The sequence below is a fragment of the Poromitra crassiceps genome (assembly GCF_964638095.1).
Source record: "Poromitra crassiceps genome assembly, chromosome: 23".
In the NCBI taxonomy this organism is placed as follows: domain Eukaryota; kingdom Metazoa; phylum Chordata; class Actinopteri; order Beryciformes; family Melamphaidae; genus Poromitra; species Poromitra crassiceps.
The window spans coordinates 698,179-805,146 of NC_139639.1; the positions used below are offsets into that span (position 1 = coordinate 698,179).

Sequence of the window (106,968 nt, forward strand, 5' to 3'; positions counted from 1 at the left end):
ATTTTTGGGTAGTGAGTCAATTAGTTCCAACTACTTTTTGGTCATTTTTGTGTAGTTTATAACCTTAACCAATCCTAGCGCAAGACAGGCTATGCTGCCTCAGAGCAGTGTTCAAGCTCGACAAGCTGTTCATACTGTCTAAATCAGTGGTTCTCAAAGTGGGGTCTGGGGACCCCCAGGGGTCCTTGAGGGAGTTGCAGAGGGTCCCCAGCAAAAGGGGGATAATTTCTTTTCACTATAATTCCATCCATAGTAACACAATGACAGAATGTATGTCTATTTTGTTATTTTGGTCATGGGTTTCATGCACTTTCTGTAATAAGACATCTAAAAGCAAAAACCGTATCAGATGGGGACCCTGGGTCAAAGTCTTATCAAATGGGGGTCTGTGGTGTCATTTGTGTCAGTTTAGGGGTCCTTGACGTGAAACAGTTTGAGAACCACTGGTCTAAATAAAAACAAAAGTTTGAAGACTAGTCCGTTTTAGTTTAGATTTTTTTGTGTGAAGATTGAAAATGACTATATTCGTGGCTCTGTGGGTTATGATCCATACAATGTTATATCCTTTGTGTATGGCTGTTTGTATTATTCCTTCACTGATTGACAATTTTTATGATTTTATCATAACCTTATGTTTACTCTATATTTTACCGCCTTTTACTGGACTTTGCTTTTAACAGGTGCCTTATAATAACATCTAGGGATGGGCATTGCCAATTACCTTGGCTAGAAATGCTATAATACATGTCATCAGACGTTGGCAAATGTTATATGTGTATCTGTCCCTTTACAAATAAATAAATAAATGAATGGATGAATAAATAATGTGCACATGCTGTGTCTAGTGAATAAAACAAAACTGACAATTACACAAAAAAACATGTTTATTAGGCCATCTGTTAATTAAACGTTTAATTTATTTATAGTATTCTTTATTTTATTATTATTATCCATTTTCAATTATTGTTTTTGCAATAATTCAACATACTTGTACCAAAACAGGCGACGACATTCAGGTATGTAGCCTATACACAAATGGGTTGCACACGTTGCACATCAGTCAATCACAATACAGGGAACATCATGATTTTCGTAATGGTACCAAAGAACTGAAAGCTCCATATTGCCCCATTGCAACATCAGCGCCCAGCAGCCTCCGCCATTTTTTATTTTTGGAAGCGTGACAGCGCCAAAAGAACCTCGCACAGGCTCGCAGTGGTCAGCTGCGGTAGCGCGGGCCCCTATATTCAGCCTCTCAAACAGTAACTCAACGGGAGAACACTCTAAATTTCGTGGATTCACATCTTTTCTGGGCGTACTGCAAATCTTGATTGAAGTGGTGTAGTGCAGGGATGTAAAACAACAACCATATTGTGGAAACTAAGCAAAATTTTTCGTTTTCTTTGTTTAGTTTTTTCAAGATAATTAGCTAATGCGGCTGTCGTCCACTCCGTCAGAAGTGCGTTGCCGTGGTTTTAACCTCGGGTCCTTTGCATTACTATTTATCTTGAAAAAACTAAAAGAAAAAAACGAAAAATTTTGCTTAGTTTCCACAATATGGTTGTTGTTTTACATCCCTGCACTACACCACTTCAATCAAGATTTGCAGTACGCCCAGAAAAGATGTGAATCCACGAAATTTAGAGTGTTCTCCCGTTGAGTTACTGTTTAGAGAGGCTGATTATAGGGGCCCGCGCTACCGCAGCTGACCACTGCGAGGCGCATTCTGTTTCCAAAAATGGCCGGAGTTTCGTCTCTTTCCTTCCATGCTCTTTGATGGTACCTTCTTCTTCTTCTTCTTCTGTTTGGTTTTACGGCGGTTGGCATCCAAAATGTTGCATTACCGCCATCTACTGAACTAAACCTAAACTGATCTTAATTGAACTAAAATAAACAAAATAACCCCATATCCATATCCACCCAAAGTACTCAAATTCATAATTACTTTCCAGATGCAGACGCCTGAGTTTGCACAAATGCATCTCTCAGTATTTTATCTATCTCTGCTCCAGATACATCAACCACATCCAGAAATCTCTTTGCAGCTTCAACCACCATTTCAGTCCTCTCTGTCTTCCCAGTCATACTAGCAGCACAGTTTATCACCATGGCGATGAATGCCAGGAATCGCTTCTTGTCCATACAGATATTACTGTGACTTGCTCTTTCCTTTTCCGGCTCCCTTTGTACAATCACCCTGCCCTCGTTTCTTTCCCCTTTCCACCTTTTAACAGCCTCAGCATATGACGTCCCCCGTTCTTCTCTGATTTTATTTACCTCCCTTTCCTTCTTTCTTCGTGGACAATCCACAGAACCTGCATCATGATTCCCCTCACAATGCAAACACCTGAGCTGTTCCTTCCCCACACTGCAACTTTCAATATCACTTCCATTAAGTACTACTCCACAATCCTCCTTCCCACATCTCCTACATATTCTCTCCCTATTACACACTGATGCCACATGTCCATACTCCTGACAGCAATAGCACCTGATAGGCGCTCTCTCAAAGGGCCTCACCCTGTAACAAACATAATCACTATACACTAGCGATGGCAATTCCCCTTCAAAGGTTAAACACACACAATTACTCTCTTCTCTCTTTCCTTCCCGAAATCTCGACATTCTCCTTGCTTCATACACACCTTCCACCTCCAAAAAAGTATTAGCATCCACTGACAACGGCACTTGACTTACCACACCTTTTCTTCTCTTTTCTACTCCCAACGGGAAACACTTCACACGTTCATTCTGTTCCAGCTCATCACCCTTAACAATCTCCAACACTTTTCTCCTCTGACTCTCAGACATACACTCAATCACCACCATACCACTTTTAGTAATCTTAACTGATCTCACAACTCCAACTTTCTTTTCAATAAACCTTCCTACAACATGTGGATCCTTAAAGATCCCGTCTGCCCATGTCACAGACACCATTCCCACAAGAAAAGAATCCTTTCTCCTCACAGACTCATCGCTCAATTCCTTCTGTTTTATTTCCTTTATCTTTCCCTCCAACCCTTCACTCTCAGCTTCTACCACCGCCATTTCCTCGCTCTCGTTGTCGCTACCACTACCTCTCTCTCCTCCATTCGACTCTTCCTCCTCACTACTAACAGGGGCATAACGAAGAACCCCACCACTATCATTCAGAGAACCACTATCATTCAGAGAACAGGCTTCCATTCCTTTCCCTCCACCTTTGTTTCCCAACTTGTGCTTTTTGTGCTTCTTGCCCATTACTGTCCTCTCTTTTCCCCAAAACAAGATTCTCCGCTTTCTCTTTCCCAACAGCGTAACCTAAACCCATTCGCGGAAGTCTTCCTCACAGATCTTGCGTTCCAACGCAACTCTCCGTAATGGTACCTCCTCCGCCCCTCTGTTTTGTGTGAATGGTATTGTCCAAACTACCGGAAAAGGAACTGCGAACCTAAAATATAATTTTAATCTTAAAAGGTTTATTTTTATTCTTGTTTGTAACCAACGTACTTCTGATTAAATATGAAGTTAAATAAAATTGATAACAACATGTAAATTGAAGGATTGAAGTTCAGATATATATAATCCGTGCACCACGTGACTTCCTTTCCCGTCTAGCCTGACAACATGGACGCCAGCCGCGTGCAACCGATAAAGCTCGCAAGAGTAAGAAAATGTCTTATTTGGTGGAAATATTGACATCTAAGCAGATTTGTGCTAACGTTAGTTATTCATCTTGCATACGGGTCCAAATATGTGAACCTAAAATTGCTTTGAACGTCTTTATTATCAATCGGCTCTTCGGCCGTAATGCTCCCATCATGGAGGCCCGTCCATGCTACCGTTTTAGCTAGCATGTAGCACAACGCGTCAGCTAGCTAGCACACCCCTGCTGACACATTAATAACCTTACACTGAATTAACTGGCTAAATGTGTGTTACTGCTCATCTAAGTGTAACGTTATATCTTCATTTCAGGTCACCAGGGTGCTCGGAAGAACTGGTTCCCAGGGACAATGTACACAGGTATGCTAGTAAGGCTATCATCACTGTATATATCTTTTTTCCTCTCAGTAACTTTGGCACCACCAGCGGTAATTACGTCTTGAAATGTTGTAGTTTAAAATCTTTGAGCACCATCACATGCTCAATATTTGGCTGCTAATAGTTGTTTATTCTTCGAGTTGCTGACTGTTAAATGTTTTTTATTTTCCAGTGTCATTAATATTTAAAGTCAATTCATTAGTGGTTTGTGTTACATTAATGTAGTAAAGTGACCACTTTACGTTCATGAGAAACCTCACCCATTCGGTATTAAGTTTAACTTAATTTGCTGCATTAAGCCCAAACTTTGTGTATTGTATTTTTCCCTGGTGCTTTCTTGCAGGTCCGTGTTGAGTTCATGGATGACAGCAACCGCTCCATCATCAGGAACGTTAAAGGCCCAGTCAGAGAGGGAGATGTGCTCACTCTTCTCGAGTCTGAAAGAGAGGCCAGGAGGCTGCGATAGGTGAGGGGACATAAATCCAGCCAGCCATGTGTTGGTTAGCCTGTTAAGTAATGGGCATTGGAATACAGATGACTAAAGTGTGTCATGTTATATTACTCACAGAAATATCTTATTTATAAAGGTTTTTGGTTTTGTCCCACCAGTCACTACACAAGGTGGGTCCATTATTAGTTTGTCTTCTGGTTGAAGGTGTGATCAATGGAATCACCTGGTGTAGTCTTTAGTGGAATGAAAGCCTGCATACATGCAGTTAGTGTGGATTGGAAGAGACTGAGCTTCTGTCTGGCTCTTGATGGTGGGTGCAGCATTCTGAGTCAAATGGCTGAAAATATGTCAGTGGTGTCAAACGTCGTCTCAAAACTGAATCCAATGCCACTAAATTTTGCAAACAGGTGCCACAACTAGAATTATTTTGCTCACAGTGAAGAGTAAAGACAGACATCCAGCAGACATCAAAACTACTGTGGGGAAACATGGCTACAGAGCTGTCTCAAGTCAACAGTTGTAAGGCTGTGTTCACATTGCAGAGCATTTTCCGCTAAAACGGCATTATTACTTATGGAAGGGTGCAGAGTCTGTGCTCACTGCGAGATGTATTTGTTGCAGTTGGTCACACAAAAAGGTTAAAATAGTTCATGTGAGCCGATATGATCCATACGTGTCATTCCTCACAAGATGATGGATGAAAATGACTCACTCAGGGCTACTTGGTTACCTGGCAAGGTAAATGTAGGTGGTCTTAGTCCACTGGGTTTCTCTGTCCTTGGGGATCCACAGTCATGCTGGTTTCCATTCTAGACTTGTAATCGGGGGCAATTTTACACCTGGGCTGCCAGCTGAATGCTGCCCTGAAGGATAGAACCCCAGCAGTACTTTGGGTCCCAAGGACAAAACAAATCTGTTACCTTTCTCTCAACTGAGACGCCTGGGCCTGTTCAGTCTCAGTATCTGCTGTTTACACAGATGGACTGAAAGAGACTGACACAGCTTAAATAGGACACTTGCTGTGTGTATTTTGACAGAACTACTGTAGTCTTACCTTTCTCCCAAGTCTGTAAACGTGTGACGGTATGTGACTTATTATCTTGTCTTCACAGTGCCCGGTGAAGGTGTGAGGTGCCGAACCAATGTTTGTGCAGAGATGGCAGCAGCAGAAGATGGGAAGATGGTTCCCTTGCAATGGCCAATATCTCCAATGTTTTGAAATAAATTTGGTAAAATGAGGATGGAATTCCTGTGTACTCAACTTTTTTTTCCTAACTAAAATAATGAATTGTGAAATGGCGTTCCTCTCACCGTTTTTCATATCAAGGTCCTCTAATTTAGTCCACATTAAAGCCAAAGACCCCCATTTGAAGATATTTTGTCTCTTGGACCCAAATCTGAGTGTTTATTGTTGGGATATGTCCAAAAGTCCAAGAATGGCTGTATTGTAGGGAGAGATATATGACACTATGATCAAAACAGTCCTAGATTTTCTAACTGCATTAGTGTCTTGTAAATTAAATAATGGTGATTTCCTGGGCATCTCTGGTGGTCCTTGGACCCCGTGATATCAGCCCATTGTAGTTTAGTGTGATGGTGTGGCTATGGTAGCATAAATAACCACATATTTTGATTGATTTATTCCACTGAGATTGGTTGCCAGAGTTTGTAGCTGTATTTCAAATGAAGTTAGCATAAGGGAATATTAAATGTACCCTAAATGAACAGCCTAGAATCAGTAGTCACTCCATCCCCAGAGATTTCCAAAACATCTGTTAAATTGCTTAAGCACATTCTCTTTTTTTTTTTTACTTGCTCTAATGATATTTGGACAGTTCCAAAACCTCTAGACTGTATGAGTGCAAGATTGGATGAGTATGTTAAAAAAAAAAGACATCAGATTTCCCATTCTGCCCAGTAGAGGGTAGCATCACTCCTATTTTTAAATAATTTACTGTACATTGACCACAAACAGTTCAAACAATGTCTATGAACATGATCAAATGTTTCCCAAAGCAAGAAACCAAGACCAATCTGATGTGAACAAGAAACACTTTTAGGAGCTGCTCCAGTTGGCAATGAATTGAAGATTGGTTTGAGGACTCAACTTCTTTGGCTTTCATGGCCAATAAAAGGTCTATTCATGGTGTGGTGTAAAATGTGGCGATACCCCAGGAAAACCACCCAAGTTCCTGTGGTCCTATTAAAGCTGTTTGATTGCCAATGGAAGCACTCACGATATATATATATATTTTTTTTTGAATGACAAAGAGTCTTTGTACATTTGCTTTTAGCATTGGGAGAGACTTGTTTTGATATATTTGACCGAATTATTGATATAATATTGACCGAACTGTGCAGGATCTTGGGAATAAATGAATAGTAGCTACCTGTGATATTTCACACCAAGCACATGTTGGCGGAAGACAATCTCATGCACCAATGCTGCCTGTGATTTGTGTACATATGATGTGACTTTGATATTTCAAGGTGTTCATTTACAACCAATTCATATCTAAGCACATTATCAAGCATGATAAAATGATGGAAATAAACCTCCAACTTGGTTTAAATAGAATGCATTCTCCAAATCTATACTCTATACTACTGTTTCAGTCATCATTTGTCATATCAAGGACCCCTAATTTAGTCCATATTTGTGCCACGGGTCCCCATTTACTGAGATTTTGTCTCTGACACAAACCTGAGATATATTGTGGATATGATTTTGTCCAGAATTCTCTATCTATGTGTATTGTAGGTCGAGAGAGATAACAGATAATAAACTATGATCAAAACAGCCATTCTTCAATTTGCTGGGGACCACTGGAACCCCTCAAGGACCCGTGGTGGTCCCTGGACCCCACATTGAGAACCACTGTTTTAAAGTGAGTGTTTTTCCACAGTGAGGTCATTGGTTGCAATTCCAGCTTGACAGCTAGGGTGAACAAATAGAATAGAAGGAAACTCAGTAGTTGTTTGAATAGAAAAGCAGGTCAATTGAGATTGTCACATTGACTTATGGGGGGTGATGTAGTGCTTTGGCTGTTGTACTGTAGTAAACTGTAGTAGCCTACGTTTTAATGACCCTGCATTATTTGTGCTTCGTTTGACCTATTTTCTGCGTTACTAGGTCACCTGTGCTTTCAGACCAATTAATTTATTGTGGTTTTGGGAAAACTGTTATATTAATTCAGAGCAACTGCAAGATAGTGCTGCGCTATAGCATACTTAAAATTGTTATAGTATATATGAGTGCAGGGGGTTACAGTTACAGTTTAGCTGTAGTTTTGCAGTAGGCTAGTTTACAGATTGTTTGACTAAATCATAATGTTTTGGTTTCGTGGGCATTTTGCTGCATTTTTGGTGTAGTCTGAAGTGTGTGAAACAGCATATCAGGCTATCTTGGCTCAATTGTTGAGTGTATTGGATCAAATAACATAATTATTATGATCCCATAGGCATCCAGGAATTGAGCGAGGGGGGCGCCTTTTTCCAAGCTGGAAAATGGCTGGGGGGAGGCCCACAGTCTCAGACTTTGAAAAACCCTGCTCTATAGCATCGTCTGTATATTTTAAAATTTAAACTATTGGAAAAGAAAAACCCTAACCCTAACCCTAAAATCACAACCTAAACTGTTTAGGTTGTGATTTTAATTTCTTTTTTTTATGGTTGTATGTAAAATGGTTACCACTGTATACTGTACAGTTGAAGCCAGGCTGTTGTTTGTGTGAGTATAAATACTTTTTTGATGCACTCGTTTCTTGGTGGTAAATCAAGACTTAAATCAAAATCAAGGGGGAAGCACAACTGCTGCTTTTCTATTGAAACAATGGAAATGGTATGGAAAAATTAGTTTACATGTATTAAGTCATGTTAAGACTCAAGAAAGAGTTAGTTCATAGCGTTGGACGCCAATGACGAAAACTACAGTACGACAATGCACCTGTTTTCTCCGACTATTGATTACTTACCCTCACATACTGTACACAGGAGGTTACTACAGTGCATGCAGTGGATGCAGTTCCTCAGGCCTTACTGTGGCTGAAACCAAGACGGTATCAACAAGTCATGGGACTCTAAACTGGTGAAATGACACCGAGAGACAAACAAGTCTTGGCTGCATTTCATGAAGTCGCAGTAAGAATAACAGCATGCTGGTACTTAAGCCCCCAGAAAGAGACAGACAGACAGATAGATACTGTATGTAGATAGATAGTAATATGCCTACTGTATACAGTATATAGAGAGAATTAGAATTTAAAAACAGCTTCATTGCCCTCTTCTGCTTACAAATCCATTGAGAAACCAATGCATAAATCAGGATGAGCAGCCTTTATCTTACAATACCTCACATGAACAGAAAGCAAAACTGGAAAAAAGACTGCATTCAAGAAGAAGAAGTGATGGCATCATCCAAACTGTATACAATACGCCTCCAATGTGATGTGAGCATAAACAAGTCCAAGTTGCCCACCAGTCTACAGCAGACATGCATACAGAGAGCGGTTGTCATAGAAACCATATCTACAGTGCTGGCACCCCTGGCTGCCTCCTCTTGACCCAAAAAGAAAGTAAGGCAGATTTCAAGTATGTTATTCAACAGGTTTCATCGTCAACAACATCTCCAGAGTGGCTGAAAACAACTTGGTGCCGACTCGCCTTACTCCCCTGTCATCATCATTCCATGCCTCCACCATCTCTCTCCCTCATCCACCCAGCAGGAGCAGTGGGTGGCATGTGTTTACTATCTCTCTGTCCCTCCCTCTGAAACAGATACACACACACACACTGTTCAAAACAAATCTTGTCCAAGGCCACTCCCTGTTTGTCTGCATTGCCCTCAAGGTCTAACCCGACTGGGGCAAAACATCAGTGCATGGCAGGAGCATGTTTGACAGGATCATGTCGGTCAGGAGCATGTTTTGCAGGAACATGTCTGACAGGAGCATGTCTGTCAGGGGCATAGAGACAGTCGGCATGTGTGGGAACGCCCACAAAATGTTATACGGCTGGCACGCGAGTGGGGTAAAACCACCGATATATCTCAATGGGCTGACTCACCAAAAGACGGTGCTGCGGCTCTAAACTACAGGTTTGAGGGCTCTAGAGCAGAACACAAGACGTCTGCTCAGATGTGCGTTTACTGCGGTGGTTAAATCCCCGATTGTGTCTGCCTGGGCTGGGCTAGCAGCTAAATTCTAACTTTGCTGAATGGATAGAACGGGGGATTTACCCCACCCTGACCACGCCCCCAGCCAGGCTGAGCCAGCTAAACCAGCGTCTCTGACGAGACATCGCCTCAACCTATGTCTGACAGGAGCATGTTTTGCAGGATCATGTCTGGCAGGGTAAATGTTTCCCGGTTGCTAGAATTAGGAATGGGTGCAGTCCTGCTAATTTTGTTTTGTCTCTCCTTATCGGACAAATTGCATCCTGCTCCAGGGTGTAATTAGACGTGTAGGATGTGGATTGAGTGATCCAAGGTGTGTGATTTGAACCATAGTGTTTTTTCACTTCTACAGTACACAAAGCTTCCAAAGCAGCCTATCATAAAGCTACGTTTCCCTTTTTTGACACATTCTATTCTATAGTATAGCGTTAATAGTTCATAAAGGTCAAGGACCAACAAATCTAGTCTCAAAATCATACTTGTATCACATATAAATTCCAGCAAAGTAGGCCCACGTGCTACTATTTCATTCTCTGTCCACGGTAACACCATTAGTTATTTCCTCCAATTACCAGGACAAGAAGACATTTCAGAGGTGAACTGTTAATGAACTAGTGTGTGTGTGTGTGTGTGTGTGTGTGTGTGTGTGTGTGTGTGTGTGTGCGCACGTGAATGCTTGTGTGTGTGTGTGTGTGTGTGTGTGTGTGTGTGTGTGTGTGTGTGTGTGCGTGCATGTGTGTGTGTGTGTGCGTGCATGCGTGCGCTGAAAAAATGAGAATGTTCTACCAAAGGGAAATACCTCTTTAGGTATATCCAGTGGCAGTAGTTAAAACCGGAGATCATTTTGTGGCCATGTGGGAGGCTGTTGGAATCGGAGGAACTTGGCAGCAGGCGTGGTCCCTCCGCTCCTGCTGGGTAAGAGGATGTGCTGCAGAGAGGTCACGGAGCCTCCAGGGGGGGGAGAGTCCTCTGATTTACAGACCTTGACCCCCGGCTATGACTGAGGTCACGCGGCCCCCGAGGTTTACGAATGGGGCCCACAGGACGACGACGGGATGGCAAGAAGACAATCGCCTCAGAGGTAACTAGAGGACATTCGCTGCACCTCTCTCTCTCTCTCCATCCCTCTCTCAGTTTCTCTTCCTCCCTTTCTCACTGTTACCCTCTCTGCTCCCCCCCCCCCCCGCCCCCGCCCCCCATCATTGAACTTTAGTGCACCGCGCCTCATTATCCTTGTTTCCTGCCACTAATTGCAGAAGGTGAAACCAGGTTTAAGTCTGCCTCCAACAGAGCAAGGCCAAGTTGTTTGTAGCTTATGGCAATGGGTAGGGGAAAAAGACCCGGTTACATGCTAATTATGTTTATTATATTTGAAAAAGCAAACAGAGCTTTAGTTCACTCATGTCCAGTAAATCACGCTGTAATAACACACGGGACCTCGACGGGGGAACATTTTGAAACAAACAGCTTTGGATGCGAGCATAAAAAGAAGTCCTCACATAAGTTTGTGACCAAGAGAACGGTGTCACAGGGAGAAAGAAATATACACATATACATATAGAGAGATGAAAAGAAAGAAGACACCTTGAAGGATGACCCAGCATCAGATTCAGCATTCTTTTCTTGTCCAAACCGGTCCAAACCCAGCATCAGCATTCTCGTCTTGTCCAGACCCCCACATTCCTGTTTCAATCACATGTCAGCCAAAGTGCAAAAAGGGGGAATGCCCAGTGTGAAGGTCAGAAAAACAAGCAAGTCGTTTATTTTTGAAGGTCCCCCACAATGCATGAGTTGAGAAATATCGTTTTCCCACAATTCCCTGCACAACAGCTCTGCGGCACAAATAGCAGGTGCACAGACAGACAGATGGACGGACGGACAGACAAGAGAGATAAGGTCAGACAGACAGGCAGACAGACAGACAGACGGACAGACAGGAGAGATGAGGTCAGACAGACAGACAGACAGGCAGACAGACAGACATGTGTCTGTTGTAGCCTGTTCTTGAGAGGTGGGTTGGAGGGGCCTGGGGTAGAAAGAGTTGTTTTGAAGCTCATGACCTCCCTCCTTCAGTAAACACTGCTGAAACAAAAGACTTGTGGCCTGTGTCCCCTCCACTGCCATCCACATCGCTGCTCAGCCATTGTAACACAGTCAGGTATTGTTCAACCAGCAGCGCCTCGTGTGGCAGTAAGGGCAAAGCGCCGATGTGATCAAGCATGTTTTATGGTAACAAACTAGGGGATGTACCAATATGAAAACTTTGGCCCATGCCGATAACCGATATTAACGTTGATGTTATGGCCGAGAACTGATATTACCAATGTCTATGTCAATATCTGTATAAAAACAACTTTCTATGATAATGACATTTATGAAAAACATGTGCAAACACTCTGGAGTTGAACAAGTAATCTCTTTCTTTATTTCGCAAAGATTTGGAAAAGCCCATAAATCATCAAATTTACCGCATTGTTTGCTCTCAATATGAAAATCTAGGCCGACACGATAACCAATACTGTATTAACATTGCTGTTATTTTGCTCATCGGGCCAATACCGATATATAAAAAAATACTAACATCGGCCGATACCGATATGATTGCCGATATACCGTGCATCACTATAATAAACCCATGATTTTAAGGTGAGTTACTCCGGGTCAGTGTTCACCTGTTACCCACTCACACTGAGGTTGAAAGGCTTCGCAATGCAAGCAAAGCAAAGGGCTTCTGAGAATAACAATCCAGTTTGATTCACTGTCTCTGTATTCTCTTTGAGATGGTGAGACAGTGTAAAGTCCCCAAGGTGTAGCGGGATTGAGAAGTAAAGGTAAAGGTAAAGTCCCAACGATTGTCACACACCTGAGTGTGCGAAATTTGTTCTCCGCATTTGACCCATCCCCTGGGGGAGCGGTGAGCAACAGCAGTGCCGCGCTCGGGAATCATTTGGTGATCTAACCCCCCAATTCCAACCCTTTGATGCTGAGAAAGACTTACCACTGGTTGTTAAATGTGAAATGTTGTGTACTTGTTGTTGTTGCTGTCCTTACTGTAATGTACAGCAGACGTCAGTGTGAATTTAATCGAGTTGAGTCTTGCTAGAGAAAAGGAAGTCACGCTATGTAGGCTAAAGGTTTGTTTTGATCTTTCATCTCTTACTCAACCGAACAATCAGGTTTGTTCCCTTTTCCAGAGAAAGAGACAACCGTCTGAAAAACAATTGCCCATCACATATGAGTCAACTGCCCACGCCAACAGCCTAAAGACCTGTTGAATGATTCTGGCTTGATTTCTGTGAGCCAATAAAGATCTTGCAGGAATTTGGCGCACTTTTGCTGTCATTTCACAACCGTGGAAATTCAAAATACAGCAATAAAACCGCCTGCTGTTGACACACCTGAGAGATCGGGACCAACTCTCTCCACAGCTGGGTCAATATTTAGCTGGAACAAACTTTAATGGGATTCGACAGGTTAAGATCCAGTTAAGGCGATGAATATTTGTCCAATCTTTCCATGTGCGATGACAGGTCACTGAACTTTCTGGCAACGAACGGTTGCTCTGACCTGTTTATTCCAGTAAACCACTGCAGTGCCCCAGGAGGACAAACAGGGGGCAGCCATATTGTCATGGCCTGTCAGAATTTGGGGGCGGCACCATGGCACACAACCCACCTCAGGGTGCCAGTGACCACCTGTGCATATTTCCCACCCTGTATCTAGAACAGCTTCCTCCACTCTGTATTACCAGTTACAATACATAAACAACACAATGTAAAATGATACAATTTTATTGACCTTAAAATGTATGATTCAATACAATTTGATACAATGAAATGGTGGTGTTCAGGATCTTATGGCTGTATCCTCTTTATGAGGGTCTTTCAATGCCTAAATGGAATGACAGTTGTGAGCGATGATGGCAAGCACACTTCAGATTCAGATGACTAAAAATATGAATGAAATATGAAACTGTCTGGAATAACATCTGGGATAAGAAAGAATCAAAAATCTCTAGTCCAACCCCTTGAGATAACCAAGGCCCATCTCAAATGTACATTCTGGAATGAAATAAATTGCAAGAAAATATTACAATAAAAAAAAACAGGAAAATCAATGACACTGAGCACAGCCAGGATAAAACGCAAGACTGCCTCTGGTAGTTCCATGCAGAGATCACTTAGATGTCATAAAATGAGGAGGCATAGGTCCTACAATCAACTCAAGCCAACTTTACTGTGGAAACAGGAAGTAGCAGAACCACTTCACACTCCGGGCCACTTTTTCAGTTCAAGATTATAGGGATTAAAGATGGAGCTATTCAACAGATGGTGAGGGATCGTGTACTCAATGTGACATTGAAGCAACAAACATAAACCTCTTTTCATTCAAACTTCATGTCACGTAACTAATGGCAGAATTGAACCCAGGAAGTAGCGGGGAAGGGGGGGGGGGGGGGGGGAGAACTTCAAACTGCTCCTACAATACAAAAGCTTTTTGATACTGTACGTCGCGCTACGCTGCTAATATGCTAGTGAGGAACCCCAGAGAGGGAGTGGATTCAAATGCAGATAAGGTGCTGTCCTTTTCAGGCCTCTTGGAGCAGAACGAAGTGTAAAGAGAGCGCAGCTGCTGAGGTGGACTCACAGGTCACAGGTCACATCCCCTACTGTCCTGGAAGAACACGCTCTGTTACGCAAGTCTTCTTTCATTTTCCTACCCCTTTTTCCCCCTTCAGATTCCTCCCCCTATTTTCTCCTTGGCCAATTCCTCCTGCTCCACCCCCTCTACTGATCTGGGAAGAGTTGTAGACTAGCACCTGCTCCATCGCTTACGTGTGCACTCGCCGGGCGCTTCTTTTCACCTGTCAGCGAGGCGTTTCACCGGCAGGATGTATCGTGTCCTCTCGATCACCCCGTTCCCCCCAGTTCCCCTCCCCACCGACCAACCAGAGGAGGCACTAGTGCAGCAACCAGGACACGCACCCTTAATCCGGCTTCCCACCCGCAGACATGGCCAATTGTGCCTGTGGACGCCCGACCAAGCCGGAGGTAGCACACCACACGGGGGCTCGAACCTGTGACCCTCATGTTGGTGGGCAGGGAATCTACCGCTGCATGACCCAGACGCCCTCATTTTTCTTCTCTTACGAGGATGACTGCTCGTTACCCACATCTTTCCTAGACTGGGCCTCATTCACAGTTAAATCCCACTCCCAATCTGCTTCCTTCTCCATTCCTTGTTGATTAAATAGGGGATTAACAGCGTAATGAAGTTGAATCATGGTGATTAATATATCCAGCGCCCCCGAGTGGCCCTTAAACATATTGTACTGTACGCATGCTTGAATGTTTAGCAGGAGGTTAATTAGATCATGGGAAGAAGGAATGGCTGGATAAACAGAGGGGTGGATTTCTGGGACAGGCCTGAGGAACAGCCGCATGCTCTCAGGCTCTGGGGTGACTAAACATCTAACTGCTGCTTATCACGTCTGAAACTTAACTGCTGCTTATCACGCCTGAAACTTAACTAACTGCTGCTTATCACGTCTGATACTGAACTAACTGCTGCTTATCACGTCTGAAACCTAACTAACTGCTGCTTATCACGTCTGAAACCTAACTAACTGCTGCTTATCACGTCTGAAACTGAACTAACTGCTGCTTATCACGTCTGATACTGAACTAACTGCTGCTTATCACGTCTGAAACTTAACTAACTGCTGCTTATCACGTCTGATACTGAACTAACTGCTGCTTATCACGTCTGAAACCTAACTAACTGCTGTTTATCACGTCTGAAACTGAACTAACTGCTGCTTATCACGTCTGAAACTGAACTAACTGCTGCTTATCACGTCTGAAACCGAACTAACTGCTGCTTATCACGTCTGAAACTTAACTAACTGCTGCTTATCACGTCTGAAACTTAACTAACTGCTGCTTATCACATCTGAAACTTAACTAACTGCTGCTTATCACGTCTGAAACTTAACTAACTGCTGTTTATCACGTCTGAAACTTAACTAACTGCTGCTTATCACGTCTGAAACTTAACTAACTGCTGTTTATCACGTCTGAAACTTAACTAACTGCTGCTTATCACGTCTGAAACCTAACTAACTGCTGCGTATCATGTCTGAAACCTAACTAACTGCTGCTTATCACGTCTGAAACTTAACTAACTGCGGCTTATCATGTCTGAAACCTAACTAACTGCTGCTTATCACGTCTGAAACCTAACTAACTGCTGTTTATCACGTCTGAAACCTAACCAACTGCTGCTTATCACGTCTGAAACCTAACTAACTGCTGCTTATCATGTCTGAAACCTAACTAACTGCTGCTTATCACGTCTGAAACTTAACTAACTGCTGCTTATCACGTCTGAAACCTAACTAACTGCTGCTTATCACGTCTGAAACCTAACTAACTGCTGCTTATCACGTCTGAAACCTAACTAACTGCTGCTTATTGCGTCTGAAACCTAACTAACTGCTGCTTATCACGTCTGAAACCTAACTAACTGCTTCTTATCACGTCTGAAACCTAACTAACTGCTGCTTATCACGTCTGAAACTTAACTAACTGCTGCTTATCACGTCTGAAACCTAACTAACTGCTGCTTATCACGTCTGAAACCTAACTAACTGCTGCTTATCACGTCTGAAACCTAACTAACTGCTGCTTATTGCGTCTGAAATAGGGATGTTCATCAATTATCGAAAATCGATAATCGATCGTTAAGGATTGGAATCGATCCTGTGGCATTTGGATCGATTTTTTAATTATTAAAAAAAAAAAAAAAAAAAAAAAAAAATTTGGACTAGGTTTGGGTGGAATTCGTTCCTCCTCGCCCCACTCCATTGCACAGCCGACTAACGTGAGGTGGAGCTTCATATAGTCTCTAGTTTTCTGGCTGGGCACGGGCCTTTGTGCCAACAAAACTGTTTTAAACATGAGAAATTCACACCGGCATGCGCCGGGGACAGCAGTGTTGGAGAGGAGACACATTGAAATAAAGAGTTCATTGAGGAGAACACGTTGTCTTTCGTATTTTCTGCCATAGGCATTCATTTTGTTAAAAAAAAAAAAAAAAAAAAAAATTGAAAATATTGAAAATATTGAAAATTTTCTAAGTATTAATAAAATCGATAATCGATAATTGATCGTTAATTCTCACCGATTATCGATTTTGGAAAATTTTCAAAATGAACATCCCTAGTCTGAAACCTAACTAACTGCTGCTTATCACGTCTGAAACCTAACTAACTGCTTCTTATCACGTCTGAAACCTAACTAACTGCTGCTTATCACATCTGAAACTAACTGCTGCTTATCACATCTGAAACTTTGGGTCCAAGAAATGTAAAGTTGCTGTCTGGAGAGCTCGTTTAACACCGACAGCTTTTAATCATTTAAACACAATTCCCAGACAATAAGAAAGCCTGCAAGTTATTTGCAGCTAATGACTTTAGCATGGAAAGCATCCATGACCTTGGGACTTAGTCTGGCCTCGGCAGGCTAAACAAGACATTTGGCACTGCAGGGTTTCTCATAGTTTACATATCACACAGACACCATGTTCTTGATATGCAGCTATAAATAACTCGTACGTTTTCAGTGTATTCAATGTATTTTTCACTGTGTTCATATATGATATTACTACACTGTTAACTTTCACCTATAGTCAAGTCAAGTCAAGTCAAGTTTATTTATATAGCCCTAATTCACAAGCATGTCTCAGAGGGCTTCACAGAAAATATGTCTAGCTAATTCTAGCTGACACAACAGTAGCAAGAATATACAGAATAAAGATAACATTTGAACAATTGATGGAGAAATATAGAAAATATAGAAATGAGGATAGAGCAGAGGAGAGAGCAGGAGAAGGGAGAAGAGCAGGGGGAATGTGAGAGAGTGATGGGGTGGGGAGGGAATGGGAAATGTTGGAGGGTATAGGAGGTGGGGAAGGAGCAAGAGGAGAGAGCAGGAGAGGGGAAGGGGGGGGGTGTGTGTGGGGGGGAAGAGAGCAGGGGGAGGGAGGAGGTGGGGAGAGAATGGGAAATGTGGGGGAGGAGAGAGCGTATGGAAGAGTATAGGAGTATAGAGGAGTGTGGGAGACTATATGGAGAGAACAGGGAAGGGAGGGCTAACTGACACAACATTAACAAATTACAATAGTAATAATAACACATCGAACAATTATATGATAGAGAAATATAGACACACATCTTGCAAACGGACATATGTCGATTTCTTAGCAACCAAACTATGCCTAATTGAATTGGCTGCAGGCCTTTAGTAGTGAGTCCCTTTGCCAAATAAACACATGTTCACATATATAGCTTATGGGTGCCTCGCTTTAGGGAAGAATGGGTGCCATGCTTTAAATAGTGGCGAAATATTAAAAGCATGGGTGCCATGCTTTAAATAGTGGCGAAATATTGGAGGGGATAGAATGGGTGCCATGCTTTGGAGTAGAATGTGTACTATGCTTTAGAGTAGTGGGGGAAGGGGGGAAGAGGAGAAAGCAGGAGAGTGGAGGAGGGAGGGAGAGCGGGGGGATGTGGGGGAGGAGAGGGAGGAGGTGGGGAGAAAATGGGAAATGTGGCGGAGGAGAGAACAGAGAAGGAGAGGTGGGAGGGTGCAGGGGAGGGAGAGCAGGGGGAATGTGAGAGAGGGGAGAGCAGGAAGTGGCAGGGATTCGGGAAAAATAGGGGAGAAGAGGAGAAGGAGAAGGAGCAGAGGAGGGGAGAAGGAGGAGAGAGCAGGAGAAGGGGGGGGGGGGGGGGCGGTGGGATGTGGGGGAGGAAAGAGCATGGAAAGAGAGGTGGGGGGGAATGGGAAATGTGGGAGAGGAGAGAACAGGAAGGGAGACATAGTAATATGTCATACAACCATCAACTGTTTCAGTTTCAGTTTCACTATAGGCTATTAGGGCATTATTTTCACAAGGCATGACAGTGTGTGGCTGGCTGGTATTGTTTTCACCTTATGAGTCTGTGTGTCATCAAGGAAAAATGTGGTCCTGGAGACACCTATAACGGGAACTACCACAGAAACGGTTTTGAATACTTTGTCAGGAGAGAGCAGGAGAAGGGAGGGGGGGGGGAGCGGTGGGATGTGGGGGAGGAAAGAGCATGGAAAGAGAGGAGGTGGGGGGGAATGGGAAATGTGAACAGGAAGGGAGACATAGTAATATGTCATACTACCATCAACTGTTTCAGTTTCAGTTTCACTATATTAGGGCATTATTTCCACAAGGCATGACAGTGTGTGGCTGGCTGGTATTGTTTTCACCTTATGAGTCTGTGTGTCATCAAGGAAAAATGTGGTCCTGGAGACACCTATAACGGGAACTACCACAGAAGCGGTTTTGAATACTTTGTCAGGTGTTTATATGTCTGTCTGTCTGTCTGCCTGTCTGTCTGTCTGTCTGTCTGTCTGCCTGCCTGCCTGTCTGTCTGCCTGTCTGTCTGTCTGCCTGCCTGTCTGTCTGTCTGTCTGTCTGTCTGCCTGTCTGTCTGTCTGCCTGTCTGCCTGTCTGTCTGCCTGTCTGTCTGTCTGTCTGTCTGCCTGTCTGTCTGCCTGTCTGTCTGTCTGTCTGTCTGTCTGCCTGTCTGTCTGTCTGTCTGCCTGTCTGTCTGTCTGCCTGTCTGTCTGTCTGTCTGTCTGTCTGCCTGTCTGTCTGCCTGCCTGTCTGTCTGTCTGTCTGTCTGCCTGTCTGTCTGTCTGCCTGTCTGTCTGCCTGCCTGTCTGTCTGTCTGTCTGTCTGCCTGCCTGTCTGTCTGTCCATCTGCCTGTCTGTCTGTGGACAGATTTTGTGAACGTGATGCCGTCACGAAAACTTTACAGGTCTGTAGTTCACATTCAAATGAAGGTGAGGATGGATGTGGCGTGTCCACATGATAGCGTCACAACAACCGTGCAAAATGCAGACACAAACCTTTACAGGTGTGTCGTTCACATCACAAAGACGGCTGAGTTTGAAGATGGGTGTGGTCCGAGGCGAGCAAGGGGGCGGGGAGGTATAGGACCCCTCCACTTTACGCCCCTGGCCCACATTCGTGTCACGGCTGGTGTGATCCCATCATCTTTATTACAACTTGAGTCATGCTGCTGCTCAGTGCCACGGTGGATGCAGGAGGCTACGCGAGCCAAGGGGCGACAAAAGTAGATCAGTCACTAAAGGGGCCTCATAGGGTTTCTCATAGTTTACATATCACAGAGACACCATGTTGTTGATATGCAGCTATAACTCTGTATTTTTCAGTGTATTCATATGCTATTACTACACTGTTAAAGGAACAGTTCACGCAAAAATGAAAATTCTGTCATCATCTACTCACCCTCATGCCAGTTGGAACACAGGTGAAGTTACTCCATATTATGCACAGGGGGGAAACAGAAAAATAGTCATCATTGACTACAGTTGAATGACTGGCTTACTTAGTACTTCAGTACTGAAGTCAATAGGGACTAATTTTCTCTTGAGTTGTGCTGCTGGCAACCTCCCTGTGTGTTATATGGGACAAACTTCACCTGTGTCAACTGTTCCTTTAATCTTCACCTGTAGTAATGCATCATAATACCACCATCAACTCTGTTTTGCATAAGATGCCGAAATATTAGTGCATTATTTTACAACTTGAATCATTGGATTTATTTGCTGGAAGTGAGGAGAGGTCAAGGCAAGGTCAAAGGTCAAATTTCCAATGCAATGTCACACTCAACAGACTATCGTTTTCCTCACTGTTGTCTTCCCAAATGTAGCCACTGCACTGACTGAGCCTATATGGATCAATCGCAATATTGATTGCATTCTTAAACTGTCCGCATGTGTTTGCTCAGCCTCAGTGTGCCGTAGCACAGCCCAAGTTAAATAAATGGCTGTAGATTTGCAGCACGTAAAGAACGTACAGCGTACACAGCTGCTGAGGTCAAGCGCACTAACAATTATTTACTTTTCCCAAAATGGGCTACATCGTGTACATTCTGTACTCTCCTGTTTCCTGCCAGCTGGGACAGTCATTCAGGCTGTGAGGAGTTGAAACCGAGGGAGAGTAGCTGCTACAGCATCTGTGGAAGTGGAGACGCGCAGGCTATGACTCTTCCTCCATCAGTGACCGAGATTCCCTGAAGTAAAAGTATCTCACAGCAAACAAATACCAAGCCAGTAGGCGGAGGCCAAAAAAAAAACATGTTCATCTGTATCACTTACCACACATGTCTATGCATGTGTATGTATGTAAACCAATATGCTATGGATGTCAGGAATGTGAAAGGAGACGATAGGTGTGTGTGCATCCAAGCATGCATGCACGAAAGAATTTGGTTGTACATGTGCATGAGTGGAGTGTGTTGTGTAGGTTAACGTCTCCGGGCAGCGACCCAAAGAAGTCACTGGAGCATACAGCCAGATAGTTTGAAGTTGATTTGTCTCGGTGCACGGAGTGACGTATCGCCTCGTTGACTGCATCTTCATCCTCGTTTTAGCCCGTGTTTATGTGTGTGCTCTGATACACGTGTGCAGGCTATTCATTCCTCCATGCCAACGTTACCGCTGACACAGGAAAGCCGAGCTGCAGCTGTCAACCGTGTTGGTCAGGCAGGCAGGCGTGCAGGCCGCATGCTGTTTTGGTTCAAACTGAGCCAGAGAGCGATGTGTCCGGTCCCCCATATCCCCCTCGCATGACTCAGACTGACCTTTGACCTGACCTGTGATCAAGACTGATCGCTCGGATGCCTCCACTATACACATCATACGCCAGGACACTAATGCACAGGTGCAAAAACTCGCACGCATTGTCCATGTACAGCAGTGATACTCAACTTGCGGCCCGGGGGTCAGATGCGGCCCGCGATAGGGTGCGGAGTAGCCCCCCGACCATTTTCTAATTCACATTATAAAACGGCTCTCTCAAATCAAGCAATCTGATTGGTTCACAGCCATTGTATAAATCCAATAACCCACTCCAATAACCCATGGCCATGGGTTATTGGTTGCCATGGCAACTCTCTTACTAAAAGCCTTTGGTTACCTCAAAAAAAACAAATGGCGGAGACAGCTGTCAGATCCTTGTGAATCGATCTTCGCTTATAACTTTACTAATACTTCGCAGAAAATTATGTTTTGTACAAGAATAAATGCGGGCTAATGTCTTCTTTGCAAAAAAAGGCTGTTAACCCCGCATTCAACCCCGCATTTAACCCCGTAACGTTAGTTGGTGTCGGGCTTTGCAGAAAGCACTCAGCTTCTCAGCAAGCGCTGAGAATGCAGCGCTGCGCTCGAGCTGCCTGTCGGCTTTCCAGAACGCTCTCAGCTTCTCAGCAAGCGCCAGGATTGGCCAATGTCAACTTCAGTCTCCAGAACGATCCAATCAAATCACCCGCACGTTCTTGCGGTCCCGCCTTACAGTAGTGTTTCAACTGACTCTATCAGAATACCATGCCAGTCTGACTTATAGTATTATTATTATTATATTATTATACTTGGAAACCGTTTTATAAAAGCAATATAGCACTCGAGCTGCGTGGTGTTGTGGAATATATCCCGCTGATAAGCTGTTATCCCACGAGGCCGCAACACACTTGCTCTCATGCTATATTGCTTAACCCTTGTACACTGCTAACTAATACTTACCCTTCATTGTTATGCCCCTCCCATTGTCCTGTTTTGGCTAATTATTTTTCTAATGATAAGAATGGTAAAAAAAAAAAAAAAAACTTTTTTCTTTTTTCTTTCAAACATTTTACCTTCAGATGAAGCTATACATACCAAAAATATTTATTCATTTTCAGAAATGTAACCCATTATAAGCCAGTTTGTCTTGACTATAAACAGTTTCACTTGCTGCTTTTACAGATTTCCACAATCTCTGCACAAAATATAATCCAAAGGGAATGTTTTTGGGTGGGATTATCACAGTGGGGTCTATGTAAAAGATTATTACCAATATTTATTTTGTTCCATTGTTACTTTTTATTCAGTGACAATTTAAAAAAAAAATGCACTGTATATTTTTTTAGACCATCTAATTCACCATTTTTGGGCAATTAGAGTGAGTCCTTCTGGGCAAGTACTAACCATTTTTGGCCTCAACAACAATAGAGGGAGAATCTTTTTTTCCTTTTTTGCTCAATCTCATGTTTGCTCAATCTCATGTCTCAATGTTCATTACTTTTCAGAATTTCAACCCTTTCAATGCCAGTTTTTAGTAATTGACCATTTCCTTGACCGGCCAAGGGTGCATTCTGTCATTCTGATGCAGGTCATAAACAGACTCTGTCTAGCCTAGTATGTGCATGATCAGGACACATCGGGATGGGGCTTTGGTGGGGGGGGGGTGGGGGGACAGCTCAAGTTGCTTGTGTGTGTGTGTGTGTGTGTGTGTGTGTGTGTGTGTGCGCGCACACACACACACACACACACACACATCCATATGAACACCATTTTAGCTGAAATTATTTATTCCATTGGGCTGTAGTGGTCCATAATGCAGCACAAACAGAAACCAGCTAAATTGATTGCAATAGATGCATGAGAAAATGTTGCAATCTGCTGAAAAATATTAAAAACCATAATTTTGAAGCCTTATGTCCAAAATATCTGGAGGAAGTCATAAAAAAATGCTTTTTTGTAAAAAGTGTCTTGGAGCTCAAAAATAGCACTTTTTTGCACTTTATAGATGCATGCCATACATGAGAAAATGTTGCAATCTGCTGAAAAATATTAAAAACCATAATTTTGAAGCCTTATGTCCAAAATATCTGGAGGAAGTCATAAAAAAATGCTTTTTTGTAAAAAGTGTCTTGGAGCTCAAAAATAGCACTTTTTTGCACTTTATAGTGGTTTTCAATGGGGAATCTATCTATTCATTTCTGGATATAACATAAATGCAGTAAACATTTTTGATTCCCGGGGCCAAAAATGAGCTGAGGCACTGAAGTGTGAAAATCCTTGATATATGCCCCAATCCCCCACCCAATTTCAAAATTCATCGCCATTTGACCATTTATATCACATTTATAACAATGCGCACACAGAAAATTACACTGCACTAGCCCAAAATGTACCAACACTGTACAAGGGTTAAATGAAAACTAACATGAAATAAAATTTGACTGAGCTTTAGCTAAATTGTCAAATACCGCTCTCTGCTTGCCACCCAGGTAGGCTACTTGTATGTACTTACTTACTAACTTAAAGTCGAGGTGAACCGGAACGGAATGCACTAGCGTGAGCGTCGGAGACTGAAAACAAATTGAGAGGCGGACCATATACGTGTGGATGATTTGATTTGACAATTCTGTCGACTGGCTTTGGCATTGGTCAATCATGGCGTGTTCCACCCCCAAATCGAGTGGGATTCAGCGTGTTGTCGTGCTAAGCGAGTGGGATCCGCGGAGTACCAGGCAGCCACCTGCTTCGTGCGGAGCGAGCGGACAATCCGATGCATGGGTGCTGCCCGCCCGCCTGGAATCTCCGAGGGGCGACCCCTGACAACCACGCTCTCAAGCGCGCGCCATTTACGCTATTTCTGTAAATACGATATTCCTGGAATGCGCGTTTTAACGAGCCAGTTACATTTCTTTGCATTCTTAGAGATTATAGTTTTTGTTTTTTGTTCATGTTTCATGCAATTGGCCAAGTTAGTAGTTAGTTTATGGGATAGGAATTCTGCCAGATGACAGGCACTAGGCGCCATTTTCTACTTCATTTGGAAGAGAAAGTTATCCTGAAATGAAGATTTGATTGACAGCTGCATGTCATGATATGATTGGTTGAAATGGGGTAGAAATTTGATAGTACTAAATTACTGATATCAATGAAATCTTGAAAAATGAACTTTTGATGTGAAAAAGTGTGAAAAACTAAAGAAATTAGATTTTTGTGATTTTTTTTGCATACATTATTAAATAGGTGCACTGCATACCCAGGTATTTGAACTAAAAGAAAAGGAAAGTCATTTTTGGGTTCGGCTCGACTTTAACCTAACTAACTTAACCTAACTAACTATTTGTGTGCACAAAATTGTCAGACAAGAAATGTATATTAATGTTTGCTTATTACCTGGCCCTAGCCTGGGTATACCCAGCCTCCACGTGACCTGCTCTCAGTCACTACGTAGTGACTGAGAGCAGGGTCTGAGAGCAGGTCACGTGGAGGCTGGGTTTACCCAAGGCTAACCTGGCCCCTGGACTCTCATTTTGCAAAAGTGGCCCCCGGGCAAAGCAAGTTGGGTGTCCCTGATGTACACGTTTGCACACATGCAGAAGAACACGTGCATTGGTCCCCGCGCACACACACAAACACACGCACGCACACACACACACACACACACACACACACACACACACACACACACACACACACACACACACACTGACACACATACCATACCACCATACATGGGATCACAAGGTGAACACTGCTGCGGCACATGTGAGCAAAGTCAAGAGCACAGACCACAGGTTCGGCATAAATGGTGCAAGTCTGAGTCTTAAAACTTTTTTTTTCTTCCAGATTCCCGAGATTCAAAAAGTTGAATCCAGCCATGCCCCTAAAGTGTTTTGTGTTGAACAAATCAGTTTGACATCTGTGGACCCTCTCTAAATACACATTAATAAACCAAAGTAAACTAAAGGAAAGCTATTAATCTAGTGTAAACAGAAGCACACGTTCCTGTGTCACCTGTATCAGCAGATCCTTGGCCTCATTGTGTGTTTTAAAGGGTCAGTCACATGTTTCTCATGTGGAAGCTTTAGTGTGTGCATGCTGCTCGGCAGGATGTTCCAAAAACAGAAACCCTGGTGGAAATGTGAAGCAATGCCCTCATAAAAGGCAGCGGTCAAACGTTTGTCTGGGGAGAGAGAGAGAGAGAGAGAGAGAGAGAGAGAGAGCCCCTTCCCTCTCTCTATTTCAAGCACAATCAATATGTATATATATCTGTATATATTTCAATACAAAATATTGTTGACACGGTTGTTGTTCGAACTACCTGTATTTTGTTACAGTAACATAACGTTTCCGTTCTGTATGTTACAAACTGTTTTTGTTTTTTTCTCCCTATGTCTGTACAACCATGTACAATGTGCTTTGGCAATACTGTAACTCACTATGGTCATGCCAATAAAGCCTCTTTGAATTGAATTGAGAGAGACAGACAGACAGACAGACAGACAGAGAGAGAGAGAGAGAGAGAGAGAGAGAGAGAGAAAACAAAATGGAGCCTTGGGAGCCCTTTCATTACGGCCCAGGAACGGTTCCCATCCGGACAGCATGCGGGCGACCGTCCTCACAGTAAGTCACTGGATGTGTCTCAGGACTGCCCGGGACGCGGCGGCCGATGCTGTGCGGCCTGTTTGTACGTAATCAGAGGTGGAACGAAACACGCCTCATCTCTCAGGCTTCCATGTGCCTCTGGGCCGCCCATGGTGGGTACATGGCAGTATGCAGGCAGACAGAAGTAGTAGATCAGTCACTAAAGGGGGGCCTCATAGGAGAAATGAGCAGGTGTCCCAACACTGAGAGCACATAAACTCATATGCTCCCGCTTGCACCACTAGGAGGCAGTAGTGTGTTTTACCTCGCCCAACTGCTGAACTGGGCCTCTCACCAGAAAATGAAATGGGAATTGGAAAATTGGTTTCGAGGCTTTTCCACTGCACGTTCACAGGCACGTTTCTGTGTGTGTGTGTGTGTGTGAGAGAGAGAGAGAGAGAGAGAGAGAGAGAGAGAGAGAGAGAGAGAGAGAGAGAGAGAGAGAGAGAGAGAGAGAGAGAGAGAGCGTGTGTCTGTCATCCTGTCTCCCCTGCTGACGACTCAGGAATGTATGTGCTTTTTGACAGACAGGGGAAATATTAAAAGTTGTGGTCTGTGTGCCCGTGTGCTTATTACCTATCCCAAATATGAAGGCCTCTAAGGCCATGTTCAGACTAGGAGGCCAAATCTGATTTGTGAACTTTAATGACCATGATTCTATCCAGATTGGTTTTATGAGTCTGGACGCTGCAAGTCTTGATTTGTGTCACTTGTCCCAAACCACATATGGAGGTCTGGACACACAGATCCAACTTGAACACTTGCCCAAATCAGATATGTGGCAGTGCAGACACACTCCCAAATCAGATTTGGGAAACCAATCAAGATAATGATTAATGACTTTAGCAGCAAATCGGATTTGCCTTTAATGTGAACATGGTCTAATAGCCTACAGGCATGTCCAAAGTCCGGCCCTGGGGCCAATTGCAGCCCGGGCCACAGGTTTTAAGTGGCCCTCGGCTTGTCTCTCAAAATAGATTATAGGGCCCTCCACACAGTATTGGTTCATCAAGCAAGTTCAATTTGCATTTTTTCCCTTCACCTAACGATGACCGTTTTTATTCTGGAGTTTGGGTTTTTGGTATAGACGGATTACCAGATGGGCGAAGTGGGCAAGTGTCCACAGCCTTGAGCCAATGAGGGCTGTGTGTGTGTGTGTGAGTGTTTGCGTGCGTGCGTGCGTGTGTGGTTGTATAGCTGTGGCTCAGTGGTGTTCATTATTCGTTCACGGTTTGTTGGTGGTGGTTTTATTTTTAAATTAAGGTGTGTTTTTTGTTGACTCCTAGAGATGTAGGCTATGTCCTGTGCTGTACATGGCACTTATAGAACGAAACAGACCTAAATGGCAGTCATTTACATGTCAAAATAACTCGCATAATCTCAAAGTAATACATGCTGTGTGGTTGTGGGTGTGCCCTGTGCTGTTACCAAAGCTGTGACCAAACCCGTGGCAGGTTTGTGTCCATGGCCCGCAGGGCCGTGGTCATGATAATCCGTCCATGGTTGGTGGAGGCTGCAGCAGATACTGATTAAGCTGTTATTTAGTCTAGCCTTAATGGAGATACTTGAATAACTTCACATTTTTTTGTTAGTTACCGTACCCTAGCTAGCTAAGCTAACAGTTAAGCTATGAATAAAAGGCTGTTTAGATTTCGTACACTTGGTGTCAGATTATTTATGACATAAATGCTAATGGACGTTGCTCCCCTGGGAATTTTTGCCCCAACACACTCTAGAATCGCCACTGCGGATTCATATCTAATACAAAAGTGACAGCAACCATTTTGTTCTGTTCTAGTCAAGTCAAGTTTATTTGTAGAGCCCTAATTCATAACTGTTTATAGTCCCCTTTTTCTTTTCTTTTGTACTGCTTTTTATATTTTTATTGAATTTTGTACTGTACAGCAGTGGTTCTCAAATGGGGGTCCGGGGACCCCCAGGGGTCCGTGGCAAAAAAGTTTTCAGGAAAATAAAAATAATAAAAATGCAAAAGCTTCATAATTCAACGAAAAAAATATTTTATGCTTTAAATCTAAAATGGTTCATGGATTACATTCTAATCTAACAAACCTATCAATTTAAAAACCAAGCACGTTACCGTGGAAACAATTAAGCTTAGGCCAAAATCACAAATCAGAATGAGGGGGTCCCCGGTATATTTTCTATCTTGTAAGGGGTCCTTGTCTGAAAAACATTTGAGAACCTCTGCTGTACAGTGTCCTTGAGTTTGAGAAAGGCAAATACAAATATTATTATTATTATTAGTAGTAGTAGTAGTAGTAGAGGGCTTTAAAGAAAATGTGTCTAAAATGTAAGGTAGCCTATTAAATGTATTCAAATCTATTTATTTATGTCGATGATTAAAATATTTTCTAATATGGAAACAATAGTGGGACAATCAATGAAGATAAAACCCAGACCTCAATCTTCTTCTGATAAAAAATAAATAAATACCCAAATTGACAAGAGGCTCGCTGCTTGACAGGTCAGTTCTCCAGCACCTGTTTTTTTTTTCTCTCTCCCTCTTTTCCGTCTTCCCATCCCCTCGTACACGAGCAGGTCCGGCCCGGGGGCTTCACTGTTACAGATGTTCTGTGTTCGGAATCTGGGTAAAAGGTCGGCCTGCCGGCTAGGATCAGTTACAGACCGACTAACTGCTGGGCAGGTTGGCTGGGAGGAGAGAGAGAGAGAGAGAGAGAGAGAGAGAGGGAGGGAGAGAGAGAGAGAGAGAGAGAGAGAGGGAGAGAGAGAGAGAGAGAGGGAGAGAGAGGGAGGGAGAGAGAGAGAGAGAGAGAGAGGGAGAGAGGAGACAGATCCCAGAAAACCTCCTCCACTGTCTATCCTTGAAATCCTATTCATTCAAACCAATTGTTTAGTCTCTTCCCAAGGAAAGACTTCAATATTTTCACTAAATATCCGAGCTAGTTTTATTCTTCCCTGCCAAGATGAAATCACACGGATTACAGAGGTGTTTAATGACATCTTGTTGAATCCTTGAAGCATTGTGTAACTCGTTTTTCAAGCCAACATGACTCATCCCTTTAATTCACCTCCGGGCACAATAATTACAGCCTTAAAGTAAAAGCTGGCTGTTTCCTATAGCCTATAGTATGAGCATATACCGTAAGCGTGTCACATGGAGGTGCCTCTTCTCGGTAATTATGACTATACTCCTCATGACGACGACGACTACTACCTCCTCTGTCACATAATCATCACGTCAAAACAAGCATCAACCAAAGCCATGTAAATATAAATCATCTACAGGGAATATATATATATATAAAAGATATATATATATTATGTGTGTGTGTGTGTGTGTGTGTGTGTGTGTGTGTGTGTGTGTGTGTGTAAGTTTCCATTGCTATAGCCTACATCCAACTCCTCCTGACTGACATGTCTGTTATTTAACTGAAACGGCTTGGATTTCACTTACAACATAAATGTCAGAGGAAACAATAAATGTTTACTTTTACTATTTCCAAAGTTTAGTCTCTTTAGGTGTTAAGCTGGCTGTACCTCTCATATGGCTAATTATCAAGCTGTGTCATGTCCCAGAAGAACGCAACAAAGCCCACATAATGCTGTTTCCATGTAAAGTCATGGACCACAGGGTGTTCTGGTGAAATGTCTGTTTGAGTTCACATCTGTAGTATATTCAGCATTAATGGGGAGAAGGAGTTCCAGCACTTGTGTGGTTTGGGAATCACATTCCTGCTTGTACCTGCTACAAACGTCTCTACCCTTCAGGGTTTTGTTCATTCATGGAAAGTATTCAGCAATAAAAACATCTGAAGGGCTTTCATTCCAAAACGCCATGGCCCATAGGTATATCCATTTAGGAAAAAATGTGTTGCCCTGAAAAACTCAGCAGGCATTATGTAGAAAAACATAAACGATGTTCTCGAAAATGTCTTACGATGACTTCTAACCTCAATACAAACCCATAATGTCTCGTCAATATGTCAATATGGGAAAGTGTGTCTTTACTTTTCATCCGTTTCTGGGGATCCTTTCTAATAAACAAATAAACATTCAGTGATCCTCCTGCAGTTAATAAGCAATTGAAATCACATGATTGATTGAAATCAATCAATCAATCAATCGAAACCATGTGAATCATCAACACACTTGATAATAAATCCTAATAATACATTTGACCTCAATGCCCTTATTTAGAGGAAAAGACCAGCTTGGCCTGAATGAGAAAAGCCTATTTTTAGTCGGAGTACAGGCCGTCTTTGTGGAAAACCCTCTCTAGCCAAGGCTCGGCCTGAAATAATGCGTGTTTGTTACATTCCAGACACATAAGCGAGGGCTCTGTAACGCAGCTAGCACTGAGCTTCCCCCGCTCCTTCTCCCAGTTACCTTTCACCTACTTAGCCTGCGCCGCAGACAGGAGAGGGTTAACCAGCTGCTTCTCCTGCCTTTGTGGTGTGGCCCTGGATCACGTATCGCCTGGTGAGGTCTGACTGGGCCCTGGCTCACGTCTTGCCTCCTTTGAGCTCCCCAGCAGAGGGTGTTGTTATGAATCTGGCCCTTGGGAGTTGCCATGGGCCTAGAACATGGGCATTCTCTGCGCTGTGAACTTTCCCCCAATTCTCACAGTCCTCCAGCCTGCCAGCGAGCAGGTCTTGGCTGAGGAGCAACTCAGGCCAAGTAGTCATACGCATGTGACGTGGCCGACGTGCTCCGCGGTGCCAAGTGACTTCATCCAAGCACAGCATTCCTCCCTTTATCCCAGCAGGATGATTGGGAAACCACTGCTTCTGGTTCTAGGAAGGTTCCTAGTAGAAGATGGGACAAATGTAGAACGATGGATTTCCTCATCATGGGGATAAATAAAGGATAACTTAACTTAAAGAATTCCTCCACAGCTTTCGCTCAACCTTCTCTAATTAATTATGTTAATTGAGTAGATCAGCCAAGTCGCATGATATCCATCTGCTGTGTTAAGTGGAGAACAATGTAACTATTCTACATTAAGGTTACTCATTAAGAGTAAGAGACATGCGTGATTACAATAATTAACTTCTCATGAGGAAGTCAGAGCAATTGTTTTGATCATTTGATGTGAAATACTTGAATAAAGATTCTGGTAGTCAGAGGTTGGTCTCAGATTAATATATTATAGCTTTCAAGCAGAGGAGTACAGTGTTTGGTCAACTTGCCAAGACAGATAAAGAAATGCACTTATTAGGACGCTGTGTTCTAAGGAGTAGCAGTCTCATTACAGGGAAAGACATGGGGTCACAGGATATGATATGAAAGATTGGTGCATCTATGAGGTCGGGTCGGATTGTGCCATTTTATTGTTTATGGGTGAGTTTGCTCAGTAGCTCGATAGTTAAAATTCACATCATCATTCAATCATCATCAATACCTGCCCGAACTATCTGTTTTTGTGCTGAGCAGAAGTTGATTGAGTTTCCTTTGGTTGTGCAGGCCCATACATTTGTTATTTTGTAAGAGAATTTGAATGGACTGCTTCCTCGATAAAGCTCATATCAATCACAATAAAGTATTTTCAAATCTTTCGCTGTCTTTATCATAGCTGCCTCTCTATATCAAACTATTCATGTATGAAACTGTCTCACATTCAAGACTTTATTGGCCCAAAGGCAAATCATCTTGTGGCAAAGCATTCATAACAATACATAATCAAAATCAAAACCATAAAATGCAGAGATACATACATGACATCCAACAGCCAGACCAACAGATTGAATGAGAGGGGAGGTTATCTTTCGGTTACATTGAAGCAATTTTCAGCACGTGGAATAAGAAGAGAACTTCAATCTCTCTGGTGTACGGCTGACCTGAAGGAAGACGTTCAAATGCTATAGTCTATAAATTCTATAATGATCTGAGCTGTCTTGTATCAGTATCAATGAATCAGGCTTATGATAACATGATCAACAACAGATGTCCCTGCCCTGATGAATGAATTCACTAGCTTATTCAGAGTGATTACAGTCAGTGACGATTGTTCATTCAACAATTACTTCACAACCTTTTCTACAATCGTGTGTAATAAATAATAAAGGCGTTACATTTATCTCACATCTGGGCACATCGGCAGTAAAAGCAGAGCCACTTGCTGGAGATCATTTTCAGTCTCTCTCTTGTCTTCAACTGTGCAGCCAGTGATGGAAGACAACCTTTCAGTTACATCATGTCCCTCCTCCTACGCCTCTAGCATGTTCAGAGAGGTGGAGGAGGGAGAGAAACCTGAGTGGAACTCCACTCCTCCCTCTCCTCAGCCAGCCAATAGCGAGCAGCTTGCCGGTTAGGGTTGAGGGCTGTGAAACTATATAACAGTGAGAGCTGTGCCCATTCAACCAGGAGCTTGAGATCTCAAAAACAACTCCAAGAGACAGGACAGGTTGCTGGCACCCTCAGGCAAGAGATAAACCACAGGATTTCAAGCAAGCCTTCAACTAGCCAGCGAGACAGCAGCGATGAAGACGACCCTGGCAACGCTGACGCTCTGCCTGGTGGCGCTCGTGGCCACAGGCTTCCCCTTTGAGAGGAAAGGAGGCTCGTCGCCCGGCGGCACCAGCAAGCAGGAGAAGCGTGTGCAGTACGCGGCGTGGGACGACGTGAACGTGCTCGCCCATGGGCTGCTGCAGCTGGGCCAGGGGCTGAAGGAGCATGTGGACAAGACCAAAGTCCAGATGAGGGACATCTCCACCAAGCTCAAGGTCTTCAACGGCACGGTGACGGAGCTGGGCAAGGAGAGCCAGAAGCTGCGGGCGGAGGGGGAGGCCCTGAGGGCGCGCGCCCTGGGGCTGGAGGACAGAGAGGGGCGTCTGCTGAACGTCACGGCCGAGCTGAGGGAGAGGACCGAGGAGATGCAGCAGGAGAGGAAGGCGGCGAGCGAGAGGCTGAGCCGGCTGGAGGAGAGGGTGGATGGTGTGCTGGTGCCTGACACCAACGCCGCCGCCAAGAACTCCAGTGATGCCCGCATCATCCAGGTGAGAATAGAGAGTCTCTCTCTCTGTGTGTGATATAGTGATGTTGATATGTTAAGAGAAGGCAGCATGTTAAGTTAAGGAGAGTGAAACTAATGAGTTGGTTATAGGGGAGATCTTAGAGGATTATATCTTGTCTTTGTCCATAGAAGGTTTCCACTGTGTGCAACACATTAGCTATTCCTGCACTCATTAGATAAAGATATTAGAGGCTACAGTGGAAGCAGACTGTAACACCACATAACAATGTCTTGATCGAAAGTGATGTTCTGCAAGTACAACATGTAGTTAGTTGTACATTGCAGTAGATGCTTAAGCCATCTGGAAGTGAGGAGCAACAGAACAACTTGGAGGCAAAGCAAGAAGTTCCTTTTGATAGACAAGGACAGTTGGCTTGCATGGTGGGTTTTTTCTATGGGCTCAAAGAGACTGAGTGAGGCGCAGAGGGTGGGTCGTGGGGGTGTGGGGGGGTTGCTGGTTAACTGCACTGCACTGAGGAAGAGCGTGCACTACGTGCAGGGAATTGGGAAACACTACTGACTAAAGGGTGCCGGTGCACAAAGGGGATGTCAATGTTTTACATCAGTGCTATTTCACAACCCGGAGAGCACATGGGTGTACATGGGCCGATGTGACACAGTTCATTGGGGTTAAGAGATTTTCTTAGCTTTGCTGCTCTCTGCATCTGTAAGCCAGTAGTGTTTATGTGACTTTGTAAGCTTTTGTAGCGGGATGGAAAATCCCGCGCTAGAGAGTGAGTTATGTAACCAAAGAGCACAGCCTGAAGGACACAATGATTAAGTGGGGTGGAAATGTAGGCCTATTCAGAGTCAGACGTATTGGGCCCTGGGCCGCGTCATGTCCTATGTTCAACGAACATAGACACTAGAAACACACTAGAAATCAAACACTATTTGGCTTCTTTGTGCATTTTTGGTTATGCGTAATGATGCGTAATGCGCCATGGGCATGTGTTACGCGCACAGGCTCAGCATGAAATAAAGTTAGGCCTATGTGATGAAACATGCTAAAGCTGCAGGGCGTACCTGTGTTGTGTTGCAGCTGATGCTGGAGGCTCAGAACAGACGCATCGATGACCTGGTGGAGCGGATCCGTCTGCAGCAGGACAAACTGGACAAGCAGAACGTGCGCATCAGAACCCTGCAGAGCCAGGTGAGGATGGATGCCATGTCATGTCATGCATTGGCTAGCTAGGCTACAATTAGCAAACGTGCTCTTTGCGAGCTTTCTGCATGGTGTTCTGCAGGACTTTCTTTAGTTTAGTTTTGAGCAATCTAATTAATGATTTACAAACCTTTTTCAGGTCCAACAAACAAAACAGAGGCCAACCCTGAAGAGCAGCAAGGCCGACGGTTCAGTGCAAACTGGCAGCGCAGAGCAACGCGACTCCCCCATCGGTAAGTAGCTAAAAGCCGATGCGTGCTAATTAAATCCTCCCTTGCACTACACATTTGCATTGACTTAAGTCACATAGATAAATCTGACGCCAAATGTGGCATACCATCTGGTTAGCAAGGCCACGAAGAAGCTTAAATCAATAGCAATTACAATCAAGCAACGTGATCAGTGTGGAAACACGTTGATCAGCTCCGTCTGGCGCCTGAAATAACAACTGGTTATTTAGCGGTTATTAACAGGATTACACCCACAGCTTTATCTGCAGAATGCATGGTTTACCCACCTTTTTTAGGCCGACATCAATCTCAATGACATCAATTCATAGTAGCCCATGTAATTGCGTGATAGTAATTATTAGGTGAAATATAATAGGGCTATAGGAATATATATAGGGACTTAAAAAACACAAATCACTGCTTTTCTATAGATTTAGTTAGATTTTGGTGGTTTGCCTTATGATCAGCAAAGAGGAGCTTGAGAGGCACAGAGAAGGCCCCAGATCAACAAACACAGGACTTGAGAGACAGGAGAATCAACATTGTCAGCAAAACACAAATACAGCTCAGTTGACTCCTCCTCCCACTGCATTCTGTGGTGTACAAACAGTAACTGCAACAGGCAGGCAGGAGGCCTAAATGATGCCCAGGCAGCTGCTGCTCCCATCTGAGCTGAGCCATGACTGGCCCAGTGGTCATAATGTCTGCTTTCATCCGGATGTGTTGGACTGGAGGCAGGCCAACTAGGGAAGAGTTGAGACGCAGAGGTTCCTGGCTGTGGCTCACCACATCTCAGTCTCACTCCAGGACTGCTGCAGTCTTCAAAAGAGGAAGAGAGCTTGATGTCTGTATTCGAGGGGTGTGCCTTGAGTTAAAAGCCGGCGAATGAATGGGTCTACACATAGTGAATAAACAGAGCACGATTCTATTTACCGTCTCTTTTAAAGGGCTGGTTAGTACGAGAGCAGGTGTGCCTATAGACTCTTTTAACAGCAACCTTTTGAGGTGGTAAATCAGGAAGTAAAGCATGTGTAACCGATGACATTAACGAGGGTCCGGGGGCACTGGAACACCTAAACGGAATGGAGCCATAATTAATGGTATTGGTTACACCTGCTGTACTTCCTGCTTTACCACCTCAAAACGGTCGCTGTTAAATGGGCCCGTAGGCAGAAGGAATGGATTCTGGCTCTTTCCTCTGTTTCTTGATGGCCGTAGAGGACAAGTAGGTGAGAGGTGAACACGGAAGGCAGAGGGGAACAGTTGAATTCAGTCATCAGGACAAAACACATCACAATACGAGCTCTGATGGCAGGCAACGTTCTGACATCAGCAGGATTGGAGGAATGCCGTAAAAGAAACAAGTTCCCCCTGGCCAGGCTCCAACTGGAGGAAAGTTCATCATCGTCTTGGATAGTGTTATCTCGGGGTCATACTGGAGCCCCAGCACAAAAGGATTACTCACTGATCAGTTCTGTGGTGGAGAGACAGAGCAGAGAACTAGGAGAGAGAGAGAGAGAGGGGGGGGGGTGTGGTGGTGGTGTTGGCTTTGCACAAATCTAGCATGCAATGTTCCTCAGATGACGGCGCCCTGGCTGGGCCTGCGCCAACAAAACAAAAAGCCAGGAGGAAAAGGCGGCCTAATTTTGCCAGTGAACTTTGTACAGATTTCCTTTTGGCTGTTTGTGAAGACACGGCTCGAGCCTCCTCCCACCTTTTTCCCGTAAAACAAACACTTGTACATCCCTGAAGAATGTGTAACCTTTCCCCCAGATCTGTCAGGGAGTCAGACAAGATCCCCCCCTCCTCCTCCTCCTCCTCCTCCTCCTCCTCCTCCTCCTCCTCCTCCCCCCCGTTCTTCAGTCATCTCATCCCTCCTCCACGCAGAGAACCCCCCACCCCCGTCTCCCTCCCCTCTCCCCATTGTAATGAATAAGAAGTGTGCCAAAGTTCAGGAGAACCCCTGACCTCGAGGCAAACCACGGCCACAACGAGCCATCACAATGAGCTATTGTGGCTCCTCTGCGATCAGCTGGCCGCTTCCCCACTGGGCAAACAATCGCCAGCAGTCAATCAAATTTTAATTATTAACAACACAGATTTCGACCCTATTTTAATTAAGAAGGTCACAAATCACAATGTTTTTTTCCCTTTCTTTCTTATTTTGTCATCGAGTAAAGAAATTAAATAGTAATCGCGTGGCGATTTCATAATGAGGGCTGTTTTGTGTTGCTGTCTTCCACGACCAAAAGGATTATAGGAGACGATCTATTGGTTGTCAGGCACATGGCAGCTCCAATTGGCCCCAGAGGGCCCTGCTTTATTTTGCTGCCTTCTCCAGTGTCCCTTACAGCAGCCCCCCCACCCCCCCCCCCCTCCCGCCCACCCCCTCTCCACTCTCCCATCACTCCCTGTGCATGCAGCAGCCCCCCCCCCTCCACCCCCTCTCCACTCTCCCATCACTCCCTGTGCATGCAGCAGCCATGCATTCCTACATCACTGCCTGGCTGCTGCGCACGTGAGTGAGGTGTGATCACCAGCCGGAGGGAGGGAGGGAGGAGGAGGGGGGGTTGAGGAATGCGATGCGAGTCGCGTGTAATCAATAGCCCAGGAAGGCGAGCGGGCCCGTAAAGAGGCAAGCCTTGCTTGGGAACTGGGAGAAAGGTCATGTTTATTACACACAGAGAGGCGTTCTTCTCACTCGCTCGCCTCCCTTCGCTCTTTGTCTCTCGTCTTTGTTCCGGCTAGGTCGGAGGAGACCCTCAGCAGCCTGCGTCTTTTATCTCCACACTTACTGATAAAGCTCACGTTTTGTTCCGAGTCTTCTATTTGCAAACACTCTTCTGCGTTCACACACAGACCAGTGCGGAGAAAAACAAAGCCAAAGGCTACAGCAGATAGGATCCCAAAACTGTGTCCGTGAATGACCTACTTATGACAGTTGGGGAAAAGCAATACACATTTCGCCATAATTCCTAACATTGCGTCCACAACAGTAATAGTTTATAACTAAGCAGGTGTTTCAATAGACACGGGTGCCCCTGAATGCCACCAGTTCAGTTCTATTTCATCACACTGAAGTGTGACTTCCCTCTGTTCAAAACAAGCGCAGTTGGCAGAGAGAGGAAGTGGACTTTTACCCTCAATGTCGCAAACAAGCGACACGTTGGCCGCCCCTCACAATGGCAGTGCAAAGTTCAAGGGAATAAAGACGGAGAAGCAAAACATCTCTTGTTATCGAAGACGACCGTAAAGCTAAATGTGTCGTTTAGTAAATTGGATGGCAGCCAGTGTAGGGGAAAGGTGAACACTGTTTGGGTTGCAGGCCTTGAGTTGTATTCACAACACTGTGTGCGAAGGAACCTTCCATGTTAACACTGTTGTGTTTCTCTCTCCTTGTTTCTTCTCCTTGTAGAGATCGCATCCGACTGCCATGAGCTGTTCCTGAGAGGAGAGACGACCAGCGGGGTCTACACCATCCAGCCGTCAAACGCTCAGCCCTTTGAAGTCTTCTGCGAAATGACAGCTGGTAGGTGGAGCAGAACGTCCTGCAGGCCAGCTTCACGCTGCTGCAGTTTGTGTTCTATTCAGTCTAGTTTGGCCAACAATTGCTAACTGACAGTCACCAATTCCATACAGAAGAATGAGTCTCCAAGCTGTACAAGAAGCTCCCCTAGATCATTGGGCTTATATATATACACACCCTTATGTGATGAGACAGGCTAATGTGGTTGATCTCTTTCTCTCCAGACGGTGGCTGGACAGTGATCCAAAGGCGCCAGGATGGCTCGGTGGACTTTGACCAGCTATGGCAGGCCTACCAGAAGGGCTTTGGCAACCTGAATGGTAAATATCTTTCTGGATCTCACTCCCTAGAGAAGGATTAGTCCCCTCGGCATCACTGCCACTCAGAACCACGGCATCAAAGAGCAGGAACTGGCTTCCCAAAGCATCTTAGCACCGATTAGCTCAGATCCCCATAAGTCCTAAGAGGCAACGAGAAGTCAGTCCGTTTCTCCGCAGCTTTTTCACCCTCTCCCCCCCGCCCGCTTTCTTTGTTCTCCAGGAGACTTCTGGTTGGGTCTGGAAAAGATGCACTCCATCTCTAAAGACGGCAGCTACGTCCTCAAGATGCAGTTCACCGACTGGAACAACGACGTGGCCTCCGTCCGCCTCTCCTTCCGTCTGGGCGGAGAGGAGACCCAGTACTCCCTGCACATCCAGGACACCGGCGCCTTCAGTCCCCTGGAGGGTTCCCTGGCGACGGACGCCACCTCCGGCCTGCCCTTCTCCACCCGCGACCAAGACAACGACCAGAAGGGCGACACCAACTGCGCCAAGCACCTCTCCGGTAAGTTCTGATGATTTTTTTGTCGTGGGCGTTTGCCGTTCGATCGAGTGAAAACGCAGATTTGGCTACTTCCTAATTGGAGATAAACGCCAAGCCGCGACTCGTTCATGGTAATAATGCAGCATCTCATCTCATCTCGCTCCTCCCAGGTGGCTGGTGGTTCAGCAACTGTGGCCGTTCCAACCTGAATGGACGATTCTTCCAGAGCCCCCCTCCCAAGCAGCGGCACCAGAGGAAGCAGGGCATCTTCTGGAAGACCTGGAGAGGGCGCTACTACCCTTTGAAGACCACTGCCATCATGATCTCCCCCGCTGAGATTGAGAACAAGTCATAAAGGATACAGAAGAGAGAGAGATAGAAAGAAATAAGCAAAGACAGGGAGAAAGACATTTAGATCCTGGACTTTTTTCTTTTCTTGGTGTTGGGGTGAGCAGGAAATGCGTCTGGTTGTCTCCCAGTGAGAAAGACTTCACAACAGATCTGAGGCCTTCTGAAAAAGAAGCCAAAAGAACTTGTGAGAACTCAATGGCTTCCACGATGCTTCCAGAACACCAAGCAGACGTTGCTGTACAGCTGTAGCCAGAGATGGAGGGGGAAAAAGAGACAAAACGTAACGATACAGACATGGTATACTAAAAGTATAGCAGTGGACAAGTATGTATAAGCAGTAAATGGTATGAGACCAGGCTGTTGATCCCCCCTCTCTTGGCGGCGTGAAAGCTGGGGCCTCCGTGGCGGAGCGAGTCGCGGCCTGCGCGCCGTGTCGCAAGCCGCAAAGCATTTTGGACAAGTTAAGACTCATCGCCGAGACATGGAGCGCCCCACTGTGAGCTGTTGTTGAGGTTGAATGTGATTTTCCTCAGCAACTTGTCGGCTCGAAAACCGCTAACGAACTGAACCGCCCGTTTTGTACAGGATGCGAGTAGGAGTGGAAAGGCAGGCAAATGAAGCAAGCCTCTTACACCCGACGGTGCGGACCAAACGACTTCCAACAGACGAGTCGTTTCCCACACGAACAGAATGGCATTATCCCAAAACATTATGTAAAGATTCAAATCAGCGTAAACTAGGATTGCAGTGCCTCTTAAGAAACTCCGTGATGTCAGAATTGGTTTCCCTCCATGGGGCACTGAGAACCATTCCAGCCTTTGTACAATATTTTTTTTTTGCCAGCATTTTTTTTTTTAGACAAAGTAAGCGTATTATACGTCACTGAATTTAATCTTCCTGTGGAGATTTGGAGAATTTTAAGTCATATTGACTGCCTTTAAGATACGAGAGACATCTTTTTGTACATAGTGCATGAAGGAATGTCATGTCTTTTCAGAATTTTGAACTGTAACTGTCTTGTCGTGATACTGTATCACCAGTGTTCTTGTGACTGGAGAGTTTGTTGTTGTAGATGTTGTTCCCTTTCTTTATTTAAATGCTGTAAAGAATCAATATATATATATATATATTTCTGGTGCTACCTGTTTGTAATTTATATTGTCTGTTTCATGTTTTCCAGATGTTTTTTTATTATGAGAAAATAACAGATTTTTGGCCGTAACAGGCCAATAAAATTGATTGAAACTAACACTGCCTCTTGTATGTGGATTATCTTGCACTTTTCTGAGAAAGGATCCAAAAGTTTGCAATAACTATACCTCAAGATAGAACTCCAAAATGAAAAAATGTTGATATGTAGGTCATGACAGACTGAATATGTATAATAGACAAGTAATTCAACATGTTCTCCCTGGCACTCAACCCCTTGCATGGAAGATTGAAGAGACAATAGGACTCCCATGTTTAAATCTGCCTGCCACATTGCAGACATGGTAGGCTGGAGGTCAAGCAGATCTAGGCATGCAGCATCTCAGCTGGCAGGTGATGAGAGGAATGTCCCCAACATGCTTGAACTTGCCAGAGCGCACAGCACCCATTAACCAACATCTGAATTAGATGGATATAAACTGTTAGGACAAATTGTTCTCGTTTCTGAGTGATAAACGTGTACGAATCATTTTCTCTACTCTCTGAAGGATCTTCAAGTGATCATGTCCTCCTCCTCACATGAAGTCATGCAGCTGTCATGTGTGCATGTAACGGTTATGATGTCCACATGATAGGCTATTAGAATCATGTAAGAATATACTTTGTTAGTGTGTATTGGACAACTGGTTTTGATTAGTTTGAAGTGTGCATATTATATTACTAGCCATATTGCTTTCTTAGAAAAGGATGAACAAAGCAGCGATACACTGAAAAGAAACTGACAGTTTTACCCTACGTTAAAGTGGTTAAATTCTTCCTCTCCATGCATGTTTGAAGACCACCTAGGTAGCATATTTCAATCAGGGCCATTAGTAGTTCTAAATGAACGCTGCTTTATTTTTATTTTTGCTTTTTGATACAACCATTGGCTGACTTACCATGTATCTTGTATCTTCCACATTCTCCAAGGTCTTTTTCGCCTATAGAATAGTACCCATATAAATGTAAGGGGGTGGGGTGGTTATCGATCAAAGTTACCATGGCAACTGTACTGTCTCCAAGGGGAAATGGACCGACAACGAAGCATCCTCTGCTACACTCGAGGCTTTGGAGAGCTCGTCTGTTTATATTGCTCGGGTCAGAGTGGAATATTGAGGTGGGAAAATGATCATTTTGAGACAAACGGCCAGTGAAGTAGCCTCTGCTTTTATCTGGCAATAGGCTACATGTGCAAAACCTGCAACAGAATAGGCTGCACCTGTGAACAAAGCGCACATCTAACATCTTCTGCTTAAATAAGACTGAGGTCAAAGAAAATGTGTTTTCATCATACATTTATTTATTATCATGTACAAATTGTATTCCGGTGGTACAAAGCTGTTGTAAGACTCCAGTGCTCACCCTCCTGTTGTCTTTATTGCAGTAAAAAAAGGAAATACCAGCATGAACAAAGAGTCAAGAGGTACTTTGGCAAATATCATAAAGTATGTTTGAAGAAGGCAAGCAGACACCTCGAGCAATGTGATGTGAGGGGAGAAAACGGCGCAAAAATATCAATGAGCGGCTTCAATCGACACTCATTATAAAAGAATAAAAATCCATAAAAATATTTATTTATTTTAAACAATACACACTTAAAATTTGTTGATAGAGGAAGAGCCTGGGTTTTCTTCCTTTCTTCACCATTTGACAACCTGCAAGGTATATACTCTCAGTATTTATGGCAATTGTGTGTGTGTGTGTGTGTGTGTGTGTGTGTGTGTGTGTGTGTGTGTGTGTGTATGAGAGCGTAGTTTTGTTTTGTATGAAATAAACTGCATGTATCATGCATGTATGTATACTGGTATAGCGACGCATGTCTGCAAATATGTTTATAGATTCCATTTCATATCCAAAAACTGTGACCCCATTCCTACCACTGACTCAAATGAATAAAAACAGTTGTGTGTGTGTGTGTGTGTGTGTGGGGGGGGACAACACAAAGACGTTTGGCAAGAACCATCATGGCGGCTCCAGAGAGATGAGGAGGACGTGGGTGAGCAATGAGTCAATGTGACGTAGCCTGCGAATATTATATCCTGTCTTTGTTCAGCTTGCAGGGTGTGACACCCACAACTCTGTCCTCGTAAAACCATCCATACCTCACAGGGAGGAGGATGGAGGAGACGGAGCAAGCAAGCGAGTAACGGAACAAGAGACAGAGAACCAAGTATAGTCGAGTAGTGAGATGTCTCGCTCGTAGTTGAGAGTGCCTTGTGGCTCCAGAGTGTCTCTGTTAGTCTCTCTGTGACAGGGCGACTGTTGGGTGATGGGGTGGGTTGGGGGTGTGGCGGGGTGGGGGAGAGGGGGTAGGGAGAGTGAAGATGGGAGGGTGGGGAGGTGGAGGGGTAAAATGGGACAGAGGGGAAACTCGACGTCACTTGTCCCCTCTTGTCTCATTTCAGAGGTATTGTTGTAAAAAGTGCAGCAACATTATCTCATAGTGCTCTCCGGACTCAGGGCAACGGATGCTGTGTCGCTCGTTAGGGTAGACCTGGAAAAATAAAAACACAGCAATCAATTAATAATCTCCTAAAACCTACCTTGACCTACGTAAGTGCACTACATGTACAGTATGTATCTTAATAACTTAATTAAACATCACACTGGCCTAAGCACTCAAAAGCATTCACTAGGCAGTAAGGTTGTATGCAATTTCAGACAGCCAGAGTTGAATATATCCAATAGCTTCTGTAAGATATTTGGAGTGCAAAATCTAACTTCATTCACATGTTACTGAGATATCAGTAAGACATCAGTTCAGAGATACTGTATGTCCAGAGATGTCTGAATCATTCTTAAGTAAATGATGTCAACCTGACATCGAGTGATGCTCTGTTGGCAAAACCAACAGAGATGTTGGTGCATTGTGGAGAGTTTGTGGCATTGACCTGAAGCTGGTAGGGCTTCCCAGCACGGATTATCTGTGACACGAGGAAATTGGTGTGGAAAAAGTGCACATTCTCATCTAGGAATCCATGGAGAATCAGCAAACGGTTGGGCCTAGAATGACAAGGGTTAAGACGGTTATACAATATTAAGGTATACACAGTGTCAGTACATTTCATGTTTATTATTCTTAAAATAACCTATGCTGCCCCAAACTGCACAAGTCATAGAACTTCATGTTCATTAATCTGGTGTTGATGAGAAAAGCCAAAGCCTTTCCTGATTGAGATCCATTTATACAAGTGAGAAAACTTGACTCTGAGAGCTGATTAACACTATGTAGCTGCAGGGACTCAGTGACTCACAGAGCTGATCAACACTCTGTAGCTGCAGGGACTCAGTGACTCACAGAGCTGATCAACACTATGTAGCTGCAGGGACTCAGTGACTCACAGAGCTGATCAACACTCTGTAGCTGCAGGGGCTCAGTGACTCACAGAGCTGATCAACACTATGTAGCTGCAGGGACTCAGTGACTCACAGAGCTGATCAACACTCTGTGTAGCTGCAGGGACTCAGTGACTCACAGAGCTGATCAACACTATGTAGCTGCAGGGACTCAGTGACTCACAGAGCTGATCAACACTCTGTGTAGCTGCAGGGACTCAGTGACTCACAGAGCTGATCAACACTCTGTGTAGCTGCAGGGACTCAGTGACTCACAGAGCTGATCAGCACTCTGTGTAGCTGCAGGGACTCAGTGACTCTCAGAGCTGATCAACACTCTGTGTAGCTGCAGGGACTCAGTGACTCTCTGAGAGCTGATCAGCACTCTGTGGCTTAACTTTACAATCCAAGAGCAGTGCTGCAACATGCCGTGTGTATGTGTAAAGCCCTCAGGGCCTCCGTCTCTAAAGCCTGCCATTATTGTTTTCACCTTTGCCACAGATTTGATTAACACACGGGGGGAAAAAAAGAAAATCACACCCAGGTGTTGAAGTAAGCGGTACAGGTTTAGGAGCAGTCATATGAGAAAATGTAATGGAAGCTTTGTGCAAAAGCTACCACCTCATTTCTGATGTGTGTTGTTTACCTGTACAAAAACAGTGACCTCTACGACCTTCCTATTCCTAGTTCACCGCCCCCTTCCCCTGCCCAAATTGTTCCCTTGGTATGTTAACCTCAGCCTGATTTCCACAGAATAGGAATGACAAAGACCTGTTTAGTGTTGAATTCCAAAATTGTTTCCTTGAAACATTAACGCCAAACTGATTTCCACAGAACATGAAGGAGTAAACCTGCAATCACGATCAAGCATGAAGAAATATCTATCCAGTTACTGAACACCATGTTTATGGTCGGGCCAAAGCCAAAATACCTATTGAAAATTTCACAAGTTGAAGACACTAAACTCAATTAAAGGAACAGCTCACCCTAAAATCCAAAATACATTATATTCCCTCTCACCTGTACTGCTATTTATCCATCTATATAGTTTTGTGTTACTTGCCTGAGTTTTGGAGATATCGGCCGCAGAGTTTCTGCCTTCTCTCCAATACAATGGAACTGGATGGCACTCGGCTTGTGGTGCTCAAAGTGCCAAAGAAATACATTTGATAAACTCAACAGCAATGTCTCTTTCCAGAAATCATGGCTCCATTACTCAAGATAATCCACAGACCTTGTTATGAGCAGTTTCATGGAGGAACTATTTTCTTTTGACCGAACTACACCTGCTAGCTGCTAGCTAGTTCCTACATGAGACTGCAAAATCAAATAGTTCCTCCATGAAACTGCTCACAACAAAGTCTGTGCATTATCTTGAGTAACCGGGTCATGATTTCTGGAAAGAGACAATGCTGTTGAGTTTTTCCAAATGTATTTTTTGGTGCTTTGAGCACTACAAGCCGAGTGCCATCCAGTTCCATTGTATTGGAGAGAAGGCAGACATCTCTGCGGCCGATATCTCCAAAACTCAGGCAAGCAACACAAAACGATATAGATGGATAAATAGCACTACAGGTGAGAGGGAATATATGTATTTTGAATTTTAGGGTGAGCTGTTCCTTTAAATCCCACTAGACTCTCACAGGCGCAAGAGTGAAACAGAGGAGCACAAATCAATATCATGTTTGTTTGTTTGTTTGAAATAGTGTCCTCTAGAGAGAGAGTGGCGTCAGCGGAGGACCAAAATGCAAGACTCATTAGCCAATGAACAGCCAGGAATGGGTCTCGCACTACTTTTGCATGCTAAAATAAAGCTGATAATGTACAATTTGATTCAAGGTGGGGAAAACCCTTTCAGAGTACAACACAAACTGTCTATTTTGCTGCAACTCGGCGGCAGTGCTGCTTAATCCAGGACCTTACTTCCTGGAACTCTTGAGAGTAAAAAACTGGTCCATTGGAGTGAATGGAGATGTCGTGACTCTTCTATCTACACGGCTCTGGTTTGAAACACGTCGAGCTGATGTGAGTGTGTGGTACTGACTCGCTGGGCAGCTTGTCCACGTGCAGCGCCACAGATCCCTCCTCGTAGCCCTGCTGGTTGTTCTCAGGCACGTCCATGTACCGCTCTGTGTAGCCCGTGTCGTACGCCATCCACACAGTCACCGGGGCGCCGGCAATAGCCACCTGGGAGGGACACACAACGTGGTCAGTTAGAGGCAATAGCCACCTGGGAGGGACACACAACGTGGTCAGTTAGAGGCAATAGCCACCTGGGAGGGACACACAACGTGGTCAGTTAGAACAGAATGGAAAATCAAGAAGAGAATGTAAATGGCAGAATGACCCAATAATATAGTACTGTTACAGGTCATTTTGGGCATCCGGATATCTGTATTTTGATTTTATGTGTCAACGACAGACATTGGATAAAAGAAAAAGAAAAACAAGTTATAGCTATGATGCTGTAAGAAAAGGGATCAAACTCTAGATATATTTATTGAATTAGGGCTTGTAGCACAAAAGCGTTATCCAACACAGACACCATGTGGCTGTAAGAGGCAACTGCACCACAAGTCCAGTTACAGGACTGACTGCATAATTTTCCAGGAACTATACAGTTAATTCTCAGTTCACCAACAGGGAACGGATTCTTGCACAACAGTCATCTAAGTTCATGGAAAATGCATTGACAGGTGACAGATGATATATAAACTACAGTGTTATTATTGGCTGAGAGGAGGCAGCAGAGAATGAAGTGAGTCTATAGCAAAAAGCAGGGAGGGCCGAAGGGCGATAAGCACTTTTCCTTCTTGATGGAAAACAGGAGTGTTACGGTCGTTTCACACCAAAGACGGAACGAAAAAAACAAAAATGCAGATATTCATGTTCAGGCCTTTCACGCCAACAGCGACATGAATAATCAAGCTCCAAGCATTCCATAGTGGAACTGGAGAAGGCAGATGGCAGCAGGTGGACGTATCGCACTGGCCAGGGGCTCCGGGAACCCACTCGCCTCCGCCTTGCCGAGCCGACTGTGGGGCACCGCTGCCCGGGGAGAGGGGCTCTCCGCTCCTCTGGTTCTCTCCCCTCGCCCACCTGGACAGCTGTGCATATTTGGAGAGCTGAGGTTGGTTTGTAATTGAGTTACATAACCATAAGCACTTGGTGCATTTTCATAATCGAGACATTATTGATTTCCCTCTGATCAAGTTTGTAGGTGTGATTTGTGTGCTAGGTCCTATGGTTACCAATATGCACAGACAATATTGCCAGCATGTAGCCGCATATCTAGTCGTCACTCCACCACGGGATCTTTGCCTACTACACTATATTTTATTGGTTGGCATGTTGTGCATCCGAGATGCGCAGAAATCGATCTGCACTGCGAAATGATTCACATCTGGTCTGGAAAGACCTTTAGCCTCCTCACCTTGAAGACGTTGGGTCTCTGGATGAGGCCCATGAGGGAGAGGAAGCCACCGTAGGACCAGCCGTGGATGGCGACACGGCTCAGGTCCACAAAGTTAAACCTCTCCGCCACATACTGCAGCCCCTCCACCTGGTCTTCAATCTCCACCTGGCCCTGAAGAGGAGCCACACACACATTTAGGACATCATAATGTTTCACTAGATGGACCTATGATCCAAGTCATTTTTTGTTATTTATTTCACGTAACCACAGAGGGGAAAACGTCTTTACGTCTTTTGCACTCTTTCTTTTACCATTTTGTTTTTCAGCGCTCCTTCAAATTCCAGGCCCCTCTGACAGGATCCCCTCCCATCAATCACAACCACAGCGTAGCCCAGAGAGGCCAGCGTGTTCAGACGGAGGTACTTCATCCCCTTGAAGGAGTTGTTCACCAGCTGGACCTGGGGACACGCACACACTCTTATATTAACCAGCTGGACCTGGGGACACGCACACACTCTCACCAAGTCTTCTTGTATCCAAACAGCAATACAGGTTTCTTTTTTTCCAGATTTTTTTTATCCCATTTTTATCCCCCATTTAGTGCTAATTTAATTTATTTATCCTGGTTGCTACTCCACCCTCTGCCGATCTGGGGAGAGCCGAAACTGGCTCCATGCTTCCTCTGAGACATGGGCAGTTAGCCAGCCGCTTCTTTTCACCTGACAGGGGAAGCTTCACCGGTAGGACATAGCACGTGGGAGGTTCACGCTATTCCAACCAGTTCCCATCCTTCCGAACAGGCGCCCTCAACGACCAGAGGAGGAACCACATTAGTAACCAGGATATTGTGTTTTGGTGAAGGGGTTCCTATATGAAGGAAACCCCCGGGAGGCACGGGGAGAACATGCAAACTCCACACAGAAAGGCCCTTTTGACGACCCCACCCGGGCGATGGGCACTCGAGGACATGCGGACGGGCACGCATTCCTTCAGCGTTCACAGCGTCCCAGGTGGGAATCGTAATACAGGTTTCTAACCTCCATTTAGTGAATACAGAAGGATCTCAGTTGCCATAATGACACTTCAATGAGACATACCACCATTATTATGACCACATTATAGACGTTGTGGAGACCGTTTTAACCAACCAACCTGTGGGCCTCCGTACACGAAGAGGACAGTAGGGTGTTTCCTGCCAGGTTGCAGGTTGTGAGGCTTGTACACCATCCCATACAGCTGGAAGCCCGACTTCCCTGGGAAGTGGAAGATCTCTGGCGGATTATAATCTCCTGGGCAACCTGGAAGACACGCAAACAAAACGTGTTTCTTCTAACTCAGTGGTTAGGCATGGCGGCGAAAACAGCCGTGCTAAAACAGCCGTCAACTTTGAAACTAATCGCTCACGATGACGTACGTGGCTGAGCAGCACATCCAGGATCGTCTGGAGGACGCCAATGTAGATCGACCTGACTGTCCTTGATCTAATCAAAGCCAGACTTCAACTTTCCCCCCGACAGAGTTGGCTCTATTGATTGTTCCAAAAATAACCTTCACACGCCATCTTCGGAGCTGTTTTCTTCCGTTTTCATGTTTTGTCCGCTTGCAGCTCAGCAGCTGCACCTATCTGGCCTGGATGTGCGCGCTTGTTCCTGTCTGAAACCTTCACATTTGGCCAGACCATCGAGTTTATGGCAAAGTCAAAGAGCCCAATTATGTAAATACAGACTGATTCATTTTGATGAGTCTGCGGTTAAAAGAGGGAACCGAGTCCCGAGTTACCAAGCGTCAGCCAGGTCTCACTCCCACTCAAGCTTAATTTATACTTATTAGAAAGTGTCGCTCAGCACATGGTCACAGACGAAAAAGAAAGTGTCGCTCATGGTGTTGCATTTATACTTCAGTGAACGTTCGCTTCTGTTTAACGGTCACGTGACACTCGAACGCTATTAAATGCTGACAGCCAAGAGAAGAGAGGGAACGCACAGTGAAACCACGTCGGAGGCAAGATGTAACGTACTTGACTGCAGCCGCATATAAACGACACACAACTCACCTCCTCTCTCTCTCTGGGAAATGCACAATGTTCTTTGTGATTTTCACGAAGTCATAGATCAAGGACAGGCTGATAAAAATAGCGGAGACACGTTCATTCATTTCAATCGAGTGAAAACCAAAACAAGGAAGTCAAACGCATGCCGTCTATATAGCCAATCAGACTTGCGCGATACTGTGACGTAGTCAGCGACACTAGACATTTCACCAGGTAGCAGACACTGCTCGCAGACACTTGAAAGTGTCGACTCAAGTCCTCATTTCTGTCGGCGACCGTTTCAAAAGTGTCGGCAGACGAAGCATAAATTGGGCTTCAGTGTGTGGAATTAACTTGTTGCTTCATCTGCCAAGGACTGGTAAGCTAAGCTTAAACAACAACAACAAAAACAACGCCAGACCTGCCAAGAATAATTTTCAGTCAAAAATAATTATAATATATATTTTCCATAGAAATATGTATCCCACCCACTTGCTTATAGAATGAGGTACTGAGTGTTAATTTCAAGCTTGCTCACTCACTTACATACAATAGATGACATCATTAATTCATCACGAAGCAACAGAACTTTATATAAGTGAGGAATTCAAGAGTTATTGTCTCAAAGAATTAACTGGCCAGCGTGGCCAGTGAACTTTAGTGATTTAGACACCAACGATACATTTCACCAGCCCTTGATGGATGTTAATGTTGGCCCCAGCTCCCACTCTTATTAAACTGCGCCAAGACTGCAGAACGTTTAACTGTCTGGAACAAAAATTCCATTTCACAGATGAAATCTTTGGTCCTTAATGGTTTTCTGTTACAGTACCTTGCAGGCCTGGCAGGAACAATTCAATAACATTGTGTGCCCATGGGGGAGCCACAAAGAGCCATTTCTTACTTACATGAGGACCACAAGGTAGTGATAGATACTTTCTATATGCTACCAACTAGGGACGGTGTATCATAATAAGCCCGTTGTAGCTTTGTTAAGTCCTACTGTATGTTATTATTTTCGATGCATTCCAAAGCCACAAATATCATAAAGGGTCCAGGAGTAGTGCCTCCCATACACCAGAATTAATTTACTGATGTTTTTACCATTTAGTTTGTTTAGTTTGTTATATAGAATAAACAAAAATTTTGTTGAACATTAATCTTATTTTTTCCCCAAACAAACATATACTGGTATATTTCAAGCTCCCTTTTGCTGCTATGTTTGGAACGATTGTGAGAAGTCGTTTTGGCTCGAGACACTTTGATTTAGCACTGAGCTTGTGGGAGGGTTAGGGTTAGCTGTAGCTCTAATTCAATGACGCATCTGTGCTGGCGGTGAGCACTTGGTAACCCACCCTAATGCAATAATAGGGGATGTTTCCATCAGATCCTGTTTAAAAAGGTAGCAGGTTTCCTCACCTGGTGATTCCATCATGCTGGCCCAGAACTCCGGCACCATGTGCAGCGGGTCACCTTCTGAGCCCGTCAGCTTGTAGACGTGAACACAAGGGGGCGTGCTCACATTACTGTAGTGGCTGACAAACATGTCAAAGTTCTGCACAGAGTGAGAGGAGGGGAAGGGGGGGGGGGGGGAGAGGACCACAAAAAATATTAGCGGTATAAAGAATACCAGTGGTTTGGACCAATCAGCATCCAAGGAAGGAGGAGGCGGTCCTAAATGGTTGTAGTTAGCCTGTGATAGACAGATGCTTCATCCAATCACCCGCCAAGTATTTTTTGAAAGTGCCTGCCCCTTTTTAACCGGATTCCAAGATCAAATTCTTAGGATATAAGCTAAGTAGTCTTCAATCCAAGCGTTATTTTTGGAACCGCCCGTTCACTGAATCACTGCCGTGGACCACCCGTTATCCAAATCACACAAATCACCCTGACGTTATATGAAGTCATTGTTTTCCAATAGTGCCAAGCAAACCTAGACCAGCTGCTCACACGGTATGACACCCGCTTGCCAAGCAAACCTAGAGCAGCTGGTCACACGGTAGGACAGGGAGTTGGACACAGTCAAGGTCTGGCCAGGCCTCCTCCTCTACCTCACCCACTCATGTTGCGATGCTTCAGCGGCACGCTCTGACTCAGTGATCAGACGAGGACGAGATAACTGTCTAATTAATAGATGTGCAGTATACCGTACCGTTCAATCTACTACACTCGGGCCAATCAGGAGTACAGAGCAAGTTAAATATATATTTTGTGAATCACTGTTTGTTTTTTTCTCCTCCTCATAAATACGTTTTCTTATTTTTTGTTTCACGTTTGCAGGATGAGCCGACATGCAGACAGACAGATAAATAAATAAACTGTTGGGTGGGTGGATAGATGGATGGACTGACTGAATGTGAATACTAGCTTACATGCATTTGTGGATGAGCAGAAAAAGCAGGTCTTTACCTGGCTAACGGAGCAGCTATGAGAGAATCCAGGCTTGGTGAGTCTGACCACGTCTCCAGGCGACTCGTAGCTGGCCACGTACAGGTGGTGCTCCAGAGGAGTGTCCCTGGTGCCCTGGAAATACACCAGCTTTGTCGCCTCGTTCACCCAGATCTAGCAAGAGAGAGGAGGGGGGGGGAGAAAACAGAGAAAGATGGAATTGAGACCAGGAAATAAGAGAATAGGAAAAGGACAGACTATTTTAAGTGACCATCACTAGATTTAAGGATGTAAAAACATGCATGGGGCCAGAAGGGATAAGGTACTATAAAAGGAAGATCAGAAAATATAATGAAAACTATTGAAACGTCCAGAAAACACATGTCAGCTGACTTCTTAAGTTCGACATGATAACAACGACAACAACAAAATTGCTCAGTCGCCATTTGGAAAACAGACCACTGAGCTGTTTCAAATTAGGATATTCAAAAGTGTACGAGGTGCTTTAATTTGCTCAATTCTGCATAACAGTTGAATCAAACACATCAAACACAACAGGGACGCATAACGGTTGCCACAGAATGACAGTAGAGGGCTGAGGTGACAAAAATGTAGGGATGCACCGCAAAATTCAGGGTCGATCAAGGGGGGTCATGGCCTTGTTAGGGGAAACACTGCCTTGTATCGGGGGGGGGGGTGTCATGGCCTTAGGGGAAACACTGCCTTGTATCCATCCAGCTTTGACTAACCTTGGATCCATGTCTTGCCAGCACTTCCCACTCCCCACTGGTCAAAGTCACCTCCTCCTTGATTGCACATTTGAAGTCTCCTGGAAAAGACAGATACCAGAATCAACATGCACCTTGACATACCAAACACTGTGTCATAGATCCTAAGATCAAATAGCATTAGCTTGTCATAAATGACAGAACAATGCTTATTGGGATGGATACTTTGACATCGATGCAGAGGCGTGTCCCGGTCTCTTACCCTCCATGTGTTGGTAATCTCCTGGCCAGTGGAAGCAGGCGGGTTGTAACAGGGATGTGATTTTATACAGATGGCTGAAGCCTGTTTTAGACTCATTTACCCAAATGAACGTGAACTCATCTTCTGTCGTTTGAATAAATGGATAGAAAATATCGTGAACCTGTGGAAGAGGGGGAGAAACAATCAATAACTACCGAGGTAAAATACTACGTACTCCAAAGATATTACAAACTGTACATCTCTTCTCATGTTTTGGTCACAAATCAAAATCTTTTTTGACTACAACCAAGACATAAATGAGTCCCTACATGCTTTCCTCACAAACAATAATCCCAGTCCCTTTCTTTAACCCCACCACCACCACCACCACCACCACCACGAACATCATTTCTGCTCAAAACTATTTGTGACTATGACATCACTACTCTTTTTTGTTAAATCATATATAAGACATGGGATTAATCATAATCGAATAATTCTCCCAAGTTCTCTTCCCCACGAACAGGTGCCTCAACCGACCAGAGTAGGCACTAGTGCAGCGGGAAGCCGGAAGTACCGCTGCCGGGAATGGCGGTGGTAGGAGAGTGCTTTCACCTCTACCCAGATGCCCGGCTGATAAAAATGGTGTTTATACCGTCTTCCCCAAAATGTTATACTTATAACATTATATACTTACTATATACTATACTTACACTATATACTATATACTTACACCCTTTCAAATTGTGTGGCGTTGTTAGTACAACGTCTGGGTAAAATGCATCATTTCAATCGGTGATCGGTCAATCACACAATCACACTCTTCAAAATCACTTTTTCCCCCCCTTTTTAACACTTATGCCCCCTCTCTGCTTCTCTCCTTTATCAGGTTGAAGAAAGACATTTGCTCTCACATTGATCCAGACGTCGGTGGTCTCCTCATAGATGATGTATGGCTGTGTGTTGCTGGGCAGCGCCTCCAGGCTGTCCTGTCTCTGAGCTGGCTCATCTGTGACCGGGATGAAGAGTGCTGGAGGCAGCAGGGCCAGCTGCAGTTTCCTCTGACTACGGTCCAGCAGGACTGCCCAGCCACTAGGGGGAGACAGAGACGACACAACACTCATGTTGTGTTCAAGCCAACTTGGAACGCAGAGAGAGAAAAAACGAGCTCCGACTTGTTAAAAATTAATTGAACTGTTGTCGAATTTGGAATTGCATGTCGAAAATTCTGAGCTCTCAGATGATACCTGAATTTGCGACCTGCAATTCGGAGTGATTTTAACAAGTCGCTTGTTTTTTCCCAGTTCTGAGTTGTCTCGCAATGATGTCGGAAGTCGGAAATCTCAGAGTTGAAACCTCAGAGTTCCGAGTTGTTTTGAACACGGTATCAGAAGGCTGCTTCATACTGAAAGGCTTTAACCATAGACTTTATTATTACGCTGCTCAATTTATCCGTTTCTGTGATACTCCACAGACCACAGTGCTAATGCCATGAGGCCAGGCACCATCAACAAGATGCAAATTCAGTCAGCCAGGGGTGAGACAACTCACTCCTCTACACCGGTGTGCAACCCAACTTGGTTTACAGCACTTTTTAATAGAAAGCCTTTTCTACAAATCATATCTGTTGCTATTAAGCAACATCACAAAACAAATAAGTTATATTATTGGCTAAATGTAACTTATGAATCATCTTCACACCTTAACTGCATATTTTCACACAAAAATCACACAATTCTCACTTATCATCACCTCAAAAGCATCGTGGGACTTAGAGAATCTATACTTGTTAAATTATAGATTTTGAGATTGCACTGGCCATAACAAACCCCACTTTGCCCCGCTGTGCAAAGGTGGCTATTCAATGTTAATTAGACTACGGTAAGTGTTTACTTGCTTCTGAGAAATGAAAATAGCATCAGTTCATGCCATACAAATCAAATGAGAGAAAACCATGCCATTAAAAACAAAGCAATGCATCAAAAGCAATGCACCTCTATTCATATCACAATATTAATGATGATTATTATTTATTTTTGCATGGGAGTCAGACACTCACTATTTCCCGTCACTTGTCCATCCGGCCCTGGCGATGTATTCTGTGCCGGGAAACAGGGAGGTGAAGGGAACCACCAGCTCTTTGTCTTGCGTGTTCATAATCTGTAGGGACACACACACGGACACACACACACACTTTAGGGATGCCTAAGGTATTCTGGAGAAGGGAGAGAGACGAGGAGAGGTGGTAAAAGGCTCTTACTCGTCCTTGATGGTCTGTCTTGATCTCTACCAGTTTAAGGGTGGCTTGGGGATTTTTGCTACCTGTCAATGAAGGAAGGATGTCAAATTGTTTAATAGGTTACAATCAGATCCAATTTACTGTTCTGAGCTTAGAGCTTCCAGTAGGCGATTTAGAGATATGGTTTCTCACCTCCACAATTTGTGTATAAGAATAACTGCGCGCGAGTGTGTGTCTGCGTGTGTGTGTGTGTGTGTGTGTGTGTGTGTGGTATGAGGATGCGCACACCTGTACGGGGATATCTATATGCGTCTGCCTTGCGCTCTTCCAGTGCCGGCGATGGAACATGAATAATCTCTACTTCCGTCTCGTCCACCTCTTCATACAACAGGTACATGCTCTTCCCTCCATCAGGGTCTGACAATGGAAGCAGGGGGGAAAAGACACAATGTAACGAGCGTGACACAGAAAAGAGCGTAAGCACAACCCAAAAAAAACTCCTCTCCAGTGAATCATGCTGCCAGAAAGCTTAATAATTCAGTGCAATGTGGGTTTACCAAATAGCCAAACCTTTGTATTATAAGTATTCATAAATGACAGTGTCCAATGACAACAGTTCATTATGACACAGAGTGAAGACACACGTCATAATGTCTGTTAACTCATTGAATGCCATGGACGTCCTTCGACGTCCAATTAAATAGTGACGTAGAATGCCACGGACGTCCTTCGACGTCCAATGCGTTTTTTGACGGTGGGACGTCGATCAAAGTCTTCCGCAGCTCCTGTACAACTATAGTAGCTATTGGAGGTGTATAACCTATTTTACGGACTCATTAGGTGGCGACAGTGCTTGCTCGGTGCAGTCCAGATTAGAGACAGGTCCGAGAAACAGCCTAAAAGCCGTGGATCAAAGACAACCCGATGCATGCTCCCAGAGCCATTTGCTCTGTCGCGGGAGCTGACATTGGCTCCGAACAGGAGTCAATCCGCGCTCACAACTGAGCCCCTCTGTCCCTGTCTGTCTGTCTGTCTGTCTGTATAGTTTCTCCACCCGATTAGCAGACAGGAAAGCAGCCCCTGACGCCAAACCATTCAGCAATCCGGGTTGGCTCTTCCCTGCTGTGGCGCTGAGAGCCGACAGCAGCACACAAACGCAACACTCCGAAAATATAATGGTTGCGTGAGGCTGTGTGCAGTGTGGGGAGGAGTTTACGGGGGGAGGGGGGGAGGGGGGTGGTGCACGCAGGGCATCACACAACAACTACGTCACTACATCAGAAAATATTATCTTCAGACTCAGTGAATGTGCTTGAAATGCTGCATTTCACAAAAGGCGGATTATCTCAGCTAATAATTTGAAAAGCCTGAAAACGCTGAAAACAACCTATCTTCTCCGGCTCATAACTAAAGAACGGAAAATGGTATCAATAAACTTTTTTTTGCTGATGATACAATAGAGCCAGCTCGTTCTTGTGCGTGTTCGGTGTTTACATAGTAATATCACACAATATTCTGTGGGCCTCGAGAAATCACTGAAAACGCTCTGAAAACTCTGGCACTGGGAGCATCCGTTCTCCAAAAGTGGCTGGCACTGAATGAGTTAACACATTCAGTGCCAGCGACGCCATATGGCGTCATTAGAAATTTACCGTACAGTGCCAGCGACGCCAAATGGCGTCATAACTCGATTTTTTTTTTTTGACGGGGGGGTGTCGATCTATGCCTCTTACATCGCCTCTTACAATATTCAGAGGTATTGAATGTGTCTAACCTATTTTACAGAACCCTTAGGTGGCGACAGCGCTCTCCAGATGAGAGAACGTGGAGTGAAACACACAGAAGAAGTCATTGGGGGGAAGGAAATCGCATCGCATCCGTCCGTATGCAGCGGCTTCATTGAAGCAACGTTTAGCTGTGCCCCTGCAGCAGCCAATCTGCTATCACAATTGAGCACCTCGATGTCCGCTGCAACAGCCTCCGTGTCCGCTGCAACACATGATCAGCCGTGGATTTGTTATTATTCTCAACTCGAAGCATGGGAGCTGGTACACGCGGCTGTAAAAAAGCAGGATCTAGCAGACTTTTTCAGTGCTGAGCACAGGCAGAGAAAACGAGAAAACAGCAGAGCAGAGAGATACTCCTCCCACAACGGGGGGGGGGGGGGGAGGAGGAGGGGGGGAGGTGGGCACGCAGAGCCAAGTACACAACACAGACCCAGACAGCAGGACAGGGTTGGCAAACGCAAGCCAGAATATCCGATGCCCACCAGCAGCAAAAGATCAGCAAGAAGCTGCAACCAGCAGCGCATGCAGGCGCCAGCGCTGCTGGTTTCAGCTAAAAATATTATTCTTCCAAACAAAATTCCCTTGCCTTCACTGTTTTATTGAAGGAAATTATTTTTGAGGTGTGACTACATCAGAAAATTAGCTTCAGAGTCAGTGATGTGCTTGAAATGTTTAATTTCACAAAAGGCTCATTATCTCAGCTCGTAGAAAAAAAGCTCTTTTTTTCGTTCAATCAAGCTATCTTCTCCGGCTCATAACTAAAGAACGGAAAATGGGATCAATAAACTTTTTTTTGCAGGTGATAGAAGAGAGTCTCATCGTTATTTGTGCGTGTTCAGTGTTTACATAGTAATTATTAAAGAAATTATATGACTGTTTTAAAATGCATTGCGGCCTATGTGGCACAGCAAGCAACCTTTTGCCCAAGGGCCGTGGCACTGAAAGTGTTAAGAGTGTGTAAAAATCTTTTTTTAGTTTTGGTGTGTGGGTGCAGCCATTTCTATGGCATAGTTTAAACAGTATGTCATTGGTTTAACTCCTGTGTCTTCCATATTTTAGAGGTAACGGAAAGCAGATATACACTCAACCCTCACAATTTAAATGATGCAAAACAAAACAAAACAAAAAATATATATATATTTAGAATGCTCAGGGACCAAATCAAAGCATGCAATTAAATGGTAATAATACTTTTTAATGAGGCAGCTATGCTCAAATGAGTGTGCGTCTATCTGATGTACAAACGACTGACCTTCTACTGCTGAGGGGCTCCACCAATAGCCGGTGAAACGGTCAAACTCTTCCTGGATGACAAATGTTGCTACACCCGCAGACTTGGGGTCCTCCTTGACATTATCCATACCTGGAACAGAAGGTATAGATGGCGTCAACAGGGTAAACAAGCTGTAAAAGATTTCTAAAAAGGAGATAATAGATGTCTTCTATAAAGTGACTACAATTACAACTCAAAATATTTTTCTTTTCATGCAGTGTGAAATGGGATCCTGATGAAAGAGGCAAGCAGAACTGGAATCATCCAATAGCAAAACCAAACAAATCTATTCCACCATTCATTTCCCCATTAACCCATTGATACCTGATGCAGCATTTGAGTGTATATCCCTCATTTGTGTGTGTATCCCTTTAAGACCCTTAAAGGGATACACACACAAATGCTGCATCAGGTATCAATGGGTTAACACTGAATCTCCTAAAATAGCATAATAAGGGATTGGAAACAAAGCCAGAGCCTTCAGACCTTTGTGGCAGTAGGTGAGCCTCCTCTCCTCGCCTGTCTTGATGTTGGCCATCCACAGGTCATTGTTGTTGATGAAGGCTATGAAGTGGGGGTCCCCGGGGCAGATCTTGGGGTCCATGCGAGTGCCTGAGCACTGGCTCTTGATCTCCACAGGCTTTAAAGGGGCAGACTGCTAAAACCAACACATGAGAAGATGTCAAACCCAATTTCATACAAACATGGTCGTCTGAATGCACCAAATGGCCCCTTCCCTGCTTCTTACACCCCCTACTTGGGGCCCCTTTGCTCGGACCACACCCATTTTCAAACTCAGCCTTCATAGATTTCCATTGAGCTACATTGTGATCCAAACTACACGTCAGGTTTCGTGACTGCATCTTGAACGGTTGTGGTTGTGGCGCTATCCTGTTGACAACATCTGTTCACAGACATAAAAGCACCTGGCAAAGTATCCAAAACCACTTCTGTGGTACTTCCTGCTACATGAGGTGTCTCTAGGACCACATTTTGCCTTGATGACACACAGACTCACAAGATGAAAACAATGCCAGCCACATGCTGTCACGGCTGCTAACAAGATCAGACTTGGCACATCGATCAGACCTCCCCCTTCTTACTAAGGCAGAGAATTTACCAAATGGTAGACAAAATAACAGCAATAGCACCTGAAAAAGCACCTTATTAACTTGGAAGTAGGTACATCAAAATGGCAAAAGCAGACATAAGTGAGTCATATTAAGTCGAATGACATTTTATATGTATGTATCACTTTTACCTGACAATCACCCATTTTTTCCCTGTGACTTTTCAAAGCAACAGGAAGCAGCCCACAGATTTTCAAACAGGCCAAATAGTCAGTGGCTTAATTGCATGTGCATCTGTCACAAGAACTGCAACAATGTTTCACCTGGTAAGCCTAACGTGCTTAACGGTCTCAAAACATGACAAAATATACCACATTCAGACAAACTGCATCAGCAAACAGTGGTCGTCGTAAAATTGCTGCTCAACAAGATAGACAGAAGCAGGATAACTGCTACATAAAACTACAGCCTCAGAATGACTACAGAATTGAATGAACACCTCTGTGACAGTCTCGACAAAAACTGTAGTAACGTCATGAGCTTCACCAAGCTGGTATTTATAGCACAGCTGCCACTTGGAAACCACTTGCATCCAAGGACTTGGTGTAAGGAGCATCAAACCTGGTTACATGATCTGATGAGTTGTCCTTCACCACACATTGTGATGATGGGTTTACATTAAGAAAAAGGCGAGTCAAACGACGCATTCAAACCACAATGTCCATAACTGTTAAACATGGTGGCTGATCTGTAATGGTATTAAAAGACATTTGATACTACAAAAGAATTGATTTAGGACTATGAACTGCAAACCAACATTATGCAGCAGACGAAAACGTCCATTCATTCTGTCCAAATTGAATGGCCTACACTACACAGAGTCAAAGAAAGCATATGTACTGTGTACTGTGCAAATCGTTAAGACTCACAGCGATAAGCAGCAAGAGCACAGCTGGCATCAGACCTGCTTGGTAACGTCCTGTGTTTCTCCAATTCTTGCTGAATTAATTAATGCACCTTTTTCACTTCCCACCCAATTCACCCATTTTGTGTCTAAAAGGCAGGAAGTAACACAGGTGCAAGCAGAACATGAATGAGGGTTTCCAACTTCCAATCCATTTGGCGATCCAGTGCCGGGGCCCTGGTTAATGTTCTGCTTGCACCTGTGTTACTTCCTGCCTTTTAGACACAAAACGGGTGAATTGGGTGGGAAGTGAAAAGGGCTAATAGCCAGTGGGGCGACGCGGTGACACTGACCTAATGGGTGTATTTCAAAAGTACCAGTTACACAGGAATCCTGAGCTGGCTGCCAGGAGTATACAGTATGGGCTTCTAAACCCGAGGACAAAGAAGAGCAAAGGACTCACGATGAAGCCATTGTTGCCTCCGTCCTGGCAGTAGAAGAGGCTGTTGCTGGCCTGGAAGAGGAACAGGCCCGTCTGGGCGTGGTAGTCATAGGAGGTGATGCCAAACGCCCCCAGACGTTTACGCTCTCTCAGCAGCTCCTCCTCTCGCGAGTAGGCTCCCTGGTGCGGTGTGGCCTGTGAGGAGGGATGAGAAGAGGGGTTGAAATCAGACATACAATATAGAATGAATTCAGATATTGTTTTTATACAATTTTCAAATGTAAATAAGGGTTAGCCTCATTCTCCTTACTGTGCTTTATCAGGGTAGGAAATTAGCGGGGGCTCGGGGCAAAATGCCCCTAAAAGAAAAATCTAGAATGCCCCTTGGAATTAGGATGACGGGGGCTTTTAAAAGCCCCCATAAAATAAAGTGTTTAATACTTGTATTTGAACATTGTTCTGTATTTGCAAAGCGTGACTCGAAAATGGCCAACTAGGCATCCGTACAACCTCCGCCCCTCCAGCATCATTCACCTCAGTGACAGGCCAGCACAAGTTAGCTGGCCAGCTAGTTCACTCATGTTTTTGCCAAGTACATTGATAACATGCCAGAGAATCAGGCAAGGATCAAGGAAATGGGGATCTTTAACTGCGATTGTTTATGAACTTTTAGAAATAAAATATGCTTGGATAAGAGTCATTGATTGGTCTGTCATGCTACATACAGTAGATGCAACTAAAGTATTTCCCAACATTTGAAATATATTTGACAGGGGCAAAAATAGCCCTCATTTAGAAAAGTTAATTTCCTACCCTGGCTGTATGTAATATGATCCGCCGCCCCAAGTTCATATAAAGGTTGTACTTGTACAAACATTCCTCTCATAGCTTCTAAAAGCCTTTCTCAAACTTTCACGTTTCAGAGCATACCTCAGGGACTAGCCACAAATTTCCCTGCTCCGCCTCCAGGGATTATACTTATCTCACTCAGAGTGAAACCTGCTTTACAGTCAAACTAGAAAAAAAAGTCAGCCAAGTGCCCAACAACTTGAGAGAAACTGTCCTATGTTTAGTCATTGTAAGGCAGCAGCAGAAAGAGACTGTCCTATGTTTAGTCATTGTAAGGCAGCAGCAGAAAGAAACTGTCCTATGTTTAGTCATGGTAAGGCAGGAGCAGAAAGAAACTGTCCTATGTTTAGTCATTGTAAGGCAGGAGCAGAAAGAAACTGTCCTATGTTTAGTCATTGTAAGGCAGGAGCAGAAAGAAACTGTCCTATGTTTAGTCATGGTAAGGCAGGAGCAGAAAGAAACTGTCCTATGTTTAGTCATTGTAAGGCAGGAGCAGAAAGAAACTGTCCTATGTTTAGTCATTGTAAGGCAGGAGCAGAAAGAAACTGTCCTATGTTTAGTCATTGTAAGGCAGGAGCAGAAAGAAACTGTCCTATGTTTAGTCATTGTAAGGCAGCAGCAGAAAGAAACTGTCCTATGTTTAGTCATTGTAAGGCAGCAGCAGAAAGAAACTGTCCTATGTTTAGTCATTGTAAGGCAGCAGCAGAAAGAAACTGTCCTATGTTTAGTCATTGTAAGGCAGGAGCAGAAAGAAACTGTCCTATGTTTAGTCATGGTAAGGCAGGAGCAGAAAGAAACTGTCCTATGTTTAGTCATTGTAAGGCAGGAGCAGAAAGAAACTGTCCTATGTTTAGTCATTGTAAGGCAGGAGCAGAAAGAAACTGTCCTATGTTTAGTCATTGTAAGGCAGGAGCAGAAATAAACTGTCCTATGTTTAGTCATTGTAAGGCAGGAGCTATGTTTAGTCATGGTAAGGCAGGAGCAGAAAGAGACTGTCCTATGTTTAGTCATTGTAAGGCAGGAGCTATGTTTAGTCATTGTAAGGCAGGAGCAGAAAGAGACTGTCCTATGTTTAGTCATTGTAAGGCAGGAGCAGAAAGAAACTGTCCTATGTTTAGTCATTGTAAGGCAGGAGCAGAAAGAAACTGTCCTATGTTTAGTCATTGTAAGGCAGGAGCAGAAAGAAACTGTCCTATGTTTAGTCATGGTAAGGCAGGAGCAGAAAGAAACTGTCCTATGTTTAGTCATTGTAAGGCAGGAGCAGAAAGAAACTGTCCTATGTTTAGTCATTGTAAGGCAGGAGCAGAAAGAAACTGTCCTATGTTTAGTCATTGTAAGGCAGGAGCAGAAAGAAACTGTCCTATGTTTAGTCATTGTAAGGCAGGAGCAGAAAGAAACTGTCCTATGTTTAGTCATGGTAAGGCAGGAGCTATGTTTAGTCATTGTAAGGCAGGAGCAGAAAGAAACTGTCCTATGTTTAGTCATTGTAAGGCAGGAGCAGAAAGAAACTGTCCTATGTTTAGTCATTGTAAGGCAGGAGCAGAAAGAAACTGTCCTATGTTTAGTCATTGTAAGGCAGGAGCAGAAAGAAACTGTCCTATGTTTAGTCATGGTAAGGCAGGAGCAGAAAGAAACTGTCCTATGTTTAGTCATTGTAAGGCAGGAGCAGAAATAAACTGTCCTATGTTTAGTCATGGTAAGGCAGGAGCAGAAAGAAACTGTCCTATGTTTAGTCATGGTAAGGCAGGAGCAGAAAGAAACTGTCCTATGTTTAGTCATGGTAAGGCAGGAGCAGAAAGAAACTGTCCTATGTTTAGTCATTGTAAGGCAGGAGCAGAAAGAGAGAGGATATGTTTAGTCATTGTAAGGCAGCAGCAGAAAGAGAGAGGATATGTTTAGTCATTGTAAGGCAGCAGCAGAAAGAGAGAGGATATGTTTAGTCATTGTAAGGCAGCAGCAGAAAGAGAGAGGATATGTTTAGTCATTGTAAGGCAGCAGCAGAAAGAGAGAGGATATGTTTAGTCATGGTAAGGCAGGAGCTATGTTTAGTCATGGTAAGGCAGGAGCTATGTTTAGTCATGGTAAGGCAGGAGCTATGTTTAGTCATTGTAAGGCAGGAGATATGTTTAGTCATGGTAAGGCAGGAGCTATGTTTAGTCATTGTAAGGCAGGAGATATGTTTAGTCATGGTAAGGCAGGAGCAGAAAGAGAGAGGAGGTTCACCTGGAAGTGATCCAGCATCTGTTTCCATGACAACACTAACAGGGCCTCTTTCCGGACCTTCTTGGGGATTTCGGAGTAGAGTAGTGAGTTCTCTCTGCTTCCATAAGGCATTCCTGATCAGCACAAAGGAAAGAGGTGAAGACAACACGTCTTCAACAACAACAACAACAACAACAACAACAACAACAACAACAACAACAACAACAACAACAACAACAACAACAACAATGACAACAACAACAAGTGACTTGTAGCTGGAAGAGGAGAAATTAAACACAGGCATTGTTCTCGTGTCATGAGGCAGCCATATTTGACTGCCTTGAACAGTGGACATGATTGGGATCAGGTGGCGGGGGGGAGGGGTGTAAATAGCAAATGCAAATCACGAGTTGTCAAAGGGGATCTCATGTGCCATCAACGGCGAGCGAGAGTCATCTTACCGAGGTAGTACAAGCGATGGGAGTGGGGACCGTTCTCATCCTTCTTCAGCACAAACTGGAAGTCGTGCGGGGCCTTGTTGGCGATCATGCCCGAGTACTTCCTGCTACAGTGGATGATGTCGCGGAGGCCGTCCCAGGAGTGCTTCTCCACGTAGAACTGAGAGGGGACTTCCTCCATCTCCACCACCTCTGTGCTGTCCGAAATGCCGTCCACTGCCGTCATGCTCACTGCCACACAGCTGCGCGGTGACATTAAACACGTAAACATACACTCGCACGTTTCTTTCATCGTGGCATCGTGTTCATTTAAACTATGTGCCGAGTCGACATCTATCAAAGAGGAGATCGTTCAATTCTCAGCATGAAAAATGGTTTAAAAATGCATGAGCAGGTATGATACTCTACCTTTTCCAGATACCCTCTGTATTGTCAGAAAGCTTGGCCTTCTTGACTCTATGCATTCACTGGTCAACACACTTCACTCAGACTCTTCAACCTATGAACAGAGACAAAGTCGAGTACGTCTAGGATCATTCAAAAATCAAAAAATATTTCACACAAGATGGTGTGATGACTGTTGAGGGCATCTGGATTCTGAATTATGGATGTTATAATGGACACACTCAACCTGTGCATTAAATTATGAGCCTCCTTGTTTTACTGATAATCTCAACAATATTCATAAGCGGGGATAGAATCTACAGATCAATGTGTGCTGCACTCAATTGTTTTAATCAAGCCTCAAACTAACAAGAACAGGTCAAAACCTAGTATATGGCACGACCGTGTATGGCTGTGTGACGTGCCATGGACGACCAATGGTCATCACTCAGTCAATCTAACCTGCGTCACCAGGCTCTCTCTGTGTGTTACAGTGTTATCGTTCCCCCATCGAAAGATGGTTTTATAGAGAGCCAAAGTCACGCCCACTTCCCGGTTTAGGCATACGCAGGGGAGCCATTCGTCCGCCATTATTTTTTCCATCTACATTTCATGTACCGGAGTCCAATTCCTTGCATGTGTACTGTACATACTTGGCCAATAAAGCTGATTCTGATTCTAAAATGTTTCAAAAAAATTGTTTTCCTTGGTCAAACAAAGTGATTCAGCTATATTTGGAATCGCGAGAACATAAAACATTTCACTCAGACCTAAACTTAAAAACAAAACGTCGTCGTTGAATCGCTTAGTTTGACCAAGTAAAACAAGCATTTTACTAAATGTAGATGGAAAAAAGAATGCGGGATGAATGGCTCTGGTGCGTCTGCCTAAACCCGGAAGTGGGCATGACTTTGGCTCTCTAATCTCTATGGTGTTAGTTCATTTTATTTTTGTGTATTAGCTATGCAGCTAGTTAACTCGCATCACATTTATTTACTATGACGCCCTGTGTTTCCAGAGCAGAATTATTTTCTTTTTTGGAGCAGAGAAAGGTTTTGCATCCGCCGGATCTGCAACGGCCGTTTCTGCACCCGTTCTACTATGAATCACCTCATTCAATGGTAAGGAATTGCTTCAAAATTTCCCCATTCGATGGGGTGGAGTTGTACAATCTCTACAACCCAGTTTCCCTGGGGTTGTAGAGATTACTTGCAAAACCCCATTTAATGGGTAGGATTCGGGGGTTGTACAGATTACTTGCAAAACCTCATTTAATGGATAGGATTCTCCATTGGCTCTTCTCTCAACCACCCTGCCCACCTCTGCAGGCATGGGGAGGGTCTGCTTGGACCCCTGTGTCCTTAGGTTTAGGCATGGGAGAGGTTAGGTTTAGGGTTAGGGGTGGGAGAGGTTAGGTTTAGGCATGGGGGGTGGGAGAGGTTAGGTTTAGGGTTAGGGGTGGGAGAGGTTAGGTTTAGGCATGGGGGGTGGGAGAGGTTAGGTTTAGGCATGGGGGGTGGGAGAGGTTAGGTTTAGGGTTAGGGGTGGGAGAGGTTAGGTTTAGGCAGGGGGTGGGAGAGGTTAGGTTTAGGCATGGGGGTGGGAGAGGTTAGGGTTAGGGGGTGGGAGAGGTTAGGGTCTGGGTTAGGATTAGGCATGGGGCATGGGAGAGGCTTGGAGGGGTCTCCGGAGACGACCCCCGAGGGTCTCGAACCCTCCGTTCGGCCCCCAGACCTTCCATTCGGCCCGCAGACCCCCCGAAGTGACCCCAGGACCTCCACAGGGTCCTGCGGCCCACCCAGGCCTCGGAGACCCCAGGTTTATCCATTGAATGGGGTTTTGCAAGTAATCTCTACAACCCAGAGAAACTGGGTTGTAGAGCTGTCCATTGAATGGGGTTTTGCAAGTAATCTCTACAACCCAGAGAAACTGGGTTGTAGAGATTGTACAACTCCACCCCATCGAATGGGGACATTTTGAAGCAATTCATTTCCATTGAATGAGGTGATTCATAGTTACCGGATGACCAGATGCCAAGCAGACAGTCATCAGTCAATCAGTCATACTTAATTGTCATTTTAACATGTGGACTTGGACACATTCAGGTGTGGACTTCAGAACTACTACAAACAAATGTTACTGAGGAGCTTTATTCCTGTTGACTCTCAGTCTCTTACATATTGTCTTTGGGAGCACAGAAACCGGATCAAATTGTTCTGTTTCTGTTCAGGTTTCTAATAGTAAAAATCTGGTTTCACAGACATCCTGATGTCTCAGCAGGCTAAGGCATGTAACAATGTCCTGGGTTTATCCCGACAAAGGACCTTCATCGCAGTCTGTCATCTCCCTCATGACATGAAATGACGTCATTACATCAAATAAACAGCATAAATGCAAAAAAAATGGGTGGAAAAGAAGACGTTTTCAGAGCCCCAGTGAAGGAAGACTGCAGAGGTTAAGGAAATACTCAATATTCCCTCCTTGAAATCTGCATATTATAGGAATGGAGGAAACCCTTATTAGCCCAAATATGGTAGAAGCTGCTACAGTATTTCCTACAGATGTGTCGCAAAAAGCAGTGGAAACACGCAACAGACAGAGTTTTTCATCATGTTATGGTGTTGGCTTTAGAAATATATTTGTGGTGGCCTCTGATATTGTGGTGAGCTGCCACATAAAAATACTGAGCTCACGGTAAGCAACAGAAGTTGGAACACTATCAATGGTTGGAACACTCATTGAAGGCAACAACACTAAAAGTATGTTGATGGTGATGTAATGCCTTAGTTAACGCTCACCTAAAGCCCTTTGTAAAAAATCACCAGCCCCATGAAGAGTCGAGTCAACAGTAGGCTATTACAGAGAGGCCAAGCTGTCAACTAACTGAGACCTGACAGAGACAACTGGGTGAGGACCGGACTGAGAGGGATTTATGAATGTGGAATACAATACCCAAAAATAAAGTGACAATTCATCTGGAAAACAGGAAGTTAAACTATCCTGCTGACTCTATCCTCTGACAAAAAGGTCCCACTAATATTCGCCTTTAATTCAACATGACCGTGTCTTATTGTGTCAAATAACACATGAACTAAACGCCAACTTATACCCATTGTAGGCCCAATTGGATAGTTCCCAATGTTTAGTGGATTTCTTGTTAGCAGCAAGCTAGCGAGTTAACGTTGTGTGGGTGCGGAACGAAATAGGGTGAACTCGTAAAGGAGCGGTCCCGTTCATGTTAACAGTTCGCTAGCTTTAACACACCGAATCTTTGTTCTCGAATTTCAGCTAGACAGTCCAGTCACTCACCCTGGCAGAAACACCGGCAAATATCTTTGACGTTTATACAGTTCCCATTTCGTATTGGAACAGGTTCGAGTTTTGTCATTAAACTAAACTCGAACCTGTTACAATGTAACATCAAACTATATCAATGTAGAATTAGAACACAAAGCTTGGTTGGTAAGATATATTGTGACATGACAGCTCTCCTGTCAATTTCGCTTTCCAGCTAGCTAGCTAATATTAACCTGGCTAAAAACTAGCTAGCAGCTAGCTAATGGCTACTGGTTTCCTTTAAAAACAGACACTTAGGCGAGGGTCCGTAATAAACAAGCCAGAGTAGGGGAAATACTTACCAATCTGGCCACTGTTTCTTTTACCAACAGTCCTAAGCTTTACTAGCTTGGCGTCAATAAACAAATGTTGGGAGCGCTAAAGGTTGTATCCATGGCCCAGGGTGGCCAGACGCTAAATGTAGCTTGCTTTCAGATCGGAGAGAAACAGGAGGAACCTTCCTTCACCCTGCTGGCTGACGCATCGGCACTTTTTCAGGGCCGCACTGCCGCTCCAGGGTGCAGGCAGTGCTCCGCAGTATGTGGCAACACATTTCATCATAATAAAGTGTTGAGATCAAGAATTTATGACTTAAACTTAATATATTGTGTGTGTGCAATAGTTTGCTTAAGGTACCTTACTGCTCATCTTCCCTTCTGCAATTTGGTAAATTGTCAAAAGCGATTAAACAAAATAATAGTGACCAACTCTGTTCCAAATAACTGGTGGTCCAAATACCCTGAACATTGTTCCCTTAGCACAGAGCTTTTCATCAAAACCCATATATCAAATGCATTCTTGTGTAGTCATGTGCATGTCTGCCAGTCAACTTAGAAGTGTACAGATTTTCTGACCATTAGTTTCTGAGTCATGTTCACATTTTCCATAAAAGCATAAATATGTTTTATTATTTAACCATAAAGCAGCACTCCATATTGTAATCAACACCCAACAACTCAAGCTTGTGTGACCATACACTAGCAAATCCTCTTCATTTTGGTATTCCTTGTTGAAGAATGCAAGAGAGGCAGTGTTGTGTGGGGCAACGCACCCAAAGCTTTTATTTATACAAAGAAAACAGCCAGTCTACTTCAGAGGGATGAAACGAGAAGAGTGTGTAGCTCCGATACCGGGGCGACCGTGCTTGACTGGTTTGTAGGTGATGGAGAACTCCCCCAGGTAGTGACCGCACATCTCGGGCTGGAGAGGAGAAACAAAGTTGCACGTTAGTAATAAGACAAATATGCACAGGAATTGGTTATTCAAAACCCTATATGGTAGACCCCACAACAAGTGGTAAAATAACAACTTATGTTAAAATGGAGGCAGTTGGCCAGTCCTACAAGAAACTGCAACTTCAACTGCAGCATCCCACAGTTGTGGTCCAAATGTAATCATAACCAAAGTACTGTGACAAGACTCTTTCATTACATAAAACAATGTGGGCATGTCCAGGAAGGTGGAAACCTGTCCAATTTGCAATAGCTACTCAATCATTGCTTAGTCTGCCAAATGTGCATTTGAAAATTAACCATTATAAGCAAATTAACATTCCATGATCTTGAGTCTCATTCAGTCTTGATTATCACCACATTGCTCAAAAGATGACGGATGTAGATAAATCAAACTGGTCTGAGAGCTCAAACTGTATCCCCGGCGCTCTCACATCAATTAATAGAGAGGCAAAGTGGAACGTCACTTCCTGCTTCAGCACTGTACCAGAGATTTTCATGCACCATTTATTTTCCCATAGACATTTAGTAAAATGCTTATAAAATAGTTGTACTTCGTCGAACCAAATGGTTCAGCTAACGCTATAATACGGAGAGACCAAAGAACATTTCACTCAGACCAAAACTTTAAAAAAACATAGAAAAAATATTTTCTTTAAACCCGCATTGTTTTTACATTTTGGTCCCAGTGAAATGTTATGCGATCTCTCCTGTTTCTAAATATATCTGTACTGTTTGGGTTTGAACCAGTAAAACGATTTTTATATGCATTTTACGAAATGTGTATGGGAAAATAAATGGCGGATGAAAATCTCTGGTACAGTGCTGAAGCAGGAAGTAGGCGGTCACTTTGCTTCTCTATTCACCTTATTTTTTGCCCATACAAGGACGCTTCTGCATGACGGCATTTCGTAATCGTCTTTCCGGTTTTAAACACGGAAGTAGAGTACGCCTACCGCAGTCATTTAGACTTGCCAAAAAGCTGTTTTCAAGCTAAAAAAAACCCCCCAAACTGTTTTAAAGTTTTAATATTTGTCGGGTGAGAACGTAACATATATGTGACCAGTTTATCAGAATAACGCCTATTGGAAATCTTTAACGAGCAGCGAGGACCGGGAGCGCTGACTGTGCTGACACCGGTCAGACTAGCTATCTGTCAAACCCTACTGTAGTTAGGCTACTGGCAGTGAGAAAACACTGTCGACGTGCTTTTTGAACTAACGTTAAATGCCGACCGGGTACAGCCATCGCAGCAGTGAACTGAAGTTGGCCGCAGTGTAGCTTAACACATTGAGTGCCACAGCGCTTCAGTAAAATTGTCTGGAGCCTGTGCCAGATTCACTTCCATTCAGTTGAAAACAGCTATAGAATTTTTTCTATTATGGCTATATTAACGGGGCTGGACTTTAATGAAACATTGAACACTCCTGCTTCTTCCAAAGAAGAAATTTTGTTTCTAGACAGTTCCATTATGAAATGACAGCCTCTCAAAAAAGTGCACTTTCAAGGGTTTTCTGTCGTTTTTTTTTTACTTTCCAAGATATAGTCCCTTTTATGAATACCTTTTGCACTCTAATTTCGAGCACATTCACTGACTCTGGCTGGTGTTTTCTGATGTGGTGGCGTGTGGTGTGGTTTCTGTGCAGCCTGTGTGCCACACACCCCTCTCCCCCCCCCCCCCCCCCCCCTCTCCACCTCTGAGCTGCGGGCTCCTCCCCACACGCACAGAGTTTGTTTTCTCGACTCCGTTTTTGCCCCGGACAGATCCCAGCGCCCATCAAGGAAATGATGCGCGCTGGCAAACGCGACTGAACGAAAAGGCTTGGCCGTTCGGCTTCGGATGCTGGCTTTCTAGGAAATCGTGTGGAGATAGATAGAAGCATAAGAGCTCAGTTGTGAGCGCGGATGCAGCCGAGCCCACTGTCCGCTGTAGACAGAGCAATATATTCGGTTTCCACTTTGATCACGGCTTTCTCCGCTGTCTCCTGTACAAAGTAAAGGATCTGAGGTGGGTGGAGCAGCTCCTGTGACGATGTTTAAGGTGGCGCCGTGTGATCCCTTGAAGGGATTCATGCTCACTGGCTGGGTACGACCTTAAACAGCAGAATTATGGAATAATATGAATTATGATTTTAGGACGTGCACAGACGTCCTTGGCACTGAACGTTACTTTTTTTTAGGACGTGCACAGACGTCCTTGGCACTCAATGTGTTAATTCTGAATGTTGCCAAACTTCATTCATACTGACGTTTTATTTTGAAAACAGCGGCCAACTAGCGCTGAACCGGAAGAACAAATACGTTGCGTTGAATGCGGAAGAGAGAAAAAGTGGGCGTGGTGAATAAGGTGAATAGGAGACCACTTGCATATTTTCAGAAGGCACAGACGCAGATTGACTTGAAATTATGAAAGCCTTCAAACATCATGGCTTTTGTTTGCTTGTAAGAGTAGGTCAAATAATGAGTAGCCATTGGCTGGACAAATGCAGGCCTTGTACACACAAACCCATTCATAGAGACACTGCATGAAATAGGCCACGCCCATCACAGGGGAAAGTGCCCCATTCACTTCCCATACACCAGCATCATTTTCCTTGAATTAAACATAGCTAAAAGCTGTTGTGTGGTGGGCTGCACAAATAACAAATGTAAAAAATCGCCAATTAAAGTTTTTTTGTACTCCCGAGCAAAACAAGGAAGCCATTGAGAATTGGCGAGAAGAAAAATGTGGATCTAGCTGTCAAGGAAGTAAGTTGGAGTGTTCATCTTCCGTATATATGATCTTGTGTGCAACACGCGATATAGGAGAACGCCAGGATTGGGGGGGGGGGTTGTTGTTTCCCCCCGTTTTAGGCACAGCTCCGCAGTGTCTCTGTCCAATTCTGAGTCTCAATCTGGCCTAAGTACATCAATGTGTCGCTAAATTTACACCCCCGTCTAAACTGTCCTAGATTAACACTCTGCCCCCTCCATCTCAACCATCACTGAAAGTGAAGTGCCTCTTTCAGTCTCGAGAATGTGATCATTATAGTGGGTGAGGTAGTCTAATTACTTGGGGGGGGGAGGATACATTTGCTCATCCTGCTGCCCAGTAACTCCCACCTGAGCAGTAGCACCTCACCTTGATTTCAACCTGGTTGAAGGTCTTGCCATTGTACACGCCGACCATGGACCCGACCATCTCAGGCAGGATGACCATGTCCCTCAGGTGGGTCTTGACCACCTCTGGCTTCTCCATAGGGGGAGCATCCTTCTTGGCCTTGCGCAGGCGCTTCAGGAGGGACTGCTGCTTGCGGCGCAGGCCACGGTTCAGCCTCCTCCTCTGGCGGGCGCAGTACAGCTGCATGAGCTGCTCACTATGACGTAAGAGAGTCAAACTTAGCCATTGGCAACCGTGAACAGTAACAGCAGTTACTTTGAAAGCATCCCCGCAGCATTGTAAACTAGATCAAAAGAGTTTAACAGTATACATTTAAGAAAACTGTGTGTGTTGGGGGATAGAAAGTTTTACTAAGTGTAAAAAAAAAATCCATCCCATCCAGTTTCCTGTTCAGGAAAGGATCACGGGAGGCACACAGACAGAAGGCAGGTTCACACCTTACCCTCAGGCTCTTCTAGGTAGGGTCGGGTGGGGCAAACTATTTATATCGGAAGCCTAGTTGCGGAAAAAACTGAGCTGCTGTTCTTTTTTTTAAGACAAAGTTTGACGAGAATCACTGAGTTGCCTGGAAACAGAGTCCAGACGCATGCGCACTGGCATCATTTTGTCTTGTACATATATTCTACAATGCATTTAGACAGCCCACCACCGCTAACTTTTTTTCGGCAACTAGGCTTCCGATATAATTAGTTTGCCCCACCCGACCCTACCTGTGACTTCAAAGTGCAGAAATAAGGTGAGTTTAATGCCCAACACAGATTGTCTAACGAAAATGCTATGCTCGATGGGAGGGCTCTTCCAACTGTAGTGTTAACACGAAATTTAGAAGAGCCTGAGGGTAAGTTCACACCCTGGACAGGTTGCCAGTCCTTCACAGGGATCATTACACAAATAATTGTATTGCTACAAATGCCATTGCAAATATAAAGGGTATGTAAAATAAAATATAATGGCGTTGTAAATATAATGGTTCACTACAAAGAAGATTAAATACTGTACACAAGTAATAGTGTTGAGTAGGCTATGTTTAGATTTACATGGACTGGACTTGTGTAGTCCAGCCTCCAAAATCTTTGGAGATGTGCTTTTTATTGCAACTCTGGGAAGCAGCACGTCAGACATCAAGCTACTCTTTGGAGCCTAAAACGTAAATACAATGGCAGTATAATAAAGTTCTCCCTACAGCTGGCCATCCCCATGTCCACGTCTCAGCTTCAGGACCTGTCAACCTTCTGAGCAACTAAACACAGTTCAAGTCGTTAAGTGTCTCACTCACTAGGACATGTCCAGAAGCTGGTCCAGGTCAACACCTCTGTAGGTAAACTTCCTGAAGGTACGCTTCTTCTTGATCTCGGTATCCGCCTATGGAAGTCAAATACATCACATTTAGCATGTTGTTAGCATTTTCACCATAGCCAACTATGACTGCCGATTTTCAATTCGAAAACAGTCGAGTAGCTACTGGCCCGCCTCTGAAGAATATTGTCATGGTTAAATTATGTAGTCGTATTGAATTACTCGTAAAGAAAACTGTACGGTTGTACCATTGGGTTAGCTTAGCCATGGTCGGCCATAGCCGGTAATAGCGCAAGCTAATACAAGTCAATAAATAGGTTTATCCGACGTTATGTGCCATAATTTACTGCTCGACTGTTTGTGAAGGTGCGTGACAGCCGGATGATACATTAGGTTATTTTAAATAACTATTGGGGAGTGCGGATGTGTATAGATTGTTATAATCAGACATTGGAAGGCTTGGACACCTACCATCTTGCCTGATGTTCCGGGGAAAAGAACCTCTACAAGTCTCGTTAGGCCTAATATCGCGCGACTTTGGTTAAGCATCCGGTCTACTCCATTGTCTGTTCCGGTCCCAGCATGCAGCTGCCCTCTTTGACCAGCAGATGGTGGAATTGGACAGTAACGCGTGCATCCAGTGCCACTGTGTCTTGCAGGTCTTGCACCAGAAGTATTGTTAGTCCTATATCAGCAGCAGAACAAAAATATTGGTCATACAAAGACACTGAACAGAAGAAACATTAATGATTATTTTGCTTTATATAAGGCATTTCCTAACTATTAACAACAGTCTATTCATCGTAGGCCTATTCTGTTACATTACCTGTTACATCGTCTTGGTAGGAAAACAATAATAAATTAACATGTGATTATAATCAAATGACAGCCACCACAGTAAAGCACCATCTTGGTAGGAAATGTATGTCACATCATGGGGATACTATGAATAGTTATTTGTGGTCATAACATCTACCATTGGAGGGGGGGGGACGCTCTCCCCTCCTCAACAACTACTCTGTCCTTGAACAAGCCACTGAACCCCCAACTGTTCATACTGTACACAGTATGTGCAGCTGCTCAGTAGTAGCCTAAGACGCTTGTGAAAATATGGCAACTCAAGATCAGACTACCGATTCATTATGAAAAGGATGATTTATCCTAATACTAGATAAGATGTGCTGAGTAGCCTACACTCAGTAGAGTAGTACAGTACTAAGAGATGGCCTCTCACTTATCACCTAAATGCCATAGTCAGTCCCATACGTATGGGACAAGACTGTATAAGAGGCCACCATGAGTGTCATACGTATGGGACTCAATATGGCATCTCAGACCACATTATAGTCTATGGTCCCATACTGATGCCATATTGGATCTCACACTCATCCCACATGGAATCCCACTCTTCACTGTCAATTTACAGATATTCACATCTTCTGCTGTCCTACAAAACTTAGCATAGGTCATGTTATTACCTGTGGTGTGTGATGTTTGTGGAATAGGTCATTTAACCAATAAATTAAACGTGTCATTGCTCCCCAACACTGAGTTCCACTCTCTGCTGTTAATTTACATACATCCATGTCTTCTGTTGCCATATCATCCTACCATAAAGGCAGGGATCTCTGTCTGTTACAAATCAAACCACACATCAGATAATGAATGTACGTACATGTTTTTTACACTTTATTCACAAAAACATATTTGTCAACTTGTTTTTTTCCCATTATGAAAAAAAGAAAAACTATAGTCCAATATCAAATGTTATTCAGAGTCAAGGTACAAAATAGCCTACATTTAAATCACAAATATGCATAAATTACAGAGCCCCTAAAGTCCCGAAAGACGATTATTATTATTTTTTATTTTTTTTGCGCACAAGTTACTTACTACCTTGTGTGAATTATCTTGTCTGCATAAGTTAAAGAAAAAAAAATCTGGACTTTAGGGGCTCCGTAATAAATAATAACCTTATGATCAAATATAATCGTATGATTGGTCCACGCATCAACCATTATTTAAGCACGATTCATTGAAACATTGTACACTGATAATAAAAAAAGAAAGAAAATAATCCAGTATTGTTGCTTGGAATGTAGAAAACTTCACTATAGTATATTTTGAGTAAAACATTGTTTTCAACAGCTTTAATCCAAAGAAAACAAGCTTGGCTCCAGTCGGACCGGTTATGCAAACAAAGGAAAATTATTCCCTCGCTTAAAAAATAAAAAATAAAAACAAGAAAATATTACACAGGAACCAAGACAGAAACGAGAGAGTAGAGACACAGTATCGTGGTAAGACAGTGGTTGGTTCCCACAAATCCACTTTGTTCCCTCATCTGTCTCAACAACCAACCGACACTGCGTACAGTCAATGAGCAATACTGAATGGATGCAAGCAGTAACAAACAGAAACATTCACATGAATCAAAGAACTATAATTTATGTTGTTTACACAGAGGGTACAGCTATTAGGAATACATACAAGATCAGCTGTTTTTTCATCTCTTTAAAAACACTATGAAGTCAATACAAAAACTCCCTAATCTTTCATTTTCATGTTGCACTCGCATATACCTAGGGATTTCCCTTAATCTAACCAACCATTAAAAACAAAAAACAACAACAACAACAACAACAACAACGACGAAAGAGAACAAGGAGAAATACAGAGTGGAGCTTTGGCACATAAAAAAACAAACTCCCTGGGATACAAAAACTACTGTCCGGCTCAGCCAAAATACTGGCTTTTGTGGTAGCACTCCAAACACAATGGTCTTTTCAAAAGCAATGGAAAAAAACTAAAAACGAAAGGAAAACCATAAAAGTGATATGTGTAACGTCGGTTTTGCACAAAGACGGCTAAGAGGACAATTTTATAATACAATACTAAAATGGATACCGCCCCAATAAAATGGTGAACCATCCAATGAATATAAAAATAAAAAGCCTGCCTTGAGGTTCTCTTCAGTTTTGCTGCTCGCTCCATCACGCCTCCTTTATACAAGCCTTCCTTTCCTTCCTCACCTCTGGCCTTCCTCCTAATAATCAGTCCCTTCTTGCTGGTACACCTGCTCCTCTTCCTGGTAACCCTGGTAGCCCTCGTCCTGGTAGTCCGGGATGTACTCGCGAGCGACGCCGGCCCCGTTCTGCTCCTCTTCTACTGCTGCTACCACCTCGGCGCCTTTGGGGCAGTACTTGGCGTCGTAGATCTGCCGCCCCAGGCCGAAGTTCTGCCCGCTCTGGTTGGCTCCCTGGTTGGAGCCCATCTGCAGGGACATGGTGCTGTTGTCACACTTGTCTGTGTTCAGCTTCTGGTCGTAAATGGCGCGCCTGGTCCCCGGGGCCGTCATGCCGGCCTGGTGGAGAGAGAGAGAGGCAGAGAGAGAGAGAGGCAGAGAGAGAGAGAGAGAGAGAGAGAGAGAGAGAGAGAGAGAGAGAGAGAGAGAGAGAGAGAGAGAGAGAGAGAGAGAGAGAGAGAGAGGCAGAGAGAGATGAGTGAGATACAGAGACACTTTCCTGAAGACAGACATCGACAAGTCCCAACCAAAACTGCAGATTGCAAACATGTAGGTCTCTGGATTCTCAGCAGTAGGGCTGGGCAATATAATCGATACGGCAATATATCACGATATTTTATTTCCCGATACTGTATCGATACTTGGACGCCAAGTATCGCGATATAAAAAAATAATAATAATTGCAGGCCATGCCATGCCAGGCCCCTGCATCTGGTGATTCCCACCCCTAATCGATACTGTATCGATATTTCCCATATCGATGCGTTCAGTAACACTCAACACTCAGTAGTTTTGACTAAATTTGTCCACTAACTTATCAGTATAAAGTGATGTACATATTATTACACTACCTGGGTGGTACACAGTGTGTTGTATCTTTAGCTCTATTATTTAATTTTGAGTAAATTCTGTAGAATATCGCAATATATCGCAATATGTATCGCATCGCAATATATCGTGATACAATTGTATCGTGACCCAAGTATCGTGATACGTATCGTTTCGTGAGATCCTTTCCAATACCCAGCCCTACTCAGCAGTATCATTGCTTTGTCATTGCACGCACAGTATTGGAACGGGGGCCAAGCTGACTTCTAGGCCAAAGAACCTGAGTGACAACTTTGCCTTTGTTATGAACAGTCCAGGCAGCCTGGGGCTTGTTATGAGACTAAACATGAAGACCAGAGCGCTCACCACAACTGGACCAGAGCACAGCTGAATCAGGCTGGGGTTACATGCCATTTCTTCTGCTGCCCCGAATGCAACAAAACAAACGACTTTCCTAGGAAATGCCAACGGTTTATTCTCCTACATCAAAACCTGTGGCACAACTGATGACTCCAATCCCTAAAGTGTATTTCCACTGTGCTCCTTTATGACACAAGTAGAAGTAGGGCATATGTTAGAGCAGTGGTTCTCAAAGTGGGGTCCGGGGACCCCCAGGGGTCCTTGAGGGGATTGCACGGGGTCCCCAGCAAAAAGGGGGATAATTTAGTTTCACTATAATACCATTCTATAAGTAATAACAATTCCATAATTAACACAATGACAGAATGTATGACTGTTTTGGTCATGGGTTTCATACACTTTCTGTAATAAAACATCTCATCGAATGGGGGTCCCTGGGACAAAATCCTATCAAGTGGGGGTCCGTGGTCTAATTTGTGTCCGTTTAGGGGTCCTTGACATGAAAAGATTGGAGAACCAGTGTGTTAGAGTACCTGGCTTGCCCCCTTGTTGGTGCCCATCTGCAGACTGATGGTGGAGTTGTCCATGGGGGCCTGGATGTGAGCTTTGGGGTCGTACAGGTGCCTCCTGGTGCCATACGCATTCATACCTGCCTGGCTGGCACACTTGTTGGTCCCCATCTAAAGAAACAGACAGCAAAAATCAATCTATCATTTACAGTATGTACAACACAATGTTAGACCTTATTCGACACTCGTGTACGGGCACGCCCACCGCCGCCATATTCTCGACATAGCGCTGCACCTTTAAGTGACAACCTATGTGAGAGCAGCGTTTATAGGAAGCTAGCCGCCGTTAGCGTTACCTGTATCGTTCCAATTGTGTTCGGATGGTGACCTGTGTTAGGCATGGCTCTAATAATGACAGCAATAAAGTCCCCGTTGTTTGTTTCTATCTCTACCATCCACAGACATGAAGGGAGTGAGACTGACGATACGTCAGCAGCAGGGGCGGTTTTAGCATCAGAGCTTTGGGTGGGCTCAGCCCACCCAAAGGTCATGGACCACTGAACCCCTAGGGGGGTCCGGGGGCATGCCCCCCCGGAAGAAAATTTTGTACAGTTTCAAGTAAAAATGGATCAAACTGGCACACTTTGAGATCAAAATGAAGAGACTAGATCTATGAAGAACTACACACATCAATATCTTCTTTACCGTTCTGTGGTTTTATAGCAATGAAAAAATAATTGTTTCCCTATATATACTATATATATTCTGCATACAGGTTACTATATGGTAGAATTATGCTTGCATAAATAATACCAAAATCACTTCAGGGGAGTTTCAAGTAAAGTAACATTTTGCTTTGTAGGCAAAACAAAAGTAAAATTAAATCAAAAGGGAACTTCCTAACTTATTGGCTGGAATAATATTCCAAGAAGATAATAATATACTGTAAGCACTAAAGCAGGAGTTTGCAGTCAACTAGTTGAAATTAATATGTGGCAGTATTTGTGAGGGTCAAAATCTATGTAGGGTGTACCACCACAAATAGATCAGTGTATGGGAAACACTGACTATTAAATAGTGTGACTAGAAAGACACCAATAAACAACAGCACTACAACGGTGGCATTACAAATGGTATTATGAAATTATTGTGGGAAAAAACAAGAATGACACTTTTTTTCATGAACTTTAAGCAGAAAATTAAAAAATAGTTTTAAAGCAAAAATAAATAATAAATAAAGATAATTTTAACATTGGCTCAACCAGCCCATCTTACTGACCACTGGTCCTTAATCCCTTTTTATTACTACCATGCCACTGGTACTGTACACAAACACGGCTGTTTAAATATCTGCCTTGCACTCCCTTAGAGGGAAATAACAAGCCTGTAAGAACCTTTATTGAGTGTAGTCAGAAACTGCTACTAATGACCACCATGGATTTGGAGAGAGAAAAAAAAAGAAAAAAAGGGGTTTTTTGCCTCTATTTTTTTGGGTGGGCTGAGACTAGAACCGCCCCGGGTCAGCAGCACAGGAGAGGTGTGTGGATAGTTGGGAGAGACAGGTGAAACTTTCTGACAGCTCCTCACAGCAAAGTCTGTTCACCTCGTTTTTTCTTTTGTTTATTATTACAGGCATTAACGGCAGCTTACAAACAACAACTCTGGGGTTTTTATTGCTGTCATCACTATCGCTATTTTGTAATGGAACAGAAACGACAATAAGGCCGTTACTATAGTTGTCAGCTGCAGGACGGTATGTCAACAATATGGCGCTGTCCAGGGTTCGCGAATAAGGTCTATACTATGTGAACAATGTATGCTTTGAACCTTCAGGCAGTTGTCCCCCGCGGCTACAGTGTATTCAAATGAATGATGTAAAACAGTCCGTTGCATTGTGTGTTTTTCTCTCTGTTTAGGTTGCCCTCATATCTCTTCTTGACATCTTGCTTGGTGTGATGTAGTGTCCTCTAGAGAGAGAGTGGCGTCGGCGGAGGACCAAAATGCGAGACTCATTAGCCAATGAACAGCCAGGAATGGGTCTCGTGCTACTTTTGCATGCTAAAATAAAGCTGATAATGTACAATTTGATTCAAGGGATGATGAAAAACCCTTTCAGAGTACAACACAAACTGTCTATTTTGCTGCAACTCGACAGTGCTGCTTAATCCAGGACCTTACTTCCTGGAACTCTTGAGAGTAAAAAACTGGTCCATTGGAGTGAATGGAGATGTCGGGACTCCTCTATCTACACGGCTCTGGTATGATGTAGCCCTCATATCTCCTCTTGACATCTTGCTTGGTGTGATGGCAACAGCTACAGAACAGACAGGCTTGAGGAGGCGTCAGAACAATGAGCTGCTCTTTGACACAGAAGCACGGTCTGCTTGACAGGAGACCGGCACAGTGTTTGTTTGGTTTCGCAATAGTTTCGCCCGATGCGGCAGAGAGCGTCGCTTTGCAAACACGTGAACGGACATCTGACATACCAACACTGCGTCTGACAGAAACGCTCCCTGTGCAATAAACCTGTTAACACCTACCTCATGTAGGTAATGACCCCCCCTGCTGGCATCCTGACACTCATTTGTTATTTGACACCTGATAATCTGGTCCACCACATCCGTTAGTATCACGGGCACCATGTGCCGACACCAGCTAGTTTGAACTTCAAAGTAAAATGCTAAATGTAAGATGATGTTGACTGTTAATCAAGGTTAACAATCAAATTAAGTTGTCATAAATAAATGAAAAAGTACATTATTAGCACTGGCAAGCAAAGCTTAAATAAAGGAATGTTAGAGGTAAGAGGATCCTGCTCCTGATTTTAAACTGAATTGCACAGGAGAGTTCAGCTTTCACTGGTTTGGGTGCAGAGATTTTAGGAGCCAGGGGCCAGTTGCACAAAAAACCTTGAGTTAAGATTTTCCATAAAATAAAATTGGTTGCACAAAACACCCTTACAGTAAGTCTTCTCCTTAAGGTGAAACATTTTAAGGAAACAGGAAAAGACTTCAGGGTGTTTTGTGGAACTGATTTTATTTCATGGTAACCTTAACTCGGACTTTGAGGAAAATCTTAACTCAAGGTGTTTTGTGCAACTGGCCCCAGATCTCAGCACCTGCTGGCTCTTTTTGCATTTTAAAACAGACTCTACCTGCAGTCCGATGACACACTGTCCAGCCTTCATCTTCTCCTCGTCAAACAACCTCTCCTGCTTGTCGGCGTACTTCACTCCAATGTCCACCCGTGATTGGCAGCCCTTGGTCTTGGCCTACAGGAGAAGACACAGTGCAGAGAGTTGTCATGTTGGATACAAAATGTGACTTCAGTAGGTTATCATCTCTCATTAAACTGAGGGACAACACACCAAGTATATCAGCCTGGATCAGTTGAATTACTTATTATATCTCTTTACTGATTCCAGGAATCTCTGTCTGTCTGTCTGTATGCATGTCCTCTGCTCTGCATATCTCGAGAAAAACCTTCTTCGTCTGATCGACTTCACGCTTGGCGGGTGGGTCGCTGGGAACGCGAGCAAGTGCAGTCTCGGATTTGGTGCAATTTGGAGACGCGACACGTTCAATATTAATAATAAACTTTAAATAAACAAGCAAACGGCACTCTGTGCAGCAGCGGGGCGAACAGGCACTGCACTAGTCAAACAAATGTCCAACACAGCATTCATGTGCCGTGCAAAAACAACAAACTTTCAAGCGGGATGTTTGCACAGTGAACTTAAGACGCATTGTTCCGTACGGGTTCAGGTGCAAGACGATCTCATCTGTCTGCCAAACGTTTTGACACGCACACATTTTTCCCATACTTCTGCCGTGAGTTCAGCAAGAATAACAGCGCCGTGTACTGTTACAGACACGCTAGGAAAACCGCGTCCGTTCCTTCCCAGTACCACCAGCGTCTGATGATGACAACAGTCTCACCATGCCAGCGAGGGCGAGCAGCGTCGACTGGACCTGTGTCATGTTGCCGCTCTCAAAGATGTCGTTGGCCTCGAAGATATCGGTGGGCCTCAGGCCGTACCCCGTGATGGCTTTGATGAAGTTAGTCAAGTTCTCCAGCTGAAACCACAAGAAACCACAAACAGGATCAACAACAATGGGTATGCAGGTTTAAGGAGGATTAACAACAATGTGTGTGTGCAGGAGGTGTGTTCACATGCTCCTCCTCCATTCTCCAGCGTCTAGAGGGTGAGTATCGTTCAAAGATTACCAGTACCAATACCAGTACCTTCAGTGTAGGATATTAAAAAAATATTTGGGGGGCAACTTTTGCCCCCACTGTCTAAAAACTGGGGGCATTTACGGTACTAAATTTTGGGGGCACTTTGAAAAATAGTAATTAGTGCATAAAGTTGCTAAAGCGTAGTGTAAAGAACAGCGCTGTTTGTGTGTGTTCTTCATCATCATTTTCTGGCAACCAGCTTGCAGTTGCTGAGTGTGTGTTACAGATAGAAATTAAATTCATTGAATGAAAATAAAATTATCAAAATATTGGGTCAATTTTTGCCCCTGGATCATGGTTTGTAGGGGCATTCTGAGAGTTCTTGGGGGCATTTTTGCCCTTGCCCCTGGATAAATTCCTACACTGAGTACCCTTAAAGTGATACAAATACCAACAGCGTACTTAATTCAAGCCCCCTGTCACATACACCGTGCTCAACTTCACCATGACACCATCACAGACTGTATAGAGGTTGTAGCTGCAGTTGGGCCAATCACACGCCGCATTCAATCGAAGAACATTTGCTGCGATTGGCTGCGAGCGAGCAAAACCATTCAAATAGCCTTTTTTCCTTCTAGCGCTTCAGCCGACGAACCTTGCAAGACCGGTGCCTCTCAGAAGAGGGAGTGAGTGAATACATACATGTATGAAGGCTCTGAGGAAGGAAACGTCAAGTCTGTTTGTTCGCACCTATTAAATTGCAGAAATGGACCATGTGCTCCAGAATGCTTCCTTCATAAGTTTCGATATGACTGTGGGTTATTCCGGTTTTTCGTATATATAGAGTACTGATACCCAGCTGTATTGACGTCTTAATTTCCTGGCTGAAAAGCTGCATTGACACGCCTGGAGGAAACCAGTTTCAGAGGCAGCTCACATAACTTCCAAGCAGAACAAAAAACATACAAGTGTGTTCATGTGCCTTGGCAGCACGATCCGGTGTCCTGCTATCCACACCACATGTTCCTAGCAGAGGGAACTAGTTGGTAACTAATAACTATGCATGAATGTTGGTCTGTAACAGCATGCGGTCTTGCCAATAACATTGTGCCAATAAATCAGACACAATGTGACATTATCATAACACAATTGGAATCATTTCACCACACCCGAAACACAACAACACGTGTTCAACCCACACCCATCATCAACCAGCTCACCTGATGCCAGTTCATTGTTGACTGGTTGATCTTCTTCACAGAGCCTGGCTGAAGTTTGTTGATCAGGCTGTGAGAGAGAGAGAGATGCAAAGAGGAACAAAAAGAGATATTTCATTTCCCCCTTCTTTTTTTATAAACAAGACCATAGATAAGGAATTGGGAGATCAGATCATTGTGCACTTATGGTTGAGACACAGTAACGATTCATGCGACTCCACAAATTCAACAGAATTTCAAGATCATAGATGATGCATGCAGTTTTGGGGAGTGCAGATGAGCAGTCGCTTACGTGCACAGAATGACTCCGTTCTTCAGGCCTTTCTGGAAGTCGGGGCCGATGGTAGAGCCGGTCACGTCCTCGATCCAGACCCTCAGCTCCTCCTCCTTCTGAAGGTCGTACTTCTGGGCAATCTGATTGGGGCAGGCAGAGAGGTCAAAGGTCAAAGCGGGTCAAACGTGTTCCACGTGGGTAGAATAGCCAATACTAGGTCATTTGTTCAAATAATGTGGGGGCGTATATATCTTTAAAGAGCATTCATAGTGAGTCTTGAAAGAATGGCACTATCAAAAATTAAGGAACCAAAATGTTGATGTGATAACTGAGCTCGGCATTGGATATGATAGTGAAACCTATGCTAATGTTTGTCCTCAGAAGGTTTATTGTGACTGGATGTAATCATGTTTCATGGTCTTCTCTAACGGCTAAAGAGGCTTGTTGTGCCTTTTCAGCCCTGTAGGGTTAACACGGACTGACTGGCACGACCTCACACACTTAAAACAAGGACATCCTGTTTGTGAAACTGCTCAATTCTCCCCTGGAGCACAGGAAGGTAAGCCGTTGAAAAGGGGAGTTACCGTGGCAAAACAGATTGGCTTTTTTGAGTGAGGGTGTTATTGACGTGCTAGTGCTACCTTTGATTTATAAACGCACGTGTGAGAAACGTCAGGAAATGCATGGCCATTGATCACACCACAACAGGCTCTTATGTGACAACCAGGAAAACAACGCTAAAACCAGAACTGCAAAAGAGTCCAACTGCAGGAGAAGAAATGTACAAGATCTGAAGTTGGGAGCGACTCCGAGCAAACTCTCTCCAAAAGGCAATGAGCTACTAAACAGTCTCCTTCTGTCCCCGGGGCTCTGAGCGGAACCACAGAATAACATGCCATGTACGAGGGGAGTTGGCTGCACGCGGCTCACAGTCGGGTTGTATTCCTGAGGAATGTCTGTCTGTCTTTTAATTACATTTTGCTTCATTCGGTTACCCCCATATTAAAGACAACGCTGGCTAGTTTGATTCCCCACAACGAAGCCTACAGATGTAATTTAGAGAGACAAGCTGAACTCAAGGAACTTGCCCCAGAGTGCTCGGATAAAAGAGTTGGAAGAACGAGGCAGCGAGGATGGAGAAAAGTGTGTGTTTCTCCAATGAATGACGGCGGCCGGGCGGTAACATTCAGAAGATGTATGTATCGCAGCTTTGAATTCAGTATTTTCAGGACCTAGCGGTTCTAGGGAAGGAGAGGGGAGGGGAGGGAGGAAGAGGGCAAATCCTTAAATGTGGCACAGAGGGAGGGAGGCTACGTCACCAATGGCCGGAAATACCACTCAGCTCAGCATCTCTTCGGCTCTCCCCACACAGCTTCTCCCCCTCAAGGACATCGCCAGCGAGACACAGGAAATTGGGGTCTTTTCTTTACGTGGTGGAGCACACTTTGTTCTGGGGGGTGGGGCGCTTCCATACAAGGGCACAGGCAGGGAATGCAAACATAACGGTAAATCAGCTGATGGTGGGTCAGAGACACGGTGGTATGTGTCGGGGGGGGCAGGGGGGCAGTCTGGCCAAAACACCCTTACCATCCCTCCGCCTACTAGAGACACACAACTTCAATCAACTTGGAGCTGCAGAGTTTATGTTCCCTTTTGTATTTGCGGTCTTTGACGACACGATAAGCAAAGAGAACAAAGTTTACAGCTGGCACGAAGACGTGGTTTCTCCTCGAGATCAAACAGAGGCTCCCCGCAGAGTTTGAAAATAACCCTGTATTAGCAGCTTGATAGTCTCATGCTAGCTTTATAGTGCTCTAATAACACTACTCCTATAAAAGGGACAGATCGTTCCTCACTTCCTGAGTTCTGGGAAAAGTTGTCAAGGTTGGTGCAGCTCAGTGTGTTTTATAGGACACACGCACACGGGCCAAGGCGCTGCAGGAACCTAATCTCCAGCATCAACACTGGTATTTTAAGTGGATCCGGATGTGTGCACCGCTCTCTGCAGACACATCCAAATAAACAAGGTTGATTTTGACCTCATCTACAAACTTACACACTACCAAAGAGCTGCATGGCCCTTTTGGAGACTGCTTGGTTTGTGCAAAACCAATCCACACAGCTGGTCTTGATTTCGGCTATAGGATGACAACTCTCTTGACAATTCTTTGTCTTTGCTTCATTCTATTAGAGTTGACTCAGTTTGAGCGGTGATGAATAGTCGGCCAAATGTTTGCTCGTGTTTAACAGCACGGCACCTCAGCAGGAGGAGGAGGAGGAGGAGGAGGAGGGGGGGGGGGGGGGGGGGGGTAGGAGTATGGTATTTCAACTTAGTCATAACGAGAATCATCAGGGAAGATAACGAGGATGGACAGCTTCCATTCCAGGGACTAATGGGTGAATTACATTATGCGCTAATGCGCATCACAACGCCGCCGGGCGGCACGGGGAACAGAAAGTGCTGGAAACGGGCATAACACTTTTTTTTTGCCACGACATACTTTTTTGCCAAGAGGGACAACGCCCAAAGTCTGCTTTTAAAGAGTCTCCTACATGGTAGAATTAATATTCTGCATTTGAAGATGGCAAACTGTAAGAAGAAATATGGGACTGTTTTCACCCATCAATACATTCAAGCAAAGTGCCATGATGAAGCAAACGATGTTATGTTGAACTATTTTCAAATCATTTCAAGCGCTTTGATGATCTTCGGCCCACCTCTATCCTTTAAACCTGTTAACCTAGCTCATGCAAATCAAAATGGAGGCCAGGTGAATCCTCTCTACAATAACGCATCATGAAAATGTACTCAAAAGTATTATGGAGAGAATAGTTGAATGTAATTGACGGGATATATGAAATATATAGCCATGTCTTACCTTGTTTTTTACTTCCGCAGAAAATCCATATGCGGGACCTTTATTAAAGCCAGCCATTGTCGGTGACTTGTCGATTTACTTTGTGAGTGAAAGACGTCCTGCGTGGGAATAAAAACTGCGCTAAATAATCTCTAACTTTCTCTTCCAATGAGACCTCGGAGTGAACTAAATACTTCCTTTCTCTTTTACGGGCCACCAATTAGAGCGCTCCCACGGACTGCTACCAAAGATCGTCACTCCCCTGTCAAGATAGTTCACTCCGTATTCCAGCATGTGGGGCCTTGGCCAACAGAGTATGCAACGGTGGCGGAAAATAATCTCACACAGAGAAAATTAATATTCAGCTTGCAGGACAGATAGCTCAATAATCTTCATCAGACATCATACTGCGCATGAACTTCATCAGAAAGATCAAGATCCCATCCCCTCATTTTGGTGCATGTATGACCTCAGTTTCATTAGGCTATTTTGTGTACGCAATTCCATAATTTACCCAACAATGAAAAATGCGTAGCCTAACTTTTTATTATTATTATTATTATTATTATTATTATTATTAATAAAGTCTGTGCTCAATTCTGCTTATTCGGGTCAAACACTGATGTCAAACTGATTCTCATTCATTTGCCATAATTGCATTTTTTCACAGCAGCCATTTTTGTGTCTAAAAGGCAGGGACGGGTAAACACAGGTGCAACCAAAACAGTAATGAGGATTTCCAACTTCCAATCCATTTAGGTGTTCCAGTGCTGGGGTACATTGATGTTATGGTTGCATCTGCTTACCCTGCCTTTTAGACACAAAATGACTGCTGTGAAAAGCCCCATTAAAACTTTTTTTTTCATTTAATTGATTTATTTTATAGTTGAATCAGTCCGTTATATGCATTTCAAGTTTTTACATCACATTCATTCCTTCCCCTTCGTAACGACGACGGAAGTAGGCAGAGGTGAACCTTCTCGCATCGCTGCAGTCTTCGGCTGTCTGCTTCGTTTAATCGATTCTAGGCTCCACCTTTCCCCTTCCCTTCCTTGGGTCGCGATTGATATCAAAAACTCCTTATATGGAATGAAACTTCCCAAATTCCTGAATGGTGGGAGTGCTCCACCGGTCCCACCCTGCATGCCAGACGCGCAGCAGCCGAGTCTGACTGGCCGTCGCACTTTCTTGAGTCACCGTCGGGGAGAAAAAAAAGTTTTGAGGAACTAACAAAGTACAACGAGCTACTGCTGGGGTGACGTAATGCTTGTGCTACGGAGCCAGCTCTTAGATAATAAATGAAACTCTGCTGCTCATTCCAGAGTTTGAACTGCTCTGGAATGATGAGAATGTACAAAGCTCTGAATTAAGAAAATGTGTGTCTAGTGGTATAATTTTAAGATGGACTGATTGTTGTTGATCAGTTTATCTAGATAGGCTCTTTCTCTGTAAAGTCCTTTGGGGCATGCTTGTGAGAAAGGGCTGCATTAAAAAAAAGGGGACGGTTTTAGGACGTGTGTGCTGTAGTATTGCAATTTGCAGATTAACTCCAGACGTTGTTACCCACTAAGGCCATGTTCACACTAGGAGGCCAAATCTGATTTGTGAACTTTAGTGACCTATTCATGACTTTATCCAGATTGGTTTGTATTCTGAGATCAAACTTCACTTCAGATCTGCTCTATTTAAATGACAATGTAACATTCTTTAAGTGTTTAATTCCTGATATCTGAATACCAGGAAGCAGTACAACCGATAGAAGCTCTATTCACTTGGTAAACAAAGGTAGCCTATGTCGTCGGGCGGGTATTTACAAAACAGGAAACACCTTGGCTGACTGACTGTGACACATACCAGGCCGGTTTCCAGACCAGCCTGTAACCTAGTTAAGGACAATGGCGCTTTGGGGCAACAACTAGGGAAGTGTAATGGCCACAGGATGCAGTTACAGAGTCTACTTTAACATGATCAAATGAACATATTGGTTCAGCTGTGAGGCCATGGATACATTCGAGTGGCTTCATCTGGGTCATGTGACACCTGCATAAAGGTGAAACGTGGAGGGACCTGGGAGTCATGGACAGAAATGAGTGTTCACAGATGTCTAGACCAGAGGTTTTCAAAGTGGGAGGCAGGCTTCCGAGTCCCCAGGGGGGCTCCAAGCAGTTTCAGGGGAGGCTCAGTGAATTGAAGTGAAAATATTACATTATTAGTTAACTCATTACATTAGTTATCAAAAGGAGATAACATAGAATAGCATAAATGTATGTGATTTGGTTAAAGATAGTTTTGGGGAATTTATACTGTTTTTCCCACTTTCCCAGAGTCAAACAAATGCCATCAGATGTATTTGGTGCAGTCTGATGTATGTCAAAGAGCAATATCAAGCTATCTTTGCTCAATTGTTGAGTATCTATGGCATCAAATAACAATCATGATCCCATAGGCATCCAGGAATTGAGCGAGGGGGGGCACCTTTTTTCAAGCTTTGTCTGGGGGATGCCCACAGTCTCAGACTTTGAAAACCCCAGACTGATTTGGCTTCCACTTAAATATCTTCTAAAATGAACCAGAGGGAATGTCTCTTCCAGGGACACTGATGGGGTTTTCCTCATCGGTACATTTCTAAGCACCCTGAGGATAATACTTCCTGCTGACCTACAGTATCTCAGATATAAGCAGAGATTTGTTTTTCTATGTGCCAACGAGGCCCAGGAGCATGCAGGGTGTCTTTCCAGCCAATCAACGCATCAAGCGGATTTCAGTGAATTCCACAGCACACCTTCAACCAGAATGGAGGAAACTAATCAGCTGTGGTAGTGTTTTGGTTGGAGTGAAATCTACACTCTTGGGTCTCTCAATAGAGAAAAGGTTAAGTATGATTCTAAGAGAAGATGGGAGAAGAACAAAAGCTGAAGAAGAGAAAGGATGTGGTCATCGCCGATGCCTCTCCTCAGTCTCTGATGAAATGGCTGATCATAAACACAGCTGCATTTCCTCTGAGGTGAGATATTGCAGGTGAGGTCAGGTGATTACACCATCCAGGTGCGAGGGAGAGTGATTCAGAGTCTGAGACAGACGAGACACCAGAGATGATGGTGGTTACTCACCTACATCCGATGAGGTCAACTGAGTCATGGCAAGGGGTGACGTCGTTGTGCGACACCCCTGGGTGCAACAGTTACCTGTAGACATAGTGCAGGTCATGCATCTGGTTAGAATACTGTTTTGTTTTTTTAAATTACACTCGTGGACACAGTTAAGTTTAACACCCTCCCCCCAAGAAAACAAACAAGTAGTCTGATGAAATAATTCCCACTGAATTGCAAGTACCTGCTATCACCAGTGAGATGTACTGTAGTTTACCCAGACAATGGAGAAATACTGACAACTTGCACCCCCTTATGGATGAAAGGAGTAAGTACAACAGCCACACTTTCTCTAATCAGTTGACAGCATCTCAAAACTGATACAATGCATCTCAGAACAAGACAGTCAAGACAGTTCAGTTCGACCACATTGGCTACTATCAACCAAATAGACGTTCACCACGTCAACTGTCAAATATACACGAAAGATGAGCCGGTCGACTGAGCAGAGAATTTAAATTATTTTATTTTTCAAACCATTGAGATGTTGTTAAACACTGAACAAATAAAGATGCCCCAGTCAAAACTCAAGAAACCAGATTCTCATCGACTTTTCTTTAGCACTTTTCTTTATTGCGCGCTTTGTTGTTGTGCGGTGTCTCATTGTCTGCAATTGTACCCATACTGGATCAGTGTAAAAAAGAAAAAGAAAAGGAAAAGAGTCAAAGAAAGGGTGCATATACCAGCGTTATATTGATCATGGAATTTGGAATCCTCACACATAAACCTAGCACTAAGGACAGGCATGTTATATGCGGAAGCAAATCCAGATTCACCATTTACCAAGGCACATTGGTAGGGATGAATGACCGAGTGAACGAATAGAGTCCAATCATAAACTAAGTCATAACATGATGTGAGCAAAAGTGGTAGTGAAAAATGGGTATAAAAGGAAATCAAGAACCTAATCCATATTACTCGTGTTTTTGTCGCATGGAAAACATCAAGAATGTCTTTTGCTCCGTCTCTCTCCGTTTTATGCTTGACTTATTGAAACGTGGAAGCAAACTGAATGCGACCTCGGATGCCTCGAAAATCCCACAAAATAGATTCAAAAATCACTTTTGATGTTTGATGTCTGAATAAACAATGTACACATAATTGGAACTTGCAGGAGCATCATTCACCATACATACACACTTTCAGTCCAACAAGATGTCAACTTATGTACAGGTGCATACAAGGTCTCAATCCTGTACATTCACCAAGGCTAGTTCAACTTTTGAAAAAATCTTGTGATGGAATTCCAGAAGGCAAATGATATCTAAAGGAATGGAAGCAAAATCAGTTACAGCATTCAATAATGATCTTTTTTCCCCCTCAAAATGCAGTTACGCATCAGCACCATCTGATTTGACATTCTTTCATATTTTCGGCTGGGTAGAGGATTAGTGGGTGACGAGAAATGTATATCACATGAACAAATTTGGAGATAAAACAAAAACATGATTTAGTAACACGCTATTTTGACGGAACCATTTGAAATTGAAACAAAGTAACTTGTTTGAATGATTTAGCTCTTGAGAATTGAGATGGCGTGGACATATTGAAGCTCAGTGCTATGAGAGAGAGAGCGAGAGAGAGACAAAGAGAGGGGGGGAGAGAGAGAGGGTGAAGGGTGGAGTATGGAATGTTGATGACCAAATGCATTGGACAACCCTAAAGAAAGACCATGCGAAAACAATGCTATGCCTCTTTTGCATTGCAGAACAGGCCAACAACATTGTGATGCAAACGGCAGAAAAGAAAAGAGGGAAAAAATAGTTTCTATATCGGTTTTGATAAACCTTCCACAAAAAGAACTGGTCAAAATAAATAGATGCATACATGACAGTCATTTATAATTTACTCTTTTATCTCACATAAAGCTTCTTGTAACTGCCGACCATGTTCGGCTTTACCTGTGCTAGATGAACTTTCGACACCAACATGGAGGTCCGGACAGAACCGCTAAACCCCAGCCTTCCCTCAAATAGAACCCTGGTTTGTAATTCCTTGTTAGTAACTAGACGGCATAAAGAAGTAGACAGCATCATCCGAGTGGCATATTTTACCCACTAGAAAAATCAAAAGATTGACCGGTCCAGAACATTTAAATTTCTGCTGACGCAACTTCTAACTCTCATTCCGGGAGATACTGTCTGCTCCTTTTTGACTTCTAGGTTAGTAGCAGCACTCTGCAAACAGGGCCTTATCATTCCTGTGGCTTTCATTTTGAAAAATAAAACAGAAACAGCCCTTGACAAACTCAACTATTCTTATATTATTTTCTCTTTTCATAATCTTTCTATACCAAAGTCTCAATAGATTATCGCTGACGGAGGGAGAGGGCATGGAAGGAGTTTAGCCGGGCCTGGCCTTCCCCAAACTCACAGTGGACAAACAAAATCACAAAAGTATCGTGTCTGTGGAGACGAAGGAGGGGAAAGTATCCTGTCTGTGGAGACGAAGGAGGGAGCGGGAAAGGAGAGCCGCAATTCTCGCACTCAGTCTAGGCAAACATATGGCAGGATGTTCAATTTGCTTTCATCCCCGTGAGGGTCCAACGATATGCACTCTGTCCAGTCGTACCAGGTGCCCACGGTGTCGTAGCAACCGTTCACCCCCGGCCAGTGCAGCGTGTGTACCCTGTTCACGTCCTCGTCAGTCAGCTCTCGGCTCACGCCCGGCAACTCCCCTGCTGAGCTGTCCGTTTGCAGGACGTGCGTCTTCCGCGCGTCCTTGACGTCGCTCTCCTCCCGTTTCAGGTACTGCGACATGAAAAAGTGTGCACTGGGGGCCCGGACCCCCGAGGAGGTGAGCACGTTGCTCTGAAGGTTCAAGTAGGACTGGATGATTTCGTTCCTAGACAGCTCCTTCCAGTTTGTCTGTTGGAAAGGGTTAGGGGTGGGGGTGGAGGGTGGGGGTTGGGCTGGCGCTGGGGCAGTGGGCAGTTGTACAGAGCTTTCGGTCCTCTGCCTGGACACAGCCGGGTCAGGTGTGGGGGCTTCCTCTGTCTGAGAGGGTTCTTTATGTACCAGGGGCTTGATTTGACCTGTGACAGGGTCAAAGGTTATCCTGCGTTCTTTTAACCTGACGGGCTTAGTTGTATCCTCTGTTCTCTGGCCGTCTAAGTTGACAGAGTAGTCTCTAGACCTGTACTTCTTCCTCCTTTTTCGTTCTGCGGTGGAGTCCGTCGCCAACTCTGCGTCATCAGGCGTGGCCGAGGCCACCTCGGACGAGGGTCCGAGTAGTCCTGAGTTGTGTTGGGCGAGCTGGGAGAGGGAGGGGGGAGGGGAGACTGATGGGAGTTCCAGTGTTGCTGCTGTGTCTTGTCGGGGGCAGTGAGAAGGGACATCTGACGAACCGGCCCAGTGCATCGAAGACCTTTGAGAAGAATGTGGCAGCCTGTCGCCATGAGACGCTTGGGCTGGGGATGGTAAAGGCTGGGAGGAAGGCAAGGGGGAGCCCCTAGAGGATGGACTCGGGATAGATTTTACTTTAGGTGCATATGCTGCAGAGCGCTTGGTCATTGAGTCTTGTTTCACGCCCCTGGGGCTGGTAGTGAGAGTCCTGGGGCTGGTAGTGAGGCCGCGGGGGCTTTTGGCTTGATAATACCCCCCTCCTCCTCCACCAACAACCCCCCCTCCTTCATCCAATCTGGCCTGTTGCTGCATCACAGCAACCTTGATCAAAGAGGAAGTGCTAGGTAGTTTGGCCACTCCAGGGGAGCTGGGGCGAGGCTTGACAGCGTTGACTGGGATTCGGTTGTGTTTATCATTCTCGAGGTGCTCTGTCCTAGATTTGTCAGGAGACGGGACAAGCTCCTGGTCGGGCAGGGCATCAGGACTGCCCGCAATCCCATTGGTGGGTGGCGGTGAGACAGAGTTATCATACGAAGACATCTTTGAGATTTTTTCTGGTAAGTGCACCCCACTGTCTCTGTTTTCTGCTCGTCGCTTGCGACTACTCGATTTCTCAGCCTTAGGCGAGTATGTGTTGTGAACATCATTTCTGATTTTGACTGCAGGTACACCCTTGGACACAGAAATGTCAGGGGGAGAGGCATCTGTTCTGCAGGTGTGAGAACCACCATTAGTTGACCCGGGGACACTTGCAGCCAGGGCACGTGATGGCGTCTCCGCTGGCCCTGGCTCAATCAACTTTTGCCAGTTCCGTAAGAGTTTCTTAGCACGCTTGGCAAGGTCTTCATCCTTGGTTTTCTTTCTCACATCGTTGATCAATTTTCCTAAACGCGTTTCCTGTATGAATAACAAGAGATAGACAGAAAGATTAGGCAACAAAACTGCTAGACAAATGAACAAAAATGTTCATATGGAATCAAGTTTCTCTTACCTCAAGTGCTTCTTTGGTGATAGGACACTTTTCAAGATAGGTAATTACTTCTAATACAGCAACCATATTGCTAATCTGTAATAAAGGGGAGGGGGGGGGGTTGAGAAGGGGGGGGGACATTGTTTATTTATGGAATTGGAATGGAATCACCTTCAGGAAATAATTCAGTTACCAGCCTAGTATGATAAATTACAGAGGAAAGAGGAAACGACAGAAGTCAGTTAGTGTGTTGTAACAGCAGTTAAACGAAGAATGATAACACTGATCAGTGATCACACCTTAATGAATGTGATGTCAACCAAAAACTCCAGTTGTTGGACAATTCAACGCTATCCAACCGTGCATGCAACGTGTATGAGTTAGGGAGCAGCTTACAAGCTAGGAAACGTTAGCTTGCCTGTTAGCTTGATAGCCACAAAACGATGTTAAAAAAGTAAAGACGGACGAGTGTCAACTCTGGGAACCTTGCTGACTCCAAACACATTGACTATAGTTTGACATTAGTTAAAACATGTGTTGCAAAAAGTAATAAATCAAGTTTGTACGAGTTTCTTGTCACATCGTGAAAGTCAACTAATGTTCCAAGTGTTGACTGATTTAATGTTAGCTGTTAGCCAATTTGGCTACCGCTAAAACGTAGCGTTAGCTAACGTTCACTTGGGAAGGAAGGCTCCGACTATTTCCTGAATGGTAGCTAATCTAGCCAAGAGGTACCTCCCACATTGACAGTGAAATAAATACCGTACTTCAGAGGAAAACGTTGAACGTTAACGTTATATGCGTTTATACCGTTAAAGCTACGCGAGCCCGTTCCTTTCCATCAAATAGGCCAAGTCCGGTGGGGTGTTTTGGCTAGGCTAACAGCTAGGTAGCATGCTATATAAGCCAGCCAACGCCAGATTACTGACTAACCATGGTAACGCTGTTGCTAGCTAGCAAGCTGTCAACTCAAGTGGCTCAGCGTATTTCCACCAATGCATGCCAGATATTTGACAATGGTTTAGCGGTAAACTTAAATTTGAAGGACGCATTCACTTTTACAACAATATGACGCCTGAAATGTAACGTTAACTATCTGGGTGAGTTAGCTGAAGTGCTGGTAAACAAGCTAACGCTAGCTAGCTAGCTTACTCACATTGCTCTGACTGTCGATGGCCTGCAGCAGCCGGTCCCTCATCTGCTGCGGGGTTACTGAGACCGTTGTCATTGCCTGTTCGGTAGGATCCGGAGGATGGAGGGAGGAATCCTCCAAAATGAAAACCGGGGGACTTGAGACTCAACAGCCGCTATAAAAGTATATCAGGCAGCCGAACAGCATATTTTCCTGTCGCCTGTAAGCTAGACGGCTCGCTGTGTGTCACATGGAGTCGGAAATGTGTGCTGTGTTGACCGTTGGCTGTTGCCTGCTCGGCGCTCTGGTCGCTCACTACCAGCTGCTGGATCTCTACGGCCTCCTACTGCATGCTGGGATACGACGAATGCGCTTGACGTCTGCACGGCACGCAGACAAGTAAACATCTCTGCTGCCTGCCTGCCTATCTGTCCACCCACACACACTCCAGGGTATGCCTGTTTCTACCTAGGGTGCTGCTGCATCCGCCACCACCCTTGGCAACAACGACAGTTTCTGAATGTCACAAATGGCTATGTGTATAGAGAAGGATTTATGACGTATGTCACAATGGCTCTGTGCATAAGTGATGTGAGACACTTCACACTTGTGATATCTATCCATTGTGACATCAGTGATGATGTAATCAGTGATGTCACTCGAGCAATTGTCATGTCATCAATGTCAGTGTCTGTGACTGACAAATCACTGTTGTGTTTTATGACAGTTGGCATCCTTTATGTTGTACCGCCTCCTTCTGGATCCATCCATCCACTGTTTCCTTACATTCTATCAGGTTCCTTGAGTGATTTCCCTCCTCTTCCAAGCAGTCTTCCCTCTTCCTCCTTCTCCTCGATCTGTGACAAATCACATTCACACCAAGCAATTGTGATGTCATCGGTGATGATGTCATCAGTGAGTGATGTCATCAGTGTGCACTGATGTCATACTTCCAACATTAGGAAGCAGTGATGTCATGTATCGATGACATAATCACTAGTGTCACGATACTGAGTGACATCATTAGGTAGCAGTGGCTTCACAAGCAGGGGCATCCCAAACTGTAGCTGGTCATCACTGATTATGTCACAATGTATATGACCTCATTAGCATAATATGGAGGGCTGTGTGTGAAGTGACATCAGTGTGTATGACTTCATTAGCAAATAAGGTATATGACATTAGTGCAATGTCAATGGAGTGGATGTCATCACAATGGAGAGGATGATGTCACACTCGGAATTCAGTAGTGAGGTCAGTTTCTGCATTAGTGACATGACGTCACAAATTTACAAGGAGCACTGATGTCATACCTCCTAGGGACAATATTAGGGACAGGGTGTAAGGTAAATACAGAGGTGGCGAAACTATCCAAGGTGAGTTTACCCACCTTGTTTCCCATTATTGATTTATACAGTCGATCAGAAAATATGTGAGTAAACTATCAAACTATCAGCCTCATTTTAAAAAGGTGGGTAAACTGTGTTTACTTGCGTTTAGCCTTCATTACTAACCTTGCTGTGAAAACAGAATGTGAAACAAACGCATCCATCTGGCAGCATCAGGTTACTCCACTACGCCCCTGATTAGGAAGCAGTGATGTCACATATCGATGACATCATCAGTAGTGTCACGATACTGAGTGACATTAGGGACAGTGTCATCAGTGATGTCATTGGGGTGACATCATCAGCTTATAATATATATACCTTATGCTAATGAGGTCATAGACACATGTCACGTCACACATAGCTCTCCACAATATGCTAATGAGGTCATACATTGTGACATCAAAATACATTGAGGGAGCAGATAGGCTAACATCATCAGATGTCTGCACCACTTCTCACCTGGGTGTGATTTTTATGATCCGCACACCCGCCTGCGGGATATCCGCGGTCAGTCAGCAGGGATATATAACTGCAGTCCGCGCATCAGTAATGCACACAGTAAAGCTCAGTCGTTCCGATGCCATTCATTTAGGTCTTTTGCTATTTTCTGGGCCTCACCCATGTAAGTTTCATTTCTCTCAGCTCACCTTCAACTGGTGGTGTCCATAATGCTACCTTTGGTATCCTGCCCTGGTCCATTCAGAGTGTGTGGCCTTTGCTATCCTGCCCTGGTCCTCCAGTGTGTGGCCTCGCCTTTGGTATCCTGCCCTGGTCCTCCAGTGTGTGGCCTCGCCATCTGAGCCGTCAACATTCTATTTCATGGATCACACTGTTGCAACCAGTTTTGCGGTACAGCTCCTCATTTGACACTTTGTTGGGCCAGAAGATGCAACAGATTTTGCTCAGGCACCCATTATGGAAGGCATTGTCTCCTTTTACCACGTGCCAGCATTCTGAGCCATAGGCCTCCACCAAGACAGTTAGATTTGACATTGCTGTCTAATCTTAGTCCTGACCAGGGTGGGAATTCTGTCATTTTAGGGTCACAAGGCCATGTGGCCGTCGGCATCGCAATTCTTTTTAGGGCACAAGGCCACATGCCAGGGCACTGGCAACGCAATTGCTCTATTGACATCGTGAAGAGTGATTTTTCTGAAGTGTGCTAAAATGAGACAATTGCACATCTTTTGCATAGGGCAGGCTACATTAAACTGAGACCACTGACGCTTTTTACTATCCCATTGATCCTATTTTATTTTATTCTATTTTATTGCATTTTATTGTATTGACTGTTTTTTACGTTTAGGGAGATACTGTGTGATACTGTGTTATATTTCATGCCTGAGTGCGAGCAACTGCAACTTGTCCCAATTTTTCCCGGGGATCATTAAAGTCTTTCTGATTCTGATTCTGAAAGCAACTGACAGTAGCAGGCTGGTAGCAGGGCACTGCCAAAGTGGCCTTAGGGATCTCAGGGCATCACGGCCAGAGGAGGGGCAACGGAGGCCATGCAATTCCCACCCTGGTCCTAACTATAGACTATCAAAATATGGACAGAACTATCCCATTGAATTTCTTCTCCCTGGCGGAGTTCAAACGGTGGGTGTCGCCATCTTGGTTTTAGTGGGAAGGAGGGGGTTGAGAGGGTGGACCTAGGTGGGATGAGCACCGATTAGCATAACCTATGGGGGTGATCTTACGTGCTGACAAACACGCCCACCTTAGCACGCAGTGGAAGCTCCTCAAGCTAGCTGAAGCTAGGTCAGACTGCTAACAAGCTAGCTAACAGGCTACGTACGGGCTACATCCAGGCCATCCACCTCTGTTCTCGTTGCTCCGGTCGGTCCTGACACTGTATTATTGCATAGACTTCCAGTAGGGTCAAATTATTAGTTTTTAACATGGCCATTCAGCAATTCATCCCCCCTTACTCTCACTCCCTCTCATTTTGGCCACAGACGCCACTAGCGGAGACTTTTTTAGCTTGGCCGCGTTGCGAAGCAGAGGAACGTTTCGCCCAGCCTCTGCTGCCGCGTTGATGATGTGCTCCGTATACTGCTGGAAGTGTTTCTCCTCTTCTGCAAGAACGTCTTTGTTCTTTGATTCCCACTCGTGTATCTCTCTTTGCCGCTGCTGATCCCGGGTCCATTTCTCAGCCATTTTATTGGCATTGACATCTTGTAAAATTCTTCCATCCGCTTTCATTTGCCGGGCCTTCAGCTTCTCTTTCTCATGAAATGTTTTGTCAGCGTCTTTACTGACCTGAAGCGTGTCCTGGGCCTTCTGATGGGCCACTATGTCCTTCTGCTTCTTCTCCTGTATCCGGGCTTCTCTGTCTGCTTTGATGGACTTCAACAAGGCAGCCCTCTTCTCCTCCTCGTCCTGCTGCCGCCGCACCATCCGCGCGTCTTTCTCCGCGCTCGCCTCGGCGATTCTCGCCTCCTCGTTGAGGCTCTGCTTCTGCTGTTCTTTGTGTCGTCTCAGCTTGTCCATGACCATGTCCCTCACGTCCTGGCCCTCTTTAAACAGCTCTTTCTCCTTCTCTTTGTGTAAAGTCGCAATTTTCTCTTTGGTAGAGATAAAGAGTTGCCTTTGCTCCTGCTCCACGTCTTGCTGTTGTAACTGTATTGCTCTCAGGACATCGCTTTTGGAGAGATACTCCTTGCGAGCTTGCATGCTAATCCTCTTCTGCTCTTCTTTTTGATCTACCTCCATTCTTTCCTCAAACTGATTCAGTTGTCGAAGGTGCAGGGATCTCTCTGACGCTTTCTTGTCCTTGAGCAGTTTCTCGAGTTTCTCTCGCTCTCGTGCCGTTTCATTCTCTTTGATTTGCTTTGTCAGATCCTCTGCGAAGGCCTTCCCCTCAAGCTTCTTCTCAAGTGCTTTCTGCTGCTCCTGCCTCAAAGCTTCATCGTGCCTGGACTTCATCATAGTTATGAACTCTTGGTCCACATCTTTGGCGTCACTCCGTATTCTTTGCGTCATTTCCATTTGTGCCTCTCTCTCCTTCAGAACCTCCGCCAACAGGAGTGCACGATGAAACCCTTTGACACGGTCCGTTTGATAATACTGCTGTGCCCTGGCGTTTGCAATGCCCTGCCTCCTCTTTGCTTCCTGATATCTGGCCTCTTCTAGATCAATTAATTTCCTTTGTTCTTCTGCAATCTCCTCCTTCATCTTCTTTTCCTCTAACGTTAGCTCTTTTTGCGTTTGCCCAGTGTTGGTATTGGACCAGGATAAGCACTGGTCTATGGTTATGATATTGGATGCATTTGGATCTAGATGCATAGATTCTCTTTGCCGTGATGCCTCTCTGATACTGTTATTCATTTGATCTGCCTGGTGTAATCCATCTTGAATTCTCAGCCATTTAGCCTTGGGCAACACAGTGACTTGTCGAAGGTCTGTCATACTGTCGGCTTGATTCACTGAAGACACTTTCCTAATGGATCCTCTGCAACGATCACCCTGCGCCACCGATGCTGTCATTGATGACATCCAAACTAACCAGTCCTACTTCTAGCCTCAGCAGGGCGTGATTTATGACATCACTGATGATGTCACAATGTCTATGACATCATCAGTGATGTCATAAAATCACTGATGATGTCACGTATGCATAGACATTGTGACATCAGTGACCCAGTGATTATGACATCGCGGCTGGTTCGTAGCTGAAGCAGGAAGTAGGCGGTCACTTTGGCTTTCTATTATGTATTATGTTATGAGTCAGCTTCCGACCTTCAGACAGAGCCCAGATGTAGGCCGGCAGCTGCCTGACAAAAACTAAACAATTAAAATCCTATAATAAGAATGGGAGGTGTCCGTCTGTCTGTCTGTCTGTGAGTGAGTGAGGATTGTGTTCGGTCACAGCTATGCCATTTTACGTGCGATCTCGCTGAATCTTATGGGGAAGTGTAAAGAGCACCTCTGTGGGTGACCTAACGGTGCTGTGTTTTTGAATTAGGTAATTAGGGCCGACTAAATGGGCAAAAATGGCTAATTAGTGGCCAAAATGACTCAAGACAGGTTCAGCACCATGGAGAGCTACAGAGTGGAGAAGCCCATAGGAGCAGCACACAATGAAGTGGACTAATATGACAACCCTCTGGGGAGAGGAGAGGCTGCATGCCAACTCTGTGAATAATGCCTGACTTAAATGGCCAGTCAAAAAGTAGGTAGGGACACGCACATCCAAAAAAAAGGCCACACTGGGCCTGGGTGCTGGATCAATAGAGTACTTACAGTGAAAAAGAAACAATCCGCACACCGAGGAGCTCCCGTTTAGGTTTTTTATTATCAACACAGCGTGACGTTTCGGGCCACACCGGCCCTTCCTCAGACGCTTTCTGAAGTGGCAGAGAGACGCCGTCTTAAATACCCGTATCAATATACATGGCATCACCAGGTGTTCATCAATTAGCTAATTCAATTAGCTAATTGATGAACACCTGGTGATGCCATGTATATTGATACGGGTATTTAAGACGGCGTCTCTCTGCCACTTCAGAAAGCGTCTGAGGAAGGGCCGGTGTGGCCCGAAACGTCACGCTGTGTTGATAATAAAAAACCTAAACGGGAGCTCCTCGGTGTGCGGATTGTTTCTTTTTCACCTTAAATGGCCAGTCACACATGGACGGGTATGGAGCTAGTCCTGTTAGATTTAGTATGGACTATTAAATCTAACAGGACTAGCTCAATACCCGTCCATGTGTCAGTCGTCACAGTGGTTATGAGTTAGTATTGATGCTCTATTACAGTATTTCACCAGCAGAGGGAGACCTGCAGTTCCTAATGGGGAGCTTGGCCCAGGCAGCAGGAGGAGTCCAAGCATGGAGAGGATGTGAGGATGCTGTGAACCCCAGGTTGAGAGTTTCAGGACAACGTTTAGGCCCATGCTGGCTGCATTGTCCACTGAGCAATTCACCCTCAAGGCAAGGGGGTCAGGGAGTCCAGGACACATTTCAAGATGGGACAGAACCAGGTTTTCCTATAGTACCACAGGCCTGAAGTTATATGTGGTTAGTTTGTCCTTCTTGAGCGCAGCAGTGATGTGATTATTTTTGAAGCAGGTGGCAGGGACTTTGGTTGAACATGCTGTGGGAACACCAGCACCAGTTTGTCTGTGCAGAGTCTGAAGGTTCCAGGAGAGACTCCAGCTCTCCGGCTTCTCCACAGCCATTCAGCATGGCAATAGAGGGAGTGGAGATCACATGGGCAGGTGTGGGGAAAAGGAAGTTCAAACACTCTCAATGGCTATGGCCAAAAGTAACCACCAAGATGGCAGGTGGTGAGATTTCTGGCTTGTGCGCGCTAGGTGAGCAGTCTCCTGCTGATAGTCACATATTCAGCATGAGGAGGCGGCCCTACAAGTCGATGATGAGCTGTGCTGTTTTCCTTGTTCTCGTTGCGGGTCAAAGGTTGCAGGGTCAAAGGTTCTTCCTCACTGTTTTCATAAAGTGGGCGTGGTGAAGACTGGAAGTGTGATTAAGGGCTATACAAATAAAGCTGACTTGATTAGCGTGACAACATAGTTGACACGGAGAGGCCAGCACAGTGCATGTCTACCTGCTGGAGGCCCGGCCTGTCAAGAACATGTAGGAAGACACACAAAGCAGAAGAGGAGCAGCAGGCCCACTGGAAGGGAAATCCAGAGGAATAATGCTAAAGTTAATTGCGGTTGCCGAGTCACGGTGTAGGACTGAACTGGAGATCCCACACACAGAATGTCCAAGTCTCAACTCCATCACTTGGGTGGTTTGCACAGAGTGGGGGAGGCAGGGCAGATGCCGGGTGCCAAGCTGCAGAGTGGGCGAGGAAAAGTAAATCATGGAAGGTGTGGGGGCTGCTAATTCCTCCATCTCATGACAAAAAAGAGCCTCGAGATGATAAGCCATTGCTTATTCAGATATATTTAATCTCATTTCATTTACAAATAATAATGCAAAGATACAAAGACAGAAGCCTTCACACAAGAAAAATACATCAGATACAATTCAAACAGAAGCTTATTTCATCCTTAATATAGCACATATATACAGCCAACTTGGATTTTCTTTTTTTTCCTGGTTTGACATTTTGAAATAGAAAAAAAATAATAATTGAAGAACAAGGTTTGATCCATTCATTTTTAAAGGGTTAGCTTAAAAGAGTACCGGCTTGCCAAGCTGTGCTGCAGAATGCTAGATTTTGCATATTCGATGATGAGCATAATGTGTCCTGTAGCTGTGAGTGCACTGTAGGTGTCAGTGCACCCCGACACCGCAGTGAAATGCATGTGCAGTGTTTGGATAAAGTAGTACTGTACTCTGAAACAAAAATACATTGTATAACAATTTAGCTGCCGTTGTATGAGGCTTGAACCAGCAGGGGGCTGTCCTCAAAATGCACACAAGAGGACTCGGGTGTCCTGTTGTGTCATCGTCACACAAGACTCACCTTTCTGATTCAGTTTGAGTCTCTTTTACATGCTGTCACTATGATTATCTACACATAAAGGCCTACAGCCTGACTCTACGCTTTTATCTGCTATTTCTCCTAAAGGTGACTATTATTATAGTTAGAGAAGATGCATACAGTAGTATTCACTGCAAGAGTGTGTATGACAGGAGGTTTAAGAAACACAGGTAGAGCTAAATACTTGCTTAAAGCAAAGAAAATATCTCAAGGCATTTTTCGAGTTATTCTGAAATTCAGTATCATGCAGAACAGAGATTCCCCAGGTACTGGGCAAGATATATATCAGTCACATCTCTTAAGTTATACTGCGAGAATTTCAAGAACAACGTTATTCTGTTCAATGTAAACAATGCATTGACAAGTTCATAGTTCTACGTTAATGTGTGTAATAACATGTGCGCCAATAAAATCTTTTGAAAATAAGATGGGAAATAGATTAGTTAGTAGGACAGGTTAAAAAAAAAATCTCAGTTTTCCCAAAAGTGCATTCAATTTGAACATAAAGAATTAAAGGGCTGGTTCATTAACTTTGGCTTTTTGCTCCACCTGCTGCCTTAACGCTGAAACGCCAAGAGAAGAAGTCCAGTGCTTCTGACAGATTGACTGTCAAAACAAAATCAAATGTCATTAAAATAGAACCTATTCTCATGTCAGTCTCTCATTCATCAAATTTAGAAATGTTGATGCCAGGGAGCCGTCAACATAGACAGGAAGAGTAATTCCCGCATCGGGGAGGGGGGATGTGGGGATAATCTACGAATCAAATAAGTGTTTTCTGGTGTTTGAAATGCATGTGGATGAAGGTCAAAATGAGATATTCATATAACTTCAAAACGACAGGAAACAGCCCATGTTCTTTAACAATGAGGATACTTGGTTTGCCATCATGTTGAAATGACATAACTGATGCGCTGTTAAATTCTGTATTCAACAAATAAACAACAAAACAATCTCCATAATTTAGGTGGTTCATTATGTAGTCTGTTATTCCAGATAAAGTATTCAGCTACGTCAAAGCATTTAGTAGAGAGAAAGACAATAAAATTGCTCTGTTGTAAACTCTTGTCTCTGTAAACATTGGCTTAACACCAATGGACACCTGAAGATTGGTGCATAAAAAGGTGGCAGTAACAGGCGACACATCAGTCAGAGTTATCGACACAATCACAACAAAGTTCAACCAAAGACCGTGACAAAGTTCAAACATGGACCGTAACTGAATAAAAGGACTCCAGGCGCACCAGAAAGTCTGAGGTCCCGATAGTCCAACAATAATATGGGCCAACCTCTCACTAATTGCCACAAAACCAAACTCAATGGTTTGTGTCCTCAATGAGAGAATCTGGCTTTATCCAATGTTCATATTTCTGTTCTGGAAATGTATGCACATTAGAGCATAAGCCTCATTTGCACAATTAAACATACAATTTATTGTAACTTGTAATACAAAAAAATAATTGTCTTGATGCAAGTAATCAACTGGGGAAGTGTCATGGTGATATCTATTAATTAAAAAAATTACCATATTCACCTAGTTGGTAGGATCATATTTAGGTGATTTTCAAAACTTTCCCCTCATAGGATCCCTTAAGCCCTCCTTTCTCTCATTTAGCATTATATTGAGGACACAAAATCCATTGGATTTGGGTTTGTTGCAATTAGTGAGAGGTTGACCCACATATTGTGGTAAAATGCCTGGACTAAGAAGGGAGAAAAAATAAGTCACACAATGACATATTGCAGCACAGTAATTCTCAGTGCATTTTCTCACTTTGACATCATATCACATGAAGCACAGAAAACATTGTTTCTAGCATAAAGCAATATACATAGCTAGTCTATAGAACTGCCATGACAGAATATAATCAGGTGGGTGTCGCACAGCACATAAGCACATATACTGCAGTGTAAGAATGAATAAGTACCAAAGAATAGCATCTACATGTGCATAAAAGGCTGATTAGCAGATTTCTGATGCTTTTAGATTTGACTTAGCACTTCCGTAGTCGACACATGAAGCTCAACCAAAGGAGACAGAAGACAGTTTTACCAAACAAGAGAAACAGAACATTTAGACAAAATTTAACAAGGCTGACCCTACCATTCACTCTTACTTTAAGTACATTATATATATATATATATCTCTTTTTGCATGACATTGCTTTGAAAAGAAGAAATAAAAACCAAGCCAAAACAAGGAAAATAGTCTTCAGATTCATGCAGTCACAGAATAGCAATTAAAACAGTTTACTCGCCGGGACATTCAAGGGGAGAAAACAAAAACAAAAAAACAAACAAAAAACAGGCAACATAAAATAACAAAAATGCATCATAATTCAGAAACACATGAAAAAGGAGAAAAAAGTATCTTCATGCTTAACGACTTAAATTCAATCTGATCGCATTTATCGAAAACATGTTTGATTTACCTCGTGTGAGAATAAGGGCGCAATAGGCTGGCACAGGAGAACCTTGACACACATAAGCAACACACAGAAGGGTCTTAGAGAAAAGCCAATTTTCCTATTTCTTTCATAGTGTACACATTATCTTATAGGCATCTTTAGATGGGAGATGGTTATATAGTGTCTTAGTAGAGAAATGCTTATACTCCTTTTTAGGGGCATTCTAACAATGATTGTACCTGGATTGATTTACAATTTAAATTCCTTTAAAATACTTTGCAGGGATTGATAGATCTGATCTAGCAAAGTATCACAAACGTAATATTCCCTGCAAATTACACATTTACCCATTTGAGAAACTGCACTGTATACCTAGAAGTGTATTTCAGTTCATGATCTTACTGTTATTCAGACATTTGATATATTTCATTTAGTTGAATTTAATGCTCTCCAACACAGGAATATCAGCAACCGCATCAGTTATAGAGACACACGTCTCCTAACCACTATCCAAAAATACAAAGGTTTGACTATTCTTTCCAAAATTGAACAATATTTGTGTAACATTAGACAGCTAACAAAATACTCACCGATTAAGTAAAAATTCTGCTCTTTTAAATAGATTATCTATATATAACTTTGCAAAAATAACTTGCTTTTAGTTTATTTCTATTTTTTTTTTTTTTTTTACAAGAAGGCAAGTTTGATCAAATAGAGGGCAAACAGGTCCAGTGCACATAACAGTCACAGGAGGGTTTGGGTATGAAAACTCTCATAGATCCAATGTTTTAAATGAGTGCATAAAGTGCAATGTAAAATGTAGGAGACGCTCACGGGTGAATCCACTGGACTCACTGGCTGAGAAACAAGCCCACGATGTTTTAAACAGCGAACGCATGAAGCCACATGGAATCCAGAACAACAACGACACTGGAGAGACACGGAACAAACCGACCGAGGGCAGAGAGGATTATGCTCATTTGACGAAGATAGATAGATATTCAATGTCGTAGTAGTGTCGACGAAAGTCACAGAAATAATATATAAAACGTAAACCAATATGCCACATTCTCGTTTGTGGGGAGAAAAGAGTGTCGGGTAAAATGGTCAATAAAGATATTTGGTCCTACAGTACATAAAGGCTTGTTTTCAGAGTGTACTGTACATTCCAAAAAGTATCAAAAGAAATATGACATGGCACCATCACTGTGCAGTCAAAAATCATCTCTATGTAAAGGTATATTTTGTCTGTTATACCTCACAGTCCTCAATCAATTAGTTACTTTAGTTTTGCATAGATATCATTACGCAAAATCTAATCACATTCTGTACATCTGAAATATAAAATTAAACAAGCCTGTAAACATATATTTTTCATAACAAAACGTAAAAATTAACAACTTGATTTTTTTCTCTCTCGCTTATCCGCGAAAACCTTTTACGGACATAAATGAATATGAAAAATGATATAGTAGTGACAATGAAGAGTAATGAAGATCAAACAAACACACCTCAAAAATGCAACCACAGAAATGTAACTGAAATATACCTGTGTAACACTTAACACTGCTCTACACTTCAAAAAATGTTTGTTTTCGATTTACATAGTATTCAAATCTCTGCATGGAAAACTGAACGTCAATCTAGTAAGGCAAAATAAGTATGCACAGTGATTTGTGATTTCATGCATAACGGAAAACTGCAGCTGTTTGCTGTGGCAAAATCTGAATTCGGTCAAATTGACACTTTCTATAAATAACGCAAGTGGCAAAATGACTCACCGACACACACACCGCACTTTTGGGAAAATCCAACGAATGAGGCGCGACTTTGGCTTCCGTGACAAAGCACACAGGGATTGACGC

At 44.1% G+C, this 106,968-nt stretch overlaps 7 protein-coding genes across 8 annotated transcripts in view; 3 read left to right on the forward strand and 4 right to left on the reverse strand.

Annotated features, from left to right (window-relative positions):
• The window catches only part of wdr36 (WD repeat domain 36), a 4,464-nt gene extending 3,769 nt beyond the window's left edge, over positions 1 to 695 (forward strand). The window contains exon 1 of the mRNA XM_083659154.1: positions 1 to 695. This exon is cut by the window's left edge and continues 3,769 nt beyond it. The gene's annotated coding sequence lies outside the window, so the exon portion shown is untranslated.
• Positions 696 to 3,579: 2,884 nt separating this feature from the next.
• rps28 (ribosomal protein S28) lies at positions 3,580 to 5,723 on the forward strand. The gene is made up of 4 exons (XM_083659209.1): positions 3,580 to 3,648; positions 3,961 to 4,008; positions 4,370 to 4,492; positions 5,590 to 5,723. The coding sequence occupies exons 1-3, from the start codon at positions 3,610 to 3,612 to the stop codon at positions 4,490 to 4,492; spliced, it is 210 nt and encodes a 69-aa protein (XP_083515335.1). The 5' UTR covers positions 3,580 to 3,609; the 3' UTR covers positions 5,590 to 5,723.
• A 26,676-nt stretch (positions 5,724 to 32,399) lies between these two features.
• angptl4 (angiopoietin-like 4) lies at positions 32,400 to 40,260 on the forward strand. Its single transcript, XM_083659178.1, has 7 exons — positions 32,400 to 32,953; positions 34,013 to 34,123; positions 34,275 to 34,368; positions 37,781 to 37,894; positions 38,116 to 38,211; positions 38,432 to 38,716; positions 38,866 to 40,260. The coding sequence occupies exons 1-7, from the start codon at positions 32,438 to 32,440 to the stop codon at positions 39,048 to 39,050; spliced, it is 1,401 nt and encodes a 466-aa protein (XP_083515304.1). The 5' UTR covers positions 32,400 to 32,437; the 3' UTR covers positions 39,051 to 40,260.
• Positions 40,261 to 41,563: 1,303 nt separating this feature from the next.
• On the reverse strand, positions 41,564 to 67,748 carry LOC310796910 (dipeptidyl peptidase 9). 2 transcript variants are annotated; one of them, XM_083659158.1, is made up of 21 exons: positions 67,618 to 67,748; positions 64,004 to 64,094; positions 63,599 to 63,837; positions 63,159 to 63,271; positions 60,108 to 60,281; positions 58,157 to 58,325; positions 57,650 to 57,760; positions 54,899 to 55,027; positions 54,632 to 54,693; positions 54,431 to 54,531; positions 53,286 to 53,463; positions 52,393 to 52,552; positions 52,152 to 52,231; positions 51,424 to 51,576; positions 50,434 to 50,569; positions 48,138 to 48,283; positions 47,297 to 47,443; positions 47,004 to 47,156; positions 45,615 to 45,757; positions 43,126 to 43,237; positions 41,564 to 42,728 (listed from the first exon to the last, which is right to left on the reverse strand). In XM_083659158.1, the coding sequence occupies exons 2-21, from the start codon at positions 64,057 to 64,059 to the stop codon at positions 42,636 to 42,638; spliced, it is 2,655 nt and encodes an 884-aa protein (XP_083515284.1). In that variant the 5' UTR covers positions 64,060 to 64,094; positions 67,618 to 67,748; the 3' UTR covers positions 41,564 to 42,635. The 2 variants fall into 2 exon arrangements, with proteins under 2 accessions (XP_083515284.1, XP_083515283.1); XM_083659157.1 differs by having other exon boundaries at positions 58,157 to 58,328.
• A 600-nt stretch (positions 67,749 to 68,348) lies between these two features.
• On the reverse strand, positions 68,349 to 73,504 carry rps15 (ribosomal protein S15). The gene is made up of 4 exons (XM_083659204.1): positions 73,475 to 73,504; positions 72,984 to 73,069; positions 71,669 to 71,903; positions 68,349 to 68,515 (listed from the first exon to the last, which is right to left on the reverse strand). Exons 1-4 carry the CDS (start codon positions 73,475 to 73,477, stop codon positions 68,402 to 68,404), a joined length of 438 nt encoding a protein of 145 aa, XP_083515330.1. The 5' UTR covers positions 73,478 to 73,504; the 3' UTR covers positions 68,349 to 68,401.
• A 1,171-nt stretch (positions 73,505 to 74,675) lies between these two features.
• On the reverse strand, positions 74,676 to 86,421 carry cnn2 (calponin 2). The gene is made up of 7 exons (XM_083659189.1): positions 86,275 to 86,421; positions 83,414 to 83,535; positions 83,125 to 83,191; positions 81,664 to 81,801; positions 80,880 to 80,996; positions 77,750 to 77,896; positions 74,676 to 76,367 (listed from the first exon to the last, which is right to left on the reverse strand). The coding sequence occupies exons 1-7, from the start codon at positions 86,329 to 86,331 to the stop codon at positions 76,050 to 76,052; spliced, it is 966 nt and encodes a 321-aa protein (XP_083515315.1). The 5' UTR covers positions 86,332 to 86,421; the 3' UTR covers positions 74,676 to 76,049.
• Positions 86,422 to 89,965: 3,544 nt separating this feature from the next.
• On the reverse strand, positions 89,966 to 95,035 carry crsp7 (cofactor required for Sp1 transcriptional activation, subunit 7). The gene is made up of 3 exons (XM_083659165.1): positions 94,873 to 95,035; positions 93,738 to 93,812; positions 89,966 to 93,643 (listed from the first exon to the last, which is right to left on the reverse strand). The coding sequence occupies exons 1-3, from the start codon at positions 94,942 to 94,944 to the stop codon at positions 91,889 to 91,891; spliced, it is 1,902 nt and encodes a 633-aa protein (XP_083515291.1). The 5' UTR covers positions 94,945 to 95,035; the 3' UTR covers positions 89,966 to 91,888.
• Between the last annotated feature and the right edge of the window lie 11,933 nt (positions 95,036 to 106,968).

Bases quoted from the DNA above. Each gene is read 5' to 3' on its own strand.
- rps28 (XM_083659209.1), top strand. From the start codon at position 3,610: ATGGACGCCAGCCGCGTGCAACCGATAAAGCTCGCAAGA. The intron at 3,649-3,960 runs GTAAGAAAATGT...TCTTCATTTCAG, and splicing joins AACCGATAAAGCTCGCAAGA to GTCACCAGGGTGCTCGGAAG. The intron at 4,009-4,369 runs GTATGCTAGTAA...GCTTTCTTGCAG, and splicing joins CCCAGGGACAATGTACACAG to GTCCGTGTTGAGTTCATGGA.
- angptl4 (XM_083659178.1), top strand. From the start codon at position 32,438: ATGAAGACGACCCTGGCAACGCTGACGCTCTGCCTGGTGGCGCTCGTG. The intron at 34,124-34,274 runs GTGAGGATGGAT...AACCTTTTTCAG, and splicing joins TCAGAACCCTGCAGAGCCAG to GTCCAACAAACAAAACAGAG. The intron at 38,717-38,865 runs GTAAGTTCTGAT...CGCTCCTCCCAG, and splicing joins CTGCGCCAAGCACCTCTCCG to GTGGCTGGTGGTTCAGCAAC.
- LOC310796910 (XM_083659157.1), bottom strand. From the start codon at position 64,059: ATGCATAGAGTCAAGAAGGCCAAGCTTTCTGACAATACAGAGGGTATC. The intron at 50,570-51,423 runs GTAAAGACCTGC...CACTCTGTGCAG, and splicing joins ATAGCTGCTCCGTTAGCCAG to AACTTTGACATGTTTGTCAG. The intron at 47,444-48,137 runs GTTGGTTGGTTA...GCGTGTCCCCAG, and splicing joins TCGTGTACGGAGGCCCACAG to GTCCAGCTGGTGAACAACTC.
- rps15 (XM_083659204.1), bottom strand. The intron at 71,904-72,983 runs GTGAGTGAGACA...CTTACGTCATAG, and splicing joins CAGCTTCTGGACATGTCCTA to TGAGCAGCTCATGCAGCTGT. The intron at 68,516-71,668 runs GTGAGGTGCTAC...TCTCCTCTCCAG, and splicing joins TCAACCAGGTTGAAATCAAG to CCCGAGATGTGCGGTCACTA.
- cnn2 (XM_083659189.1), bottom strand. From the start codon at position 86,331: ATGGCTGGCTTTAATAAAGGTCCCGCATATGGATTTTCTGCGGAAGTA. The intron at 80,997-81,663 runs GTGAGACTGTTG...CTTCTCCTGTAG, and splicing joins TGCTCGCCCTCGCTGGCATG to GCCAAGACCAAGGGCTGCCA. The intron at 77,897-80,879 runs GTAGAGTCTGTT...CTGTTTCTTTAG, and splicing joins AGTGTGTCATCGGACTGCAG to ATGGGGACCAACAAGTGTGC.
- crsp7 (XM_083659165.1), bottom strand. From the start codon at position 94,944: ATGACAACGGTCTCAGTAACCCCGCAGCAGATGAGGGACCGGCTGCTG. The intron at 93,813-94,872 runs GTGAGTAAGCTA...CCTTTATTACAG, and splicing joins CCATCGACAGTCAGAGCAAT to ATTAGCAATATGGTTGCTGT. The intron at 93,644-93,737 runs GTAAGAGAAACT...TTATTCATACAG, and splicing joins TCACCAAAGAAGCACTTGAG to GAAACGCGTTTAGGAAAATT.